We start from the raw sequence: 144179 nt of genomic DNA on the forward strand, positions 1-144179 counted from the left end.
AATACATTGACCCTTTAGCAGAAATATTTTTTCCAACTACACTACTGATAAATTCTCTACTCCTTTTCATACGTTTGTCATATTAATTCTTAAATATTGAAAAACCATTAAGTAAACCTAAATTTCCAATGCTAGATTAACTTCCAAAGCACCATTTCCAAGACAATACTATCAATGAAGTCTGAGAAATACTGTAATTACAAACGTAGCTATTCACAAGCAGATCTTGTTTGTTCTTAACTTACACAATCATTTTTGATTTAAACAAAGACGTATTTAAAATATTTTTAATTTGCTTGATCAAAACTTTATTCTGTACAAATGGAATTTATTTTGCTCTTTTAAATTAATAAAAAAAGTTTTAAGAATGTTGCATTCCACAAACACAACAGACTTAAGTGAAAAGACAAATTGAAGTGAAAAACAAAGTTCTGACCTTTTTTCCCCCAAGAACAGCCTTTCTTAATATTAGAGCTCCCTCTACTGGTCACAGAGACCACATATCCACTTGATCGCAGAGCAGAACTACAATTTAGATCTAATGCTGAGAACACTAAATGAGAAATAACTTAAACAGGGCAATGAATGTAAATCATTGTACAAAGCCCAATCACATGCAGCCTTTACTTTACGGAATTCCATGTTGGACTTTTCAATGTAGCTATATTTTTACAGCTGTTATAATCATCTTCATGGAGAAAATATTTTCACCACTGCTGTGTTAGCCAATATTTACTTTACGCTCATATCCATGTGATGGGGTCAAATATTTTTCCAAAAAAATGTAATACTAAAAGAGGACTTTCATGAATACAGAATAATAAATTACACTTAAAATGCTACAAAATGTACACGTTCAAACATACATGTATAAATATGTACACACTTTTCAAATAACTTGTTAACGCGTGAAATGTTAGGTGCATTGATGGAAAGCAGAAGACTGGAATAAGGTTGGAGATAAGAAGGCCTTTCCTGCATCAGTTGCTACCTCTGTTTGCCAAAGCTTCTCGAATCTGCCTGTCCAGCTCGCTGATAATGCGATCCTCGTGAGTGTACACCCCCGTCCTTAGCAGCGTGTCCCGCTCTTCTATCAGTCTGCTCAGATAATCGTCCATGCTTTCACTCAAGCCCTGGACAGGATGTCCATCTGTTGTCCTGGTTGCTGTATCCCTTGACAGACGTTTGTCTTCATGCTGTTTTAACCTGCAAAGAGGGGGGAGGGATTACCACCCAGGAACACTACTACCATAAATACTTTTAAAAGGCACAGGGAAGCTCAAGCTGAACCAAAACCTGGGTTAGAAGTGTACCCATGGTGTAATGACATGAAACCCTGAAGTAATTCAGTTGTTTTTGTCTGAATACGCCTGGAACAACAATCTTCCTTTGTTTTTTTGAGAAGGAGAAGAAAGACACTCATACCTTTTCAGGCAAGTCCCTATCATCATTAATTGCTGGTCATTTATTATCAATATGTTTTTATCACATAGTGCTAATTTCCATAACCACTGAATAAAGCAGGCTTTAAGAGCTCCTTTGCCTGAAACAACTTGTTTAAGTGTAAATATGTTATGCAAATTTATTATAAATATTTGTTATAAATATGTTATACAAATATACATTGTAAATTGTAAATAAGAATAAAAGTCCTATAATTAATAAATTCTTACTTCTGACCAACTTAACAAATGGCCTAATACTACTGAATACCATGCATGTGATGGATGGGGTGGTTTGTTCGAGCACTGGTGTATAAAAGAGCATGAATTTGGGAAAAAATAGAAGGCCGTTAGAGCTGCAGGCTATTTCCTAAACACAAACAATAACGTAGTTTGATTTTGTTGCAGTGATAAGTTATAGCTAAAAGCTACGAGCGAGTACTCTGTTATACATCACTACTCCACTTTTGTCTACTAGTCACTGACGTGCCTCTCTCAGTGTAGATGCCAATACATTTTGACAAGATAATATCATGCTGGCTGATGAAACTATGAAACAACTAGACTTTTCTTCAGCTTTTTGGTTAAGGAAGAAGAAGCTTGCAAAACAGAATAGCCTCCAATACTGCCCCTTTGTAAATTAATTACAAGTGCACCTCGACATAAAGCTAAGCCTTCCACATTTGTGGATTCATCTAGATACAGAGCAAAGTACAGGCTGCTAATGACTTCGTTCATTAATTGAGTTGTCAATCATTAGCTATGCTATAGATTTGATACAACACTCTTGTCTAAGCGGTAAATCAAAATAATTCTTTTTTTAGCTCTATCTCTAAGCATAGTGTTTTGAATCCAGTGACAGGTTAATATTCATTTCTCTGTAATTCAAGTATTATGCTTCAGTAGCCCTGATATTGTCATTTGCAACTGCAGTGCAAAAAAATATATTGCTTGCCATTTACTGCACCAGTGTCCACTTACAAAATTCCAACAGTTCGTCTTTGTTCTATTACGTTTTGTTTCAAAGTAACTGCATAGAAGATATGGTTTATGTCCTTTTTTCCAGAGGACTTTACCACATGCCACACACTGCTGAGGGTATTCACTAGCACCAATCCAAGTAAATCCAAATAAATCCAATTTTGATGCACTTTTGTCCAAATACTTATGTAATTTTAATACCAATTCTGATTTGTCTCTGGTCTCAAAGTTAAGCTTTGCCTGTTGAGTCAGTAGTCATCTTTTAATTGACAATTTCAGTAAGTGCACTGGTACTGGCTAGGCTAATTTCTCTTCTTTTTCACTGATACTATAGGTTCCTCTTAATTTTATCTAAACACTAGTCATTTGTCCATATTTCACTATTAAGTCCCACATGTAGGTCAGTTAAGTCATTTAGACTGGGCGGTTTCTGGGCAACAGAAACTGCACTGTCTTTATAAAGATATAAAGCAAATTAATTATATTTAAAGCTTTATCTGAGCACCATACTGCAAAACTACAATAAATAAAACCTGTCATTGCACAATTTCTCCAGAGCCTCAGTCCCTCCCCCCAGAGATCTCTCACAGAGAGCCTCCTGGCTTCTTTTTATGCTGTGACCTAGGGCCACAGGAACAGCCTTGCTTTTGTATCAGACATTCCTTCTTAAAACACTCCATGACTTTTAAGATTCCCTGGAAGCAAGAGATTTCGCTGTGGAATGGTAAACTATCTCCAGCACTTGTGATCACAATTGGCTGTTGACATATGATGAATCTTCAAGAGATCTAGACTGCAGTATTAATCCCAAACTCCAGTTGAAGGATTTAGCTGCTGAAAGTTCTCATTAAGCAGGAAGTATTTTCAGGGCTGATGGAAGACACTTTCACATATAAAAGCTCTATGCCTCTATCTGAAACTGCTTCTGATCGCTGGTTGGTTTTTACCTGTTAAGCTCGTTTCTGATCTCTTCCAGCTCCTGTTTCTCCGTTTTGACAACTTCCTTTTCCTCTGCTGCCAGGTACCGCAGTCGCATGTGCTCAAGCTCCTGCTGCTGCTTCTTCAGTCGGGCCATAGCGTTCTCCTGTTCTCTCTGGGACACAAGAGGAAAGTAGACTCAGTCCACAAGCACAAAGCAAATGGCGAGGAGAACAGGGCCTAGTGCCACAGGGCTGGCATGATTCCAACAATGTTGTCTCTCAAGGGCTTGATTCTAATAACTAAGAATAAGGGATACTTAGAAATGCAATGTACTGCATCGCTGGGGGTTTGAATTAGCAATAAATTACACTTAACGTGGATTGCATTTGCTTAACTATAATAGTCAAGAAAACAAACCACATGAAGCATTTAACTGTTAGTGTAAACATTTGCTGGAGTAAAACATTCACAGAATTACATTTTTGGGGCTTTTTTGAATTAGCTTTGTATTTCTTTTTAAACATCTCTGAAAAACTGTTTTCATGGTTTGGCAACAGTTAATGTGAAGCACCTTCAGAGACAAGCCTCTTCAAACAGCTTTAGTCAACAAATGATTGAATATAGCATGTGTTGTTTGAAGAATGTTTTTTTCCTTTTGCAGAGGAATGCGCTTAATGGCTTTAAATGGATTAAAGTAAATATTAAAGCCACAGGTGAAGAAATGAAAAGGGCTCTCTGCTTAGCAAACAAGTATCTTCTGTTGGTGGCTACAGTCTATAAATCTAGGGAAAAGTTGTAAACATGAACACACTGGATTAAACAGAGGCCAAATATTGGCCACCACACAGTCTCCCACTCCTACTGAGGGGTGACTAGACTGTGGGAAGCAGCAGAGACTGAACTCAATGGCAGTTTTCTGAAAATAACTAAGGTCTGACAAGTCAAGATGGGGGCCTGGATGATTTCAAATAACACTTTATACCCAAAGCTGAAATACCAAGCTTTTAAAAAAGACGAAAAAATGTGGCTGACCAAACCGACAACAAAATGATCATTTTAATGTATCTATTGGGTTACAAACTACAAGACAAGATAAGAACCTTGTTGGTTAGGAATGTCTGTACTGTCAGAAGGACCTGGCTTTATTGGGCTTCTTCAAAGATTTAGTATGAATTATGCAGAACAATTTCCTTATAAGACTTGAACAAGATTAATTACGCCCCCCAAAAATTAAACTAAAGGTCTCATTGCATTTCTTTTAAAGTGAGGTATTTTGTATTGGATGTTCTACATTTCTTAAAAACAACCAAAGGGCAATTTTAAGAAGAAACTCATGTTGTAGGAACTTGCCACAGAGGCCCACTGAGTAATTCATATCATCTGTATTTCCCTGCTAATTCATGTCTTACTTGCACTATTTTTTGTTTTGCTGTTTCAGTGTAGATTGCTATTTGACATGCTAGCCTTTGAAAAGACCTTTAAGGACTGAAACGGAGAAAACGACTAGCAGGAAGTACCTCACATGTTGAACTGGCTACACTATAAAAGCTCTGCAAAATGACATTGGGATGTGACCAGTGTTTTAAAAAAAACGTGAATTCTTCAGTAAAGTAATTTTAAACAGGAGTATCACCAGATCTTCAGAGAGTATAATGTATAAGAGAAAAATGGGACAATGCAGAAAGAAGCTACTGCATTATTGGGGATAAAAAAAAGGATCTAAAAAACTCTGGGGTTCTTAAGTATGTAACAAACGTATAATTCAAAATGTAACATCCATGAATTAAGATAATTCATTTTAATTCAATTTGAAATAACAACATAAGAGTAGTAAGATGCTAAATCACTTCAATTACAGATGGAAAAATGAACCTGTAGGTCAGGTGCCAGAATTGTATTTTTTTTTTTACTCCTGTAATTGGTAAAAATACTAAGATAAAAAAACATAATAGAAATCAATGTATACAGAACGTGACATTTTAGGCTCCTGTGCACAAGACTCTACTATATATGGAATGAAAGCACCCGATAACTCGCTGCTTTATCTCCAGCACTTCTCTCCTAAGGCTGAAGAGGGGGAACTCCTTGAGTTCAAAAGGCAGAGCCTAAAATGGTTAATCTTGTGGCTAATGCTTTATATAATGCATTTGATTTATAGCACTGTTTCACCTATAGTTATGAACACTTCAGTGTAACCAATAAATTAAGTTGCATTTTTTAACATTTCCCTAGCACTTAAGTAAAAAAAAAAATCAAGATTTTCCAGCTGGGGTTTGTCTTTAACAGTTATTAACAATCCCTGATAGAGCTTTTAGCGTCTACAGAAATGTTTTTGTCAGCCCTCCAGTAGGATTTAGAGTGACAAATTGCTTACCGTAGTCACAAACTCGAGGCTATTAAGCACAAACAGTTTAGAAACACAGCTAATAAATTAAGGGCAAAGGAGATTCTGGAAGAAGTTCTGAGAAAGGCCTCTGTGATAAAAACTAAAAACAAAACAAAAAACCCATCTAAACTAAAGAAATGCCAACCCATGCTATTTGGTCCGGAGTCACGGTTAACAAAATCTTTATAAGTAGGTGTGCTTTTCTTTTGAAAATAATTTTTAGTTTTGATGTCATGTTCGAATCTGCTAAAAAGAAAAGAAAAGACAATGTTTTGTTTACATTTGCAAGACATACCTGCTTGAGTCTGGCAAGTTCTTTTAAGGCTCGTCCCCACTGTTGCTTGTAGTGAAGCTTAGATTTTGTGGCAGATTCCAGCTTTCTTTCAAGTTCCACCTTAGACAGCAAGCACATTAAATCAAACAATGTAGTAACATTATCCTACTTCTAACAATCACTGAAAGATGATATATACAAATGTCTGGCTCAGGCAAAGTTTATCTCTTATGAAGCACTGTATGGTTTCAATCCATTATGTCATGTCATGTAAATATTATGGCAGATGAACATTTTCTTTCTTAAAATATGAGCTATTTTATGACTTACACAGTTGCTCACAGATGAACTAGACATCTTAAACCTAGGATGTCTGAAAAAAGAAACTTTTAACCTCTAAGCTAATAAAAATTGTAGTTTTGTCAAACTCTTATCAGTTTTACCTGTCAAGAAAATTGGTTAATGTTTTCTTTCATCTTGGCAAAAAGTATTTTATTTGAAATTTTAAGCGCTCAACACTAACTCAGCTCATTGAAGCAATGAGAACATTTGAAATCATAAGGTTATTAAAGGCGATTCATCTGGTAAAGCTTATTCAAATTTAAAGATCCTCAGAGAACAATTTCACACTGAACAATATAATCTGCTCGACTGTAACTACAAGTCTATAAGTATATTGAAGGTGCACAGTCCTGTGTTTTGTGCACAGAAGGTGCACAAAACCCAGCTATAGCTAGAGAATTTATTGTTCTCTACAACATTTATTGTTCTGATTGTTACCATGTATTACGTACCATTTTGTAATGGACTGTCTGCATTGTGTGGTGTTGTCTGCTGTACTATACATGTTCTGAGAGATCGGGGTGGATAAGAATTCCAGTGTACATGTACATATAGCAATAAACTCCTCTACATTGTACAACTCTTAATATCCCAATTACTTTAATTCACATGGTCTAAAAAAACACAAGGGTTTTAAATGTGCCTAAAAACACATTAGTCTGAACAACTTACTATGGCTAATTAAATAATGTATAATAATTTAATCCTTGCGCTTCTGGAGATCAAAAAGGTCCATGAACACTTGCTCTGTGTACACATCTATGAACAAGTTGCTTTGCAGTTTGCACAATTATGGCACAGAGTTCAGGTCCATTTCACAATCCACAATGACACAAACCAAGGCTGACCATACTAGGCACGGAGGTTATATTAGTTTCATTTTGAAACCAAGCTAAACGTCCCCTGAAATCCAGAACTGCACAAATGCCCTCTTCAGGGGTAGTCCTGAATTCAGTTTTAAATTAAGAGTTTCAGCATATGATTAGGTTTGGTAAAGAAGAAACAAGACACTCAATATCAGGGGTGAAGAAGTAGAATTTAAATGACTTTCACTTAATGTTGTATGATAGTTTAACCTGTTACATTACCGGAAAAAATACTGTACCTCCGCTGCAGTATACACCAAACAGTGAGTAAAGCATTTGTTGTGGTTACACTTGAAATAAAAGGCATTCTTACCTATGTTCACGATTGGCTTTCTTAAACTGAAAAATTGAAACTAATTACAAATGAACTGAATTCACTGTAGTAGACAAAAAATATAGCATATGTTTTTCTGTATTTCACAAGGCTGTGAAATTAGTAAGGCCTTTCCTATACTTACAAAAGTAATATTAATTCTGTGAGTAAATCTGCACTTTTAACTGAAGCTGAAAGAGTAAGAGTAGCACTTTATAAAAACATTACTGGGATTACTTGGATATTGTCTAATATCATTAATGTAGTCTGGGAAAATGCTTAAGAATAATTATTATATATGATTAATTAAAACTTTGCTAGTTTAAATGGCATATACCATCATACAGTATATTCAGAGCAAAAAGCCAAATACTGATGATGAAAACCTCTAGTAGTGAATTTAATTATACTTATGAATTAATGTACTAGCATTTTTCAGAATGGCTGAAGTCTTTCTTAAAATGCTTTTCATTCACAGTAGCATATAGTGTTTTTTACAAGAACATATTTCGGCATACCAGAATAGTGTTTAGAATTCAGGAGCACTGGTTTATTTTACACAGTACTGCAGAAACTCAGTCCCAGTCATCTACTAAAATAATAAGCTGAGGTTTGCATGAAAGTTTTTAAAAATGGTTAGTTTTGATTTTTACTACTTTAGCTGAACATAAAGTGCTGTTGACATAACCAAAATAGTTTTTAAATAAAAAGGAAATGACAAATTATAACTACAGACAAATCAAATATTTTCTTAAGACATTTTCAGTTTCTATTACTGCATCCTTAAGAAAGAAGCAACCTTTATATTAGTCCTTCTAAAAAGCAAAGGAGACGTTCTTCCATTGGTGATAAGTATCTGTGCCATGGCGAAGAGCTTCTTACTTTTTCAAGACTCAGCAGATTGAGCTCTGACTGAAGTCGGATTTCTGGTTTGGTGTTTTGCTGCTCCCTGAACAGAAGAAATTCTTTTTCCAGTAGTCTGTATTTGTGCTCTGCATCTTGAAGCTGCAACAGACAGGAAAAAAAAAGGCAGCCTAAATTGTACAGTAAAATTACAAAATCATTGCATACAAAGAAGATTTGTCTTGTTGCAGATGCATCCCTTGTCTTCTGGGTGGCCAGTAAAACTAACATCTTGCCAAAATGATTTAAGTTATAATGCAAAAATTATGGAAAGATAAAAAACATTGTACAGCTAAAATAGGTCATGGATGGTTCATATGGCTACATTTGACAAGAAGGTACAGAGTGTAGCAGTGGAAGTCTAACTATACACACACATATATTTGAAAAGTTTTGGTTTTGTTTTCAACAGATGTCAAAACTCTAATTCTGTTGTTTATCAATGTGAAGTACTTCATGAATCAGATGTTTATTATGATAGCCAAAGTACAAAACAAAATTGATTGCTTGGCTAAAAAAATAATGACTTATCATCCAGACTCATAGCTTCCCATTAACTGTACCATTCATGTAGCAGTGCAAACACCAGAATGTGCAGATCTATGCATTCTGCATATATTCAGCACTTCAGGCACAAGATCACCATTTTTACTGCTATGGTTACCTAAATATCCCCAACCTGGACCATTTAATCAGGTCATATCATTAATAACACCACAGATATACAGTTGGTGACAGAGTACTTGGGCATTTCCAAACAAACTGAAAAATCACGAAGAAAGCAATTTCTCTAAATTCTAAACATACTATTGAAATACTGTATAAAGAAATGTATGTTTAAAATAAACAAATATTACAATTATGCCAAACCTAATTTTGTATTTGGGCACCTTTATTCTTTATGTCCACCCTGATTCTGGACAAGTACGCAGTCCTTTTGCTGCATTTTGTAAGCTTTTCCAGGGATATTTTTACCACTTCAACATACTGCATAAAGATTTGACTTCTGCAATTTCCTTTGACTTGTAGAAGACTGCTTTTATAAAAACAAAACCAATCTACAACATCTCTATAAAGGTCATTCTGAGGATTGAAATTATTAATCCATGCTGGTAACTTTTTCAGAGTTTGCAAAATGCTTAGGGTCATTAACCTACTGGAACACAAACTTTTGCTCAATAGGCCTTCTAACACTGGGTAGTACATTGGTGTGCAAACCGCTTGATATTTTTCAGTATTTATTGATCCCTCCACAATAAAAGGTTGCTAATGCCCGGGCAAGAAAAAAAATCCATACCATCACACGAATTCCACTATCTTCAGTACCGAGAATTAAACTACTCTCTTCCACCAAACATAATCATGCTTTCTTAGTAAAACAATGAACAGGTTTAAGGGAGGATGACGTTTATTTGTCAATTTCCTGACCATCTTCTCTCAGTTAAAAGTTCTTAATTATGTTTGCAGTAATCTGAGGTTTTTGCAGGACTGCTGTCTTCCATACAGTACATGCAAAAACCGTGCTACATTTCTCATACTTGGGCTATCTGTATGCTGAATTACCTAAATATCAAAATATGAAATAATTTGCACAAGAACACCTTTCATTATATATAATGCATTTTTCATTTTTATTACCTATAATCTTTTAACAAAACAATTTACATACAAAATTTCTTTACAAAAATTACTTGATGTTTTTGCTTTAAAAAAAAATTGACACCACTACTTCGGTCTGCAACTGTCCAATTACAAGCAAAGTGTTTTCCTTTTTAGAAGGGGTTGAAACCTAATACTAAATGTTTGGATTTCAGTTCTTGTAATGAGAATGTTAGGTTACTGAAGGAGCTAAAGAAAACATTTTGCCCTGCCACAACTTACAGTGAGAAACATCAGTTTAAGATAATATTCCCCTTAGCAATTCAGTCCAGTATACTAGTGGATATATTTTCTCAACACATCATGTCAAATAAATGGTATGTTCAAACCTTTGTAAGTGACATTACATATCTTTGGTATATACTTTGGCAATGGTTACAAATAAACAGTGCCGTAAATGTCTTTGATAGCCTGACGAAGATAAATGGATTGGTTAAGATACATACATTATACAGTTTCTATAGGAAACAACTTAATCTAGTCTTTGCTGCAAAGTGGTGTGTCCATTAAAAGAGATTTTTAGTCTATCATCTGACATGAAGCAGATGGGACAAAAACTCTTGCACACAATGAATGGGGTAGGCCAGTGGGGAGTATAGAAACTTTAGTACTGATATATTGGACTCTGGTTTGCAAATGGAAGAAAAATCTCTCTGTTTACATGATCTTGACACAAGAAGCAAAGATAAAAAGCAGTGTGGCATCTTGTCTGTACTTTTTTTCAATGCAGTCCATTAGTTAGCTTTTACTATATGTCTGAACATGACATTCTTTTACCTACAGTAGACAAATGCCTTTTTATCCTTCATACAAAATATGATAACCATGAAGAATATTTTAGTATATGGACTCTTCTGTATTGTCTTGTAAATTCAGAGGAATTATGTTATTAGAAAGAAAGCATATTATTGATTTACACAGTTTTTTTCCCACAAAAAAACACCATGCTATTAACTTTTCAGGTTAAACACAATTCTAGATAAATCAAAATCACTTATACTACAAAAGCACATTAACTTATGCTTTCAAAGATTAGTTTATTTCTAATATACTTTTTCTCAACTATGTATGTGCCAAATAGATTTGAAATAAGCAAGGAGAAAATTAACTCTTTTTAGCAAGAGAAAAACATCTGCTGACATAAAATTAAACTTTTGTGCTAAATGAAATGTAAACTAACAAATACAGAAAAATATAATGTATCAATGAGCTTGGGTCAGTAACATTACAATAGCACAGATCCACTTTTACTTTTTTTCTGTGAGTGTTTTATATCAAATAGAACATACTATATCAAGAATTTATTTTCAAATACAAAAATAAAACTGTCATGGATGTGGGTCATATGATCTTAATTTTTTAACAAAAGGATGCACAAAAAATCAGATGCGAAAATGCATTTGAACAAAAACTGGAATTTTTACGTGAAAACCAATATCCAAACATTTCAATTTTTAAGTTAAGCAGAATATTATATAGTACATTAATGAACTATTATGCAAGCATGATTTTTTTTTCATTTTAGTCAGCTACAACAAAAAGTTGTTTTAACCTTTTCTCTACAAACTGCAGCAACAAAGGCAGTTAAAAACAGTGGTCCTTGACATACAAGTGGACGACTATTAACATTTTATTTTTAAACAACATTTTCTAATAAAAATTCGTATCGTAAAGGGGCACTTTAAGCTGATCAATAACTACCTACATTTTAAAACTATTTTGCCAAATGTGGAAAAAAGTATATTTTGTATAATGTATAGCATTGTATGAGAGCATCTAACAGCAATAGAAAATAGGAGATAAGTTTATAGCAGGGGGAATAGTGGTGTTGCACACATAGAAAATAGTAAGAGGAGTACTCACAGCTTAGACCTTTTTGAGTAGTATGGTTTCCCCAAAACCAGTTAAAAAATATACTATATTTTGCTCCTGGACCTTTTTTCTAGTCACCTTTAAATTTGTCCACAGATGATTGCTGGCTTTTCAAGTCCTAAGATACAACTGAACCCAATAACAGCAGAAAGCAACTAAGCTAAGGATAGAAGTGGTACAGATCCTCCTGCCGGATTCAAAAGAGTTTAAATGAATAAAAAGAAATAGCATTACAAGACTATTGCAATTCGGATGAATGACTGGGTATCTGGATGGAGACATCCACTGAGACTTAATCTGGGAATGCTGTCAGCTGGTTGAGTAACTTGAGTCCAAGAGGCTTGGATCCAAGTTTTCTTACTTCTGCTGTAACACAGATTTAGCAAAGAACAACTTGACTCTAGGGCGATTGTGTGTACACCATGAGCAATGGGGCACAGGACTTCAGACCGGAAAAGTGAGAGGTAACTGGTCCACTGTAGGCAGCAGGTACAGGAAAAAGAATGGAAACCCTAGAGTTTGCCATGTCCAGCTGCATCCAGACCTTTGATCTTGGTACTAATAGCTGGGAGGAAAATGGTGGACTGACAGGCTCCAGGGCCACCCAGGAGTCCTCTTCCCCCAGTAAAGGGGAGATAAGTATAGTGGGATACTCAGTTATTAGAGGGATTATTACATGAATGAGCGATATATGGATTTTATTTGGCGTTGCCTGCCTCGTGTAACATTTGCAGAGTTTCTTGAAGGAGAGGAGTTTTTACTGACTCTCGACTAGTAGTCATACTCATAAGTGAGTCTCTTATGGTATGTTGCCTGCCTGGTGCTCAGATTGCAGACCTCCACCTGATTGTGAGTGTTAAACCAAAGCTTTGCAAAAGTCAGAGCATGTAACCTGAGAACTACCTGAACTGTATGTTCCTGCTTCCTGTGTGGGTCACTTTACATTTAAAATTAATTTGCCAAGTATCTTTCCAATCCATTTGTCACCCCTTTGCTGCTGTTTTAATGTTTGCCATTCATCTGATTTTTGTATCATTAGCAAATTTAACAAGTTTATGAATTATACAACAGAAAAAGTTGAATTTCTATGGCTTTTAAAATGAGAATTTAGTCTTTTACAAGGGACTTAAGCTTTCTCAAAATCTACTTACAGTATATTTTGGTGTATGCTTCAGTGTTATCAATTGGCCTTGTTACTTGTTTGAAGATGTTTGGTACTTCAATTGAACACGTCCTTCCCTTCCTAAATTCATGTTATTTTTTTAATGCAGCTATTTTGTAAGCAGTAAGTACTGTAGTTTAGAATTTAGTATTGTTTCGACAACTTTACCAATAACAGCAGTAAGAATGATACATCTGCTTTTTCCTGGTTCAGGTTTATATCTCTTTTTATGAATTGTTGTAAAATTTTCAGTACAATCAAAGTATAGCATTGAAGTACTATGAATCTATGAATCCTATGAATGGGAAAATATCATTAGGCCCAAGAAACTAATGTAGTTTTAAGTTTTAAACTAATGTCGCCCCTGTAAAATGGTGCTACTTTTATAACATGGGAAATGTTTGTTTTCTACTCTTCAAATCTTATGTAAAATATTTTGTACATGTAATATTAAATCTTCTAGTGTATCCAATATAACTTAAAAAATAAGTGTATATTCTTCTTGCAATACTCTTATATTGTTGACTTAGCATTTTTTTTAGTTATGCTTATAGCCTGATATGTTTTTTTTTCTTTGAATCTTGGGCTGTTTTATAAGTGTTAACTTCAATTAGATTTTTAAAATAATTTCTGCATTTAACATTTAGATAGTTTTTGAGACATGGTGATTTATTTAACATAGTTTAAGTATATCCATATTTCTGCCATTCACCTGCTTGTAAGCTCTGTTTCATTCATTCATGGTATGTTTTTCCAAAATTAGAGAGCATAAGTGTGTGTGCAATGTAAAATTAAACTGCAGTTTATAACTTCTCTCTGGTTCTCATGTCTATTCCCATAATTATATTCTGGTTATATGAAAAGACTAGGTTTATGGAAGACTAGCATCTTTTATAGCAGGAGCCTTTGCAAACTTGGTCAAGGTGTAATCATTAGTGGTTTCAGCCACTTCTTCATTTAAACTTCTGTACACCGCATAAAACAAATTCCAATTTATGTGCTGAAAATTGATATCTCCCAATAACATAATATCACCTTTGCTGCGTATGTTCTTGATTTTATACAGTAAGCTCCTTGTGCCTGTGCCTGCATTAGGTGCTCTAGAAGAATTTACCTACCATTAAAATGTATATTTTCTCATTTACAGTAATTCTTATAGAGTCTAAAGTGCCTTAACTTTCATACTTTAATACTCTGTCTCCCATTGTATTCATTACTGCAGCTGCTGTACCAATCTGCTGGTCAGTCAATCCCCTCTACCTTTTCTCATGAACAAGACCCCAAGGTACTTCAACTTGTCTACCTGGCTGTTTCCCTCTCACTTGGAGAGAACAATCACCATAGATAAAGACGTTCCACAGAGTCTTCGGTACTTTCAACATAAAGTCATAGTTATTTGAAACCTTTGTTGAGGATTCTGGTATACAGTAGCACAACATACTATGCTGCTCATAATTGAATGGCTTCCCAAACTATTTCCATTGCAGGATTGTTCAAGAGGATTGCATCTATGCAAGATGGTTTAAGAATTAACTACATGTGATCAAACCACAGGTCAATGCATGCTTTTTGCAAGTGACACACAAGCCAACAGTCTTACTAATTTTCAGTTTTTTTTCTGAAGGAGTAGCACTGATGTTGATTGCCAGTATTTCCAGGATGCTTCAGTTCATTTTTCCTCACTCATTTTACTCAGCTTCATGTTATTTTTATGTTTTCCCCACAGAACACACAAATAGGTTGTGTTTGTCAAGTGTAGGCTATGAAATTTCAGTTCAGATCACGCAGTTGAAGTCTTTTTTTCCCATCAACAGCTGTCTGGTTGCAAGACATCCATATGCTGTGCACTGTACTCTTGACTGTAGTTGACTTTAACACATAGAGCTTCTACTTTGGAGCTTATAAATAAAAAGGCATTAAAGACACATAAAACAGGATTTCTAAACACCTAACAGGCTATAGTTATATAATTACAGATAGCAATATGTAACTATAGTGTATATGTCTATATCTTGATAGTTTAGTGATAGATCAATAAGCTCTACAGTGCATTTCAAATCACTGATTAATATATTTTAAAGAAAAACTAAAAGCCACGACTCAATTGAACCCTAGTAACCCTAGGGTCAACAGTTCAGCTTTGGGACATTTGACCATTGGCCTGGTGCAGAGAATATTTTGTTGCCATCTACCTGTTGTTGTTGACGCTGTTTGTCCTCTTCTTGCTGTTTGACCTTTAATCTCTCCAGTTCCACTTGGTGGGCACAGTCTTCTCGGAGTCGTCGGCTGCTGTCCTGTAGCTCCCTCAGGCTACGGTCATGCTCAGCTTTCATCTCCCGCTGCAGCCTCTGAAGCTATTGTTATAAAGACAAACAGCTAAACACCAGTACTGAGGAATATTCATGTTTCAACATATTCCAACATATACTTTACACAATACACAAACACAATTTCCAAATATGTTTCCATGATTATTTTGATGTATAGCATATGTTACCCTAAAAGTAACTTTATCGTCTCTTTCTGTGCACTATTCGGAAACAGATATGTTTATATTGCTTGTGTTTCTTCAAATGCTACATAAGAATCTCAGTCTGATCAAATTAAATCTGTTAGTGAAATTATTCTTTTATAAAATTATTCTTTATAATCATATTCTTTTCAGAGACCAGTCCCTGAAAGTATATAATTACTTTGGGAAAAAATAAAATTTTACCATGAAACAGACCAACATAGGTTGTTATTTATAAATCACTAGAATTTATCTTTGGACGTGGAATCAATCATAATAATCTAAATAATTCAGAAGATTCAGTCCGTTTAACACAAGGAGAGGTACTTTAAAGAGGGTCGCATGAATAAAACAATTCCGAGCAAACTTTCAAAGAGACAGTGGGTATCAACGCATTATGTATTGCAGAATTAAAAGGCAGATGTGCAAGTCTCTCAGGATTCTCACCTCTGTCTCAGAAAAGGCAAGCTGTTTTTCTCTCTTTTCTAAATCAGCCAGGGTTTTCTGAAGCTGTTCTTCCAACATAGTGTACTCTGCTACCTGTATTTCAGCAGATATTATAATTTACCAACACAGAAATAAATTACATTTTTTAAATGAGGCTATAGCTCAGTTTTGCATTGCTTCAATATATCAGTTTCCTGTGATACAGTTACTCACACAGCCACAGCAGACAGGAGTATCACAAATACTCATCTTATTTACAAAGTGCACATTTCAAACAAAGCACATAAAACTGCCCTAAGGAATAAGGAAATGAAAAAATTATAATGAACAGTTCAAATAATATATTGATAAGCAATTGCCAATTTGATGAAGCTCCTTAGGACTGTATATACAGTACAAATAATCAAGATAAAATATGCATAACGACATCAGTGTTTTAAAACTCAAAATCAAGATAAAAACTATTTACATTTGGACTTAAAACTACCAAGCAAAGTAGCACTTGAGATATGTTTGCACTACATTAGAACAGCAGATGATAACAAAAAGCTCTCTAAGCTTGTTGTAAAACAAGTGGGTGTAGCAATATCTTACCCTTCATCTTCCAATTAATGCCCAGCACTAGCCTATTCTCCAAATATAAATGTACAAACTCCTTCAAGTAATTCAGCAATGAAAACTGTAACCCTTGTTTTTTTTAGAGATTATCAATAGTATATTTCAAAACCTTCAGTGATACTTAAGAAACTTCAGGATTTAGGTGATGCTGCTGACATTAATTATATTCAGATTCTACTGGAGTATGGCGGAGCAGAAACAAATCCCCTGGAATGGATTGCAGCTTTCCTTTTAGGGGTAATCTCACGATAAATCCAATTTGGTGTTTGATGCAAAGCAGAAGCACGGTCCCAAAGAATGAATAAAAAAACAACAATTTTGCCTTGGACGTAGAACTTCTAAAACCACAAAGCAGCTTTCTATTATAGTCATTTACTACCAATGAATTCCATGTCCATTGGCTTTAATCTTTACATTACATGCTCCCATTTAGTTAAAACTTCTGGACTACATCTTTGCATACAACTTGTAGATGACCTATGACATACACATGCTGAACCTCCATCTTTTGGTTATTTAAATCCATGCTTTGTAGTTGACAAGGTAACTCTTTATACTGTATTGCAGAGATTATCTTTTGTACAAAGTAAAACCTTATCTGTTTTATTTTTTTAATTCTGCATTATTCAGAAAGAGATAAAGATATGACAGCCTGTACAGTATCCCCTACTTTTTTCTTTACAAGTGCCTCCCTCTCTCGGTCTCTTTTCTTCCATTCCTCTGCCAGGGCCTGCATATGGGCCAGCTCCTTCTGTTTCAGCTATAAAAAGGCACAGAAATAATAATCACAACAAATATACATACAGAAATCCAGCTGCCTGCTTAGGAAATGTTTTTCAGGGGAACCTACAGGTGTTAGCTTCTACTGCATGTTTTCACAATTAAACAGCATTTCTGAAATTCAACTAACAAATATATTTTCTAACTATCAAAGAGTTTTGAGATATAACCCATATACGAAAAAAACAGATATAAAACTAAATGAATGAGATGGAGCAAATGGCCTTTTTAAAAAAAATGTTATAAAAAATGGCTAAACTTTTATTAAAAAAATAGAACACGGATAACAGGTCAAACCTGGTTCTCAAACATGTCTTCTTGCAGTTCCTTCCACATTTCCAATTCCAGGGCAGCCTTGTACTCCAAAGTCTGTCTTGGTTCAGGCTCAGTGTCCAGCTGATGACTGTGTGGAGGCTGACAAGGAGGTCCTGGCCTGGGCTGGCCGGTACTGGTGCTCTGTCATGAAAAACCAAATACTGAGTATCGTTTCTGCAGCCTCACCTAAACGGCCTCAGATTTGCACAAAACAAGAGAGCGGGTGTATAAACAGTTCACTCTTAAAAGAAACACTCCAGTGACCTTCTGTCATAAGTTATCCTTACATCAAAGGACTACATTATTACATTTAAATACATCACTTAAGAGTACATTAATTCTCAACTTTATATATCTGAATGGAAAACATTCTGTTTATATATCTTACAAGGAACACCTTTCAGGGTCTTGAGGGTCAGGTGTCTTAAGAGCAGTTACTATGAATTATGGGAATGTGAATATTAATTAGCTGTGGCCATTTCATAATGTTACAAATCAAAACCACCCAAAAAAAGACTTCTAGTACCATGTCACTTATATATATTCAAGGTTAGTAGCCATGGATACATGGCTTCCACCCTTTTAAGACTCCTCAGTGTGGCACAGCTAGCTTTGAGCAGTAAAATTGGGCATATATTAGATGCATATACGTTTGACGGAATACCTCTCACAAATAAGGTATTTCTTATATAAACTTAATATGTTCTAACAGCCAATAGTTTGTAACAATCATTTTGAGATGCATTACCTGTGAAGATTCAGATATCAAAATCTCTTGAGATCTCACCAGACCAAAGTCCTCTAAAGTCATGAAGTAACACAACTCGGCAACTTTCTCATCAGGGCTGTAGTGGAAGAGGGAAACAGTTGCATAAAACCGAACATCAGCCATTTTAAGATTATTATAACATATTTCCAAAAATATGACTTCTAAAAGATGCAGATAAGTATATTCTGCTGCCATCTAGTGGAGGATCCCATCATGTACATACAATATTTTATCATTTTTGCAATATCGAAAGTGAATTTAAAAATGAAATAATAGACTTGCCATATATTATCATCTCAAATGTATGAAGAGTTCAGTACAACTGAAATCTGAACATAGGCAAATACAGTTTTAAATGAAAAATGTACTTTTCGGTTATATGAATGTAAAATGAAGCATTGACTAGTAATTGTATGGTCATGCATCGTTTCTTGGTCTCCTGTTGAATGAAACAAAGAATAAAAGAAATATAATTGAACAAAAAAAAAACCAGAGAGGTAAGAATTCTTCCTACAATTAACTCAAGTTAAAAACACAACTAAACTGGTCCACAGAAATTGTGTTGCAAGGTGCCTACAGTAATTTGAAGATGAAAGGTTTGAATCGCAGTCCATCTCTAATACTTTAAATTCACTTACTCTTTGGCTGCAGTAACAGTCACTCTCTCAGTGTAGGTCTGTCTCCAGCACTGGTCACCCGACTGGCCTAAGAATCTTGTTTTCTCAGTTGTTAATACATGTGCAAGCTGAATTCTAGCTATGCCTAGAAGCAGGTCTTTGGAGGATTTATCTCTGTGCCAAACCTCCACTAATAGAGGCAGCCTGAAAGAAGAGAAACCAAATGGGAATAACATTGAAATATAAACATCAATTTGAGTGAGAGAGAGACTTTAGGTGGTTGTGTTAGAAAGCAACCCAGAGAAATTTGGTGAGGGCAATGAAAAATTTGCTTACACTACAAAGTATAATTCTTTATAAAATATTAATACAATTACATTATAAATCAAAATAAAAATCATGCAGGTGCAATCTTTGCCAATCTTGTTGAAAGCAAATGATCAAAGCTGCTAAACTGTGCGAATTCTGTATTCTTTTTTCACAATTATGCTGAAATATCTTTTTAACTGCAAGTCTCCATGTTACATCTGAGAATCACATGAATGTCAAAAACAGTAAATGGGTAAAATTCAGTTTTTATTTTCAATTATGTCCCGAACAGCAACAGAAGCAGTGAATAAAGCATACTTCACTGTCTGTTAGTTTACAGTATATTACCCATTATATTGACACAAAGTCAATTTACAGGTTTACTTGGATGTACTGTAAATGCTGTTACGGCTGTTTAACATTTTAACATTTAAAAGCCAAACAGGAATGTCACTCTTTCAACTTTTTTTTGGCTACATGTTTTATAATGGTTTTTGTTTTGTAATAAATACTACATGGAGATTTTATTGGATTATCATCCCTAACCTACACTATTCTTTCGCATGTGAAGGGGATGCACTGGTTGTAACAGGTTTCAAATATGCTAGTAATTTAATCTGAAAAGAAACACAATTTAACTGCTTACTATGTACCAAGTGTTGCACATGCTGGATTAATAAATTATTCATAACAGCCACTACTACATTCCTATTGTTTGAGATGTTGGAGAATTTATTTAAATTGTTTTGAAATCAGTAAACATCTTGTCAGCTTTACGTTCGCCAGTGTCTCTAAAGAAATTAAATCTATGAAACTGAACGTCTCATAAACCTTTCCCAATATTTCTAGCTAGGATTGGTACAGTATCCATAAAGGCAAGCCTTTACAAAAATGAATTTACAGCAGTTCAATCTAATTTAGCATGGAAAATAAAATATAATTATTATATAAAATAATATAAATTGAGGGGTTTTAATTACACAATCTTATGATAATGGGGGCTATTAACAGCTAGCTTACCTAAGTGATTAATAAGTAAACTTATTACTTCTATGGTTTATTGATTTACAGTTCAGAGCTTCCCAAAATAGTCAATTTGATTTGTCAATATATACATTTCTGTGCAAAAGTCTTAGACAATTTACATTTGCTACTCTGCTGTATGAGGACCTAAAAACCATGGAAACTAAAATCAACTAAAAACAGTGCCCAATACAAAAATATCTTTATGAAAAAATCTTAATCAAATAAGCAACTTTTCAAATAATATATGATAGCTATAAGTATGTCCATCCTTCCCCTTCAAAACTATGAAGATTTTAGGGACATTAACAAATCATTTATAATTACTCTTGTGGAATAGCATTTTTATGCTTCCTCCAAGTCCTTCCAAAAATCTAAAATGCTGGAGTCAATTACAGAGATTTGGGCTTTGATATGGTCATTCCATGCACTGGAAAATCTCAGCAACATCTTTAATTTTGAAAATTAACATTCTAATTATTCCAGATGAATGTTTTGGATCATAATCTTGCTGAAAGATGAAGTTTGAACAAATACATCTCAGACTATTGGGGATAGCATGATGAAGTTTATACCTCATTGCAGTCAATATATTATCAATTTTCAGCAATTTTCAAACCCCACATGAGGATAGTGCACGGCCAAACTTGAACTGAACCTTCTTCAGATTCAATTCCTGGCTTAAGGAATGATTCTTCATAGGTTTCAGTTGTTTGGTGTCTCATACTGTCTTCTATTAGATCCAAATAAAGGAAACTGACTTCTGTCCAAAGCATCACTGATCATTCTTCTAACGTCCAATTTCTGTGTTCTTGTGCCCAATTTACATTTTATTCTTGTTCCCCTTTCTTAACAGACGTTTTCTTACTGGAACACATCCTTTAAGTCATGATTTCAACACTAAAGTTTTGTGCTATATTACGGATGGATGACAACATCTGAGTCTTATGCCAGTTCATCTGGCAATTTAACAATTGTCTTCCTTCTATGCCAGAAGGATATTATCTTCAACTATTGCTCATCTTCGTTAGACAGCTTTTTGGGTTGTTCAGTAGTGGATTTGTAAATTACAGATGTTTCTCTCTTGATTAACTTATTGATTATGCTTCAGATACCACCTCTTGAAAATTGAGGAATGTTAGTTTTCACTCAGTGTGTCCCATTCTTCCCACAGAAGCAATTTTAGAGTGATTTGTTTTTGTGTACAATTTTACTCACCACTTTTTTTAACCAAATATTGCTGATCTGGAATCAGTCCAGACCAGAGCAACCAAACACATTCCAGAGTTTAAGGGAATGTCATATACTGACAGGTTGAAGAAACAATCTTTTTAGTCTTTAACAGATTTTTTTAGTCTTTAACTTGATCCAAGTATTAAATATCATCAAAGGCATTGACAAATGCAACACAGTGGACTTCTTCTGACTAAATAGCAAAAAGTAAACCAGAGGATACATGTGGAAACTATGAAGAAGTGCATTCAAAACTGAGAATGGAGGAATGTAATAAGGTACCCAGTCATGTTGTTGAAGCTGATACCTTGTATCAATGAATTAGTGTTTCTTGAAAGAAGCCAAGGATCTAATCAAACTACCAAACATGCTAGATGGGCCAAAACCCCTTCATTCATTTATAATCTGTATATGTCTTATTGCATATTACGCATTAATGGAGAAGGAATTACAGTGCAAGTGGTCTGTTTTGAAATATCACTAGTCCACTATGAATAAGTGTGCTTGCTAAGCAAATAAACTGAAAAACTAACTTTAACACATTTTCTAGAGACACCTTACACTTAAAAAAAACATGGTAGTTTATAGTTCTGTGTTTTTGTATCTTTATTGTATTGTATACTATTTCCTTTCGTGGTGTTTTTTTTTGTTCTAGTAATCTTACTGCTCTTTAATGATTATCTGAGCGTGGTTGGAAATGAACAAATCAAATAAAAACACGTAGTACCTGAAAAATGTGTCCTGCAGCTGGTGAGGCATGGCTGCAAAATCAAATGCACAGTATGACTGAGGCAGGAAAACTTCCATGTTCTTTCGAATTTCTGTTGGAGGGTTGGTCATAATGGGGGCCGCACTCCCAAAAAAAGGGTAGGAGTATCTTTAAAAAAGATAAACAATACATGTGATTTGTGCAATATTCTCTTTAAAACTTTTTACAACTTAGAAGTTAAGTATCCGGATTGAATAAATGTACTTTCTTAAAATGTAACATTTATCTGCTTTGTATAAAACCTTGAAATCAACTTGAAAAGCACAGAAAATGTTACACCTGTGAGATGTAATGCAAAAATATAAGCATTTTTAACTTAGATTTTAATAATACAGACCCCATATTTTTTCATAAATAATTAATGAATACATTGGCTACAGTATATATGATTATACTGTTATAGTGATGCTACATTTATCATTTTGTCAAGAGAGACAGTGCTGTGCAATACATAATTCTGGTGAACACCAGCCAAACCTAATATGCAGATATTACATTAAAACAATTAAACACTCTTTAACATCAAATTAAGTGTCAACATCAAAATATAATTTCCCACAACTATACAAAATTAAAATTCAAAAAGATTTTCTACAAAAGGAATATTTTTGATTACACTATTGAAACTTTTATAGCTATTGTTCTTGGTAAAATGACTGAGAACTGTTCTAAAACAATATCTTCTATGTTTTAAAATCTCATTAAAACAACATCCTATCGATTGACAACATGAATAAAGGGTCTCAATTCATTGCCCAAGAGTTGTGGTACAATGTAGCTGGAAAACCCATTTCAGGTGTTCATCCATCTGAGATGTAAACACAGACTCAACAAACATGATTGTATGAGATTTCACATGAGATATTACGCGTAATAAATCATTTACGTTTGTGGTCTTCAATCGTTTCAATTTCACAATTTGGAATAACCACACCAGGCTTTTAATGATAAAACTTTGTGCAAAATAATAATAATACATTTTTATAACAAAGAACTTTAACATGCTTATTACCTTAGTATACAATTTACTGAGAAGCCGACATCCATGTCTTTGATGCTTCTTAAATCTAATGAAAAACAGAAATGATGAGCAGATGCTGGGATCGCAATTTTTGGAGCCGATGTACTGACTGAGGCGCTGGAGTTTGGAGCTTCTTCACCCTTGAGCAGAGCCTCTGCAGCACTGGATGAACCAGGGACTAAAAAAAAAAGAAATTATTCACAAAAAACAGATGAACTTCTTTGGGTTTAATTGTATCGAGTATCACAGCTTCTAGCAGCAGCTAGCAAACCCTTCACGGACGGTGAGTTTATCAAGCAGTGAATGCAAGAGGTCGCGGAGGAGATGTGCCCGTAGAAACGCAATCTATTCCAGTCGGTGAGTTTATTGGATTTCACTCAGATGGCCCAGCAAGGTTAGTCAAAATTTTTTAGTGGCCCTTGCTCTAAAAAGTTTTTCGACCCCTGCTGTATAGCAAACAAAGAGACAATACTGAGACGAAGAAACTGCAGCAGATTCGAAAGCTGCTGTCAGGAAAATGAAAATGATTTTGCAGATTGATACACACATTTTATTGACATAACATGGCTGATCAACATCTGTTATTAACTGGGGGTGTACTGTGAAAGTCAAAGGCGAGTAGTGTATATACGCACTGTTGCAAGCAATACATCAGCATATCTATGACACATATTTAAAGCTGTTAAAGTAACAGCTTCTGTAGCTCCTAGGGACTCAGTACTCACTCAGTACTCTACTGAACCTAAAGACCATATATTGTTTCATTCTGGGTTATGCCATCAGTGGCTGGGAATCCTCAATGCTGTGCACAATTGCCCAGGCAATACCAAGGTTTAGTGTTTTTTTAAATTGGCCATGGATACCTTGGCTAACTGCATCACAATGACCCCTGTGTCTTGCTAAGCATTTATCCTTAAGGGTAATAATTCTGTTCTCTTTTCTATGAGGGACTGCAGTCTCAAAAGCAATGGAGCAACACGTGCAGTTCTCAGAGGATATGTGCATGTAATCTCACTCGTGTTTGTGCAAGGATTCTACAATTAGTGAGGAACTGATTAACAGCAGGATATTCTAAATTTGGGGAATTATATAAAAAAAGCTCTAATTATGTTTTTAAATATTTTTAAATTTGTATTTCAAATGCATAATTTAGAATCATTAATTACTGTGAGCTGAGATAGAGAGGAAACAACTCCTGCATCTGCATTCAGCAAATTAAGATGGGTAAAATCCTAATCTGACCCATCTACTCATCAGTCATTCATTTCATAACATGCTGCAAAATCTACAGAGCCTTACAGGAGAGTCAATACCAACTCAAGATCTAGTACATTTCTTAACCGACATTACGGAATTCCTTCAGGTGCCAAGGAATTGTAAGAGTCGCTGTTTTGCAGAAAGCCAAAAAGATCTTTGCAAACTGATTTCAAACCAACCCTGGTGGCACCCAGCCAATTACGGGACACTACGTTGGGAATCCCAGTTCATGTCATAAGATGACATGACACTGAGGGCTGGGGCACAGAGCGTCTTTGCTGGTTGAGCCATTTTAAAGCCTCAGTTCTTTCTTATGTGAAACAATAATGGTAGTCGTCAATTTAAAAAACAAAACGTTACACTGAAGTGAAGGCTGGGGGGGGATGGATGACTTTTCTCGCCTTGGGAGATTTGAAATGGGGAGCTCCTCGCGATATCCTCCATCAGAGTCTGCCAAACGAGAAAGGTAAATCTCATAACCCAGCACCTTTCAACACAAAGATTAACAGTCATTACGCTTTACAGTCATCTAAACTGATTTTGGCTAGGTATTTTGAAAAAAATAATCTAACTTGCAAATCACTCAATTTGATTTCACATTTAAATAACATTCACGAAGTATCATAGTACTTCCTACACAGTAATTTCCCCATCAACTGTTAAGAGTGTTTTTGAAAGGTAAATATTTTAAAGTAACATTAAGAAATTATGTTTTCTTATACAATGCAAACTAGAATCCTAAAAGGCTTTTGCTATTGTATCTTTAATTGGTAACATTTTTCTATCATAAAGATGAAGATTTTCCAGTTGTACATGTAATGTAGTATAAAACTGCACTCTGCTATAATTAAAAGAATCTGCATCCCAAAACCCTGTATATTTCGGTCTGCTACATCCCCACTTATTTGCTTAGCAAATACCCCACAACAGATTTTGATTAAAAGGCAAATAAAAAACATAATATCAAACAGATCAAAACATAATGCAATCATTTACATTACATGTAACTGTAGTTAATGCATGACTTTTCACTGTGAGTATTTTTACTGACAGATTAAAGTATGACTGGTTTCATGCAAGCTGACAGATAACTTAGATGACAGCACTGCTTGTAAATGTGTGCACAATGCATTGTAATGGAAGGATATTTTAAACATGTTTAAGAATGGTTTTTGATCATACAGAATTAAAGATGAGAAATACAACAATTTACTGTAAAACGAGTGAAATATCTGGGGTGGCAGGCACACTCACAGCTTCCATAGAGAGCTTTCACAAGCAGATGTACACTAACTTGACTTTGTTTGTCATTTTACCCGACGATCAATCCTGATAAATAAAATTAACAAAGAAACAATACCAAGCTCAACAGTGAACAATCAGGATAATTTATTTTCTCTGGTCCACATTCATTTCTAAAAACTTGTGTAATAGCGTATATATGCATAGAAAAGGGAAACGTCTCTCAGCACTAGGCCAACTTAGGCAGCCTTAGCCAATAACAAGCAGTTCCAGTTACCCATGACATGAAACAAGGCCAAACTGTGATTGAAAACAGAGATGAAAGTCTTATTCTAAATCTTTATTTCCTATTAGAATTAAAACAGTTAATCATTTTCCATAGCAATTTAGCTCCAAAAAGCTAAAAGTAGCAGTAGAACATACACTTATAAGAGTACTCTTCTGAGTTCTTTTCATAAGGGCTCAGGTCTCCTCTTGCTTCAGGTGTACATGGATGAATTTGTGTATTATTGCTCAAGGGAGAGAGAAGGTGTTCTTGTTCCTGATGATCTACTTACCGTATTGGTCCCTCTTTGCATGTCCCAGGTCTTCCTGCAAGCTCTCCACCTCACTTTCGGTTGCAGGGTCAGCTGTGGGGGGGTTTTGGCTTGGGGCAGGGGGACTCCTGGGAGGAGAAACAGGGCGGGGCCTGTGCTCCAGAGCCGGGGACTTAGGGAGGGTAGGAGACACAACTCTCTTCTTCACGGGAGTCCGAGCTACATCTTCACCCACAGCAGAACCTGCAGGCTACACACAATACACTATCCTTTATAAAGAATCACAAACATCTTAATTTGCCCTTGATGAATAGCATACAACCTCATTGTTTATGTTATTTACTGATACTTGTTTAGATATTGTATTTGGACTTTTCCGTTCTTGACTAACATAGGGGAAGAAAAGCAACTGAACTGATGAGAAACGTCTTACAGAAAGATGACACACAAAGGAAAATGCAAACAGTGATAACGACATTCAGATCAAATTTATGTAAATTTAAAAAGAACCTCTGTGTGGGATAACTACGTAACTACTCACATACATAACAAGAAAGTTGACTATGCAGTCATAAGATCAAGTATAAGCTTAGGTTCTAAGCCACCTAAATCCAATATGTCTAACGTTTTACATAAAAATTACATGTTGACAATTTTACAGGAACTACAGTTAGACAATAAATCACTAATTTGCAACACTGCTACACAAAACCCAGGTTGTAACAATTTAGGGGAAACAGACAAATCCAGGACATCTTGAACACTTAAATTGTATTGCACATCCTAGCAATTAGCAATGAAAAAACAGAAAACAGTTTTTCAACAAAAACATAACTAAAAATGGGTAATTATGATTTTCATAGATTATGACAACATGAAAAGCATTTTTACCAGAATTTTAGTTTAATAATTTTCTTAGTCAGAAAACACCAAACCTTGTCCAAAGAATTGCCTTTCAGATTACTTCTCGGAATAGGTCGATTTGAAACCCACACACTTTCAAAACCTTATGTAATTAAACTACATTATGACAGGACTTTTCCTTGAAGAAAATCTAAATGAAAACAAGATTTATGTTAAAATCTGAGATGTCATGTTGAAATGACACACAGATGCCCTTATTTTAAAGTACAGACATTCTTTAAAACAAAACAAGAGAATTTTGTCTTGTTCTTATAAAAAGCAATATACTGTTTCTTTAGAAATGTCACAACTTGTCCACAAAACAATGTTGCATTTGGGAGCTAATTCTGCTAAAAGGAATAGTACAAAGGTTAAAAGGGTAACGGTACCTGTGAATTGTCTGCGTCTTTTCTCAGCGTGACTGACACTCCAACAGTTGGCTGTAATTCAAGAGGAACAGATGGCAGCTTTTGTTTGGCTCTGTTTGGAGGGATCAGAACGAAAGCTCCTTCCACTGCTGCAGGCTGTTTCTCAATGTCAACGCTGCTTTTCTTCAAAATTCCTGCCAGCGAGATCTCTGTACTACCTAGGGACTGGTCTCCACAGCAAAGGTGTATCTGCATAAATTAAAAAAAAAGGAGAGACAATAAAACCATAGATTATTTTTTATACACAGGGTAAAATCAGCTTTCTGCGGTGACCTGTTTTTGTTTGGCATTCAAAAATATCAATGAAATGACGGTCAGATACTATTACCAGCAATTACTGGCACAAACATAGAAACAACTTTGCAAAGGGATGTACCACAGATGAGAGACATGAAGAAAACTGATCTCATTTTTTAAACACAAAACATCCCGAGATGCATTTAAACTGAATTCTCAGAAAAATGTGATTTATATGTTTTGTGCTATGTCTAAATAGAAGGATCTGGTAACAAGACTGGATGCACAAAAGCTAGAACCTGGAGGTTTGGCTGTGCTGCGAAGAACACTCTGAGAACTTCAGCGCTGCTGCGAATCTTCACTGAGGCTCGCTCTGGCTCAAAGTTAGGGTTGATAAGGTCAGTGAAGGGTTCATTGGTCACGTCATTTCCCAGCAAGTTGTAATAGAAGAAGAACTCGGGCCTGTCTTCAGGAAGCTTCATGGTGCTGGGAATCAGCTTACAAGAAATCAATCGAATCATTAACTGAAGGCACACACATTTATGATTTTCTATAAAACACAAACTCTGGTATCAAAAACTGTATGAATGTGTGATAAATTCAGGTTTTTGGTCTCTAATCCCGGAAAGAACTAAAAATCTCATTTTTCCATCATCACAGGTTTAAGTACAATTCCTTAAAGATAAACATGATATATTTATCAAAGCTGAAATGCCAATTTATTTTTAGAAATCTCATTAAAATGTCTTATAAAAAATGTAAGTGGGAAACCTTAATCCATAATAGAAACTGATCTCAAGGATCATGTCAGGATTAACACAATATCTAGCTCTATAACATAATAAACAATAAGAAAACACATATGATAAGCGCAATACATAAAGTAAATAGAAATGGTTTAGTCAGTTAACCCAAATTACAACTGTAAAACTGAATTATATATTAAAAGTTACAGTGAATATATAATACACAGTGAAGATAGGTCATGTTTATTAAGTCAAAGTCTCTCTAATGGAATTGAGCAATAAGAACATCAGAGAGTGTTCTGTAAAAGAAATACTTAAACATTCCTTGGCACCATTATTATCCCTTGTGTGGAAACTGGTCATCATCAGAGCTGCCTGAATCAGTAGATCTCAGATGAACACTAAACGTATGTAATTACCCCTTAAGGGTACATATTAGTACCTGGTTATTAATATTTCAGCAAGGGCTTTAAGAGAGTAATGTTATGCAGGTGGAAAAAGATAGCCTTACAATGCTCCTAACAGAAGATTCAAATGACAACTTGGGGTGAAAAGTAACATGAAGGTTGTTCACTTTCATCAAGGGTTTAATTTCAGCACTATCATAAACACAGAAATCACCAACTTTGCAAAGCTAATTTTGGAAGCCCATGAGCACATACTCAGTATTGTCACAGCTTAAAATAGCCTAAAGTTTGTGAGGTTGTTAAAGATAATATAACAGTTCAGGTGGGTAGCTGCGTCAGCATGCGTAGGCTGCAAAGGAACAAGTAATAGGTTTATTCCATGCTGAAAAGAGAAGAAAGAAAACAACGTTTCGGCTGTGGAGCCTTCTTCAGGTGTGTCATACACAGTTCTTCACACACCTTAAGAAGGCTCAACGGCCGAAACGTTGCGTTTTCTTTCTTCTCTTTTCAGCATGGAATAAACCTATTACTTGTTCCTTCAAAGATAATATAATACTATATATAAATATAAGATACATGGAAAATGCAGAAACCATAGCAGTAGAAGAAGAAAGTGTCTTCCACTTAAACATGCACAGTTTCTAAATATGAAATCAATACAGATGGAGAGCAAGATCAAAAAAGTTTGAATACCAGCTCAAAATGGAAATGATTTTACTGAAAAATTAGCTCAATTAAAAAATCACCACCTTTTTGACAAAAAATGCTGTAAAGCAAAAGATACAAAAAAAATATTTTCTCGACTGGAGCAGCAATGTTTCCTATCATGTGCCACCCGGCTTCATTTGATTTGACACTTTTCAAACTAAAATACAAGAAAGCAGTTATAAACAGACTTTTGTCAAATCAACAGCTCATGCGTGAGAAGATGAAAGTCAAGATGACAAAGGCTTAAAAACTGACAAATGCTTCTAAACAACAAAGTCCATATGGTCACAGGTGTCTGAAGACAGTGCTGTGTATTATATTTGCTCGGTCAATTCCAACCGTACGCTACATTTAGATTACAAGAGGATATCATATTTCTTATTTCAAAGAGTTAATTATATATTTAATGTCCAAGGGAATACAGTATTTTACCTGCTCCAGCTGAGTAGCAAAAGCCACAGTGACAGACAAAACAAAAAAGTCAGAGCAGTAATCTCGAGGTCCAATTTGGTGATAACCTTCCTCTTCATTCAGGATCGCAATCAGTTTACTGGGATCCAGATTTGACAATGGTGGAGTAGCTACAAAGAAATATATATGATTACACAATAAACCAAGAGGGTCTGGTATAGGATATAAGTCCATATTGTTTTATGATTGGTCATTGATGAAAGCAGATAACTTGATTATATAGCAATACAGCTGTGCTTTGTCTATACTCAGATGAACTTCGTTGAACCATGTACCATGTACCATACCTCATGTAAGCTAGACTTTTTATGTTTTGACAATGAACTGAACATTCTTTCTATCTGTGTTGTGAATTGTGTTAGGTGTTAAATAATGTAATGTCTGCTACAATTTAAGGTAAACAAAAAAAATCAGATGACGCACATGTTATTAGGAATATTAGACATTTATATTTTTCATTTACTCATTCTTTTTGGAATTGTGTGGGTTTCTCAGCATTATACAGCTGAGGAAATAATTACAATTTGCATTAATTGGCTTATTCGAGTTGTGGTGGTTTATACTAATATAAACTAAAAAAACTAAACCTAACTGAATGTACAGGGGCTTGATGCTTTATGAAGGGGTAAGGTGTAAAGAAATAATATTGTAGGAAGATAAAGTGCAGTAATTCTGAATAATACTAAAGCAAAAATTAAAAAGCCTTTTTATTTTCTGATGATCCCATTGACAGTTGCCCTTAAGCATGTGGTTCTAAAGTGTACTTTTTCCCACACAAAGCATTTCTCTGCCAGCCATACATGTTTCAACATGTATCTAGATACAACCTTAAGCAACACTAGGCAAGGAAGAGATTCATCAAACTCACCTGAGTCTGAAAGCCACTGAGGTTGTTTTACTATAGGCTTGGTTAAATATTTGTGTTTAGCTTTTTGATATAAAGAAAGACACAAGAAGGAAGGATGAAAAAGGGAAAAAAGAGGATAAAATAAGAAAAGTGCAATCCTGTAGCCGGCTACCATGTAGCATGTAAGCCACCCAATAAAGCATGTAAGAATTTAAGTATCCGTGTTAGAAAAAATGTCATCTATAATTACCTTAGGTTTACCACAGAATCATGTATCCAGCAGTGTGTTGTACATTAATGTTTCAGCTTTACATCATTCAAAAGCAATACAGAAATGTTCCAAGCATTTCACCAACTAAAATTTTACCTTGCCTTGGTGGTGCTTCTTTTGCTTTAAATCCATCTGAGTGTTTGGAATCCGTTTCAAGGACCAAGCTGACAAGAATTGCTGGCTTCTGTTTGGTATATTTGCTGCTCAGCAATGGATACCATTTAGGTGTCTGATAAAAAAAAAAGATATTAGTTTAAAGCTGAAGTCAAATTCAGATCCACTGCTCCCTGTTCTAAATGATATCCTGACACACATGAATCCAATTTGTATCCATTTCCTTCACATCATTTCTGCCAAAAAATTCTTCATCCCTGACAACTCAAAAAAACTAAAAGCTAACCCGTTTTAATTGGAAAATACCGCTCTAAGAAAAACTCTCGGTTTTAAAACTAGTAAGACTGTAGGTAATAAACTTTTACATTAGTAAAAATACAAAATAATCTCTGTTTCTTCTACTGTTATTAAAAACGTCACTTTAAAAACTAGGTTCAAAATCATAAATGTAAGATTAGGATGAGTCTCAAAAACATAAAAAATGAATCACTCTGAATGTCTAAACAATTACAACATTTACAAAAAAATGAGGTGTTTAAAAATCACAGGGATAAAATTGATAGTAAAGACTTGCCTGCTTCATTTCTTGGACAGATCTCAGGTCTAGGATGATGTACCCAACAGACTCCTTTGCAGATGTTAATGAATCAACAGCAAAACATTGCAGTTTAATAGGTGTACGCTGCAATCTGAACGGGAATAAAAAGAACTACATTCATTTTATTTATTCTTCTATACCAATCATGCAGCAGTATCCCTTATACTTGCCAGGAACCTGCAGTCCTGCGTTATTACTGAAAGCAGGATTGGTCTTCTGTTTGACATTGTAGCCCTGCGGGCATGGAATGTGAAAAGAAACAGATGATGCTGAAAGTGCAAGATGTACACATACTGTATTGTTTCCATTCCTTGCAACCTAGTAAAACAGCTGTAGTATCAAACTAAGGAAATTAAAAAGGGTGCATTCCAAAAATGTGAATCATAAAAGGAAAAAAAGGGTGTGAATTCCAACAAAAAGGATGCAGCATTTGTTTTTCATAATACCTAAATAGGAACTACAAAAGGCCACTTTTATTATGAAACTGTAAGATACAAAGAGTTCGGTTCAACATACTTTGTTCTGATCGATATCAATCAAATAATCCAATTTTTTTAGCTGACAGGTACACTGCAAGCAAAACAAACTTCTCAAAAGTTTGGTATTTTATTTGACTTGTGAAATGCAATAGTTCAAATGCAATCTCCAGTATGTTTAACAGCTGAAAACAGTCTGTATTAATCCTATTATTAAGTCAATAAAGGATCTTATTGTATAAATGAGAACTCAACTGGGAACTTCAGCATTTTTTTTTATTACATTTGCTTACTCTTTTTTGGCAGAAACAAAGGTGCACCATTTTATTAACACTTCATTCCACAGATATAATAGGGACATAAGAACTAATATGTTCTGGCGGTTTCTGATCACACCTGTGCTGGTGGAGTGCCTTTCTATCAAGCTCCCAGGCAAGCTCTGTGGAGAACTGTGGCTGGTCCTTATGGTCCACGGGGTCAGTAGCTAACTGTTCTCCATCAAACTTGGCCTCCACAACAAGAAGGTGGCGTGAACGCTTGGGAAAGTGTCGACCTGCAAAGGAGATACTATTAAAGAAACCAAGAACTCCAGGCAGGAAACTCTTTAGCTCATCTTGCATTAAAAGTTTACCAGATTTTACATTCCACAAAAGATTACAAAGTCAGAAAAATACATTAAAATTCAGAATTACTCCTGAAAGATTTTATATGTAATGGGTCTGAGAGAGGGGTGGCACAGTAGTTAGCATTCCTGCTTTGAATAACCGTGACCCTAAATTGGAAGGAGTTTAAAAAAAACAGGTGGATCATCTAGATATTAGAAATCATCTAATTATTGGAAACGTAAAGAAACAAAAATGAAAAAGAAAAAAAACAGGAATGGACAAAGATAAAATCGAATAAATTCTTAAATGGATCTCAAGAGATCAGAAAAATAGCAACTTGGAGGTGTCCAGATGGCAAGATGAAATTAAGATGTTTGTGGGAACAATCTGGACACAAATAACTGATTTGACAAGGACACAAAGAAGACAGAGGTAAGGAGGGACGTTTATCCAGCCCCAGACTAAAAAGGACTGATGATGATGATCACAGTGAAGGTGGTAAAGATTTTAAATTGCTTCTATTGCCAATTACGTTACTACAACTTTACACAGTGGGTGAAATAGTTAAGCTGCAATTATAATAGGGAAAAAAAAAATAAGGAAATGGACAATTGGTCAAGGGAACTTGAAGTGAAAATTACACAAATTCCTATTTCATCCAACAAGAGCCCCAATTCTCACCTCAAGCATACAGTACGTGTACCAAGTTACAAACAGACTCCTGCTTTTCAAATGTCTGTGGCTATATAGTACCTTGCAAAATCATTCATCCCCTGCAGTGTCCATATCGTATTGCTGTCTGAGATTGCAATCATGACACTTTTTTAAATAGACCTTTACTTAGAATACACAATCTGCTCCAAAGTGATCAAGTTAAAAATCTGACATATAAATGGGATTTGCGAAGAAAATTAGAAAATTTGCAGTTGCGTATCTATTCAAGTCATTTGATACAGAAACCCTAAGTTCAGGTAAAAAAATAATAGTTTGAAAGATCACAAACATTGTGTAGCAGTCTCTGTGTGTAACCAATACGGTTTAATATGAAATGCATCTGTCTGTGTAAGTTCCCTTGGACAGATAATGAATTTCCAGCCACAACTCACACAGTGATGTGAGAACTTACCCATGAAGCCCAAAGAACTTTTGAAGTAAAAGAGGAATAAGATGGTAGAGAGGCACAGATCAGGAGAAGGCCACTAAACCCTTTCACCTTTTTCTAACCTGTTCACTTGGGATGATAACTACATTGTTGTAACTAGGGAAAGGCTTCATTCTAACAGGTGGTTTCTCTATAAAAGTGGGTTTGGTGGTTTGAGAAAAGGATAACCTTTTGAGAATCTAATTTTATTAAAGGGTTTGTCCAGGCTTATTTTGTACTAATTTTTTAAATTATATTCATGAAGATAATATTTTTTTTTATTTGCACATAGCCCAGTAAGCCTCTGTCCATTGCAAGACATACAGTAGAGTGATGTCATATGACTTACATCGTTAAGAGGTGGAATATGAATTATAACACTCAGACACTGCTTTGATCAGGGCACCCTTCGAAACCGAGTAACCAGATAAATAAGAGTTTGGTTAGAATGGCCATTGTAAAAGCCAATAGTGACTTTGCAAGATTTGCCAGGTTCTATGTCTAAGATGGGAAATATTATTTATACATCAACAATATCCTAGTCCCTGCACAAAGATATCTTGTGTGGGTGAGCGACAAGAAAGAAACTTTAAAAGTTCAGATGAGATTTGAGAATCTGAAACTGGGTCAAAAATTCAAATTGCAGCAGGACAAAGACCTGAAGCATAAGGTAAATTCCCCACTGAAGAGGTCAGACAAAAACTGAGAATGTCCAGGAGGAACCTAGTTAAAATCCTGTCTTTGACAATCAAACAGGGAATTTATGGCAAGGCCTGACTTACAACACATCAGCTATCCCAAATGAATTTGACAGCACTGGAGCAGTTACACCAGGAACACCATCCCACTGTGCAAACCTGATAGAGACCAGTCTAAAAATACTGACAGCTAAAATTACTGCCACAGGTACTACTTCTCCAAGAACCAACTTGGAGTCTGAATACTTATGCCATCAGTAAATTTAACTGTGTATGCGTTGTTTGCAGGATTTATTATATTCACATATAATAGTGTTCAATTTGGTGACTGCATTTTGAACAAAAGTTATTTCAAAAACGCATTTTGTAATATTTACCACGTCTCGGGGATAACAAGGACATCCTTTATATTTCATCATCGTCCTTATTATTTTTATTATTTAGTGAACGCAGAGGAAAGCATACCCTGCATTTCTTTGACACCGTTATTATGAAAATTTCGAAAAACCTCAGTTTAGAGATCTGTAGCCGTCACCTGCGTGACAAAGAGAGGCTTGCTTCCGTATTATATTTTAAATTTCAGTGCTGACATCCATCACACTTCTCAACAGTTAAAAATACTGGCAAAAATAGTCGGTTGGGAAAGTTACAATAGCTACATGCAAGTGATTTCCTCCTGTAAATCTTTTTCGCATACAGAAATAAATGACTAACAATTCAGAAAAAAAAAGCTTAGTCGAATAAAACTCAAATCTACCACATATGTTTACTTTTTTCACATTACCTTCTAGAATGGAGACAACGATCAGGAGCTGATCCGACTTAGTTCCCATGTTTCTTAACTTGCAGTCAGTAGATCCGCACCCGTCTCTTTAACTTCTCGACACGCCTCCGTTTTAAATTGCCCCACTATCAGAAAAATTCAGTTACCAAGCACTCCATTAACCGTTTTCTACCCGCTCTGCCATAAATATTTACCGCCTCCCGTTTAAAAATGTTCACTTCCGTCTAGCTCTTGGCTACAGCCAGCTGGATTGGAAAAAAAAAAGAGAAAAACAGCAGCACTTTACAGTGAAAGGTTAAACGCCAATATCTCAGATGAAAAACTCAGTGAATATAAATAGCTTTCGCCCTCTACTGGAAAGGAGGGTATCCAACATAAGAGATATGTAAAACTATCTCATTAACAATTAAAAACATAAAAAGAAAAAAATAGTTATATAAAAGATAATGATAGGTTTTTGAATTGTTCTATATAGATGCTGTATACCACGTTTTGATACATGCATTATAATTACATTTATCTTACAAAAATCTGTACTGGCAAGTTCATTACTGCGTAAATGAAAAGCTACAAACATATACAGTATGGATTTTTTATTTGTTTGCATTCATAGTTACTTTATTGCTCCTTGGGTTTTAAATGATATCTCAAATATCATTATCCCAGTGTGGAGTCTGTAAAACAATGTTATCAACAACATTATTATTATGATTATTATACATATGCTGACGTTAATATATTAATAATTAAACCTCATCTAACAGATCTCAGTGTGTCAGAAAAACTGAAGCAACCCGAACCACGCGAAATTGCCCAAGCTCAACAAATCTGAGAGCTTGTCAAACTTTCACTGTGCCACTCATGGTCCATGGTTAATGGAACCCAACAAATAAGTTTAGACTGTTGTTGATAAAATCAACAATGAATCCTTTCCCACTGGTCACATGCAAAGTTTTCAGATGAGGTAAGATTCATCCTAGATGTCTCATAGAGGTCTGAGGTGGACATAATGGGATGTGTCATCATGTATGAGGATGTAATCAGCAGCCTGGAATTGTTTCACATGATCAGTGTGGAGAAATATTACTGTTACCAGCAGAACATTTTTCAGGATCATGTGATAGCCTCTGCTCAGAATAGGTAGTGGATAAGTAGTGTAAGTAGTGAAATTCTAATCTGATGCCCTGCACCTTTTCAAACCCATTATATTCTGTGGCTTTATGTCATTGTTATAGGACCCATTTCATGGTAATACTGCTCTTGTGATCTATAATAATAATAATAATAATAATTCCTTACAGTTATATAGCACTTTTCTGCGATGGCAGTCATAGTGCGCCAGTCTGCTCACCACACACCAGCTATCTGTGGGGAGGAGAACAGAGTGATGAAACCAGTTCATAGATGGGGGATTATTAGGGGTTCATGATAGGTAATGGACTATGGGAAATTTGGCCAGGACGCTGGGGTAAAAGTCCTACTCTTTTTGAGAAAAGCCCTGGAACCCTGGGTACATTATGGCTGCTATTGCAGCCATTATTATTATTATTATTACAATTATTAGGTAGGTGCTGTACATTGGTGGTGGTGGAGGGGAGTCCCCATTACCTGTAAAGTGCTTTGAGTGGAGTGTCCAGAAAAGTGCTATATAAGTGTGAGTAGTTATTATTCATTATAAGTGTCTGTGTTACTATCAGACACAGACTAGCCAGTTGTATATTTTTGTAATCTGTATTCTGTAAAATTATAATTTGACCCTGTAACCCTCACATGTAACCTAAAATGAAAGGATGTCTACTGTATTTGACTACAAATTAAAAAAAACGTTTATGGACTAGATGTAATGTAATTCAAGGGGATATTTCTTCTAGCTTTGGAAGTTCCATTTTTTTAATCCATTCTTCATTCTGCATGCACCTGATGATCTCTGGAATGCATCCAGCCTACTGTACATTAATCACAAAAATATCATGTTATCTTAGATGGTGTCAGCAGTTTCACCTGTTAAGAGTTAAGATTTAAAAGGCTATACATTATGAGACTTATCTGTTGTTACTTCTGAATGTGTCCATATTTAATTTTTCCTAATACATAATCTTAATGTTTGACATTACATTTTATGATGTTTCCTTTAATTACAATTCTTATATCCCTTAACATAGAAGCAGCTAAGTACAACAACACTTGAAAGCACGTATTTTTGTTGTTTTTTTTTGCTCATAGACAATAAATAAATATGTGAATAGACAAATGTTCTAGTCCATTGGTTGATGTGGCTCCTGAATTAGATTGCTTTCCCTGGCTACAGATGACAAGTGACAAATGGAACACTCTTGAAAGATGTAGAAACCCCCAGTGTTACAAAATGAAAGATCACAATGTACCCAACAAGAGAAAGAGAAAAGGAATCACAGAGGATCAATCAGGCGAATCTGGGGGAAAGCTTTTCTACTTTGATTAGGAGCTGCCTTCACTGAAGTTGAAGCAACATAAATCTCTTACCCCTCAGGGACAAAGGTAACACATTTGATGAAAATTGAACAACAGTTGGTTGGACATAGCTACGACTCTGCTACATGTACCACAGCATTGTGAGAGAGTGTTGAATGTTGACTGTGCTTTTGAATGTCACATCAATCTGAAAACAGTCAAAGTGCATTGGTTGAAGACACTGGCATCATAACTTTGACTCTTTGATTGTCCCTTTATTCCTTCATTACTTTAAAATAACCAAAGTAATGAAGACTGGTTATTTAGTAGACTGTTGTTTTGTTGTGCATTTAAACACTGTTCAGTGATTTTCTTATAATATTTCAAGATCATTTCAAATAATTCTCCAACTTTTATATTTCTAAATGGAGGAACATTTTCATTTTTCAAATTTCATATTTAATTTAATTTCATATTTAATTTGCCCTCTAATTTTGGTGCACCTAGCTATAAGAGTAAACAGTAAAGATGCTGGCTGAAAAGAGATTTTGGGCTTGATGGATGTTGGATTTCAGAATTCTTTGTAAGTCAGTAAAACGATACTATAAAATATACAACCCACAGAAGTGTGTCCTTTTAAGAATTGGTCTGCTGGGATCTGTGTTATTAGTTACACTCAGAATATGTTCTTACATACTGCATGCACACAGTAAACAAATCTTAAACTACTTTAGATTTTGAGAATCATAAATGCAAAGCCATACTGTAAAAGCACACTTACTTATGTACATTTACTGAGAGATGACATTTTAAGTTCTGTTGTATCTCTGTGTGTAATATTCAGATTAAAATAAAACTGAAGGTTTAGGTTTGATAGGTGGGATTTTGTAAATGAAAAAACAGATTATTTTTGTAAATCCAGATTACTAGGATACAGTTGTGTGAACATTTCTCTATTTGTGCTCAGTATATTAAGACAGACTTTCACGCACTTCTGTTATAAGCATGTTTCCTGGTGGCTAACTGAGGTTTTCTTTGGTAGTGACTTGAAATCATGCATTTACATTATCAGAACACAAATACCTTTGCAGAGTTTCGTAATAAATTTGATTTGCTTAATAAACCTAATCCTGTCTGGTCTCCAAGTTTTTAAAAAGATATTGCTGCTCTGGAATCAATCCAGAATAAGGCAACAGGAGAGATTCTGTGGTTTAAGATAATGTACTACACCGACCGGCTGAAGTAACAGAACTTTTTTGTCTTGGCCAGAGAAGACTACAAAGGAAATTGATCCAAGTGTTGAAAATCCTCAAAGTCACTGATAAAGTCAGCTCAATGGACTTCTTCAGAATAAACAGTGAAACATGATCCAGAGGACACAAGTGGAAACTACTTTTCAAACTTATAACATTAGGCACTTCTTGGCTCAAAGATTTGTGGGGGTATGGAATGAGCTTCCTAACCATATGTTGATGCTGATACCTTGGCTTCTTTTAAGAAACAGCTGCATGAGATCCTTGGTTCAATAATCTGCTAACTACCAAAGTAACTAGATAGGCCAAATAGTCTCCTCTCGTTTGCGATTTTTATGTTCTTACATTCAGACTCTGAGAGATGTTTTTGCCTGTTAAATCACTGACCTCACTAAAAACATAAGTCAAGAGATATGTAGGATGTTAAAGAGATATGTAATTGTTAAATTATTACCCACAGGGCATTAAACTTTGAACTTACTAGCAGGATAATTTTTGTATGTCTTCCCATGGTTAGATAGACTGATTTGTATATGTACACCATGATTAATATCTTTTCTTTTTTCTTACAATGTATGATGATCGGGGTTTCTAATTCCTTTTCAAATCTCCATTTGCATTACACAAGATACAGCATAAATAATCAATAACTTCAGATACTTTTAAACCTAAACATGAGACCAAAATATATTAGGCAGGTTACATGATTTGAAAAAAAGTTTTTCCGTGATTTACGACATGAAAGAATTGGTCGACTTATACTCAAGAGCGTTTTGGAGAAAATTATTTGCTGTGATTGCATTCTCACAGGACAGTCCCCTTGGTAGCAGATTCTCACAATGTATTCGTCCATGACTTCCTGGACGGGGAAGGCTGGACGAGGTGGCGAGATGTTCTGTAGCTGCTGACATCATATCACTTCCTGGAGACTAGAGGCACAAGAGGAGGTCTTTAAAGAAAAGCATTGTGAACCTCTTTCCCCCCACCAATAAGACGGATATCATAATAAAAGAGTTCACGGATTCAGCTCTGATAAAGTGGATTGCAAATTTATCCGAAAAAAGACGACGAATTCCAGGCAACAGAACTAGAGGACGGTACGAAAATACTCTGCCTAATTATACTTTTTACAGCGTGTTGTTTTTTTTTGTTCATTCGAACGAGTGTGGGAAAGTGGGACCATCGAGCAGATGGTAACACGAACGAGGGAGCACTTAAACAAAATGTTATATCCGGTTATGATCAATACAGTAAAAAGGAATGGTTTGTTATTTGATTCACGGAGCTATACATAATGTCCTAGCATATGAAATTAAATTGCTATTCAGTGACCGTGTTACTTAATTTAACATAATTTTTAATAGGTGCGGTATTCAGTGTGTATTGTTTTTGATCATTTTACATACAGTATAAGTTCGAGCCTTTTCTTTTACGAAGAAGATGCCCAGAGGAAAAAAAACAACAAATGATGACATGACCTGTAGCCATGCTGTTGTTGTGTGGAGGGGTAGACAGATCGTAGATTACTGTGTAGTTACAAAACGCAGATCGTGTGATTTACACGTACGCTGAGTGTAGTGTAATTGCTGTTTAAATCATGAGTCTCTGAGATTGTTACATTGTTGCTACTGCAACTGTGACGTGTTTGATGGCATCCCACCCCACAGTGTTTCGCACAGCATACTGTACTGAATGAAATCATTATGCTGCAGCTTCAGCTACTAGGTGACTGTAAACTGAACTTCGGCAGTGACATTCTTAGTAGTATAGTTTGGAAAATATAATAACTGAAATCACATAATCCATCAGTGATATTTATTTAATCTGTATTGTCTGTCGTTTATGAGCTAACTGACTGGGGAATTTTAGAGCTTTTACCCAGGAAATGAGAGATGCTTTGCCAAGGTTGTAAAATAGTCCACATACTGTAACACAAAGCTGACTTTTCAGTACCTGTTAACACACATTATGTTTTTAAAGTGATTGCACATGAATGTGAACATATATTTTCTTTTTGTTTTCACTGTCTTCTTTTCCAGTGTCCTAACAGTAATAAAATGCAGATTAGATAGTAGTGCTTGCCTTGGAAAAGATGCCAGGCTGGGTTGTAAATACCCAGATTCATCGAGTTTGTCAGGGATTAGAGTTACACAGCTGGGAAATCACCAGTGTTGAACAAACAGTTAGTTGCTGCAAAGATATGGTCCTGATGTTTACTGTCAGTTTTTTGTTCTCAGCATCTGTTGTACGTCTGTGTTTTTAGGGTGAATTTTGCTTTCAGAAAATTCATTATTTGAAAGATATGTCCTTGCTTTGGTGAAATATTGGCATTTTAATTTGAGGGGCACCTGTTTATGCATTTTTAAATGCATATGTTTATTTTTAATTTATAAATGGAGACTAGACATCAGTCTTTCACAAAAATAAAATGTGCTCGCTCTTTCAAAAGAAAAAAGTCTCATTTAATGTCAGATAGTCTTAAGTGCAGAATGCAGTTTTAGAAGCAGAATCTGACTGGAGTTAAAGAGGAACAGTATGTAGATCATCTACATTATTTACACCAGGGGGTGTCAAACATATGGTCCTCAGTCCAGCCAGCCAAACCCATTTGTTTAGCCTACAAGGCAGTTGCAAATGGCATGGATTCAGTTCACGCGTTGTCTGAGCATCAATAGCCCACCTATGAAGAAGGCACACTAGGTGACGGTACTGTATCAGTCTCACGTACACAGTGCTTCCTGTGGTTCACTACCTGTGTCCAATCGCAGTGCCCCTTGTGTGATGACGTCATAGATCTAGTTTGACTTAGGAGTGTCTTTTCATGACACATGCAAGACGTGTACACACGTTCTCCAAACTCCTCCTCCAAATTTTGGAGCAACCTTATTGATGAAACCACCATTGGTTTCACTTAAACTGAACCTTGTGTTTTTTATGAGTTCAAAAGAACACTTTCAAACATAGTAATAAGGACCTTGTAATTGTGTTAGCTAAGTATGTAATTATGAATTAAATTTCTTGACAAGCTGACATGCTTGATTTATATTACAGGTAGCTGTTGCCAAAGAGCTATAACAATAGCTGTAGAATTGTTTTTTTGTTGTTTTTTATCACTGATATGTAAAAAATAGTGTTCCATGTTTTAATGTTTATTATTTTGCCATGCATTGTCCATTTTAACTTTTCCTTTTTCCCAGTTTGTTTCCCAGTTTAAATTGTTACAACTTTGCTAATTATGAAACACGACAAGCTTCTCTCACTTATTATCACAGGCGCTATGTTTGTCAGTACTTCAAGCAACGTTCACAAGTGATGCTGATCACTAATACCAGAGTCTGCAATATTCTCATTTCAGTCCTGCAGTTTAGTAATTGATATACATACACACCCATTCCAAAACGCTTAACAGGTAGTGGGGACGCTTCACCCCACCACTGATGTAACTGCAGCCAAAGCTTTGCCAGGAGGCTCATCACACATCAGCTATCGGAATAGAGTGATGAAGCCAATTCATAGATGGGGATTGTTAGTAGGTGATGATTGGTAAAGTCCAGAGGGAAATCTGAGAAGGATACCTGGTTTAACACCTCTACTCTATTTGAGAAGGCCCCTGGATATACTGTACTTTTTTATATATTTTGATAGATTGCATCTCTGGGGATATCTTTTTTCTTTAAAAGGCTTTAACTTGTTATTTTGTCTATCACTCTGATGATGCTGTCACCAAGGCACCAATGAACGGTATGTATGAAAGTTAAATAGACACTCATTTTTTTGTTTTACCTTTATACAGAAAGCAAAAGAAGGTTAGACATTAGATGGTGTAGAATGTCTGCACTCACTAGTATACAGCAGACTAAATTATATCAAAGCAAGTTCTAATATATGAACATTCCTTGCAACTTAATATCAACATGTCTCAGGGCTATTCCTTCATTCATTTACATAGGAACAGGAAGAAGTTCCTAGTATTTCAAAGCAGAGACTACTTGTATTATTTTCAGATGACTTCAGGGAAGAGTTGCAGTGAGAATACACCCAACATACTATAAAAATAAGGCACAGGAAAGACAGAAGACACAATTGCACTATAGGGTTGAAATTCGTAAATTAAAACTTTAAAACAAAGACTGTAAAACATTTCTCAATTGTTGTGTGTTCAAAGTTATGTTGGCTGAACCTTTAGAAGTTTCTGTTCAATTTTGCCTCCCATTAGACTGTAATAATGCTATAAAACTATGCTGGGTTGTTTCAGACTGAATAAAATTGGTCTTCCCAATAAAACTTAAAAAACATGTATTGCTTCACAGTTTTTAAAGAAGGTTTTAATTAGATTGAATCTAGCCACTTTGCTTTTGAAAGCTAATGTATTGAACACTGTGGGACCCTTCTTGGTAATACAGCCTTGGGGTTTTATTATTGAATCTGGAAAACAGTCATTGCACTTGTACCTTTTAGAGATTTACACATGCAAAACAACTTGTTATATGCTTTAATAGCTGTTGATTCTGTGGATTTACTAGAGCAGAGTCATCAAACTCTTTTGTTATGGTAGGCCAGATTTGATTTAAAGGTATTTTAAGTGGGCCATACAGATAATATATTATTGAAATTCTAGGAGAAACATTACATAATAGTATTTGTAGTGTTTTGTGTTGTGGTGTTTATATGACTACTAAATACCTCCCTTTAAATTGCAGTTAGCAATCATTTAGTAGATGCCAATTTATCAACACTTACCCATTACCTTCTGATTATGGTATGTTCTTTAGCATTACTAAATAAAATGATGTAAAATATCATAGTTGTGATTATTGTACACTATGAAAACCTCTGTTCTGTTGAATAGAATATTGGAGGGCAATGTGCAACTGTATACAAGCACTTCTTTTCTGTTTGTAATACGTGAAGTGATAACATTGAAGAAGATCAGCTGTAGAAGGACATTTACATTGCTTTGACTTATCTGCACTGTGCATGTGTTAAACAATGTACAATTTTAACATACTTTGTCTCGTTAACTACTGTGCTAGTATAAATGGTCTATCGACTTTAACATCTAACACTAATGTATGTATAATGTAATCATAAACATGGAATGGTGTTCTAATTTTGATAATTCAGTACTCTTAAGGTAACAAAAAGTAAATATTGAGATTTTCTAAATCTTGGAGATGAGTAGTAGGTTTTAATTGTAACATAACTGGAATTTTTCCTTGAGTTTTCCTCTGTTTTTGAGGAAACAAATTATCTATGTGGTCCAAAAGACAGGTATATGTATAGCAACTGATAAACTGCAAGATTGAAATGTGAGTTTTCCAGGTTCTGGGATTAGTGATCAACATCAGCTGTAAATTCTGTTTGTGAGACTGATAACAGGTATAGTGTTATTACACTATATATAATATTGTGATTATTAGTGGGAAGAAGCTTGCCTTGTTTTGTATTTAGCAGAGATTTAGTGTTTTTAACAGGACAGCCAACTCAGCAGAAGACAGTAAAGTGACAAAAAATAAACATTCAAAAACATTTAAAAACACTATTTTCTAGATATCAAATATATAAAATATATTTTAAAAAATAATAATATATTGAAAGCATCACAAAAATCCCTTCTACAACTATTGCTCTTTGAAAAGTAGCTACCTGCTGCATACAAATCAAGCATGCCACCTTTCCATTCACTTTTACAATGGAATGTGGAGAAACTGATTTCACTTGAAATACACAAGAATTTTTTTTTTATTTAATAAAATCATAACACATCCCTTTCTGCTATGTTCAGAAATCTCCTTTTGAGATTCTAAAGACATTTTAGTTTTTTATCATTCATTGAACTTGTTCTAGAGTGTGTAGGCCTTGCGCTTTTTGTGCAAAGACACACCTTTGTCAATGATCTGTGACATCATTAAAGAGGAGTGCTGTGATTGGACTGAGATATGGCACCACAGGGGGAGTATGCGTTTGTGAGACTGATACAGTAATGTCACTAATGGGATGTGCTATATGTGTGCATTATTCAGGCTCAGACAAGGCATGAATTGAATCCTGGCTGATGGCGCTGTCTGTAACAGCTCACGGGTAGGACAAATGGGTTTGGTGGGACATATGTTTGACAACACTGTACTGTATATGTTTGACAACACTATACTTTGCTTACTTAATTGTTTGGATCTACTGTGTATCTTAAAGCAAACTTTAACTGCTGCTGGAGTTCGAATACACAAGGTGAAACCACCTTGAATAGCGAGCCAAAAGCATGTAAGAATTTATCACGTGCACCCCATTATTTTATTTATGACATGTTTCATGAAAAGGCTAATATTATAAATTAGGTTGGTTTTACTAGCTTACTTCAGTGTTATTGAGTAAGTGCTTTTTTACAGTTTACGATTCAATAAAGTTGGAGTGTATCAAAAGGTGAGATCTTTCTGTTTTGTTTTTGTGCTTAAATACAGGAGTTCTACAGAAAAAATAAAACAACTTACACAGCGAAGGCTTACTGTATATCATACCATCATTAAACACCCTCCAACAGGCATTTTAAATTCCCCTTATTGAACCATGTTCAGACTTTAATTATATAAACAGATTACGTTTTTTTTTCTAAGCAAAAGGACAAGCATGACAGGGCTTATGTTTGCAAAGTGATTGTCATTGTTGATTTATTTTTTCCTACTTCTTATTAGAAGTAAAATACCAGTTAGGATGTTGCTACAGAAGAACTAATTTCTGAAAGAAAAGCAAGTTCAGGGAACATGTTTCATTCCAAATGTTTGTTTGCTATTTTCTGCATAATACACTTTAAGTATTAATGTAAGAAAAAGAATGCAAAATAGTTATGTGATAAGTAAAGTCAAGATGTTTCATCAGTCTTTTGTTTTGATGTACATATCAATTACAGCTTTAGAAATAATATAGCAGTATATAACTGCAATTTACATTACATAATTTTATTAACATTGCATTTTACATTCTTCACATGTCCTTGTAGAGAACTGATGTATTCTATGAGGTGTGAAAACTAAACTCCTTCTACAATAGGTTAAGATTAGAGAAGAGACATTTGGAATTCATTAACTGTGCTTCCTCACAGCCCAGTGCCCCTGAGTTCAGTTTCTGGGATGCTATCTTCATGGAGTTTGTACATTCCCATGTTCACATGAGGATGCTCTGGTTTCATTCCACAATCCAAACACTTAGATAGGTTAATTGGCTTATGGGGAAACTTGGCCGGGTTGTTAGTGTGTGTTTGTGTCTGTGTGTGCCCTGTGATGGACTGGCATCTCATCCATGATGTGCGTTGTGACCGTTGCTTGCCGGGGTAGACTCTAGCTCCCCTGCAACCCTTTATTAGATGAAGTGGTTGAAGAATGGATGGATGGATAACTTACTGCAAAGGAAATGTATTTAAATAAGGTACTTAAATAGATGAAGATCAGATAAATAAGTGGAATGGAACAGCAAACTATATGAGACAGTATTTAAAAATGTTGAAATGGATAATGTATACTTGGTTGAATTATGGTAAGGATGAGGCCTATAGTTAAGTTCTTAAAGTCCCCAAAACATTTCTATTAGTTGAAGGAAATGGAATTTTAAAGCTGTCATGTTTAAAAGACTTTCAAAAATCTAAAAGAACACAGATTTAAAGTTCTATAATAAATGAAAATGTAAGAATCCCCAAAACATTTTTTTTAATAAAAAATAATAAAAGAATAGATGTGACCATGGAGTTTTGCAGAGAGATTAGTGTGGAGAGTTACAGTAACTGCAACAGATCATTTTAAATTTACTTCAGACAGAGCAAAGAACTCATTTTAAAACCTCAGAGTCAACTTCCTGTCTCTGTAAAGTTCATAAATTTGGCTCAGAAAGGAACACCACAAGTCTGATAAAACTTCAACATATTTATTGAGTTCTATGAGAGCAAAGAAAATAATTCCCTTTGAATCATTTCCTTACTTTTTTGGACAACTGCATCATTTGTACAGATTTGTAAAATTGGGTCTAACTTATTTTGAACTACATTGTATATGAAGTTTCCATTCTTGTAGGGAAACTGTCTGTTTCAGAGATACGTTTTGTGCTGTTACAGAGGACACAGAATACACCATCAATGTTCTACAGGTTTGCAATGTCTGCATTGAAGGATGATTTTATAAAGAGTTATTTATTCCTGTTTTGTTTTTTACAGTTACTTTGTGAAACAGGTCCTTAGCAAGACTCAGAGCTCTAAAGTTGGATAAACTCAGAGCTCTAAAGCTGTGATAGTCTATCAGTGATGCTTACTTTGTACCAGTATTCCCTGGGCCTGAATATGTAGAAAATAATCTGATTTTTCCAATAAACATTTTTAAACTTCTTTTGCCATTGTTCGCATAAAGATCATTTGTCAAAGGCAAAAATAATTATATGGAGCAGCAACTACAATGATAGTGATAGTTTTCTTGACACATACTTTAGTTATGCATTAGAGCTGGAAGTAACATAGCAGTAGAAGGTCCACAATTGTAAGAAATATGGGGATGGATCATAGGACCTACAGGTACTGTCTGAGAGGGTGGGTCTTGAGGAGACTCCAGAAGGTGGAGAGAGATGATGTAGTCCTGCTATGCTGAAGTACTTTATTCCGTTACAGGCATACTTGAAGGAATGAGAGAACATAAGAGGAAAGAAGGCAAAGAAAAGGCACAATAAAGTAACTCAGGGCGGTGGCAGAATTTTCTTTTCTGATACGAGTGTCATTTTTGAAAAGTAAAAGTCTTTCTACTGGTCGATGACTACTGCTAAGATTTTAATTACAGGTAAATACAACAGGTTCAGCACTCCTGCAATCATTGTTTTGGAATCCATGCAGCCGGAAAATTAGTCTGTAAACTAGTGAAATTCCAAAATAATTATTTTCATTTGCATTTTTATTGCTATCATAACTTTCTTAGCAGTTGCATTATACAGAAGCTTGTACTTTGCACAGTCAAAAAAGTCTTACATCACCAAATACATGAAATATTATATAAATCATTGTAATACTGGAATGTTGCAACACTAATAAATAGGCTACGTTTTATATAAAAAAGTTGGTCGGAATGCATGGGAACATTCTACTAATAGAAATTCTAAACCCACAACAAACATACCTGTTTATTATGTTTGAAGTGATATATTATTCAATGTACTGATATACTACGCATTCTTTGGTCTTTATTTTTTGTTTAAACCAACATTTTTCATGGTGGAGGTCAAGATCCTAAATTTGGTTTGCCATAAAAGAACAGAACTTATAAATATATGTACACTCAGCACACGATCACTAAGCATTCTTACTTCAACTTCTCATTTCTGCACTTGAGGTCCTCTTCCTTTTGCTCAGACCATGCCAGCAGACACAGCTCCTTTTCCTTCTTCACTCACTTGGGTACTTTTGACAGCTCTGCCTCCTTTTCAGGTGCAGGCCAGAGCAGGGCACCCAGTTCAGCACAGTACAGGGCCATCTTTCCTCCCCCTCCATTAACTAGTGGCCATCCAATAGTATTGTAATCGCACCCTGCATTCCAACCCACAGAGGGCAATCTTCCATAGTATAGTACTGTTCTCGACAATTGTTTATAGTTAAAACTATAGTTTTTGGTACATCTTTGCAGTTTCCTGCTAACTCATATCACTTTTGCTATACTCTAAACTGGTAAAAGGTAAATGTAATGCTTAATGCTGTGTGTTTTTACATACATTTCATGATTTAAAAACGTTAAAGTTTCAGTCGTGATTATTTTTCAAGACATTTTTCTTGTTCTTGCTTGGGCCTCCAGTGAAAATATTTTGAGAAACACCGTTTTAGACTAGTTACTACGTCTAGTGAGTAGACAGGTCTCCTCCACAATATTTTAAGTAAAATAAACATTTTGAGGTTTAGGTAGAAAAATGATTAAATACATTTAAAATTTTACTGAATTCATTTGATCTCATATTTAACCAAAGTGCCTTAACACTATCACTCGAGTTCTGCAGTTAATTAGCTGACCCCAGATAAATCGAATGCAAATTAGGTATTTCTGTTGACAGGTGATTTGTTGCTGAAACAACAGAAATAGAGGAACAGCTATTATTTACCGCTACTATTACATGTGTCTGAACTAAGAGTTATGTCAGTTAAAATGTATTCCTCTGAATTTCAATAACAAAACAAAGAACTTAATTTATGGAGCACATTTTAATGTCAGATTTATGGAGTTGTCTAGGGACAGAAAATTCTGTTTTGGATTTTCTTTAAAAAACTTTCAAACACAAGAAACACATTTAAACTGTTTTTAGTGAGTGAAGTTGATACCCTCAAATTTTATATGATGACCCACAATGTCATTGATCTTCTTTTCTAATAGATGCTTGGATATAGACAAATATATTTTATGTACTTGGGACACATGCTGTAGCCAGATGAAGGTGTTTGAGATGTCAATCATGTAAGTGCACTGCCAACACATTTTGTGTTGTTAGCATACAGTACATGCAGTGTCGTAGGGGTGTCCTTGAAATTGTTGGCATGATGATATTCACAGTTGCTGTAGAAACACCTTTCTGTCACTAATTGTGATGGAAGGATCTTTTGTTGCTCCTTCAAGCAGGTCTTTATAATGTCAGCTCTGAGTAACCGGAGGACATGCCCATGAAGTGCAAGCCGACTTCCTGAAAGAGGACACTGACCTTATAATACAAGAGTATAGCAGTTTATAAACCTCGTAAGGATGTAGGGAATGAAAAGGAAAATTACAGACCTTATAACTGCTGCAACACATGACATGCACCTTCCTGTAATATAACATAAAATGAATCACAAATGTGACATAATTTATACAAGAAATATGAGCATGCTACTCAAGGTGTAGGTCATTAAGCCTACAGTAAATGCTACAGTACCTTCCTACTTAATTGTACTGAAATGAGTCATAGCACAAATGTGGTATCATTGAGAGAAGTGTCCGGAATAAAACACCAAATGTGTTCCTTTTTAGGATCCGTAGCAAACGTACAGTCCACTAGTGCTTTATTTCTAGTGAAATATTCATTTTAGTACCCCAGTGGTTTGTTTTCTTATATTCTGTAATAAAAAAGGAATCTTTTTTTTTCCATTGCCATTTCACGAAGACAATGAGACACAAAATGTCACATAAAATGTTACAAATACATAATTAGCTACCATCTAAATCGCTGTCCAGCATTTACATTTTTTAAATAAAATTCTTCAGTCTTCAGTGAAGTTTAGCTAAGGAATTATTGACTGTTTATGTTTACTGTAATTAATAGAAAGATGTAAATTTGCATTTGCTGTTTTATATACAGTGGTGTGAAAAAGTGTTTACCCCCTTCCTGATTTCTTATTTTTTTGCATGTTTGTCACACTGAAATGTTTCAGATCATCAAACAAATTGAAATATTAGACAAAGATAACACAAGTAAACACAAAATGCAGTTTTTAAATGAAGGTTTTTATTATTAAGGGAAAAAAAAAATCCAAACCTACATGGCCCTGTGTGAAAAAGTGATTGCCCCCTAAACCTAATAACTGGTTGGGCCACCCTTAGCAGCAACAACTGCAATCAAGCGTTTGCGATAACTGGCAATGAGTCTTTTACAGCACTGTGGAGGAATTTTGGCCCACTCATCTTTGCAGAATTGTTGTAATTCAGCCACATTGGAGGGTTTTCGAGCCTTAACCGCTTTTTTAAGGTCATGCCACAACATCTCAATCGGATTCAGGTCAGGACTTTGACTAGGCCACTCCAAAGTCTTCATTTTGTTTTTCTTAAGCCATTCAGAGGTGGACTTGCTGGTGTGTTTTGGATCATTGTCCTGCTGCAGAACCCAAGTGCGCTTCAGCTTGAGGTCACGAACAGATGGCCGGACATTCTCCTTCAGGATTTTTTGGTAGACAGCAGAATTCATGGTTCCATTTACCACAGCAAGTCTTCCAGGTTCTGAAGCAGCAAAACAGCCCCAGACCATCACACTACCACCACCATATTTTACTGTTGGTATGATGTTCCTTTTCTGAAATGCTGTGTTACTTTTACGCCAGATGTAATGGGACACACACCTTCCAAAAAGTTCAACTTTTGTCTCGTCAATCCACAGAGTATTTTCCCAAAAATCTTGGGGATCATCAAGATGTTTTCTGGCAAAACTGAGACGAGCCTTTATGTTCTTTTTGCTCAGCAGTGGTTTTCGTCTTGGAACTCTGCCACGCAGGCCATTTTTGCCCAGTCTCTTTCTTATGGTGGAGTCATGTACACTGACCTTAACTGAGGCAAGTGAAGCCTGCAGTTCTTTGGATGTTGTTGTGGGGTTTTTTCTGACCTCTTGGATGAGTCGTCGCTGCGCTCTTGGGGTAATTTTAGTCGGCCGGCCACTCCTGGGAAGGTTCACCACTGTTCCATGTTTTCGCCATTTGTGGATAATGGCTCTCACTGTGGTTCGCTGGAGTCCCAAAGCTTTAGAAATGGCTTTATAACCTTTTCCAGACTGATAAATCTGAACTACTCTGTTTCTCATTTGTTCCTGAATTTCTTTGGATCGCAGCATGATGTCTAGCTTTTGAGGATCTTTTGGTCTACTTCACTTTGTCAGGCAGGTCCTATTTAAGTGATTTCTTGATTGAGAACAGGTGTGGCAGTAATCAGGCCTGGGTGTGGCTAGAGAAATTGAACTCAGCTTTCCAAAGATGTGATAAACCACAGTTGATTTATGTTTTAACAGGGGGGGCAATCACTTTTTCACACAGGGCCATGTAGGTTTGGATTTTTTTTCCCTTAATAATAAAAACCTTCATTTAAAAACTGCATTTTGTGTTTACTTGTGTTATCTTTGTCTAATATTTCAATTTGTTTGATGATCTGAAACATTTCAGTGTGACAAACATGCAAAAAAATAAGAAATCAGGAAGGGGGCAAACACTTTTTCACACCACTGTATATATATTATTTATAATGTTGCTGTAGTTCTTTTTACATTCAAGACTGACCTTAGCATAAGCAGTTTAATATTAAGAGATCACTGCTTACTGTCTTAGAAGGCATATAGTAAATACAGTATCTAGAAAGCATTTGCATTAATTGGTTGCATTTCCTGGCACTGTAGGGTAGCTGTGTTCTTTCTGCTGTTTGTAATCCCCAGAATTGACAAAAACATGGCTGGAGTCACTTTGCAAGTGTGAAGTACTGGAGTGTACAGGTTTTTAAAGTTTTTTAATGTTTTTTTTTTAAGAACAAGAGACTGTTAAAAGTCACATTGATAAATAGAAAATTATATAAAATGATATTTTTAGTAGATCCCAGTAATCCTCCAAAGAAATTATAATTAAAACTATACTAAATATCTCAAACGCCAATATCTTAAATCCCAGTTAACCTGTATTTTTACCTAAATGTCTTGATGAATGTTCAGTTCCCAGCTGTTCCTGGGGAGAGTTAATATTTTTGAGGAGCATATAATTCAGTAGAAAACTTCTGGATGAATAATTAATGTGTATAGTCAGAAACAGAGTTTCAAGTGCACTTAAGAAAAAGAATGGTACAGAATTCCACAAGACCACATATGAGACCCGGTGCACACTATGGATCATAGATGTATTGCTTCATATGGTGGCTACCCATGTTACTAGCCTGTGACTTTCATATTGGACCCCTCTTGATCAAATTTACATCAGCATAAAATTTAATTGTGCCCTCTACAAAATGGTTGTCATTTTCTTGTCAATAATTTGGTGAATTTAATGCAGCTATAAGTGGCACATTTGTTATCAGACAGTCATAATGTCCCTTTTCTTAGGTGTAGTTAAATAATACCAGTTGTAGATGACAGCCATCTCTAGAGACTTCCAGCAGCTTTTAATTTTAACTTCATCTTCACCCAGCTTCTTCCTGCAATATTTTTAATGTTACCTTGCAATCTTCTATGTGGTTTTCTTTGTTTCTTGGGATCCATTCAAACATTTCTTTGGACCAGCAAAGATCCTTTCCTCTTACAGTCTGCCTTGCTCACTGCCTTTATATTTAATATTTTCTGACACTTTCTGTATATTTTCTTCACTATTGTATTGATGTTTCTGTCTTTTATTTTTCTAAGCATACTTCTTTCCAAGCTTTATTGTTTACTCAACAGATGCCATAATGGTATCATATGTACAAAGTAGTTCAGGTGGGTAGATGCGTCAGCATGGATAGACTGCAAAGGAACAAGTAAAGGTTTATTCCATGCTGAACAGAGAAGAAAGGAAACATGGAGTAAACCTTTACTTGTTCATATATACAGTACAAATATGTTTTCCTTCTAACCTGCAACATAGTTGAATGTGAACCACATGCGTTAATGTTTATTACAACAGAAAAGCAAAAACACCCTGTCAGGACTGAGAACTAGCAGAATCAACAAATGTATATGATTGAAAAATAAACATTGCATGAAGTGTTTTGCAACAACATTTAATGGTATGTTCAAGAAAGATCATTCTGATGAGATCACACAGCAGCATTTAGAACATTACGAAAGCCAAGTTAGTAAACATTAAAAATTGATGAGTTTCCAAATCCGTTTCCATCTGCACAAAAACTCAATTTCCTGCTGTTCCCTAGACTACACATTTCCAGAACTAAGAACCTGAATGGCTGAAAGTTAAAGTATATGAATGATCTTTCATCAGCTTTTTGAGAACATCAAAGTTCAGATAACTTGATGTTATCATTTGTACCCTCAGTAAAAAAAAGATAAAACACGGTCTGATCCAGGTACGCTGGTGGAACCACATTCATTTACACTGTATGCTCCTAGAACTGCCTATAACAGCATCCAGAAAATGGGACAGGAAAACTCTGGAGACAACTTGCATCTCTGTGGATGTCTCTTTTCCTATAAATATTGTGGTCCTCCTTTAAAAAGAGAAAACCTTCCAATAAAATATTAATGTTAAAATGAATCGTATTGTCAGTTGTATATTTTTTACTCTGACTGTAGTGCTGTAGAAGATAGTGAAGAATCCATGTACAGCACTGGAATCACATTTCAACATCAAACATTCCTAGAGTGGAATTTATACTACCTTTATTAACAGATTAACCAAGAATGAAAATAGTTTTTCCTTGTGTGTTACCTAAATTTGAGTATTTTGGTAGCTAATGTTTGTTATGTATTTGGCATAAAACAACATTCTTTAAGATTATGGCAACCTGGAGGTTTTAGAAAAGAAACAGAAGAAACTATTGATTATGATGAAAATGTATATCGAAAAGAAAAATCATTTGTGTTTTTAGTTCCTTGTTTTTGTATTTAAAAGCCTTCCAAGTAATATATGTACATTCTAAAGGCATATTGTCACATTGTTTGAGGTGTGTGTTGCCATTAGCTTTTTTTTCTTTTTTTAATGGCTTTTTAAATTCCTGTAAGGCTATCTAGAATCAGTGTCTAAGGGATCTTAGCCGTAGATGCCTTGGACCTTTTCCAAATTCTTATGCAGAGCAGGAGGTCCTTTGTCAGATGGTAGTTACAAGCGAGATAAATCATCACAGTATCCTGGTTCAGGCACTGCATAGTTTGTATTGAGCCTTTTTTGTATGAACATGGCATAGAGAGTCCAGTCTCAGCAATCATTACTCAGCCTCAACCTGTACTTCATGAGAAGATTGTGTTTTTTCTTATGTGCGTTGTGTGTTGCAGACAATTGGACTTTTGAACATAAGGTATGCAGAATATAGTAAAGCTGTTATTTTTTTCTTCTTAGAAATGTCTGGCTGCATCCTATTTAGGCTCTGTAGCAGCAAAACAAGTTAATCCATTTGTGTGTTTTTTAAATTGATTATTGTAAAACCCTACTTCCAGCAGTCTCTATACTATAGCTCCACCTCGGCCTAAGTGACCTTCACTTAGCTCATACTGGTTTATTTTGTGTTTGTACTGTTTACACTCTGTGGGTAACAGTGCCTTTGGCTGCTAAGCCCCCAAGTTCTGAAATATCAAACCAAAATTAAATCCGGGTCTCAATGAGTCATTGGACACGTTGGGTGCTTTCAAAGCTCTAAATTACATTATGTAAAATTATTTTATTATTATGAACTGTGATATAAATCTTATAATACATTAAGCAACTGTGTTCTGCAGAATTAGATTTTTGCATTAAAAGAATGGGATACAGTTCCTCAAGAACAATGCTCTGCATTTGATTTGTAGATAGTTGTATCATCCTTGAAATTCAGAATATTTTTTTAACTTTATTACTGCTATAATTAATAGGCTGCTCGGTAGCACAGGGGTTAGTTTTGCTGCCTCACAGGGCTGGGGCTCAGGGTTTAGTTCCTGGGTCGCTATGTGCTTGGAGTTTGAATGTTCTCGCTGTGTTTCCATGGGTCTCCTGTGTGTGCTCCAGATTCCTCCCACAGTCCAAAAATATACTGTTAGGGTAATTAACTTCTGGGAAAATCAGCTCTGGTGTGATTGTGTGTTTGTTTGTGTCTGTGTGTACCATTCAATGGACTGGTGTCCCATCTAGATTGTATGCTGCCATGCGCCTATTGCATTCCAAGATGGGACCCTACATTGGATGAAGCAGTTAAAAATGGATGGATAGATAGATATAAGTAATATTAATGTTGTCAAAGAAAAACATCTTTTTAATTAAATGCTTTTTTTGGTAAATTGATAGGTCTAAACCGTAATTTTGTTCAGTTGCTTTCAAAACACTAAGTGAAGAAAGGAAAAACTTTAAAATTGATCAGTATCCTGAAATGTTTATTAAAAGGTCTGGCAGACTGCAGACACAATCAGTTGTGGTCTGCAAAACAGACAAAGAGTATCCCCAAGGCATGAACTGTTATGAACATGAGGCATGAACTACTTACTGAATTAGCTATTATTATGTTAAAATCAAACATCATATATGTAAAGTAATGGGTTGTTATTATTATTTCAATGTGGGAATTGCTTCAGCAATGGGATTTTTATCAACTGGAACCCCATTTAAAACATCTTACCATACTGCTGATTATATTAAAAGTTATCAGAATGGTTTTATTAATAATAGAGCTATTTTAGCCTAATAGGTTCCCGTTTCTGTCCGTCAAGTCGATGCCTTGCCTTCACTCCAGGTCCTATTGTCTGTTATGCGCTTTTTTTGTGCGAATTGTGATTCAGTCATGCCCTTGTCACTGGGCGTGTGTTTCCGCTCCCTCGTCTCTCGTTTGCCATCTTCCTTGTCAGTCTTCCTCGGTTTGACCCTCCCTCCTCACCGTCTACTGGCTTATTTCCGCTTTGGGTCCTGTCTTGACTCGGAATATTTTCCCTTCAAACATCGCAGATTGGCCGTCTTTCCCACTCACGACAAAATAGGGGTATTGTTTATCCTAGCCCCCTCCTTTTAAGGAAAATGACCATCTTCAGATTCCTTTCTTCAAATCTATAACGGTAAACAGATTGTTTTTTTTTCGTTTCTGTTTTGTTGCTGAAGATCAATTGCAGGACCGCTGCGTTGTTTTATGCTGCAAATGCATTGAGCTTGAAATCTAGAGGGGAAAAATCATATTTATGAAGGGACATATCCGTGCAGCTTTAAGAACAAGCTTTATTGATTTCTGATACGGTATAACCGCTTGTGTTAACGCGATTTGATTAAAATGTTGATTTGTACCACCTGTCGTTAGTTTGTAGACCAGTGCTGCCCTTTTCCAGCTAAACAATAATCAGTCAGTGAGGATCCTGGGTTTTCTCTGCACTAGCGCTGCAGGACCAACTGTTCATACAGGCTGCGCAGAGAGGATTTCTTTATTTCTTTTGGCAGTGTTTTAATAGGACCATTCAGTGTGTTGAATAACATTCTCTTAGCGTTTATCAGTCTGGTATCTGGTAATAGTTAAGTATCAACTGGTGGTTGTTGTGCTACTTACTGTTTCATGCTCACTACAAGAAGCAGCACAGTCAAACACAGATCAACCTGTATTTCCATTTGATACTATGTGAACTGCTTTAAAATCTGGGTATAATGATTTATTGTTCTGCAGTGCCTCTGATAATGTTACATGGAAATTGTATACAGTATCTGCTGTAAATCGTGTTGTTGTCTTAACAACGTCAACAAATAAGTATAGAATGAAGACGATGTCTGATATAAAGCACGTACTAAGATTTTGCGGTGGTAATGGCTTGTGCTTTTACTGCTGTAGCAACTGCTAGAATAGTTGAGGAAATATGTGGGAATAGTGATGTAGTTTACATCGCATCACTGTTCTGGAAGAGCCAACATCCATCCATTTTCTGACTGGTTTATCCAATACAGAGTCACGGGGAAAACGGAGCCCGTCCTGGGAACCTGAAGATGACATATCTAAATTAATTTTGTTGAAAAGCTTGATATAAATTGAGAAAATTTTGGAGACTTTTTGCTTTTAACTTTAACTAACTTTTTTGAAAGATGAGTATTTAACTTGGTTTCTAAGTGGAAACTTTCAATTTCCTCTGGCAGGCTTTATTTCTTTTATTGTGCTCTTTCTAACCTTTGATTGGTATTTTTATTTGATCGTATTCTGAATACAAATAACACAGATGGCCTGAATTAAGATTTCATCAAAAATACATTTTACCTACTTTCCCATTCCCTGGAATGTTTCATAATATTGCATAAATCCTAATGCACAGGAAATAGTGTATTTTGTTGTAAAATAATCCTGTGATGTATGGGAATGACTATAGATGTTTACTACACTTTTTCCTTTATATCTTAACTAGGAAACCATTAATTATGCTGAATATTGACTTTGATTTAGATGAGTCTATCAAATTATTTTAAATTTGATGGAATGACATTAATAAAGAGGAAAATGAATCCTAGTTTTTTGTATGAAATTCAGCGGAGCCAGTATGAGGTCTAGGCTCAAAATTATAAAGCAAAGGGTTTTCTTCATCCCACTAATTTTAAGCCTTCCTGCTTATCTTTACATATGCTTAGCAATAGCAATAATTGTTAATGTTGGTGCCTTAAATAAGCACGTTTATCTTTGGCTGCTTTTTAAAAAGATTGACAAAAAAGGCATTTGCTGTCTGGCTTTCTTCAAGTCAGTAATAAGCTATGCAGATGGGCCTAGTAGCTGAACCTCTGTAGGTGTGACTTCCTATTACAGGATCTGTGGAATGTTAGGCTGCTTAAAATAGAAACTGTGTAGAACAGGGGACGTGAATGGTTGGAGCAGTTTTTTTTTTCATGGGAGCTGAGTATTGAAATTTGTCTTTTTGGAATCAGGCTAACAATTGAGGTATAGGGAAGGGATGTTAGACCACACGTTCTCTTAGAGCTCTGCTTTCACAGTAGGTTCTGTTAAATTGTTAAATATGTAGGTTTAATAAATTGATAACTCCTAGTATTTACACAGTGCTTTCCATCCTGAAGGATTCTGAAGAGCATAACACACAGAGGAAGACCTACTTTATCCAATGCTTGACTGCAGCACCCAGTTGACTGTCATGCACCACCTATTATTTGCCACCAGCCCCACTGAACAGCAGTTTACAGCAGTTTGGTTATTAAAGATCCCTGGCACTGCTTACAGGAATTGGTGTGATAGCTCCCGTATCCTGGTTATACTCCACAGTGGGCTTGCACTATCTGGCCTACCCCTAAAGATCACCCTTGGTTCAATAGCTGAAGCAATTTCTCACTTCTAAACTGCTGTGTAAAGTGGGCTGCTTCCCACTGCAAATTAAAATATGAAATAGTTTTTTCCGTTACAAAGCTTGGGACACTGGCCTGAAGGATCTTGGGTCAAATCTCTTTTGTCCAGGACAATGTTGTGACTTTGATTTTGAATGAATAAATACAGGTGCATGAATGAATGTTGAACCATTTTCCAGTATGTCATTCCATTTGTAAAACCCCCTGTTAAACTTCTGATATTTTTTAACCCTTTTTAAAATGGTATTCTGAGAATAATGCATTGAAGTTGTCATGCGGATAAGGGACAACATTAATACTGTAGTAGTAATGATCAATTTGAACAATTATTCTGGGAATAACCAACCTTATTAAAGTGGAATGCTTTTGAGTTTTACAATCATTCAATATTTTTGTAGTTTATTGAGCTGTTAAATTGTTTTTTCACTTACAGTATATACTAAAATGTAATAAAGCCAGCAGCCATATCGCCCTGCAATTCACAACTGGTGAAGCTAAGCAGGTGTGAGCCAGGTCAGTACCTGGATGGGAGACCTCCTGGGAAAAACTAAGGTTGCTGCTGGACGAGGTGTTAGTTGGGCCAGCAGGGGGTGCTCACCCTGTGGTCTGTGTGGGTCCTAATGCCCCAGTATAGTGACAGGGACACTATACTGCAAAAAGGTGCCATCCTTCGGATTAGACGTAAAACCAAGGTCCTGACTCTCCGTGGTCATTCAAAATTCCTGGGCGTTTCTCTAAAAGAGTAGGGGTGTAACCCCGTCGTCCTGGCCAAATTTCCCATTGGCCCTTACCAGTCATGGCCTCCTAATAATCCTCATCTATGAATTAGCTTCATTACTCTGCTCTCCTCCCCACTAATAGCTGATGTGTGGTGAACGTTCTGGCGTACTATGGCTTCCGTCGCATCATGCAGGTGGGGCTGCACATTGGTGGTGGGAGGAGAGTCCCCATTACCTGTAAAGCGCTTTGAGTAGAATGTCCAGAAAAGTGCTATATAAGTGTAAGCAATTATATTTCTTTATTAGGGGTGTGTTAATGGATTATATGTCTCTTTTTTTCTTTTAGGGATTCTTGCAGGTCTTGTCTTTTTGTTCAAAGAAAACGGTTACAAAAACTGCGGGCTTCTACAAAACAATATTTAAGAATTTGATCGTAGTTGCACAGGAAATGGTTCCTTAAATATAGACTTTTTGGAAAGCATATTAAGTTTAAATTGGATGTGATATGTATGTTTATCTCTTGCATTGCTTTAATTCTGAATTTGTAATGTTAATGCAGGAATCATTCTTTTTAAATCTAAAGTCTAAATTTGATATATATTAGTTCCTTTACTCACTATACTATCTGTTGTGCATTAATCAAGAATTGTTTGAAACAAACATCTGAAGAGATCGAGATATGAAGCAAATTAACTGAAGTTTAATGTTCAGAAAAAACACATTAACATTAACATACAGTATCTGCAAAGGTAATAAACTGTGTCCCTGAGGTGTACGATGCACTCCATCCTTGACTTCGTAGTTGTACAGCAAGAGTTAAGGCTGAAGACAATTGAAAGGACTGTTTTCAATTGCGAGGCTAAGGCAAAACTGAATCCTTTGCTGACCTAGAAATCTTGGTTCTCTTGTAGATCCCAGCCACTGTGGATACTGTCGGTCAGCAGTCTCGACATACACTCCTTCTCAGGTGACACAGCCCCTCTGCAGCTCTCCATTGGCTCTGGAGGAGGATCAAGGAGACCATTCTGCGAATGGGATGAATATGCTGCTGTGGGTGAACGGGCTCCTGAATTACAGCCTCTGAACCCCCTGTGCAGCTGTGGACCCAGAGAACTCATCTGATGCCCCACTCCGCAGCTTGATCTTGGGGGTATTCCCTTCTTTTTCTCCGGGGGTGGGGGGTGGCCCTGACAGAGTTAAAAAATATTCTTCAAAGTGGAGTACCGTAAACTTGATATGGACAGCAAAAAAAAGGACAAAGACAAATCCGACGAAAGGATGCCACGACCGAGTGGCCGGTCGGGACACACTCCTCGGGGTACTGGCTCCAGTTCAGGGGTCCTCATGGTCGGACCCAACTTCCGAGTGGGCAAGAAGATAGGATGTGGAAACTTTGGAGAACTTAGATTAGGTAAGAACAGACTGCTGTACACAACAGGAAAACTTTTCCTCACTCTCATTTGACCTTTTTTTTTCCAGCATCTTTCAATCTGTGGATGAAGGAGCAAAGGCAGGGTGGCTATTTTTGGTTTCGATGTATCCACAGATGACCTGTCTTCTTTTGGTAGTAAAATATTAACTAATGTTCTGATAACCACAATATTTGGACACTATGAATTAAGAAAAAGAAGAAATACAGCATTTTGATTTTAAACAAAATACACCAAACTGTTATTAAATGTTGCTTAAAAGCCTTATGCTTAGAAAGGAAAATTTATTTAATGTGGTACTATGGATTACTGATTAGGTCAGTAGTTTCAAGGGAATTAAGTTAATGAAAATACTATTTGTAAATGAATATTAAGTATTTATTTAGGTATGGTTTAGATCTGTACCCAAGCTCTGCTTGTCACTTCAGTTCACTCTGTACCAGATGAATCTTGCTATTTTTCCTGTCCTTTTAACTAGAAAAAAGATTTTAGCTAATAGTCACAATATAGGAATGGTTGAAGTACCATCTTTTTGCTTTGCATTTCAACTGTAAAGGTATTTCTTGACAAAAATATATATGACAGTTAATGCCTGTAACATATACTGTATCTGAGTAGAAAGGCAGAAAAAAGTTAAATACTTCAATCTTTACTGATAATTGGAGTGTTGTGTGGCGAACAAAGACATTCGAAGCATGGTGTTTATTCTTAAATATTTTGACTGTGCAACGTTAAATTGTCAGGTCACAGGGAGAATTACCTAAGCTTTTTCAAGTTGTACAATTTTCAGCAGTAAATGTTGGACTACTTTTGTGCCAGGTAGGTATCTAAGGTACTGGAATCCTTTGGTTGTTGATGAAGGCACAAACAATGAATGGGCTCCATACCTTTGCATTACTGTGTAGTAGTGTCAGGCTACAGCATGATAAGGATGGAATTGCTGATGTTACAGCATATGGGGTGGTTTTTCCCTGCCCTGATTGTTGTCCTCAAGTTCCATATTTATGTATTTGACTGACAAATGGAATTGTATGGGAAGATAGTTCAGTATTGACGAAACTTACTTTCATGAAGAAAATAAAAGCCAGTTGAACATCTGCACCAATTGTGAATTGTGTCTTCTGCTCTGGTAGACACAGAATCACCACACCTTATTTTGCCACAGACTTAGCTGAATACTTAATAACCAACAAAGCTTGGAGTCTGAGGCAGTTTTTCATTAAAAAACAACTGCAATATGAAAATATTTTTGGGAATTTGCTAGTGGCCTAATGTATTGAATGTCAGCTCTCTGAATTTCTTTTTCCCCAGCAATATATGGAATTTCAAAAGTGTGTAAGCTATTTATCTTAATTTTCTGAATATTCTCCAAAAATATATGAAAGAAGACCTGACCATTATAACATGTTTCTTTTTTACTAGGGAATTCTGAACCTTGACAGAGTGTTGGACAACCCTCCTCTGGACACTCACAATACAGTTTTAGTGAAGGAATGTGATGCATGTGTAAATGTCTTTTTCCTAAATAAAGAAAGGCAAGTCAGAAATTGCTTCGAAAGACCGATGTTTCAATTAGAACGCAGATGAGGTACAGGATTCAAAGCCAGCACTGCCTCATGGACTGAAAAAATTGAAGTATTAGGTCAATGATTTCAAGGTGACATTGGAGCTTATGACTGGACCCTCAGCTGAGAAGTGAGTTAACAGTGTACAGCCATTATTCCTCATTACGCCAAAGATGAGGTTGAGATGTGAGAAATCATTTCACCAGTTCAGTTAATGGAGAATGTTTGGCAGTCCAGATACAAGCCTGGAGTGGAATTAAGACATATTCCTGGGATTAATACCCCTTTTCTTATGAACATGGGATTTTTAATGACCAAGTAACCAGGACCTTGGTTTACTGTTACATCCAAAGGATTGCAGCTCCTGCAGAAAAGGGGCCACAGCTACCATACTAGTACATTGGTTTGGAAATTTGGGTCTTGAGGGAAGATGTCACCTACTGGTCCACAATAGTAGTCAATGTAGCCTAATCTTTTAATCAGGCTCTGGAACACAATACAGTCCATAGGTACAGTATACAATGAGGCATCAGGGCACTTAAATTAATCGGGACATGAATGTTGTAAAGTATGTTGGTTCTTTTAAATACAACTATTTTCCTTTCAGTGCTAGGGTTTGTTTTTACAAATTGAAAATATTTGGTGACGCTTCAGATTTTATTCTTTAATTTTTTTAACATAGGTTGTCTTGCACAGAATTTGGGGAGTTTATAACATAGCTTTTATTTGTGTGGAATAACTTAATGGACCATTGCATATACAATAATAACGTGTCTGGTCTGGATAAAGTACCCATATATATATTTTATAACTTTTAAATAATTTCAACATGTTGCATAAATTAGTGTAAGGAGATAAGGAACCTAAAAGAGGTCATAGACTTGGCCTAGGCCTAAAGGAAATCACAAGGTATAGTGTCACAATAGTTCAGCTTTATAAAATAGATATGGTGCTATCTTAGCTTTGATTTTATCTTGCCCCTAGTGTCTTTAGTGAAATATGTTTGAGGATCTCATTTAAGCTTCTATTTGAGATTTGGCTAGTTTATCTTTTTTCCTTGATGGAGGTCCAGGAGTTAATGATAGGGGATGCTGGGGTGAGATTGGAGGTCACTTTACACAGCTGTGAGTGGGAGTTTTCAGTTGGCAATGCTTGCTGGGAACTAGAGATGTCATTTACCTTTTGCCACTTCAATGTTTCAAAACATGTTTAACAGAAACTAGCAAAAAGGAGCACTCTTGGGGGAAAAATCTCCAAAGATGGATGCTAATTCTATGGACACAGCAAGAACAGCCTGCAGCTCCCTCAAAGATGGGTAATATCAGCCATATGTAGGCTAGGAGTGATACAGTGACATTCATATTTAACTATGGTGTAGATAGAAGACTTCCCACAAAACTGTAGGCTTGCTAATTTATAACATTGATTTCTGAAAATATAACAGTGGAATGCATGACTGATAAATGTTAGGTTTCTTCTCAGTCATGCAGAAAATTGAGACGTAATTGGAAGGTGGATGGAAAAGTCATGGATAAAGCATGGCAAATTATGAACAGAGTAACTCCAGTAAGACAGCTGGTCTTGACATGATCAAGAAGATTCTATCAGGATGATTTTCCTTCTTTGGTAATATTGTGATTCTTGTGTGTTTCCTTCAACAGTCGCACCAACATGGGTGATCCCAGTAGAACAGTCCCCCTTCAAAGACTGCTACAGTAACTCTTCTGTCTGAATCTGGTTATTTTCATCACTTTGGCATTGATGATCTGCTTCGAACCATTCCTTGCCTCTAGAGTGTCTCAGTCATTACAGAGAGCTCAGTGTTCAATTTGATTCAGTGACAATTTTTGTAATACTCTGTGGACTGCAAACTAATCTGGGAAATAGGACAAAATGTTCATGCGTGGTATTTTGTTAGGTTTAATTTTTGGGGAGAAAATACAGATTTGCATCTATTTGTTTATGAGGAACAGGTAAAGGAGTCGAACTCATCACATTAGATGGTTGGGGGGGAGGGGGCAGATTAAACGCGCAGAGCCTGATTAATGTTGTGTTATCCACTTTTAGATTTGTGAGCATGACACACACAAAGCATTCCCTAGCATTGTGTCTCACAGCTCGCATCTTGCATCATGTTTGTCATGTATTTGTCATTTGTCAAAACATTCTCTAGTACATGCTTATTAGCACATATATAATAGTCATTTGTCATTAACAGTTAGACTTTTGGTCTGCCCTAGTAAAAGTATGAATTAGTCAACAAGGAATTATACTACAAAAATAGTAATTAAGGACAGCAATTGTTGTTTTGTGTCTTGGAAAACAAAGAAAAGTGATGTCCACAGCCCTTTAAGTTAAGAATTATTTTTTTTATCCATTAAGTGAACCCTGTCATACACTTCCCAAATCTATATTTTCTATTATGTATCTTTAACGCTGTTGCATCTTTCACTGACTTACCATAAGTTGGCAATTGCATTGGTGCCCACTGATGTGCAGTTTAGCATTGATCCAAAAGAAAATCTTTGGAGATAGGAATATTTTAATCTTGCCTTGGAGAGATATAAGGCTTTCTATAGCTACTGTACAGTGCTGCACAAGCACAACAGCTTCCAGAATGGCTTCATGACATGATAACATAATTTGTAGGTCTAATGGAGGAAAGAAGTCAGAAGGGGCTGGTCAGGGAAAGGCTCTTGGACACTGAAACTAGTGGAAAACTAAACTGAGTTCAAAATGTAGGCCTAGTTAGAAAAGTGACTTTATAAAGCATAAAACTTCAACAGCTTGGATGATAGTTCAACACCAAAATTAAACCCCTAAGAAAACCGTATGAATGCAGATTGGATATAATTTACACATGTGCCAGCAACCCATAATTGGTGTTGTGAACCATAATCTTACTGCTAAATATAATTGTAACAATGTTGAACTATCAAATGAGAGCATATTTTTAGTTGTACTGAGGTCAATGAATAAAAGTTTTAACAATAGAATTCCTTAGAACAGTGAAAACTGAAGAGGGTGCATGCAGATAATTTTTAAGGCTTGTATGTGCATTTAATGTTTTAGACTTTGATTTTCATATAAACTGTACTGTGAAATTCATATCTTTCTTTCCTCTACACAACATGTTATTGGTAGGCAGATTAAAGGACATAAGCCTCAGTAGAGAAGTGCAGAGGATAAAAGCTAAATATAGAAACGTTCTGTGGAACATATGAAATTTACTTGTTTGCCTTAACCCTTTGGTTGTGTTTTTCTGTATTTTTTGTATGTTAGAAGTGTTTGACACTGAATATCACTGTGAATGTAATGAGATGATTCTAGTATTATGTGGATAGGCATTACCTGTATCACATTGCAGTCATATATCATATTAAGGTGGCTACCTTGTAGTAACACTGTAATATTATTTTTACAGTAGCTATTGTACATCCAAGTCAGCAGCAAAACCGTGCCGCCAATAGCAGTGGTGTCAGTGAAGTTGTCTTTTTAATTATTTGTTTAGACCAGGGGTCTTTAACCTTTTTTGTCTGGGGCCTAGAACAAGTCTGGGAGTCATCTTTGCAACCTGTGGTTCTGTTTTGAAATATGTTTTAATTACTGTTGTCTTCAAATTAAATACATTATTGTTAGTTAAATATAAACAGTGTTTAGAGAATTAGGAATTATAAAAAATAATATTAAAATACAATTAATAATTAGTAAAATCATTAGTCAAAATGATCAAACAGTAATTAGTATATTAATGTGAACTCTGACTTTGCAGAAACTCTGAAAGTTGTTCAAGTAATTTATGCTCTGGTTGTAGTCAGCTTTAACACTAGTTTTTGCGATGAGTGCTGAAAAACCTGCTTCAGACAAGTAGGTTTTAGAAAAGGGTAGTAAAACTTTCAGAGCCTCATTTCCCTGAATATTTTTTTTTTCCAGAACACACTTAGTGATTGTTTCTTTTTGAAAATTGTAGTGCAGTCTCATCGATGTGGATCTTGAGAAGCTGATCTTGTAGGCCAGAAACGCTTGAAATATCATCAGCCAAATCTTCAAGTCAATGTCAAATGGGATCTGCAGCTGTATTTAGTCACATGGTCCAGGATGTAGTGGTCAAAGGCAAGAGTTAGTCCCCCCACAATAAATTTTTACATCTGAATATTTAACATTTTTATCTTTCAGAAGCAAGTTTAATGTCGAGAAAGACAATCTTGTTTTCTTTCATTTTCCTCTTTCACAATTTCAGCTCTCCTTTGAAAGCTTACAAGTCCTCTGTTAGCCTAACCATTGCTTGATCACAGCCTTGCATTGAAATATTTAGCTTTTGATTTCAGCAAATAATATCTGAAAAATAGGCTAGTTCTAATATCCACTTGGAGTTCAAGAACCCTGGAGCTAGGAGATTACCTTTTTCCTGACGCAAATCTTTTTTTTGCTCGGATAAAGTAAGTAGGAGTGAATTTCTTAGCCCAGACCCGTCTTAACATCCTGCTGTTGAGAAACCTCGCTTTTATAAAAATTCACAACATGAATGACGTCTTTCACCACACTATCCAACTCCTTCCACAGCATCTTAGAAGCAGGATTCGCCCTCTAGAGGAGACAATGAAAAGGTTACACCTGCGGATTAAGTTCCTTCATTTCATCATTGCACAAACTAAAAACTGATTCTGGGTCATACCTTCTTCACCAAAAAATTAGTCTGCTTCTATTAAAAATATCTTCCTATAGTCTGTGGCCAGTAAAACAGAAATTCCTCTTCTATATCTGTTGTCCCTGGATAACGTACATACTGGATGTTATGAACTGTGCATTGTCTCTCACGTTAGTTGTTTCATACAGCTGAGAATTAAACTGCCCACTTATTTTTAAAGCTGCAATCATTTTCTTTTGATCTCACTTGACACATCATGAATATATGTATGAAAGGTGTCAATAGACAGCTGTATCTGTTCAATTGGCAGTGTTATCTCCACTGGTCAAGCACCCCATGTGTGTAGATGTCGGTTTCTCAAGTTCATCATCAGTTGGTGTGTCGCTCCTCTTGCTTTGTGATCCACCCAGCAACGTGTTAAGAAACTAGAATGGCTTCTCGCACAAGATATACAACTCTATTGGCTGGAGTATCAGGTCTCTGTCATTTGGTTTGTTGTTCTTTCCTTTCAAAGAAGCTCCAGTCTTTCCCAACAATAGAGCTGTGTTTAGCATCAAGAAGCCTCTTTAACTTATTCTGTTTCAATGATTCATTACTCAGTACTTCACCACAGGTTACGCACTGTCTTAACTATTCTACGCTCAGTGATAAGTATCAAACTTGTATCTAAAAACTCATCTTCATACTGATATTTTGCTCTATTATGGGGTTATTCAAGTCCAAAAATTTCTTACAATACGTGCGCAATGAAAAAATAGTCAAGCCACATGCATTACAACAACACTGAAAAGAGGGCCTGGTTTTTTCATCTCAGAATGTTGACTCGAGGTCAAACTCGGCTCAAGGTCATCTTAATGCTGTCGAATCGGCACTCTTCAATTCATAACACCATGTACTAAAACGAATGGAAGTCAATTAGCACCACAGAGGAAAAAAATACTTTCGTTATTACGAGATACCATTTTATTTTGCAATAATTATTGCTTTTTAACTAGATAATTTAAAGATGAATGCCTTTTGTAAAGGTACCATGAAACATGTTGTATCTGTCACTATTTGTCTATCTTAACTGTTTCACTTGTTTTTTCCCCAATGGATAAATAGTCTATTTTAAGTTACTTATAACACTAAGGGTGGATTTGTATTAGTATTTTGTGACTTTATAAAACGATAAAGTTTATTTAGAAACCACCAGTTTCTTTCCCCTTCAGATTACACCATTTTGGAAATGTCTTACTGTTACACATTTAAACCAGGGATGCTCCACTACTGGGAATTATACTTGATGTCTAAAAATAGATGTATTGAATGTTTTCTTTTATTCTCATTACTTTCCATAAAAGGAAGATGTTCCGATTCTTAACTATTTCTCAACAAAGTTGAACATTTTTTTCGTCTTTATTTTTTCATGTATTTCAATAATAATTATTGCAAAATAATACAGTGATAGTTTTTTTTCCCTCAGTACTGCTACAAGACATCAAGTATAAAACACATGTAGGAGGAAATTTCAATTTATTAAAAAAAGAATTGTGGCGAAGGTTAATAACCCCTGAGTTTGAAAGGCACTGCTTGTGTAAACAGAATTGTATAGAGATATAAAATAGTTTGAATGGCATGAGAAATAGCAGGACTTCATGGTGACTAAAAATCATTTTTGTGTAGTACAAGCGCAGTAAGAATGTGATGAATCTGTTATGGCAATCTGTTGCCTACAGTTATTTAGGTATTATAGGATGTCTTAAGTGGTCATTGAGAAGAGATCTGGAAAGCCTGTTAAATCCTTCTAATTGAGCAACTGATTAATTCAGTTAAGTCATTCAAAGTTTAACTAGAATAAAACAAGAAGACACTGTGGCTCCCCACAACTGGATTAAGAGACTCCTAAAATGTTGACGTAAGATGTGTAGTACAACATAATGTGTAGAGTACTAATATGACAAACAACAAGATCATTTGATTATATGAGAAAAAAAACATGCTTAAGGATTTACAATAAAAACGTAAAAGAATGTCTAGTAGTTAAGCAGTTCAGTGCTGGTAATAGACTGTAGGTATCAGGGTAGTTGATTCATACTGTTTATTAACCAATGAACAAACATTTCTGGTTATTAATTCAATAGGGCATACTTGAACTAAAAAATGCCAGAGTATATCTACAGATACAGAATACCTTCAGTGCATTTGTTAGAAGTCGATGGAGTTTGGGGTTACCAGTTACACGTTACCTGAAAATCATCAGTTGGCAATACCAGCTGATAGATATGTGATTTGTATTTTCCATGCAGACACAAAACGCGTAGTTTTGTTGGATCAGGTGGTTCAGATGTAGTCCGATTGATTGATGTGCCTGCAGGTTGTCTTGGTCTTTTTAAATTAGAAGCCCCTGAAGTGCTGGGAGAAGTTGGTTAACTGTTCCAGTTAAGCAAATTGCACAATGATTTAGGTTATTAAGAGGTGTTGGGAACAAAAACCTTAAGACATACTGGTCCTTCAAGACCAGAGTTGGGGTTCCCTGGGTTAAGAAATTACTAGTGCCAGTATTTCGTAACCATTTTAGTATTTGATCTATTTTAGCATCAGAAGATTTAATAATAGTCTATAGATAGAAAGCATATTAGCAAAAACCACCTTTGGCATGGTCCCAACTGTCTTGCCATGATGTTTCACGGCTGATTAAGTTGGAGAATGTAAAAGAAGCCTGCTGCTGCTTTGGACTTGAGAGATTCTGTTAAAACTCTATATTGTAAGCACATGCTCATTACAGCAGTCTGCCCCAATTAAGCTTAATTTGATGACTTTCCTTGGGATTGACCCTCCTACTCCAATGTTTCCTAACAAATTAAGCTTTATCATAGCTTTGTATGATGGCAAAGTGAAATCCCGAAATCTAACAAAAAATGTGCTTCTGTGTTCCTTAAAAACTCTTATAAAAACTATTATTTCTTGCACATTTGTAAGTAAAAGTGTATATCTATGATGATTAGGCTAACTTTTCTCCCTTCTGATTTGCAGGGAAAGAATATGATGTAAATACAGTTTGTAATTGTTCCGTTTATACATAGTGTAATACATTTATCTAGGAATCCATTTGTAACTAAAGCTCTAAAAGCTGTTTTTTGTATCAGTTTGTTTTTATCTTATCCAAGTATTCATTACTAGTTGCGTGAGAGATTTTGCAGTGTATTATCTGCTTTGTGTAATTGCATTGACCTGATATAGCCAAAGTGTGACACTGATACTATTGCTTACTATACTATATACTATGTGTATGACTGGAAATGTCTAGTCTTGTCAGTCAAGAATATGGCATTAAAGGCCGTCAGTGACAAAACCACGCACAGTACAAGCAGTTATTCTACCGCTACCAAATAATTTAGACATGGTATTAACATAGAAGAAATTAATTTAGGAGAAGGTTTGTCTGTCCTGAAGGCAATCCCCATCATTTCAGGAACACATTTGTCACTGATGTAGGTATTTCATAATGTCAAATATATTTTAAAAAGAGATCTATTAACACTTCGTTGAATTATCTTCTACTGGAGCCTCAGAACTACAGAATTAATACTGCAAAGGAGTGGGCTGTGCTACAAAGTAGATGATTGCACAATTAATAAAGCTTTGTCTTCTGCTTTCATAGAATGTGCCAAATACTGATGTATCCTAGTTAATAGGAGATTAGTAAGAGATAATTTGCGAGGTCGTACAAGAGGATTATTTTATACTCAGGCAGTCCTTTTATTGTTTTAAAGATGATATAAGAAGCGTGATAAGAGAGTTTCTACATAAATCATTATACTTCATTATTGTCAGGAAGGTTAATTTCCCATTAATAGTGTTTAAGTCATTTCATTATTGCAGTTATTAAAATGTGTCTGATACGAGTAATTTAATAAGTAGAACATAGTTTTCAAATCTGTTGTTTTATGCCCATTTTGTTCACGATTTTTCACTGTTTCACTTTTAATAAATCACTGTAGTCTAGGCTTTAGCTCTCCATATTCTGTATCCTACATATGAGTGTAAATGATAATGTATTAAACTTATATCGATCCCATTTCTTTGGGATCTTTCCATGAATGGTCATTTGATCTTACTTAGTTAATACATCTAGCAGCTTGAGTCAAACAATTAAATTAACATTCATTTTCACATTAAGCCTAACTTGTTGTGTTTAAGATTGTTAGAATAACTGATTACTCATTAATGGTGCGGATATTCTTTTACCATGAGTACGAATAAAGGTATGCATTTTGAAACCAGCAGCAGCATCTAATTTTTCCCCTGTTCTTTATTCCTTTACAGGTAAAAATCTGTACACAAATGAATATGTGGCAATTAAGCTGGTGAGTAAAGTATGTTTTGTTCTACGTCTTTTATATGTTTGTTACATATATGGGCAGTCCTTATTTTTCTGTTTTCTTTGTAAATAGGAACCAATGAAGTCCAGGGCACCACAGTTACACTTGGAATATAGATTCTACAAGCAGTTAGGATCAGGAGGTAAGCATCAGAGGGTTTTTCTTATTGCTGTTGCACTGTACATTCATTTGCCATATTTTTTAATGGTGCTGTTTGTATGTTTTGCATTTTACTGTAGACGTCTTTCATGTTGAAAAGCCAAAATTAGTTTTGGAATGAGTGGAGCTATATTTTAAATTCTTCTGTCTTATAAACGTATGGGTAAGCTAAACGATACAAGAAAGCACACCAACAGATGTTCTTTGTTTTTTCTAAATCCTTGAAGGTTTCTTTTTTCACTTTAAGGTTCCCAGCTCATTTAAAAAATGAAAGCTTCAGTACCACTGATGTGATGTGAAATTGTACTGCCCACTGTGCGATTTCTTTCTCTTCCTGACTCTTGTGGTAACCTTTTGCACTGAAGGCTGCTATCTTGATAGTTTTTTTGTGCACATTTTCTTTTGAACGACAACTGTTCCTTTGTATTTGCTTTGATGATTTTTGGCAGAGTGTGCAAGGTTTTTCATATCTCTGATTGTGGTTTTAGTTGCTAATTTTCTTTATTTTAGTAGCCCTAGTAAAATATTAACCAATAACATTTTAAGATTATAGGGCAACAGTGAGAGTTGCAAATGAGTCTCAAAGTCTCTGTTCCACTTTTTCAATTACTGATCAATAAAATTTCTGCCTGCAAGGAACTTTGGACAGAAGCTTTGGGACTTCCGTCTTTTTGTGGTCCCGTTAATTAAGCAGAAATCTTGAGACTAGATCGGTCCTTTGAGGACTTGAACTAAATTAAAACTCTTGTGTGGGTTGATACTGCTGCCTACCACTGTACTGAGCAAAGCCTGTACTGCACAATGGGAACACTGTTGACCTTCTACAGATAGCCTCCTTTGTTCAACAATAGTACTTATTTATAAGATCAATACCTTTCTTTGAGCTCTCCCTTATATCTATCAATATCTATCAACTATCAAATATATCTATCAACTATCAAATATATTGAGTACAGAAGCATCCACTTATTTTCTCTAAATGATCATTTGTTTAGTTTGATGACAGATAAAAAATCAGATGCTTTCTTTGTTTTTTTTTTTCAAATGAGGGAAAAATCTACCTTGAAACATGCTTTTTTTTAACATTTTCAACAGTAAAAAATTTAGATCACGTGGTATTGTATAAAATTTACTCCTCTCCAACAGTGGTACATCAACTCCCACTTCTCTAACCAAAGGCCTCCTTAACATCAGTTGGACAGTTTTAGATAGAAGCACTGGTGCAATAAGCAGTACTGTAAGAAATGATGCACATGCCATTTTGCTATAGAGAGATAAGTTTGTAGAAAATTGAGAAAGTTGTCTATATATTCAAGCCAACGTCTAGTCATTTGTTTTATTTTGCAGTTTAAATTAACTTAAAGTGTTTTCTGCGATGGCATGCACATAAAGAATAGTAAATCTCAGTATTAGTTGATTTGAGGTGTTGGATTGTCAATATATTCAGAGGTAGGTGGTATTTCTCCATTGCAAAATGTTCTAATAGTATTACACACTTAAACTAATTAATTGTGAACTCTGTGTATTTCAGGGGATATACCTCGCAGGTGAGGTAGAGATAAGGAGAAATAGTTGTAAATATGAAAATATTGTATAACATTTAGTTATGATTTATGGAAATTTAAAAGTCTTATGAGTGGTTGTGCAGAAGGTTATTGTTATTACTGTATGTGATTATGTGATAACTTAAAAGTTGACTGACTGACATATTTGACTATCTTGTGCCTCATATTCCTCCATGCATGCCGGTTAGGAAAGCCTACTTTATATGGCACTAGTTTCAACTAACAAATTGGGGAAAAAAATGGAATCCTGTAAATCTAAAAAATGTATATAAACATATATATGGCTTTATGTTTTTGAATTCAATCTGAGCATTGGAACCTAGTTCGTTTTCATTGATTACCTTTGAGCACTAAAAGCCTTCCCATATGCTGAAATGCTACACTAAGAGCTAAGGACAATTGGTGGTTTTGGCTTAGCCAGGTTTGTGGTGTTGGAACGGCATAACTTCAGAGATCTCCAGATCTGATTCATCAGTTACTACAAACAACCAGCCTGTTTAATTAGTTCTTTAATCTCTTGCTTGTGAAACTGAGTTAATTTGGGTAGATATTCACAGCTCCCTTAGGTTGGTGACTAAATAGTACCACCAGTTTTTACATTCTATTTGAAACAAATCATGTGATCTCTGGTTGTCCAGCGTTGTGCAGGATGTTTGTATAACTAAGAGCCCCCCCCTGTGAGATTAGGGAGTCTTGACTTTGTTTTCAGAAGACCTTTGAAACAAAGGCAATACTGTAGTTTAGGACATGAGAAAGGTTACAATCAAGAAGATGTCATACAGACTGTCTAGACAGTTTGTTAGATATTAGCTAGTTGATCTGATGATATTATCCAGCCGTTTCTTGAAAGAATCTGGGGTTTCAGCTTAAACAACATGGCACCTGGTTTCACAATCCCACAGCCGTTTCTACATAGTTTCCACACATAACCTCTAGTTCTTGAAAAGTTAGAGTTACAGTTGCAGATGCTGGGTTCAGTTTCAGCCTTTCTCTTGCGACTCAGATCTGGGTTCTGATTTATAGTGCCCTTTTGGCAGTAACCCATGGTGATGTTACAAGAAGTACAGAAGTATTTCTGTCACTTTGTAAAGTTTTATGGTGGATACTGTTCTGTGCAACCAGCGGCCAATACATTTTTAGTATTTCTTGACATTTTTTGACGTACAGTACTTCCTGCCTAGAACCCTGTGTTCACAAGAGGACAGAAACCGCAGCAAAAGAGCAATAGCTATAAACCACTGCCCATTGCAGAGCTTGTTTGTGTGAAAAAGGTGGCCAGATTCATGGTGTTTGACTAATTTTATGATTTTATAATAGATCTCTATTTCAGTAATTTTTCCCATAATTTTATCAACTAAAATAAATGGAAATGATAGTGCAGATAGTTTGAGAGGCCTAAAAGGGCCAAAATGTTGACTTTATATTGAAAGTTTAGTTTTTAGATAAGCTTGCACTTGACTTTGTGTTGTCTTGATAGATACAGTGTACAGCATACACAAGTGTGCAGAACTAGAGAGAAACATATACGCAACAGTATATTAAATGTAAGTCTAATGAAATGTTTAATATTACATATTATGTTTGTTTCATTGTTCCATTTTTTTATATTGATCATGTGGCTGCTTTTGGTGCATAAGAGTACACTATTTGTAGTTTTCCCCATTTGTGGACATCTCTATGACATATGCCTTGCAAATGATGTCCTCCTGTATTCTTAGCAAAAGTAAAAATTACTTGAGGTAATGACTTCAAAGACAAGGCAAGTAACGGAGGGAACAGTGAGATTTCTTGACGAGCACCCCTAGAAATTGTAAACTAGAAGGAACACCTGTTGCCTGTTAATATCATTGCTAAAAATTGATGTATAAAAGCCCATATTATCTAGTCCTGACTGCAAATATTCCCTCTCGAGCTGCTCAATACCTCCCTAAGTGTGTAATGTAGAGGAAATGCTGCAAGATGCCCTTTAATAAAGGCTGTATGATTGTGGTGTACTATTGATCATGTACTCTTCATGCTGGCATGAAAGCACCTTAAGACACAAGTTGCCCAAGCAATTAATAATAATTGCTTGGATCTGCATAATCCTTTTTTTCTAAAAGATCTCATTGCACTTAACATATAGGAAGTGCAATGCTGGATGTCGTCTAACAACCAGCAACTACAGCAACCAAACCAAAAAGTCAGATAGGAATTTTTCTGGAGGAATGCTGTGGGTAGCAATATTTTCTTCTAAGGCATTTTCATATCTAGTGACATGAACTACACTTACTTATCGTACTCTCATGGATTTATACAATCGTAGAATGACTAGCCATCAGAGCTTAAAGGGGAACATCAGTCCCAATTTCTCGGTTAGTAAATCTCGGTAACAAAATAAATTCGTTGACGGTATGGAAATATTTGACAAAATGTGACTTTTGAATTAAACACAAAATCCTGAACTTTGTGAAAGTACTGTAAGTCGCCATGTTTTTATAAACCTCTGGTCTCGTCAAGAGCGAGAGTTCCCACAGATTGTGACATGATGTAGCCCTTCCTGCTCACTGTAGTAACTAATGTAATGCAGTGTACGAGCAAATAAGTACAGGTTGTGCGGCAGATATTTCACTGCAGATTTTTTCCAACGTGACCTGCATGCAGAGTTAACAAGTAAGTTCCATTTATTGGCAAAACCGTCTCGAAATTGAGAACAATATTTCTGTCGGATCGAGAGAGATGAATTCACAAGTCTGCTTCTTACAATCTAATAGGGCCTTTTCACGTCACCGGAAGTTTTTGCCGCCTTGTTGTGAGTCTAATAACATGGTGCTGTGCAGGCCTGGAAATGTCTTTTGTTTTGTGATGTAAATTGGAGGTTTTACAACTGTGTACGTTTTACTTCTATTGTGGTTTGAAATGCACTCATCAATGCTGATTCTTTCTAACTCCGAAATATAAAAATAGCTGTGGAGCTCCCCCTTTCAAAGGTATATAGAACAGTACTCTGTATCCAGCTTCATATGTGAGCTTTTATTGTGTTTGGACCTATAAATCCAGTCAGTTATGTCATTTACTGACTTCTAATTCTGTTAGTAAAGAGTAACTGGAATAATTGGGCTAATGACAGCAGCTGCTACTTGAGACTGTTCCACAGAGTGAAAACATTTTTTGTTTATAGTGATGTATCTACTAACTCAGTTCTGTCGTTAGTTGGGTTTTTCCATATATGCATAACTTATATGGTTAGGCCATCAGTTGTGCTGTAAGAGATTCAAATTATTTCCATTACATTCACAATTACATGTTAATTAGACACTGTAACAACTGTAGTTTGCCTTTCCAAAGGCATTTTCAAACTCGAAAGACCAGTCCCTCACTGGATTAGTGAGAGGCAGCTTGAACAACTGTGTAACTATGAAAGAGTTGTTATGGAAGGAGTTGTTTATGTGCTGCCTGCTGCTGCAGTCCTGTTAAAATTGCAGAAGCCAGTTAATGGCCTCTACTTTGGCACAATCTTTTCATAATTATTATACATTGGCCTGAAAGAAGTTGGTAGGTGGTGTGAACAAGTTAATTTATATGACCGAATTGCAGTTTTTGATACTTATTTGTCTATTCCAGAGGGCATGTTGTAAGTGCATAAAGCTTTTAAGTGCTTCGCCAGTCTCTAGTACATCAAATGTACTATACTCCTAATTTAGTGAAAGTAGCCAGAAGACTGAATCTGTTTTGAAGATCTGCATAGTGAACAGATGGCAAACCTGGTTTGATTTAGAAAGCCATTTATTTTTTGGGCCGCAAGGTGGTGTGGCAGGTAGCACTGCTGCTTCATAGTTTGAGTCTCGACTACGATATGAGGCGTTTGCTCCTTGCCGTGTCCACCTGGATTTTCTCTGAGCTCTCTGGTTTCCTCCCACAGTCCAAAGACATGCTGTTCAGGTTAATTGGCTTCTCTGTGTTGCACCTTGGGCTGGACTGAGATGCCGTTCAGTTATTTAGTCCTGCCTTGTGACCCGTGCCACCCAGTGAGGCTCTGAATCCAAGTATAAAGCGGGTTCTGAAAATGGGAATCGATTTTTTTTTGTTATTTCAGTATCATTAGCACCTATTGCTCTTATACTCTTCATGCTGTTCAGATACAGCTTAGATCTTTGAATGTATGTTTTGAGCAGTAGCTATGAAATAGAATTTGGTTTTAGTTCAAGACTCTTAAATAGAATTTGAGTTTAGTTCAGGTTTTAATTCAAACAGCCTGTAAATCATTAGGTCTTTAATTGATAATAATCTGTTATTTTAGATACAGAGACCACAGAAATATCTTTTCTGTCAGATATTGTCGATTTCCTGGCACTGTGACTTTCCATGTGCAGTAATAATTCAAGCATAAAGTATATGCATTACTACTGGAGATGCCACATGACACCCCTGTTAGTAGTTACCAGAAGGAGATTTGTGTGGCTGGATGTGGCTTTGTAATGCAGCTTTTAATGGCTTGTTTTAGTAACAGATGTGTATCACTGTAGTGATTATATGCAGTGTTTGCTAGTGTGTTATCAACACACAAACATGTTTAATGAGGGGTTTCTCCAAAGAGAAAATCTGAATCATGCATGGGTGTAAGTAATAAAATAGTGTAGATTAGTGAATAAACCTTTTTAATATTGAAGGAATCTTACATAACCCAAGGCATAGTTTGTAGATTCATTTAATATTTTGCAAATGTTGTTGATTCTAACTCTCTTGTGGTTTTCACTAGTTTGCTTTGGAGTGCATCCAAAATATGAAATGCTGTAGGCTGTCAATGGTGTCTCTGAAGTATTTGCTGTTTTAAAGTCAAATAAATTGCTTCAATTTAGTTAAAAAAAACCACACGTCTGTGTACCTTGGACCTTTTGTAATCTGGATTTACTAGCCTGACAAAAATAACTTGTAAAGTAAGTTGATGGTGCAAGTGGATTTTTAAAATATAGTATTATACACTAGAACAATTTTTGAGTTGAGTTTTTGAATGATTAAGCTACATTTTCTCTAATTAGAATGCAGCAAAGCAATAATTATTATTTTAGCTGAAGGCTAACCAAAGGCAAGGGTTTTTTAAATGTTTTGCAGCAGTAAGTTGGTTTTTGTGGTTAAGCGTTTAATGAATGTTTAATTCTGGGCATTCCCATAAAAAGCTGCAGTAATGTGAGTTTGTGTAAGAGAGACCTCTCAGATATTTTAATTAAATGTGTTAAGACTGCTGGCAATTGCAATGTAAAATTGCATCATTTTTTATGAAGTCTGTAGAGCATATCATGTGTTACTTGCTTTAACTTCACAAAATGCCAGAATAAGCATGGACTCTTCTTTACATGACTTTGAGAACACGTGATAAGGATGCTTCTGGTGCTTTTTGTAATACTGTAACTGATTGAGATCAGCTTGCCCTGTACTCCAAAACATCACAATTTGGAGAGCGTAAGTGTGCAAGTACAACACATACTTTGCTCTGCTCACACATTATAGCTGGAGATCAAAGGTGGTTTAAACAAGGGGTGTCAAATAAATGTTATGTAAAGCTTCCTCTAAAGTCTTGACACATCCACTTGTGCATCAAATGTAATGTAAACTGAAAAATGTCCGCATAGGAACTCCGAGCATAGAATGACCCACCAAATCCTGAATGTTGTCAGACAGAATGAGCACTTAATGTTCCACATCAACGTGCTGCTAGTGTAAGAAACGTGTTCAGTGGCTTGATTGAGAGTCTTGCATCATTTGAAAGTACAACTCATTGCCTTCAAGATGTGAATACTAACAGTATGCCATGTGTGAAAATTCTGAAGGCTGAGATTGTCAGAACTTTCAGTCACCTTTTATATATGCCCTGCAAAACTGTCAGCAAGAGCCTGTCACCTTATGAAGAATGTGATGTATTCATAACAGCTGGAGGGGGAAAGGCTGTACAAATCAGAACACTCAGAAATGTGACAGTGTTCTGCCCTCACTGATATGCAGGCAAAAGAAAAATTGAGTGTTAAGAGGATAGTCTGTATCAGGAGGTTGGTAATTTATTTTGAAAAGCTGCATAGATTTTCTACAATGTGATGTATTGATGTGCAGAGGCTATCAATAACATTCTCAATGGAAATTATTCCTCGCAAACAAAAGTGACTGAAAATAAAATAGAACAATTTGGAATTGTTTCCCCAATCCATAAAAAATAGCCAGTAATTCAAAATATTTTTTACTCAGATGTGTTGTACATTATACATTACATTACAGAAGGCTAACAAGTGACAAGTACAATAATCACCTGTTAAAACACAATAACACACGTTTTAGTAGAGAAAATAATGATACTTTTAAAAAGAACTTCAGCAATATGCTCAATTATCCCTAGCAGCAGCAACAGAGGCCACAAATGCTGATCTGTAGCATTTAATTTGGTTTAAGGCAAAAATCAATACTTACTGAAGCAAATTTATTCAAAAGGTCACTATGCACAGCAGTAAAGCATTGTCAAAATCTTAAAATGAAAAATCCTGGATTGAAGGTTGTTGACGTCTATATAAGTATTAGCTGATGGAGCATGAATGTAACAATATGAACATGGATTTTAAAAGGTATAAATAGACTAAGAAAGGAAAGACAAGTCACAGAGCAAACATTATTCAATTGACAGCTGTATTGAATCAGATTGAAAAGTGAACAGTGCTACATAAGAGACAACCCCTAAACATTTATAGAATAGGAGTTTCTATTTTCATATACAGTAACTTCTGGAGGTTTTTGCAGCATGCATACAGTGTTCTACAGCTGTGATACTGCTCAAGACAAAGCCCTGTCTCTTACTGAATGGAGCATTTGATTTCTGAATTAGTTTCTGGTAGAGGAAAGCAGAAGTGATCCATTTCTATGTGCTCCAGCAGGATGCTGTGATTGATGGTGTCAAAAACTCCAGAAAGAGAAGCAGATGAAGTGATCCAAAGAAAGAAGCCATCAGTATATCATTAACTGCCTTAAAAAGAGTGTCTCTTTGTCTAAACTCAGCCTGTGCACTCATCCATATGTCAAGAGCATTGTGAAGGATAAGTCATTTGACCATATCGTGTTATTTACATATCACAATTTTTAAAATTTTGCAGTCAGCTGATCTGCAGTTGCTCACCTGTTTTGCCTTGCACTTTGAATTAATGCACAGATATCATGATCCTGGAGTATGAGCCTCCTCTCACTGTTGCAGTTTGCTGATGACGTCTTTCATTCAGGTTGACAAGCTTGCTGCCGTCACCTTAGATACTGTTGCTCATGAAGCGTCAGCAGCTTCAGCTGTCTTGGACACAGAAGCTCCTGGCAAACGTGCCTCAACACTCACCATCCCCCCCCCCCCCCCCTTTTTACATGACCTTAAACACGCTGGGAGGTTATTTGCTTAATTAAATCATGAGACATCTGTGTGGAAGCCCTTGCTAATCGAGTATGCTTGGTGTTCCTGACTTACCCAAGCGTTTGTATTTTTTTTGTCCCCTATCTGTAGGTTATCAAATGTGCTGGATCAAAGACTTAACTCTATTGGACATGTTGAACACTGGTGCCAATTAAGTAGGATAACAATAATACTGTTTTCTTCATTTTAGGGCCTTTCTGGACTTTTACCATCTATAAAAGTAAAGTGAGTTTGTGCTATAATGTTTTAAGGTGTTATGGCTGGTGATTTAAATGGAAGCGTCATACTCATGTCATGCATATCTCCTAAGTATCAAATATTATAATGGATATGGACTTATGTTACACATTTATTTTTTCCTCTGTACTTCAAAAGTTGGGAAGATCACTTCCAAGATTTTGATTGAGCTGAGTGTATGAGAGTTTTCTTCAGTGTGATATGCAGGTTTAAAATTGAGATTCAGCACCCATTGTGCTGAATTTTATTTTTAAATTATTGAAGATCATTTTAAGATGCCCTGTATATTTAAAGTATGCAAAATGCAAAAGCTTTATAGTTTTATATACAGAATATGAAGTTATCAACTGAAAATAAAAATACCTAACACTTGGTATTTAGTGGTGGCCGAAATGTGTTTTTACTGTCAAGTTAAGTGCATTTTGTTTGTAATGTCCATATTACTCGTTATGTGATAAAAGATGTAGGGGCTCAAGTTTAAAATATTAATTGATTTAAAAGCACTGCAAAGGACTCATTGATCGGATGCATCAAATATTTATACATTGCACAATATACACAATTACAGCTTACCTTTAATTCAATCAGGTTTAGAATGTTCAAAAATGCTAATTTTATAGTACAAAAGGATAGGTGCGTGTTCAAGGTTAGTTTTACAATTGTAAAGCTTTTGAAGTGATAACATACTAGTTTACAGTGTATGTCATGTTTTTATCTTACCAATCATAATATAGCATGTCTGTTCTACTTATTTAACCAGTAAACAGCTGAAAGCAATCATTGCAAGTAAACATGCAAAAGAAGTGATTTTGCTGTTGAACATTTGTAATACCGGTAATGACCCTAAATCCATTTCCCATCGGATCACAAAAGAGGATCCTAGCTCAGCGTCTGATTTCTGATCTGAAAGTACTACAAAACAACATGTAGAGTGACAAAGGACTGAGCAAGAATCATTCATTTAGAATACGGTGTTCAGTTTTGGTATGCACCTACAAATCTATGGTATAGCCTAAAAAAGGCGTAAAAGAAAAGCAACAAGAATTCCTGTTCTCTGGATTGTCATCTATAGATAGGTTAAAGAAACTAAATGTCTTCCGTATAGAGCAAAGGAGATTTAATCCAATTCTATAAAATCCTTTCTGGTATGGATAGGGTCAAGCCAGGGGAAAAGTGAAACAAGGACTCGAGATTCACAGTAGGAATGTCAAACAACGAAAAGTGTTGACATTCACGTTATTTTGAATACATTTTAAGGCATGGCATCAAGCATTGCTTTTATTATAAAGCTTTAAATAAGTTGACCAAAATCCGCAACAAAGACTGAAAGAAGATAATCTGTTTTCGAAGCCAGTATGATTCTAGAGCAGGATTAGACTTCACTCTTCCAGGGCCGGAGTTTTTACAGAACTGAGCTTCGCTGGATGTTCTTATTCTTTCTTTATTGTAACATAGTAACAGAAGTATCATGTAAATTAAAATGCATAAATGGGAAACTATGAGACTAAATAATATTGTTCAGTGATTTTTCAATGAACCAGAATTTGAATTAAAATGATCAATGGTAAGTGATTGCAATGATCTTTTGCTATCATGTGAAATACATCTCGAAGAAAACATTTTCCTACATTACAATTCACTGTTTGTTTCATGGGTACCTAGAATACTATTGCTTTTTTTTCCAAGCAGCTATTTTTTTTAGCTTTTCAGACTTGTTCACTGACAAGTTGTATAAAACTTGTTCGATGATGTGTTAAAATATTGTGGAAGGATGGACATTATTCTAGCTGACTGGACGTGTAGATTTGATTTACCTTGTGCTTGTTATCTGCATCAGAGAGAGGTCGTTTTGGAAAGCATTTCGAGGAGTTTCTAGTTTTATTCAAGGCTGGTCCATCCAACCATCTTAAAACGTCTTCATCCAGTTCATGGTCATGAAGGAGCCGGAGCCTATTTCAGCAAGCAATGGGGTACAACCTGGCTGGGATGCCAGTCCATCGCAGGGCACACACAGACCCAAGCGTACACACTCACAAGAGGGCCAGTTTTCCCAGAAGCTAATTATTCTGTCATCTTTGTACAGTGGGTGGAAACAGGAGCTCAAGACATGTCAAAGAGTGAAATGAATTGCTTGTTTGTGCTGCATTATGGGAAGGCTTTATGTTCATTGTGTGAAGAAATGTACTTTCCTGATTTATTTGTTGGTTGGGCTCATCCCTGGGACTTTATAGTCACATTACAGAACATTCAGGCTGCAGGTTGTTGTTTTTTTATTTCCCCAATGTCATTCTGTTTTTTCAACACAGGGAATTCCATGATGCAGGTCTGCTGCAATAAAACCAGCTCTTTCTGTCTTCATATGCCTCACTAAATATCAGACTTTTACCTGCACTGATTTAATATATGATAGGAAGGATGACATAACTGTAAGACAGTGGTTTACTGTTGTGTGATCCATAAATGCTTCAAGAACAGCAAAAGGGTTTCCCACAGCTGGAGGTGGAATAATGTTTTTTTTCTAATCCACCATAGAATTAAAAAATGGACTCCAGACATCTGAATAACGCATTTCTAAGAACAGTGTAAACAGAACCTTAACTGTATAAGGGGGGAAAAAACCTAAGCTAACTACATACATTTCTTTTTTCTAAGGGTAATTAAAGTACTTTAGCGATATATTTCTTTATTTTAATACGGCTGTATCTACCTAAGCAAGTGTAATGAATCTCTGTGGTAATTTTATTGTAGCCACAATAAATAAAACAAACTTATTTTTCACTGATTCAGCCTCTGCTTATCCAACATCCTGTGGTGACTGAGTAGAGTCAGATGTATCCTGGGGGTTGCTTCTCCAATTCAGAAGACCACTAATTGCAAATAATCAAATACTTTATTTGCTGCATTAAAAAGGAACTAGGTTGAAATGGTTAAATATTTACATCTTGTATACGTGTATTTCAATGCATCCATTTATTTTCTGACCACTTCATCCAATTTAGGGTTGTGGGGGAGCCGGAGCCTATCACAGCAAGCAGCGGACGCAAGGCGTGGTACACCCTGGACGGGACGCCAAAAGATAATTCATATCCTGTGAATATGAATATCCAGGATAATTCACATCCTGGAAATAACTATTTTTTTTCTCAAATTTTAAAAAGGAGATTAATAACATTTCTCTGGATTCAATTTATTGTGCTTCACTAAATTGGAGAAAACTGATAGAATACTGGTGTGTCATCATGCATTGCACTGTATAAAATGTTGCCATAAAGATGTTAAAATATTAGCTTAAAAATGGACATTTTCATAAATCTGTTCCTATTAAAATATAATAACTGAAGATGGACTGTGCTATACATATTTTTCCCCGTAATGAGATAGGAGCAAAAATCATAACAGATTTGCAAATTGGATAATGTCTTTCTTAAAATATTCTACATATATAATAGCATTGTACATGGCGAAATCAGATTTATCATATGTTTTTAATTGAAGTCCAGGAAACATGAGGGTTACATTTCTTCACATGAAAGTTAGTGTTCTGTAAATCCCACTCATGTCATGATTTACACTGACAAGACACCTCCTGTAGTGTGCCAGAACCTTGCATTACTTCTTAAGGAGGATTTTTAACCATTCCTCTAGGTCCTTCATACCTCTTTGTTTCCTTTTGTGAGCAGCCTCCTTGACTTTTGACCAAGAGTGCTCTTGACAGGAATGAGGTCTGGACCACCAGTTGAGAGCGTTTGCGTGTGGCTAATCATTTTGTTGTCTTGCTGGAATGTTCATTTTTTGGCCTGGTATATGTTAAGAGTTCATGACTCCTCTTCTCAAGGGCTCCATGACCCATAAATGCAAACATCTCTAAAGCTGAGTAGGCCCCCACCATATATCACAGTGGGCGTAAGTGTTTTCTTAACAAGCATACACCCTTTATACACCAAACGTAATCATCATGAACACATCCTATTCTAAAAGTCCAATTTTAATTTCATCTGACCATAAGACATTGTTCTAGTTGTCATTCAGATGCTTGACAAATTCAAGTCTCCTCAACCTGTTAACAAATGCCACATTCATTCAGACAATGTGAACTCAGAATTTTTTGCATTTTGTATTATAATGATGCCAGTTTTGGTGCTTTTGAATTTCCTCCTGTTCTGCCTTTTTTGTAAGTTCTTATTGGGCAATTTAATGTATTTGTCTTAGGATCGTCAAGATGCTTGCTAATTTGCTAGTTTCCATTTTAGTTTCTTGCTTGACGTATTACTGTTTTATTCTTTGTATCCCTGTTTCTTTTTTCATTTTTTAAACTGTTGTGTCCTACGTTGTGGCCTGTTTTAAACTGTTGAACAACTATGGGAAGACTTTTCACAGCTGATCACCATGAAGTTTTCAGGACAAGCCAATCCATATTATGCTTTCCTTAAAATGCTTTTGAAAAAAACTTTTGTTGCTCTCTTGTTACTCTGTACTTCACTACATTATATTCTTTCATGTATTTGTTCTAAGTATATTCTTAAGCTATTTAAAAGACCTAAGTAAACATAATAAACAGCAAATTACACAGAACATGTACATGAGAGTTTGCAATAAGCAGAACTTTTTCACCTTCTTCTTCCTTAAAATTATATTTTTGTGGTGTTACTGCAAAACAGTGTTAATCATTTCAACAGTTGTCTGTTTTTCAAATTACAGGACCAAGTAAAAAATGGCAATTTATTGTATGGGTGAGGTCGTGTATGATTAGAAAAGGGATCTGCAGAAAGTCCTCAATCAGAACATCTAAGAATATCTCGTCAGTTTCTGACATTGTAATTTCAGTCTCAGTCTGTATTAAAGTACTCATTACCTCCAGTGATGTAATGTTTAACTACCCATTTCCCTATTTTTCAGTAAATACTATAGAAGTAAGAGATGCTTTGCACTAAATACTGTCTCAGGTTTCATGCTGTAATTTTCCTGGAATTAATGTCCACTCATCTCTGCTTCGCAAATACTACTGTTTTTAAAACTGTAAGGTTCGAGCATGGTTTGTGTGTCACCCAGGATAGTTTGTAGTACTGCTGAGAAAAAGATATTGGGTTTTTACCTCCAACCTGCCAGTAGCACAATTTGAGGCAGCTTTGACGCTGATTGTATTTTGTTTTTTAAGGAAGCTATATCTAAAGCTTAATGTAATTACTTTATATTATAATAGCAGTAATGATCCTTGTCATCAATGTGCAAAATAATATTGCATCTTTCTTGCCAGGGCGTTATTGAGCATCTTGCATTTAAATGGAAGTAAAACTGCTTGTTAGATAATTCTCAAGACAAGGAGCAATGTAATTAAAACTAGCCCTAACCAACTCTCTTTTGGTGCGCTGGTCATTACGTTCGAATCACCGTAATGTAAACTTCCCTGTTGTTGTCTGTATAAAACTACTATATAAAGAACAAGAATTTCGTAGTGCTTTAAATGTCAGGAGCAGAATATTGAAATTAATATGGTAGTTGGTAGAAAAGAAAGTACAAGGACGGGTTTAATGTGCTCAGACTGTCTCGTGCCTGTCATAGTTCTTGCAGATGCATTTTGAACTGTAAATAATTAATGGCGATAGCATTGAAGTAACCCTCTTAACCCCAGGGATGATTAAAGGACAAACTCAACTAATGTTCTTCAGGTAAATAACCACTTCACCCCTGAAGAAATATGATAGTAGCATAGGGAGTGGAACTGAATCTGAATGTCTTAGTTTCTTACCATTGGACAAGCTCGCACTGTGCCACCATTTCACTCAAGGGAAAAGTCAGAAAGTAAAAGTGGTGGGACAAATGTCAGGATCTCAGTTTTATAAATACTTAATTTAAAAATAAATCAACACATCGGCATTGGCCAGAAATTCAGACTTCTTCAGCAGGGGAAGTTAGAAGTCCAACTGCTTTACAGACCTAGTTAGAAGGTCTGATTATAAGGTTATTCCTGGGATTGTCAGCATAACAGAGGAAATTTAATGTATGCTGACAGACCCACTGGGAGCATGTACAGTGTCCTATATGTTAAACAGTAAAAGTGTGCTAATGGATCCCTGTGGGACACTGAAACCTTAATTTTAGGCAATGTTTGTGTTTTCCATACTGTACACAGAAATCTGATGTGTGACTTTGATTGTTTTACTTAGAGCATTTCATAAAGTTAGGTGACTTATTTAAGCTAGAATACTGTGAAAATTGTGAACTATGGAACAATGAGCTCATCATGCCTTCCAGCATTCCACTGCATTCTTAAGGTGTGTGGTCTGGTGTATACTGTTGATCTTCTTGCCCTCTGGTGTATGCTGTTATGCATGGGTGCGTTTTACCCCTTGTACCATTTATATCTTATTGTTTCATAGCGCCCACTTTGATACTGTTGTTGAAATGGCCCGCTAACTTCATAAGCACTTTGTATATAAAGATAATCAAGCGTGTTCCTTAGTGGTAGAATTTCAGGTGGACCATAAAGTTTAACTGTCATTGTCCTTCATATATTATGCATAATATGTAAAAAGTAATGGTAAAGTAGTAGGTTGTGGGCAACAGCTTTGCGTGCGGTAATTTATTTTTTTTCTTAGGTTTTCTGCATCTTATTTATGGTTCATTACTCTTTTCTGCGGAGTGATTGTTACATTTACTTTGATATGCAGTATGGTTTTCATTTTAACTAGCTGGTAATATGGCTTAGACATTTTTACATGCAAAACACTTTCTCCGTTTGTGTTTTCCTTTAATTTATTGAGTAGGTGTGGAGTAGCTGAGGCATTGTATGTCATTCTGCCTTGAAACAAATTGTGGACTTTAATGAACTTCCTGCAGTACAACAAATGCTGCTGTGATGAAGGTTCCCTTCAAGTGCAGTTGTTGCAGCATAAATGTGTCTTTTGTGCAGATTTATCTGGGACAGGGATAGAAACTTGCAAAGGCACTACAATTCCACACAGCATTGCAATGTGTTAGTGCACCATGGTATTGTCTGTTTTTCAAGAGCTGTGCAGTACAACCGCAGGACCAGGTAATTTATGTAATCTGTCAATTTGAATGTCTAGTTGAATTTGCAGGTTCCAAGTTCATTAGGCCTAAGCTTTGTTGGCCCCTTTTATACCTCCTTCCTCAACAAATCTCATGCATTTCTTTTTAGTCTAGTTGATGGTGGAAACATCTCACAAGATCAAATAATAATAATCAGCTCCATCACATAATTTTAATGTTCTTTTTGCTGGTATACCATTGATTACAAATGTGCTGTGCTTAGATCTCTAAATGTTGGATCAGAGTACACTTAATTTAAATTGAGAAGACAACAGGCGTGCCATGATGACAAAGAGATGGGAGACCTACAGTATAAGGAAAACCAGGTTTCTGCTGGTGTGGATAGACCATTGGGTAACACACTCCCTCACCAAATTTCAAGAACAACCAATGCCCTGGTGTAGCAATTGGAGGCACTGTAGGATGACCATCCTTTGGGATGAATAGTGCTATATGAATACAATTAATATAATGAATTCTATTTTTTGGTTTTAGAAATGCTAGCAGAATAATTATCTGTAACTTCCACAAGCATGAAATGAGTAAAAGAGACTTCCATTTAATTCAGTTCAAGCATTTGTGGTTATACCCTCTAGAATAAAAAAAAAGGAAGTCGAATTATCATCACTACAGCTTGCCTTAGGTTCTTTTCTATTTCAACTAGGCCTAATATGTGACATGTCTGAAATAATACCCAGATAAAAGCATTAAGAGTATGTACAGGAGGAAAGTGTGCTTGGTCCAGCTCTGGGAAATGAATTCAGATGAGAAGAAAGTAAATATTGGTGTTTACAGTATTTGTTCCTGTGTAAACATTAGACAGCTGCTAAATACGCCCGCTCTAAATTGGTTTGGTCTTGGCAGCATTGGTTTTTGACTTCCTTTCTTTGCTCTGATTGGCTTGGTTGTTAGTAAGATCATTTCAGTTTATTATTAGTTTGAAAAGTATAGTAGTTAAGCTGTGTAAGACAATACGGAATATGTTTTTCACTGATGTGATTTCTTGTAAAATATTTTGAGTTGATTTGAAATTATTTGAGCATTGTTCTGCAAAGCAGCTCAAGTATACTGTAGCAAGCAGCTCATTTACATCCTCACACATCTAAAGGAAACCAAATTCATGTTTCTGCAGCCTTGCCACCCACACTGTTCAAGCCTGTTTGGTTTTTGAGCTGGACTTGATTTCCTCTTCTTTGTTCTCAGCCTGCAGTGACTAGAAACATCCCCGTTTTCATATTTCAGAATCTTCTGAGTGCAAGAAAGGTCTACATGACAGTAAAGAAAACAAACATCCAGGCTTCAAGCAACTCCTCAAAACTTTGTCATTTAAGAAAAGCAATGTTTCCTTGATGTTTTTGTATACAGTGGCACAGACAAGAATGCACTGTAAATGATTTCTGATAGTGAATGGCAATTACAGTACGTGTCCTTTGGTAATCCTGAAGGAAAGCATTGCATGCATTGCGACATTTGTAATTGCTCTAATACAAGAGCAATGGGAAAACAATCTATGTACATATAAAGCACAATGGTTTCTTTCAAAATTATATTTCCAAAGACGATGTATAAATAAGCTCTGATCTGAAAAATGCCATCTTCACTGACTCATAGTAATTATCATAAAATTAAATGCATGGAAAACCAGCTGTGAAATGTCTAGGGTGGATAACAATGTTTTATTTTTGTTACAGACATATACAGTATGGGGGTTAATGAAATCTAATATCTGGCAGGATCATCAGTAGTTAAAATAAGTGATAATTGTTAAGGATATGCCTAGAATATACCTGAGTAGTTGGTATATTTAGAGTTGCAGCTCTGATGGAAGTAATGAAACAAAGGCAAACTGGGATAAACAAATATGTATTAACAATAACACAAACTACAGAACACGCAACACAACATATAACATACAAGTTAACTTATTTACAAACCAGCTGTTTAGAGGCCTACATCCTGACCAACCAGAAAAAACCCAGACTTCTAACACAGTACTTGGAAATCTTGTATAATGCCTAACAGACCCACAGAAGAGTTAAACCTGTATCCTTAATAAAAATGAATACAACCAAGAGCTGAATCTCTCTTCCTAAAATCTGGATGCTCCAAAGCATCTGGGAATGAATCCCTTATTCCATAATTGCACCCACTACCTAATAGAAAATGTTTTTAACATTCTAAACAAAATTAAGAGTTTCATAAAAATAAGAGAATGGCAAGCTCACTTAAAAACGGTTCAAATACTTAGCTAAAATCTAGTCTTTAAGGCCGACTCAATCCAGCTTCTCTCGACTGGCATGTTTCTTCTCCCTGTGTCGTCTTTCTGTCCATTTTTTCTTCCCTCTTCTTCTCCTTTCTCCGGGCCCCCTCCTCCTCAGCCTTTTATCTGTGTTAATACCATAAAGAACATTACTCATAAGAAATGGAGTAATGTATATAATCTGTTGATCAGTGTTGCTCTTCATCTTCATATAAATATGACCCATTTTACATTTTGTGACAGTACTTTGACTCAAGAGCACTGTTGGATCAGCTTTTAAGTTTTGCCGCATGACTTTGGTTAAAACAGGTTTTAATTGAACTCCTTTTGTAAATATATACCTCTTAAAATACACACTGTATTCTGTTTTTTTCCATTCATTTAAGTTCTTCCATGTGCAATCAGTAAATTCCAAATGATCCCCCCGAGCTACAATAATACTTGAAGTTGAGAAGCATGAAACCACAAGGAAGGAAGGAAGTATATATAATCTTGAAAAAAGCCAGTTTAACCCTGTTTGAACATCTGTTTTGTGTACATATGCGTACCATATGCACTGCTTTATGTATCAAAGGTATTCTCTATCCCTTTGTCATCTATTTTGTCACAGGAATTTTGTTTATAAATGTATATCCCTGTACACTGTACAGTTAACAGATTCACAGGACTTTTGTGAGTTTTAGCGTTAAGTACTATTCAGGCTATTAAGAGAATATGATGGTATGGGCAACACCGAGTTCGGAGTTTTATTATATACCTCTATCTCTTGTTAATGGTTGGTATAGTCTTCATAATAAACATGATGGTGTGCTTTCGTGAAAAAAGCCAAACAATTTTACATGGACAAACCATAGATACTTATTATCTGAGTTGTGAAATAATATTTTTAGATGAGGTATGTGTGAGTATGTACACACAGACTGGTATTTCAGAAAATGTCCAAAGAAATGTTTAAAATGAGTCAAACACTGTGGAATGCAGCATGGTGGAATTCAATTTCTACATGCAAAGGGAATTATCGGCTGCAATTTCATCACTGGCGGGGCAAACATTTAAAATGAGCAGCACCACCTCTGTTGATGAGACTATCTACCGCACTGGAGGAATGGTCAGGGAAGAAAGGTGTAGTTAAGTTACTGTTGCAACATAATTATGGGTTTGTGCATCCTCCATGGGCATTTAGAATATCCCCAAATGTGCACCCACTGGGAACTGAACTCATAGATGTGCACAATTCCAAACTGATCACCACTCCCCTACTGTCCTTTTGCATTGCTGAGGAGAAATGTCTGAAATTGTAAATAACTGTTTGTTACACACTCCCATCAATGGGCTTGAATAAAAAAAACAGTATGATCTATGCTATAAAATTAACTTTTTTGCCAGTTTCACTGTTCTAGTGATTTACAGTGCAGCAATTTGGTAGCTGCAGATTGTAGATCTAGGACAGTTGAGCAAATGCTGGAGGGTTTCAGAAACATACACAATCACTTACTCATAAAGAAAACTGTAGGCTATTTTCATTGTAAAACCACAGGATGTACAAGTGGGTGAGAATAACCTATTGTTTGTTAAAGGAACTCCCAGAAGGTCATTGATGATGTCTTGAAACATTTTTCCTTTTTCTTCTTCCTTAAGCTTATTTAATATCCAACACAATAGTTGACGTTTGTCTTAAATCTTCTGTAGTACATCATTTATGTAAAATGTGTTTAAAAAAGAACAGATGATACAACTTCAGGTGCAGTACTTGATCTAGTCATAGCTGTATGTTCCCAAAATAAAACTAGTGACTGGATGCAGCTACTACAGTATATTGAAGTGGTACTCACTCAAATAAACAAAAATTGACCTTGAACAGAGAGGCACTAAAGGAGTACACTGTATTTAAACAAAATGGAAACCACCTGGCATTGTCCTCTGAGCAAATGTATGCTATTGATTTATGATTGCAGAGGCAGTGCAAATGTTGAGGGCAAACTAGCAGACCGTTAAAATAAGTTTCCTGTAGAAATTAGTTTTAAAATAATCGCCAACTGATCAAATTAAAATCGAGAATATTTGGTGCCTTTCAGGTTTCAGTTTAGTAAGCCATACAGTAAGCATACAGCATGCTTACCCTTGCTGTAACAGGAAATTGTGTCATTGTCTAGACAAACAGCCCTGCTCATTGTTAGCAGCTTTAGTTTCCACAGAAGTGGGATTACACAGAAGTTTAGATTAAAAACAATTAGCTTTAAACTGCGTTCATACAAAGGCAGATTTAATGTTGCGTTATGAGCTCTAACTTTCAAAATGCTGCATTTCTTCAGGGGACTATGGAAAAAATTGACCTAAGCTAAGTAGGAAAGTGATCTAAAAATAATACATTGATTTTTCCAATATCTGCAAGGAAATATTTTACTGAACCACAGATTAATCTTAGTTATAAGGTCAAGGTTCCTGCCCTCGTGTCCATTGAAATGCATTTTGGACTTTGATATTACCACAGTTCAACTCTGACCAATGATAGGCTCACCTTAGTCACTCAGCAAAAAGCATGCTGTTCGCTACTCTCTACGCTAATACAGTGTATAGAAATGTCTTATTTAATGCCAAGTAAAGCAATTCTATCGGCAATGCAATGGAAAGTGACAGTGATATACAGTACAGTACATTTGTGTTGAAAAGGGTATAGACTCAATGTTGTGACTACAAATACAGCAGTATAGCAGAACTTACTGTAAGTGTGGCTACACACCTTTACCCTTCATCTAAAAGTATTTTATATTGCTCTGTCATTTTGTTGCTAGATTTAACCATATGATAAAAATGATGTGCGATTAATATCCATTTAAAAATATCTATTGTAAAAGCTTGTGGAGTCAAGCTTTATATTGTAGTTAGTGTGGCAGCTTTATGATATATATGATATATATAGCTTATGTGATATACTGTAAGCATTCTTCCATAGTCCTCTGGATACAGATTTTTAAAATTTGCAGTGATGTTTTTTTTCGGGGGGGATACAGTTGTCTAACATTTTCTTAGAAATAGTAAGAAGTTGCTTATTGGATTTTGAGAACATAACTAAATATTCAGTAACCAGATTTGTTGACAGCTGGCAGGCATGTAAACTCTATTCACCGAGTTTTAGATTTCAACAGATGACATCCCCTGTTGGAGTCTTGGAGTGATAATCAATGCAAATGTAAAAGTTGCCACATGCAGACTGTCTAGAGGACTACTTTTTTGTGTTTGTATGTACAGCCATCTTAAAAGTTATGAAAGATTTTTTTTTTCCTTTTAATTGATTGTATCTGTTGTGTGGGCTATAGTCCTTGATGACTAATGCTCAGAGGAATAGAAGTCCTGTAGAGCCATTAGGTTCTTAGAAAATGGATATTCCACTTACTGGGTTAAATGTTGCGCTATGTGTATATAGTATACGTAACATATATAATAATATATTTATAAATATATAATGATTTCATTAAAACTTTAAATATAATATAACATGTACTTAAATTTTCAATTTGGGTGAAGGAGAAATGTATGTAGGTGTATTTCTGGAAAACCAGCATGTTCACCCTCTAAGATTTCAACATAAAATTAATAAGTGGGAAGAAGCGAATTGGATTTTGAAGATGGAAGTTTATGGTAGAATCTTAGGCCTTAATGCAGTAGTCAACTGATAAAGACTGAAGCTAATCATAAGTTGAGTATAATCTGTTTATATTAATGTATATATGTATATGTAAAATTTATGGATATACAGTGCATTGCAAAAGTATTCAGACCTTTGTACATTTTCTTCATTCTGTGGCTTTCAGGCTTGCAGTCAAGACACTTTGAAGCACCAATTAAAAGTTTTTGCGTACTCAACCTACAACACATGTTAAAGCAAGAAACAAAGTAAACAGTAACACGAAATTAAAATGGAGAAGTCATAAGGCATAATAAGTCTGAAAAACCCCTCTCTCTTTCAGGCCCTTCAGTGACATAGTGAATGTCAAGCAGAGATTCAACCGTAAAAGACTTAGGAGCTTTCATAACTCGGGAATAAATCTGTAGAAAAACTCAGTCCAAGAAAAGGGTATAAAAATCCCAAAACATTGAATATTCATGGAGAATGGTGAATTTGTTCATTAAGAAGTGGAAGGCTCCCAGATATTCCTAGATCGATATGTCTAAATTGAGTAGCCATGCAAGGAGGAAACTGGTTGCAACTGAGAGGCCAATGCTGACGTTGAAAGAGTCTTGTAAATAAGTAAATGTGCTTATCCTTTGAAGTCTTCATTTTGTGAACTCAAAATAAAATATGAACTTATGTATTTGCATTATTTTGTAATTTCACAAAATAGAATACCATAGAAAGAATTTTAATACTTTTTTATTCAGTATACAGTTTTAATCTGTTATCCGTGAGCTTTTGTCTTAGGGCGCATGACCTTCTTTTGCTGGATACAATGATGGTTATAGCTCATTTTGGTATCAGTGTCATATATTGGTCTACCTATAGTTAATAGGTTGAAAAAGTGAAGAAGTCTTACCTTTTTAGAAAAAGTCTTTCAACCACATTGTGAAAGTTCCTGTACAGGTTCTTAATGTACTGACTATTTTTGTTTATTCAATCAATGAAAGATTGTGAAAGATTGTTTGACTTGTTCACAAGACCAGGATGTCAAGAAAACTATACATTTTTACAATAGCCTCACACACAATTCACAACAGGAAAGCTGCCAGATTCTGTAATTTCTTTAGGAATTCTCAGTGGGCAGGGACAGAGATTTCTCTCTCTTGTTTGGTCATCTCCTTTCTGCCCTGACATAATTGCCTGGAAGACTGCTACTGTACATGGCAAACAGAAAAGTTTTCTCAGGTACTGAAAGGTAATTACAGGGCTGGCTCTGCAGCCTTCCAGCAGCAGTGCTTCCTAGGCACCTGCGGGATGAGTTGCCTGCCATTTCTGTTTTTAATTTGCAATATCGGGACTGCAGGATTTTAAAGATGCTACCGGAATGTAAATGAACACATTGGCTCCCATTTGATATTCAATGAGATGTGACTTCAAGAAGCTCTGAAACAGTCCAGTGCACCTCAGAAACAGTAACAAGGACACTAATGGCATATTGAAACAGGCTTCTGTAAAATAAATTGCTTTCGGTTTGTTTCTGTTCTTTTTATGTTTAAGAGTGTAAAATTTACAGTCCCAGAGGGGTGCACTTCGTAATGGTTTCTTTAATAATGCCATTTAATATTAAATATTTAGTATATTTTATTACTAAGGGGGGTAAGAATTTCATTACATCTCAGTGATCAGTTTCTTTTGTGGGATTTTATTTAAACCCCATTTTAATGCCTGCTTGTAGTGCCTTTGTGGGAATATTTTCCAGTTGGAAAGCACATATTGTAGCACTTTAGGAACATGACCCTGACTGAAGAATAAACATGCAGGCTAAAGTTTGCATGAAATCTGCATCAGATACTGGCTATTCTGAGTTGTGCGGCTGTATGAAGTTTATGGTTTATGATGATCTCAGTGATTCTGCAGCTGTGGTGTTGTTATATTGAAGTAATTTATCATTTGTTTCAAGTCGGGTATTTTTTGAGGATTAGATGACCATAGATACATTACTGTCAGTAGTGCTGCTGGACTGTGGTAATGATGGATGCACGAACCTAGAATTTTGTAGTAATTTTATGTTGCAAATTTTCTCCAACTAGGACATTCCTAGCATCTTCTTTCTCTATGGTAATGTTATAGCCTGTCAACCTGTGTACTCGCAAGCCTAAATTTCAGTTTTTGTTGCCATTTTATACTTACGAAATGAAGGGTCGTAGTAACGTTTTCTTCAGGCATGTCATTACCTTTCAAAATTCTTACAATGCTCAACATGTTGAAATATTAGCATTGCAGAATCAAAATATAAATGAAATGCATGTTTCATTACTCTTTCCCTCTTTTGACAGGACGCTATTGTAGTGAGAGCATGCATTTTATTTTTTCCGGTGCTGAGATGAAGTGATGAGCTTGGCTCCTCTGTTCTTCACCTGTATCTGTCCATCTGTCTAACTGCTTTTCCAGTTCAGGGCTGCAGGGGAGTTGTAGTCTATCCCATCACACAACTCTATCACTATGTCTTTGGACTTTGGAAGGAAACCAGAGTACCCCACGCATGCATGGGGAGAGCATACAAACTACACATAGCACCCCAGGTCCAGAATTCAACCAGGGCTTTAGCAGTGCGAGGCAGCAATGCTAATGACTGTGCCACCCCTGTTCTCCCCATTTTGGGGGAAAAAAAAGCAAAAAGAAAAGAATATCCTACTGGTGTGATTTACGCAGTTGGTTTTAGATGCCTGATACCTAGAAAGTAGAAAAATGCTTTATATCCTGACTACAAAAGCAGTTAACCTAATGAAAGTTGTCTTTTTCATTAAATGACACTGTTTGGAAGGCATCATTTATTGAACACCTTAATGTGTTTTATCCTCTTTTCTTCACAGATGGGATACCTCAGGTTTATTACTTTGGGCCATGTGGGAAATACAATGCAATGGTGCTGGAGTTGCTGGGACCCAGTCTGGAGGATCTTTTTGATCTCTGTGACAGGACATTTTCACTAAAAACTGTTCTCATGATAGCGATACAGCTTGTAAGTACTTTGCTTTTAATGTATTGTACATATTTACCTTATATTTTAAGCTGTGGCAGCAGCAATGAATAACAAGAAACCAAACTGTATGTATTTTTAGGTTTCCACTACACATTTAGATTCCTTGTGAGAGGTGAGGGATATCCACATCTACACTAGCAGAATTGCAAGGATAAAACGGCAAACAAAATGAAGAATAATTTGGGTAGAACTATAGAGTGTTAATTAGGGCTTTGGACTGTGGTCTATAGATTAATGTACTTCGCTGAAAGTTGCTCCAGTGTAGACATGGGGAACTTTCTGGGTCCTTTACTATAAATGGGAATTTGTCGGTTGACCTAGTGTGGTTGAATAAAGAACTAAAAATACAAAAAAGCTGCTGGGCCCAAGTAAAGGCATAGTACTTGTTCATATATAAATGAATATTAAAGAAATTATAAAAAAATATGATGTTTTTGCATGTTGTTTACTAATCCATCTTTTTAAATCAGAAGTATCTTATAGACCCTGATAAACACTGACCCTCTTTTCCTTCTTCCTTCAACAGATCACGAGAATGGAGTATGTCCACTCAAAGAACTTGATATACAGAGATGTTAAACCAGAGAACTTCTTAATAGGAAGGCCGGGTAGCAAAAACCAGCACATCATTCACATCATAGATTTTGGCCTTGCAAAAGAATACATAGATCCGGAGACTAAGAAGCACATCCCTTACAGAGAACACAAGAGCCTTACAGGAACAGCACGATACATGAGTATAAATACACACCTAGGAAAAGGTAGGGATACAACATAATGCATTCTGCATTTTTATTCATGTTTTTTTTTTTACTTTCCCTAAGAATTCTCTAAGAGACAGAGGCTTCACAAGAATGTGATATGTACAATTTGGGGAAAAAAATGTCAAATAAAACAAATCATTGATGAAAGTAAAAAAAGTTTCAAGAGAGGTGCTATTTATATAACATAAGAATAAATATGGGCATTATAAATAATAAATCTGCTCCTGCAGCATTTTGGCCTGGGTTTCTTAGTCTACAATGCACAGCCAGCATAAAAAAATGAAAACTATATGCATATCCTTATAAACATATATTAAATTTTATTTGTGCTTGTTACATGCTTTGAATTACTATTCCATGTATATCAATGCTAGGAATTAGAATTCATAGACTAAAATAAACATTTTATTTCTGCTTTGAATTGACATTAGGCAGCTTCCGAGAATATGCATTAAGAAGAATATAAACTCTTTTAAATATAAAGCTGCTGTTTTTATATCTAGTTACATAATTTGCTTTCAGCTAAGATCATGTTCGTGCCTTTTTGGCACAATGCAAAATACTAGTCAGAGATGCTGTGGCAGGATTAGAAGGAGATTATTCAATAATGTGTGAAGAGCTGGTGGAGCATGGCTTAGCAGCAGCTTTCTTGCAACATTAAAACACCATGGAAAACTCAATTGGAAAGGTTGTTTCTTTCAGAGTCTGTATTTAATATACAAACCATTTTAAGTAGGCAAAACAGAACAATGATTTTGTTAGTGTTGTGTCTAAAATTTCAATAATAAAAGTACATAAATCTTTGCCTCAAGTGGAGGTTTTTTAAAGAATGCTGAAAATATGTTTTTGAAAGCATTATTTACTCAAACCATTTAACAACACTTCTTATGTCGGGAGTTTTTCTTTGGATTTCCAGTTTCTAAGATCAAAGCATCTGGTTTAATCTGTGCCGCGTTGTGAATAGTTTCTGGCTAGTGGTTCACTGAAATTCAAAACAAGCCTAACACAGCCAGGAATGTAATGCATTGCAATACTGCAGTGTAACACTTGCAGTGGCACAACTCTGTATTTGGTCTGGCAATGCTCTTAGAAAAAGGGTGGAGATGCTGAGATATACTGTGGAGACTGTTTCAGCTCACGTCAAGGAGAATAAAAAGTGAAAGTACTTGATTCTGTAAGATTTATGTTGAGGTATATTTATTCTTAGATATTTTTTCCAGTGGCAAGATACTTAGCTCATTTCCAGTTATTTGTAGTTTTGCACACAAAATAATGCTTTCCATATTGCCTGAAAAAGACCTCCTCCTTGAATTTATATCCTCTCTTTCAGAACAAAGTAGAAGAGATGACCTGGAAGCCTTAGGTCACATGTTTATGTATTTTCTCAGAGGCAGCCTTCCTTGGCAAGGCTTAAAGGTAAGTAGATTTGAGTGGTAATGCAGTATCAGAAAGAAGTAATTTTCAACATTGTGATTGAGTCTTTTTCAAAACTGTTTTTCTTTAATTTTTCATGGTAGGCAGACACTTTAAAAGAAAGGTATCAGAAAATCGGTGACACAAAAAGGGCAACGCCAATAGAAGTCCTGTGTGAAAGTTTTCCAGGTAGGTTTCTATTAGTTTTAAGATTTTCTTAAGCTAGTATCGTTAAGTGGAGTATTGTCAAGTGTTCCCTAAGAAAGGCCCTTCAGTTTTATACAAATATAACGTAAATGTCTACTGACCTTAAAGTAACAGCAGTTGTATCTGCAGTTATATTTGGGTAAGTTCCTCTTTGGTTGGTCTTCTTTGCATGCTCATCAGCTTTACCAGGTGAAGGAAACATTCTGCTTGCAGTAGTGTGTATGAATATGTTAACAGCAATAAGGACTCTAGTGCAATGGTGGGGAAAAACTGCTGGGGGTTAGAGAACAGCAATAACACACTTTATTGTCCTGAACCTGCTCCTTAATCTTAAGAAAGTTAGGTGTTGTGTGGAGTATAATTTCCAATTACAAAAAGTAATAAACATTAAACTTAAATAGTCCACAGAAATGTATTGCATACCTGTTCGTAAAATATAGCCAAGGAAAGCATTATTTATAATTATAACACCAATACAGTTCATGTATGTTAAAGTAAGAATATGAAAATTTATTAAACCAATATTTATATTTCTGGTTACACCTTCTAACTGTAACTTAAATAAGGATTATATATATAGCATGAATGGATTTATGACCTTCCACTGCATATTCACTGAAATTTCTACTTTTAAAATATTTTTTTAATTTTACAAATCTTTTCCATTGGAGCCTTAAATCCATTTCTCTAAATGGACAAAAAATCATTTTTCACTTTTCCTGCAATCTGTTACACAGCACTCCTGTGTACCATATTGTCATATATCATTGCCCTAAGTGAAATCATAGAGATTTTATGGTGCGAATATCCTGACACCCATTTGGGAAAAAGTCAGTCTGTTCCACTACAATTAGAGATCCACTATACGGCATGTTTGAAGGCTGATGCGGGCGTGCTTATTGTTAATTTGTCAAACTGACAGTCTTGTCTTCATACACGTTTTTTAAAACTAACAATTGGTATGCAAAATACATGCTAAACAGCAAGGTAGGATACAGTATGATATTAATTCAGTATAGTCCCTACGTGACCTTTTAAGGTTTTCGTTGTCTCAGAGCTCAAACATTATAGTACTATCAAGAGTTTTTAAATTCCAGCACATATGATAGTGTTCATAAGGTTGGAACAAAACACACTAATGTTATGGGTAGTCTCTGGTAATATTGTTTCATATTCCTGTGTAAAACTGTTTGACAAACATCAGCTCTATTTAATGCCAATAATTCCTGTTTTGGAAATCTCAGTTAGAATTTGTCTAAGGCAGTGGTTCTCAAACTTTTTGGACCAAGTACCACCCCTAATCCAACCAAAGCATCCAAGTACCACCTACAAGTCATCATCTCGTAGGAACCCCAGAAATTATCAATGACCAACATGAGCGCATGTGCACACACACTCACACATACATATAATAAATATTATAATAATAAACTTTGTTTGATATATTAAAATGTGGCTTCTCAAAGTGTTTTACAGAAAAAAAAACAACACGCAAAAATAAAAAAGCACCATTTCAGTGAGAGGGGTGAGCCTGTTTAGTTGAGCAAAGCAGATGTGAATTAATTTTTCGAGCCTTGATACAATTCACGACAGTCTAACAGATTTTAAATCGTCAGGCATTTTCTTGACGGCAAAGGTCTCGCGGTGGATGTTGCAATGAAACCATTAATTTCTGGAGCAACCTCTCTAATTCGTGCAACTACACCGCTGTGTCGGCTTGTCATTGCTCTAGCACCGTCTGTACAAACTCCGACACATTTTATCCAGTCGATGCCATTCTCTCGATTAAATTCATTCAGAAGCTGAAATACGTGCTCTCCTGTAATTCCTGTTGGTAGCGGCTTACAGAACAGAAAGTCCTCACGGGACGTACCCTCAAACTCGTATCTAACGTAAACGAGCAAATTGGCCAAATCGACTACAGACTCATCTAATTGCAGTGAAAAACATCTGCTCATCTTAACGCACGCTGTCAGCGTACTTTTGATATAATCCTTCATTTCAATAATTCTATGAATGACTGTGTCTTTCGGGGGGGGGCAGCAGGTCGAGCTGTTCAGCAGCTTTTTCTCCACACATAATAGTGTGGGGCTTACCTGCTTTAGCAATCCGCAAGCGTGCATTTTTCCACGTTTCCGTTTTTATTTCAGTGTTTATTTTAAGTATTTATTTCATGCGCATGGGAGAGAAACACAGAGACGCTCGGTGTATTTTTCTCAAATTAACTTAGAACAGTTCTTAAATATTTTTCTGTTATTTTTCACGCTTTCCTGTGCTCACAAGATTACCAGCGTTCATAGCACGCATTTCTATGCATTCCTGTGTTTACAATGTTGGCATTGTTCCAAAATCACACACATTCTCCTTTCTCCCTATTTGCTGGAGATACAGTAGCTTTTTTAAATACAATTGGTCACTTGCGTCCGTAGCACGCATTCCTATAGAGTGGTATAGAATTACAGAGTATCTCTTGTGTCCACTGAAGTATTAGCGCGCACTGTATCGTAGTACGTAGGCTGCGTATTCGACACGTATAAAAATACAAAATATGAAAACCCGTCCCGATTTTTTCAGCGCACACAACACAATTCCAGGGTCATTTGGCGTACCACCTGGCAGCATGCCACGTACCACTGCCGGTACGCGTACCACAGTTTGAGAACCACTGGTCTAAGGTATTCAGTTTTTTAGAGCTTGCTTGGATTTTTATGTCCATTTGATTAAAGATTGTTTTGTACTAATGGGATTTGAAATTCCTGTTATCAGAGGAGATGGCGACCTACCTACGATATGTGAGGAGGCTGGACTTCTTTGAAAAACCTGATTATGACTACTTGCGGAAGCTCTTCACAGACCTGTTTGATCGGAAAGGTTTTATGTTCGATTATGAGTACGACTGGGTTGGGAAACAGCTTGTAAGTATTGTGGATTACTTCATTATTTTGAAGAATTATTTATGGTATTTCATAATGTGAATATCCTGTGTACTATGGTGCTCTAGTCACCCAGCTGTGCAGTGAAGACCCATTAAAGTACCATTACTTGCTTAAATCTGATTAGGAGTGGTATTTTTGCCTTATTAAAACATTGTGTTTTCATGGATATTTTAAAAACCTGTCTTTTATCAGTTAAGTTTATTTTACTATTCTACTGGTTTTGTGAATAATTGTTTAAGTATGAAATTCATGTGCCTTACAAAGTACATTCATGTAATTTAAAATATGCTACTCTAGATTTTTTACAGATCACATTTTTAGTCATTTCACAATCTCCAGTGAGTTTTCAACTAATTAGCAGTTTTGTTACATAAAAGGCTGCATATTGTGATAGAAAAGGAGCAAGAAGAGTTTATAATGATGTAATTCTGGTCCTGTAATGTGAACCAGTTTAAAGGCTATAAAATAGTTTTTTCTGCTTCCTTACATTATTCTGTGCTTATTTGTATTTACTAAAGTAGAGTCTTTCTCATGAGAAGATAATTTAAGGGAGGATGAGGGAATCTGAGTTATTTAGTTTTTTGTTGCTTCCTCCTGTCACCATAAATATTATCCTTTCTAACAGTTATCCAGGCTGAGTATACAAAGAAAGCCTTGCTATTATGGTGCTTACAGAAAATGCCGTCATATGTAATTAATGTACTGGGTTCCCATATTACATTTAACTTCTATTCTATTAATACCAACAATTTAGAACACTTGTGTATCAGATGTATTTGAAGCTGAATGTGTTTTCTCACTTTGTATTATATAAAAAGTTAGTAGTAGACAAAGAGATCTTTGATCCTCCAGACAATTTGTTAGGAGAATTATTCCAAGAATCTTGTTTGCAGATACCCACTCTTAGCTAAGTGTTTTCAGCGGACTAAATGAAATTCTCTGTGTTCAAACATTGTCATTGTTTGAATTGAGGGCATGGTTTCTTAGCTCAAAAACATTTATTATGGTTGACACCCACCTTTGAAATTTTAGAGCAATTTTGACCTTTGAAATGCTTGTGATCGGTTATATGCAAATATCTTAATTTTTCCTTTTTCTTTCCCATTATCTTAAAGAGATAACATGAACCACATTTTAAAAATCTTTTTGATTTTCTATTTTGTATTTATTTAAAACTATCTCTGGGAATTATTTTAGTAATGTGAACCATGTTTTGTCTGTATTTTACCAGTAGTTTCTCCTTTACTGTTAAACCAGTCCCAACGTATCTATCAAGACATAATATAAGTTTTCATTCAAGTTCAATCGATGTGTTAAATTTCAGCCAACTCCTGTCGGTCCAGTTCACACGGATGCTGCGCTGTCCTCCTCAAACAGAGATCCACATAGAGATAAAACTCAGCAAGCCAAAAATCAGGTAAGGGCCATGGGGTGAAGTGTTTACTAATACCAGGTTGGATCTTTGTGTCATTTACTCAAGTTTAAAAAAAATAAATAAAACTGCTAATTGCTCAGATGACAGCATTTCCTTCATTGTAACTTGTAACCTTACAGTGCTTTGGTATTGAAATAACTGAAATTCAAGAGATTGTGTAGGAATTTTCAAATGATTCAGGAGTTTGAGAAAGGTAAATTAGTCATTTTGAAGAAAAAGTACAATTGTAATTTTAAACTATTGTAGTGTTATTATTTTTTTGTTTCTTGGTATTTTATTAACTGGATTTTGTAATAAAATGGTATTGGATGCAAAAGAAATGTAAATATTTTCAATTCTTGTCAACCAATGCACTGACCAGCAACTGGAGTTATCACTTCCTGTTGTGAGCAAGCATGAGAAAACGGCTGGTGTTTTGAGAGAGCACTATTTTTGAGTATAAACAAGTGAAGATCTGTGCAGATTACTGAGATGTGTTAAAGTATATGATTGTTGATTTTCTAGCAAAGAATGTGTCAGAATAGTTAGTATATGTCACTAAATTAATCCTGTTTTCTGAAGTTTCATTTTCCACCCTGTATGGGGCTGTTTTGCAAAGGTCATATTTTATTAGTTATCTAGATAACTTACTGTGCACACAGTCTGACTTCTCAGTGATTTCTGTTAATTAGAAGTTCCTCGGGGCTCGACACTTTCTAAAATATGCCTTGTGGGCTGTTTTAGAAGAGTACTTATTTGCTAGCAGCACAGTGCAGCCTCCTCACTTTTCTGCTGTTCACCTTGCACCCTATATTTAAAAGTTACTTAAAATCCAAAGCATGTACAAGAGCCATTTATTGACTGCTTTCCAATCAAATTGTAAAATTCAAAGCCCTCATTAGAAATAACGACATAAACATGCTATTACATTTATTGCATTAAGCTCTCAAGTCTCCTGTGTTTGTAAAAGCCTTTAAAAGCACTGTAACTTTAATCTATTATCTGTAACAGCTCCAGCAGCTAAGGACCACTATATACGGTATGAAGGTTAAAAGTGTTAGGTTAAACCAGTCATGGTATAACGTAACAAATATTAGCAGCATAGTTGTTAGCATTTCTGCTTCACAGCAGTGGGGCTCTGCCTTCAATTCCCAGGGAGTTCCTAAGATGCAGTCTCCGTGGAGTTTGTATATTCTCTGTCTTCATGTGGGTTTTCAACCACAGTCCAAAGACGTTCTGGTAGACATTCTGGGCTTTCTGGAAAAATGCCCTGTAATGAGCATGTGTGATTACCCTGCAATTGACTGGCAATCGCAGTTTTCCTTGCACCCGTCGCTTGCTGGGATAGGCTCTGGCATCCTCCGTGACCTGATAAAGGGGTTAGAAAATAGATTGATTTAATGACACTCTTTGGAATCAGTACTCAGTGTAACATGCAGGTTGGTCTCCCTCTGTTCTGATTCATAAGCACAGTGCTGTCTTGATACAGGAGACAAAGGATATCCCTCGAGTGTGCCATTTGAAGTCTTCCAAAAGAATAATGTTTAAAACCAATATAAAAGTGCTTTGGTTGACTGTTACGATCTGTGTCACTGAACTGGTAGTATAGCAGTAATGGCCCATGATGTTACAGTGAGTTTCTGGAAAGGTTCAAATTTCACATAAGAGTGGCAAGACAAGCCCTCATTCTAAAGGAAGAAAAACTAAAATCATGAACTGTAATATAGTGTTGTAAGGAAATATAGGAAGTAAAAATACCTGTACTCTATGTCTGTTGAAAATGTAAAGAACTGTTGGTGGTGAAGGGGAGTTCCCATTACCTGTAAAGCGCTTTAAATGGAGTGTCCAGAAAAGCACTGTATAAGTGTAAGCAATCATTATTATTAACTATATTTTGAAAGCCTGTTTTTCTTTTTCATTTTATAATGTTTTGCCCTTCTTTGAACATATGAATTCCTGACTTGATCCTACTTGGGGACCACAGATACCGCTACTCATTCCAAGTGACACCCTGAGTCCCATCCTTCTGTGATTTGTTCTTCTGTTCTCATTATGTGGTCTTACTCTTGTGTGAAGGACTTGTCACCACTGATGTTTTCTAACATGCTGTATGTGAAAAGGGAAACGAGAAAAAAAGGTTTCAGAATCAATGCGATTATTTCCCTTGACAGATTTACCAAAAATAGACCCAAGGTTACACATTCTTACAGATTACTTAACCATTAAGAATGCTTAGGTGAGAATAGAATGTTCTTGTGCTGAAGGTGTTAATTCACTGTATGCTTTGTGATTTGAGTAGTCTAGTATAATTATGTCCTGAAATGGAAGAAAAAATGATTTAGCTTACAGTGCCATGTACTAGCTTTTTTTAAGATTGGCCATTACTTCAAATGTCACCTTCATCTAACTAGTTAGGTAGCTTTTAATCCCCTTCTAGGTTACTTTTTTATTGTTTTTGGAGAAAATTTCATGTACATATCATGTTTTGTTGGGGGAGATACCTTTAATCTTTGTGAAATTAAGATTATCAAGATGAGAAATCATTTTTGTGTTTGTCTGAACTAAAATTACTTTGAAATGACCTATATCAGGTCAGGAGATTTTTAGTGTTGACTTTGTGATACTTTTTAATAAACATGGTATTCTTCTGTCAGACTTTGTTTTGCAGACAACAAGGCTTCCATGAATTGTGGGATTATTTTACTGTGCTATCCATAGTGTACAGCAGTGCTTTTTTTAAATTGTGTATTTCAAATAATAGTCCTCAAACGTGCATATAGGTGTATATATATACACCTCTTTTATAAATCCATCTAAAATCATAAAAGCAAACTTTTATTCAGGTAAATACAACAACATCTATTGGAGGCCAATTGACAGACTTACAATGATTCTTTTCTCCAAGGTGGTCCCTGCTAGACATCCACTATAACCTCAGAGCTAAAATCCCTGTTTCTCGAGTCTGTAGAACTGTATGAAAAATAATTCCATCTTATACATGCACAGTTACCCTGCCATATTAAAATGATTACCTTGAACATAACAGAGAATTTCTGTGTGGTCTGCCAGTTCGTGTTGGTGTCACCTTTCTGAATCAAAATCATTTTTCAGGCCTTCTCTGATGAACTAACCCAGGTTACTACATACTGCAGTGTTTGTGTGATGTTTTGTATTTGATTCTGCGTATGTCCTTTGTAATGTAGGAGTGGCTCTATGTGTTCCCATTTTCTGGGCTGCTTGTCTGTTGACACTTATGTCATGGCAGCTCATTTTAATGTGGCAGGACTAGGTGAATACTGTTGATACACATTTACACATAAGATTATATGTTATCTTGTCTTCAGGCACTTTTGTTTCAATGATTGGAGCTGATCTTTGGCTAATCACACGGTCTTTTGTTTTATTTTAAATTGAGTAAATTACAATGTTTAAACTTAATTAAGCTTTTGCTTCATTACACATAGCCCCCCGCCCCATCTTTTTTTTCTTAAAAGATAAAACTTAGTGCAGAACCTTCACCAGTGCTGGAGGAGGTTCTTCTCAACCACAACTGCTTCCTGCCACTCAATGGAATCTGTTTTTTTTCTTTTTGTTTAGATCATTACATTTGTTCCTTTTTGTGTGAAACAGGTACTGTATTAGTGGTTTGCAAGTGTCATTCTCATGCAGTGGGCTTGTTGTCTGCATGCAATGCCAAGAACAAGACCTGTGAACGATATGGATTGGAAGTATAGTAGACCTACATTAGGAGCACTCAAGTTGCTGCGCCACAGTCAGTCAAAAGAGAGTGCTCACAAATGACCTTGTGAGCTTTAAGCATACAGAGCATACAACTAAGCATGAGCATAGTTTTTAAATCAAGATTAATTTTAATTTGGTACGTGAAAATGTTCCATCTTAAACTTCCATGGAAGATTAGATAAAAAAATTCTGTCCTTTTAATAGTGCAGTAATGGTAATATTCTCTCATGGCTCTATACTATAGCTGAAAAAATGCAGTCTCTTCATGTATGACCCCTACTGAATACAAAGGTGTACTTTAGAGTTTCATGAAAATCAATAATAGGAGAAATGAGTGCATTAGTCCTACTTAATGATTGCTTCATCATGGCCTGCATGATTTCCAGTATGTTTTACGGTAGCACTTAGGACTTCATTCGCTGTCATTTAAATTTCTGTAGCTAGTGGACGCATTACATTGGTTGATTTTTTTTTTCCTTTTGCTTTTCATGTTTTTCACAGCCCTTTCAGTTCTTCTGCTTGTGTAGTAGTTTGTCCTGAGTGTTCTTTATTTCTGTATACCTTGCTGGCCAAAGCATGCCTGTTTTAATGCTCTTGTGGGTTTTCTCTTCCTCCTCTCTCATGCATGCTCTATGCATATTAAAATGGGCAGTCGACAGACCACAGGGCAGCTTGGGAGCCCCAGCAGGCCAATCCCCACCAATTGAGAGCTCACCTTGCAGCTGACAGACATGGTGGCTCGGTACAGGTATTTCCCGCTTCTTCGCATGACCAGTTTACTCCCTTGCATCCTCTGTGTGTCCCCCAAGCACACCTCTCTTGCTTTCTAGCATGCTGCTGTTTGCAGAGCCAGGTGTTTCCCACGTTTCGCACCTGTCCTGTCTGTATTTGAATGCTTAGATTACAGGGCTTTGTTAGTCCCTTAGTTTTTTTCTTCACATCACATAATTTACTAGTTCGAAACGGTGCAAGTGAATTCTTCAAAACCATTTCTCCGTCAAAGATGGGGAGAGACCTAGGTCTCTTTTATGTGACGGGGGTCTTTTTTATAAAACGTTATACACCTGAAAAAACGTTTCCCTCCAGAAGTGATTGATCCCGTGACAGCATGCCCATGATATGATTGGCTGTGCAGATGAAGCAATCATTGTTAAAAGAACTTTCACCCATCACCCATGGTGATGCTGCATATACACGAAGCCAACATTATGTTAATTAGAATACCGAAGAGCCTGCTTACATAGGCTGTGTAAAAGAAATTGTGACATGGGCTGTTTTTGGTTTGTTGGGGTGCCACAGGCATAGAATAAAAACTAATTTTACAGATAAAATGAGTTGTATGTATATTTTTTATAATGGGGTGGATATCCTTAAAATCATATTGCTCATATTTACTCAGCTTTGATTTAAATCTATCTGGTTTCACATTTAAGTCAGAAATGCTGAATGTACAGTAGACCTACAGCTCTACTACTTATCTTAGCTGTACTAGTCATAGTCATAACAATGTAGGAGGTTCTGCTGAGTACAAATGTTATCAACTGCAGCATTGCGTGCATTCCTCTCATTATTACTTAATGTGTGTCTTTATTGGAGTGGAACAATGGTAATCCTGGTGAGACAGCTTGATTTAGTGTCACTTGCTCATAATGTTTAACAATTGTATAAACCATTTTCAAAGCTGTGAATTGACTATAGAATTAGGCTGTTCGGTCAGTCCTTTAATGACTTCAGAGATATACAGATAAGAATATAAAGTATGTGGTATATTTCGTAATGGAGATGCCATAAAGGAATTATTGCCCACAGTTCTTGCACTTTATAAAAATGTGTACGAAATGCATTTTGTTTTTATGTACAGTGTATTCTGTAAGAAACTTTGAAATTTCTTAAATGTTTTTACAGTTAAAGGTTGGTCTAGTAAAAACACTTTTTAATTCTTTGTAGAATGCACACTTGGCATTCTTATTTAATCAGTGCTAATCTGCCTTTTTTTGTTTGCAGGTTACAATTATTTTTAAAACTATAAAACCTGACTTCCCCCAATTTGCAATACAATCTGTGTGTTAAATACAAGGTTCAAATGAATGACTGTCATGTTCTTCTAAAAATGTTTGAACTTATCTCTAAATGTACCTGACTGTGTTTAGCCTTAGGCTTTTGAGACTTTTTTTCTCAAGTTAAAGCTAAGGTTCATTACATCAGTAGGACCCCTTTATCTCTATTTTTATCTTTTTTTTTTTGCTCATTAATCATTTATCCCTTTTGTGTTTTTAAAAGATAAGTCCACTGATATCTAATCTGTGCTGTGTTAAGTTCAACATTTTTGTTAGGTTTGATGTTTGTGTAGAGTTACAGGATATTTTTCTGTATGGAAACAGTTACTTAGGCTTCAATTTTACACTCTGGTTTGCTGGGAAGACATGGTGTTAAAGGCGTGGTTTAGGTGATGTTGTCAAGTCAGTCATGCCTGCCTTTTGGGTTCATAGGTGGTGAGTTCAACTAACGGGGAGCTGAACACGGACGACCCCACAGCTGGACACTCGAACGCACCCATCACTGCACCCCCAGAAGTAGAAGTAATGGATGAGACAAAGTATGTGCCTCTTCATTCTGCCACTCTGCAGCTCAGATTTAAAATCATCATTTCTGAAATCTGATGCTCGTCACTGCTTTATTGTCATATGTAACATCAGAAACTGCAATCTATTAAGCTTCAGTGCCCAGGCATCAATTTCTCTCCATGTGAATAAAGCTGGTCATACTGGGTCAGGTCGGGCAGTCTGTTAGAAGGAGAAATCTGTTTATGAGAGTGGAGCGGACTGTCCCAGTATGTGCTATTAGATGATGCACAAGGTAGCCCAGCAGTAATGTGGTATTGAATTAGTTTCCTTATGATGGTATTTCCATTTTACTATGTAAAACCCCTTCTTTTCTTGGATGTGGATTTAATTTTGTATGTTTTGTTGCGTTTCTGCTGCTGCTTTTGCCGCTTATGTAATTTGACCTGTCTAAAACGAAGCCTGTCCATAAGGCAATTCATTCAGTTAAATCTGTTTTCTCTCCTGGGCTTTTTTTCATTTCTTTTTTCTCCGTGTTTTTCTTTTGTATAGCTGCCAGAAAGTGTTGAACATGTGGTGAGTTGCTCTAGACTATCTAATGGCATGTGTATCTCCAGAAAATAAGGCATTACTGTATATAGGCAGCTTTTATCTTGTAGGAAATTATATGCTTGCATATATGTGTAAAATACAAAATAGGAGCAAAATAAGATGTACAGTGTGCAATTTAAGGCTTTGGCCATCTTATTAAGGGCTTTGGGCCATCAGGCAAGTTACTATAATTGCTCATTCTGTGTTCCAAGCCCTGGTTTCTGATTGAAACCATGATCATGCTTGAAAACCTTTTAGTACAGTGCAGTATTTTAAGAGATATGTGTTCTGTGGCAAATTAACTGCTTGCGTGTGCATATGTGTTTGCTCGTAAAAACATCAGCAACATTGCTAGCAAGGGAATCGAGAACAAAAACCCTTTTGACATAAGCATTACACCTCTTTCAAAATGAGAGTGGCAAGCTTCATAAGCGTATGCAGTGCAATATCTAGCAGCAGCGAGTCACTCTTTAGGATCAATCGTACTTGTGAATTGGTGAACATGGAAATATTTGTTGTTCACACTTACAATTTCCATTCAGTAAATTAGAGTTTGAAAGTAATAAATTTGGGTTTGGTTCAGGGCATTAATGGAGTGTCCCTGTATTGGGTTCTGCGTTACAGTCACTGTTTTTCTCAGTTGTATCAGTGATCTGGATTCTGGTATACTTAGCCAATTAGTTTTCAAAAGACGCCAAAATTGGAAGATTAACTGTAGATGCAGGAAATCAAAATTCAAATTCAATGGTAATTCAAAAAAATGTACAATTTTAGTCCAAAACCTAGAAGGCAGCACACAATCTAAATAGGAAAACAAACTATAAATAAAAGATAAATCACGAGATTGACAAAGTAGTCAAAGGTGGCAAACAAAATGTTAAGATGCATGCTTACAATTGTGGAATTTAAAACAAGAGGATGTAAAATTATACAGTGTACTAGTAAGATGTCATTTAAAATTGCGTACAGGTGTGTTCAAGTGGCTTTATCAGTAAAGCTGCTTGCAGTTTCAGCCTTGGGTCATGTCCCTTGCCAGCTGCCTCTGGGATTCCCCAAAAAGCTGTACTCGGCCACGGTGCTCTTAGCTTTTGGATACAGTACCCCTGTGGCCTCCTAGCTGGTTGCAGCCTTGTGATGCAATTGGTGAAGGACGCACCTCTCCTCTAGTTCGTGTTTAACGTCTAGTTCAGGGCTATGTTGCTTGTGACGTTAGAAGACAAGTGGCTTGAAGGTCGGCAGGTTGGAGGAGTTCTATTCTTTCAAGAAATAGCAGTATTAGACCCTCAGATCAGTTGGCTGCTACCAACTGAACAAGTTAGATGGGTCAAATGGCTTGTGATATAATTCCTATTCAGATGTTACTGTCACAGTCTGGGGAAGGAAATTGCTTAAAAATATCCTTGTGAAGAATATGCAAAATGTAACTTATGAGCCCTTTTCTTCCAAATATTCCTTTTTATACAGGGTCAACAGGTTGAAATTGACACTTTTGATTGGTTAACACTGACACAATGGAAGTCTCCAAGGATAAAGGATGCAGATTTTTTCTAAACAATCCTTTGCTAGCAATGCCAATCTAAATGTCTTAAAATTTGCACTGTTTGAAGTGGTTGATATTGTTGTCTTTTAGAGACTAAAATCACATTGATATGTACCTTTAATGAAAGAGCTTGTTTTAGCAGTGAGGTTTAGGGTTCTTCCGTACATAGGTTTCTAGAAGACTATAAATGAGTCAAATATCTAAGGCGTAATTGAATATAAAATAGACTATTTTAGACAGCTGAATAATTTTAAAAGATGACCTTCAAGCTAGTAAAAAAGTGACCATATAATGTTTATATATCTTTATTAAGATTGTGGGTCCAATTATCATAGGTTTTTAAGTTCCTAGAAAGTTTTTAAAGGATACTTGGCAATATAGAAGTCTATTCCAAATAGTACTCGGTAGTCCTATTTGTCCATAGTAATAACTAAATATAAGAATGCATATCAGTATGTTAAAAAAGGCAAAGTCAACAGCAAGATGATCTGACTGTTTTTTAAAATGGTTCCTGAAACAGGATAATTGTAGTGGGTCGGGAATAGGTGCTTAGCTGTTTCATGGGTACAGTAGTAGAAGTTTAACGTTACAGTGGTTACGGCCTGTGCTATACAGTTCAATGCAAAGAGCCACAGGAACACATCTGTCTGCTAATTGGATTTTTTTTGTGTTGTTTCCAGGTGCTGCTGCTTTTTCAAGCGAAGAAAAAGGAAAACAATTCAGCGCCACAAATGACTCTGGAGGCGAACAGACAATGGGGAATTACTGACATGTTCATCTGCGGCCTCCTGATCACAGAAATCATCTCGGCGGTGACAAAGCAACCAAGAAAGCATTCTCAAAGGGTTCCTCCTTAGACATTACATGGCGTATCCTTCGGTTTAGTTGTCTACAGATATGATTTTTTAAAAGTATTTTTATTCTGCCCAGTCCTCTGGAAGCTTTAAAGATTCTTTCGAACATAGCTATTTATTTTGAAATTTAAAACCGAAAAATTAAGGGTCACACTGTGTCCCTGGCATTTGCCAAATCTTTTTTTTTTAAGTAAAGTTGAAATGGAGAATATTTTTTTTTTTCCCCAGTCATATATGGAATGATACAGGGAAGTCCAGAGATGGAATAATGTATTTCATTGATCATCCTGCAAAGGACATGGATTTTGCATTAGCTGCAAGGTTGGATGTTTTGACTGCAGAGGACCTTCCCATGAGAAGAGATGAAAAAAGAGAAATGTGCTGTCTTATTCTGACCAATTTAGAGGTTATTTTTTCTCATTCTTTGAGGTTTTCCTTTTTTTTTTACAATTACTGCACTGATTTTTTCCCCTTTCTAGTATTAATGATGGTACTGTACTTGTGTTTGGGTGCAGCAGTACATTCTTCTTTCTGCAATACAGTTGGTACAGCCACTGTCCAGAGGTACCTATGAAGGAGTGAACAGATACTATGATGTAGTGTTTTATTTTTAGCAGATGACAGATCTGAGTGCATTTGGCGGAGTACATACAACATCCGATGGCCATGAATTCATGAGTGCTCCTGCCTCTGAAGTACCTCAGATGGGGATCCAGTGTAGTAGAAACAGCAGCATGTGCTTGTTCAATATTACAAAGTGTTTGTATTATGTAAATTGTGCTTCCTGAAGAATTTTGTGGGGATAGAAAGACACAGTATGTAATCAGAGAGGAGCGTGCTTGAGACTTGAAAATAAATTAACACAATTATGTTTTAGGGAAGTTTGGATTCAGAGTTAAAAAAGGGACATTGTGGATCATTGATGAATGTATATCTGGACAATGCTGGGGTAGTGTATAGACCAAAATATCTTTTAAAAACTGGAGTTTATACCTGTTGCTGGACAACAATGATTACCCTCCATTAGATGACAGCCTGGATGTGCCATGAAATGATGTTTAAATCTGCCTGTACAATTATCTGTGCTTTGATTTATGGTATGTTAGGAAGAATAATGGAGATAGGTCAGACAATACTGCCTTGTGCATACAATAGATATAGTACCAGTGCTATACTCTTAAACCTTTGACGCTGCCAGATAGAGATTTCATATGACTGTCAGAGGTGTCACAAAAGAGACAGCCTGGTACTCCCCCCCCCACATACAGTCCCTAGAAGTGCCTGCATTACGAACAAACCAGCTCTTGTATAATAAAAGGCCATTCATTCCACTTTCCATTCTGTGCTTTCAGTCAGATAATAATGGCGAAGGTGTGCTTGGAGGACTTTTTTCTTGAGGAAAACGAGATGAAAAATACTTCAGTAATGGAGAGCACCACAGGGGGGAAGAAAACAGATTTTACAGGGATATATGTACAACATTTTGAGAGATGTAGTGCTTTCTGCCCAGTCAACATTGCTGCATTGAGCCATTAAAGTCATAGCAGAAAAAAGTTATCGTCGTGAACGCACACCTCTTAAGTTCATTATGTTTAGGTTGCAGGTGTCTCTTTAGTTTTGTTTTTGTTTTATCTGTCAGTCACAGAAATTACTGGCTGAACAGATCACTTGGAATTTTGTGCATTAACCTGTAATTTGATACCTTGGCATTCTCTGTACCATTTCCTCTAAGAATTTCTACTTCCAGATATCTTGCGTTGCTTTGTTTTCTGTCCTACGGAGTGCTCTCTTGTAACCTTTGATCCAAAATGTTGCAACTAGCTCATTTAATATTAAAAATGTCTTAAGAGATCAATTATTATGTAAAATTCCATTCTATGGGCTTCAAAAATAAAGGTCTGGGGAGCTTGTCGCACTGCACTGAAAACACCTCAGTCTCTGTAGTAATTTGACCAAATCCTTATTTTAACCTCTATTTCTGTGTAAATGTGTGAAGTATGATTTCTGTATTCCTAAAATCGTACATAGTTCACTTTTTTCGTAGGACCTCCTCTTTGCCTGTGCAGTGTTTATACAGTCTGGACTTTTCACAGGTACCAAGCTGTGTGCGTGTGTACAATTGCTGCAGTTATGGACTGTAACCTTAAGGAAGTTAAACCTTTTCATTTTGCTGCAGTGGAGGCCAGTGCATATAGACTTGCTTGTTACCAATATTTAAGTAATGCGTTTGTATGACCTGGATTTTTAATTTTATTTTGTATGTTTTTTTTTCTGGCATTTCATACTGGTCCTAAAGGGGGTATTGCAGCCATGTTGGGTTTAGACCGACAATATTGTGCATTCATTGCTTTCCTATTCATACTAATGAAGTCAACTTTGCCTGACTGTCTAAGTAATGTAATACATCCCTGTTTAAGAATATGTAACTGAGGAAAAATTAATAAAAGTAGTTTTTTTAATATTGGTGTGTCCATTTAATTACAAAAAATGATAATATACATTAGGCACAGATCTCAGTCTGGTTATATTTAATATATTTCTCTGGGTGGAAAAACATTAATGGACACTCACATCTCACCGAAATCTTTATAAAATCTTTTTTGGAGGGGTTAAATTGCTTCTTTTAGAAAATATGAAGCTTTAATATGAAGAAAAAATCCACTCACCTAAAGACCTCAAATCTATCAATTTGCTATACAGTAGATTTGATGTTTATTGAGAGTTTAAATATGATTATTAAGGCATCCTTATTTTCTGTCCAACTTACCAAGAAAAGAAAACCTAATTGGAACTGAGTATCCAGCTTTAGACAACAAATTTGAAGGGAGACTGCAAATCTTGAATTAATTTAACATTACAGTTATTACTATATATGTAATATAGATGGGAGCCATTTGATTTTAGTCAGCCACATCTAATCTGTGTGTGTGTGCTATTTCATCTAGTAGTGTAATAAGGCTTACAGTATATGGGTGAGATGTTATAGGGTTATTTTTGGTTTTAAGCTGGTCATAGAAGGAAGTAAATTCTCTAAACATTATTCCTGAAGTAACATTAATTAGTTAAAAACTATAATTTGTCATATTGAGGCAATATAATTCATGTTCTTCTTAACTTAGTGTGTAATAATATGACACAACTACTTTTACATTGTTGGCAGGAAATATGATCTCTGGGGAAACCAGAAAGGACAGGAAACTTCCCTGCTCAACTGTGATCAGCTCAGGAAAATAACAGTTAATAATGTATGAACTGATAACAGTGCATTAACTCCACAGACCACTATGTGTTAAGAATGTACACTTCCAAAGCCTCTTGAAAAGGAATTAGTTTATTTTTCCTGGAATTCCGTAGTTTTTGTTTATCCAGTCTTAAATGTAGGTATTTTATTCTCCAGGAAATGTATGTAACTGAAGCCCATTAAAAACATTTCTCCACTTATTCACTCAGCAGGTGTCAGAAAGATGAATAAATTGTGCTGTTGAGCATTGTTTTTAAAGCTATTTTAAATGCTGTAATGATTAATGAATTTGTCTGAGGTTTTAAAGGGTATACTTGGCTTGTGTCCGACTTCTTTAATTGTTAAAGCCACTTAAATGACTGAAATGTTCATTTGCACAGGATGTTATTTATCAACTGTTAATGGATGTAGGATGACTGGGTAATTTTATATATAAACACAGACCCCTGATTTTACCAAGAGTACTTAATTAAGACATTACTGTTACAATTTCTGTTCTGAAGATTTTACAGTAGTGAATTGAGAGGAGTGATGTCCTTCGGTAATGTTTTCTGATGAGCAGTAGCAGGTAATACTGTAATACATTTTTATATATAAAGTATTTCACTATTTTATTATTATGCAGTTAAAGGGTTCAATATCCTCTGAAAAACAACTAAGGTTCTGTATCTTTTGAAAAAGACCTCATTGACAAGATTGTTAGGTACCACTATAGTTTATGTGGTGGTTCTGCATTTTATGTACTTTTATGATATTGGGTCATCACAGAAACTCAAAAGAAATTGCCTATCTTATACTCTCCTTAAAATATCACACAGAAGGATCATCAGCCTGCCTTTGAAGAATTTAGGTATCTATAAGGCTTTGTGACCACACAAATTGATTTATTTGAGATGAACACTGGCACAAATGTAAACTTACAGAACCTTGTTTTCTTTTGTCTCTTATGTATGTTTCATGATCATACTCTGAAAAAATCTTTGCATCAACCAGCAGACAGTTTTAATATTTTAAATTTATTTTAAACAAAATATGTTTTGTTTTTAAACCATTGCAATTTCACTCTGTTGTGACTTTTTGCAATACCACTTTCTCCGATATGTTAGATGATTTACAATGTGCTCTTGAGAGTGTATGGCTCATCAGGTTCAGTTGGTTGATATAGCATTGCAATTAATTTTCTTTTCTTCAGTAAGCTGTTGATCCATGTTAGTTGGATTTGTGTAGTGATAGTCTGTTTTTTCCAAATAATACCTGAATCCAAATGTATTTTTAAAAATTCAAGAGGAATAACATCACCCAAAGGAAACATGCATTTAAGGATTTAAATTAGAGTTGTGGAGTTTGTATGTTCTCCTTGTGTTTGTTTGGTTTTCCTCCAGGTGCTCAGTTTCTTCCTGCAGTACAAAGACACACCGGTGGGCTAATTGGTTTCTGGGAAAATTGTCCCTTAGTGTGTGCGTGTCTGGTTTGCGATGGACTAATGTCCCATCCAGGGTGTATCCTGCCTTGCACCCATTTCTTGCCAAAATCGGCAGGTTTTCCCGCAACACTGAATTGGAAGAAGCAGTTAGAAAATAGATGGGTATTAGAGTTGTGCATAAAAGTTAACCCACTTGGCTGAGGGCCCAGCCACCTTGCCACAGGATGAGGAAGTTAGGACTGCAAAGGCGGGAAGTGATGTCATGGAGAATTATTAGAGTAGCCAAGGTGTTGGCCCTACTAAAATCCAGGTAGTCCAAAACAGCAGCCTAATTGAAGTTATACAAACATTGGTGATGCTGTATAGATATTGTCTTTATGGATTTCTTTCCCATTTCCTTCATAATATCTGAATAAGCATGTGTTTGAAACATATGGTACAAAATTCTAAATATTTTTAATAACTCATCCTTGAATTAACAGAAATCCTTCATCCCCATTTGTCAAGAAATTGTCTTGGAAATCAAATTTACTCTGATCAATGTCAAGCTGAGCTAATAAAACCAGAAGTAATGTACAGCAAATGCATTTCTATGCCAAAGGAAGAGATACAAATAATTAACTGAAAAAACAAATGCATAGTCTAAACATTCATCGATTCCATCATCTCTTGATTTATTGTTCTCTTAGAAAATAGGATTGAGATTCAGCATTTTTCGACTGTCCTTGAGAAATAAATATTTTATATATTAACAATATACCAAGGATGGCAAATGTAATACATTTTTTCTAAGTCTTAACTTTATTAAGCATCTCAGCTAACATTATTAGAATAGCTTCTGGCTCAGACTGTATGGCACTCAATGATGTCTTTCACAAAACAAATTGTACTCATACAAAGAACTTTTGTAAGGGTAAATCGCATTTTTTAACAAAACATCCCATTCAGCCAAAACGTGACTGGAGGCAAGCACAAACAATACACAAAAGGCAGGCTGCACCTGTTTCAGCAGGCTGCATCAATATCAGCTGGCTATTGATTTCATGACTGAATTAATACATTAAACAATAATACACCTATTGAACAGCAAGATTTAAATGACATCTTGCCATCTCTTCCATAACACATAATGGGGCTGGCAGAGGTAAAAGTAAATATCTCCCATCACGGTTTATTAAGATCCCTGAATATGACAATGAATCGTATTCATGGTGAAATCGGAAAATAGTTTATTTAAAATTGCATACATTATGATTAGTTACTTAGACTTCTAGCTAAATGTATCCCTTAACAAGATGAGTTATAGCAGGAACAATTTTTACCTTCTGGTCCTGATTTTTCAACAACTGTATATTCAGTAGTAGTTTGGTTAGATCCTAATAAATGTGAAAGACAGACAAAGTATGCAGAGGCAAAGTATATTTGGTGTACCTCACCTGGCAGAGGGAATTTAGCTGCCTCACTGTAAGGATGTATAGCGCGGATTGAACCAGGGAGCTGCTGCAGGGGTGTAGGTGGGGTGGCGGGAGCGGTATGAGGGACATGCTCTGGGAAATTCCGGGAGCGAGAATTATAATCTTAGGCAAGAAGAAGTGTGTGCGATTAGGATCTATCCTACCTCCCAAATTGCTGTTACAACTTTGTTATAATTCCATTTTGCCAAGCAGGTGTCTCATTCAGGGCTAGTGTGGGTATGGAGGCACCCAACAATGAGGCTGAATGTTCTGGCTTCCAGGCCATTGTTTTGGCATCATTGTATATCATTGAATCTGAACGTAGTGGTTAGCATTTCTGCCTCACAGCTCTGGGACCCTGGGTTCAATTCTTGGGGTTTTATCTGCATGGAGTTTGTACAATATGTGCTCCCTATGTTTGCATAGGTTTGCCTGGGTACTCCTGTTTCCTCCCACAGCCCAAAGACATACTTGTAGGTTAATTGGCTTCTGTTAAAATTGACCCTAGTGTGAATGTGTATGTGTTTGTATCTGTGTGTTCCCTGTGATGGCATGGCATCCCAACCAGGATGTACAATATCCTGCCTTGCGCCTGCATTGCTTTCCTGGATAGGATCCAGCTCCCCACGATCCTGTATTTGATAAAGCAGTTAGAAGATGGATGGATAAATGCCTGATGAAGAAATCATTCCTGTGCTTGTGACTAAGCCCTTGAGATTTAATTTACCTTAAACTATTTTTGGGTTGTATGCAGTATACAGAATGAAAAAGAAATATGTCTGTGACTTTCTTTGGGATGGCACACTGCCTTGGTTGTTGGCATTGCTGCCTCCTGAGAATTCCTGAGTTCAGTTCCAGAATGGGGTATCAGTTGGTGGAATTTGCATTTTCTCCTCATGTTCACTTGAATTCCTCTGGATGTTCCAGTTTCTGCAGTCTCTGAACTGATGTTTCTGAATCATCCCTGCAGTATATACTGAAGTGTATGTCCTGTGATAGACTGGCATCCTGTCTAAGGTGTAGAGTGCCTTATTCTTCTCGGACAGCCTCTGGGTTGCTGCTATTCTTTCCACAGATAAGTGACTTCCTGATAATGGATGAAAATGAAATGCAGTTAAACCTTCTTTTCTATGGCTGTGCTGTAGCTTTTCCTCACTTAAAGGTAATTGTTTCAGCACACAATTATTTTGGGAACACAGTATTAAATTGTTACATTCACCCAGAGGGACATGACATAGCAAGCCTTTAATGGAGTGAGACAAAGGAGTCTTCCAAATTAGGTTCTAGCTAGTTACATGCTATGACTTATCTATCATCAATATTTTGTCATTATTAGAATGAAATAAATACTAGAATGCAAAATTTATTTTCTAAACTCTAAAATGGCAAAATCAACTAGGTGCATATGTTTCAACTCCAAAATAATACATTAGCATACACAAGCCTTCTGAAGGTTTAAAACCAATCCCAGTTTTTTGACACCTCAATAATTTTGTTGGTGTGCATTATTTTTGTTAATAATATTTATAACGTTCAAAATAATTATGGAATCAGAAAAAATAACAATTTTCTTAAGCAAATAAGTTCAAACATATAAAGTAGAACCCATATGCAATTCAGTCTTATAGAAAATCTAAGTAATTTATTCTGCAGTACGTTTCCACTTGCTATGAGGTATATTGGTCCCTGGTACATTGCTTTATGCACAGCTTGACATCTACAGTAGCTTTCGTGCTCCTGTACAAATGATCAGTGAAGGACTTTGGAATGGTGCTACGAGTTTCCTGTAACAGCACAATTCATCAAAGTTACTTGACTGCCATTTGCAGCATCCTTATAACTCTGCATGACTTCTGATGTTCATATCAGGACTATGTGTAAGCCAAGGTGTTTTTTAGAGTGTTCCATTGACCTTTTTACATCCCAAAGAGTGTTTCACCTTGTGCATTTGGGGTTACTGTCATTTTGAAAGATGAGTCACTGCCCTTCAAGGCACGTCCCTATGAGAATGGCTTGGTGGACCAGAACTCTTCCTCTAATCGTCAGCAGACAATGTAAATCCCTGACACACTTGGCTGTGGTGTAGCCCCACAATTGTATTGGTCAGCCCCCCATGCTTCACTGCTTGACTGTTGTACACTCATCACTACATTGCATTCCAGTCTGTCTTCAAATGAAATGCAGATGATTATTGCAAAACAGTTCAGATTTGTCGTGGTCTGTAAAGGTCATCTTCTTCAGGTTTTATTATTTCAGCTTCATTCTTTTTATTTTTGTGTTGTTTAATTTGCGTCTGTGCAATGTTGATTGAGAACAGTTTGCACAAAAATGTATTTTACTTTTAAGGAGGTGTGGTGGTGCAGTGGTTAGCAATTGTTACCTCTCAGTGCTGGGCCCTGGGTTCCGTTCCAGACCTAGTGTGCTAGCTGTGTGAGGTTTGTATGTTCTCACTGGTTTCCTACCACAATCCACAAACATGCTGGCAGGTTAATTGACATCTGGGAAAACTGGCCCTAGGTATGAGCATGTGCATGACTGTGTGTCTGTGAGCCCTGCGATGGACTTGTACCCATTGCTTGCCAGGATAGGCTCTGACTCCCCCATGACCCTGTATTGGATAAAATGGTTAGACAATGGATAGATGGATAATCATAGCTACTTACTTACATATGTTTTCCTTTGTTTGACTAATATATATTTTATATAATTATAGGATACCTTGGTAAAAGAAATCAATTAGTAACTTTTGAAATGAGGCCATTATTATTGACAGTAATGATCTGGTCTGAGCTGAGCTGTATATCTAAAAGCAGGCACGTGTTATTACTGCTTTCTGTCATTTGTCCTATATGGTCTTGCAGGAAAGACTTCAGATGTATTTCATTTAAACTGAAAACAGACAGTGTTTACTGAATGTCTTTATTAATTATTTTTAAAAAGAAATCATTATTCACTAAACAGTAAACATATAACATGACCAAGCAAGAGACAAATTAGAGATAAAAAAACACATACTGTAAGATTAAAAATTGTTTCAAGCAACAGCAGGTTGTTAGATTAATTTTGCTTGCTTGGTTACGAGAAACTTTTTGATCCAAGCATCACATCCATTCACTCCTCTGGAAAGATCACAGGGATACAGAGAAACCAGAATCAGCATTTTCTGTTTCAAACTATGTTAAACTTTCAGTTGACGTCTATCATCAAGTACACTATTATATTGTATCAAAGCGATAGTGTATGTTTAGTAGTATTAAGCTGTTTTACAAATGTATTGGTAATGTAACAACTCAGTGAATTAAAACAATGCAAATATGTTTGAGTTTGCCACTTTATCCGAATTTTGAAAACCATCAATGTCATGTTTGATCAACATTTAAACATTTTGTTTGGAAACGTCTTTAATATACCAGCAGGGGGTGCTGTGGGATCATGTTCTTTTTATTTCATTGTTTTTTTTAGAAATATGATGTCTAAAATGTCTTATAAAGACTACTTTAGCTCTACTACCCATAGTAATTATAACAATAAACAGCTAGCATTTTTGTAGTGCCAATTTAAAGTAATTGTTAAATTATTGTTGATAAAAATACCAAAGGATTTTTCATTTTTGTGAAAAAATGCTTTTGAACGAAAGGCACCACTCCCTCAGTAAAAATAGAATACAATTATTTAGAATTACTGTACACAGCACCAATAAACAATTGATCTGCATATCTGTACTAATATAAAGACTGTATGTGTGCATACAGTATGTATACCTTAGATAATTCTTCCTTTTTTCAAAGTAACTAAGAAAATAAATGAAATGCTTCCAACTGTAAAGCTGTTAAAAATATAATAAAAATATAATTCAATATAGTATAATTTTATTATAAATGTAACAATTATTTTACTGTTTAAAGTAAAATAATTGTTCTTAATGTGACATTCACTTTAAACTAAGTATACTTCTAACTACTATTACTGATAATTCTTCTACTGTTTTCTCTATAGCTAGTGCGAATATTATTATTACTACTAATAAAGAGTAGCAGCAACACTTCTTTTGAGTTATTTTCTGGGTGGGAATGTTGAGAAGATTAGCAAAGTATTGTTTTTGTTATGCAATTGACAATAACACTGTTATGAAAAACCCTAATAATACAGCTGGTCTAGGCTGCTTTAACAAATACCCTGAGGATTAGGATCACAAAAGAACACAATTCCATTCTAATTACATTAGGGCTCAGCAGAGCCAGTGGTTTTGTTGAGTCAGTTAGTTAAGATTTGACTTTAATATGTGAAGCCATATGGACTGTTGTTTTACAAAGGATTAGGGCAGGGAGCAAATAAAAAAAGCACTTCCAAAGCACTTCCACCCCCTACTATCACATCACTTAAAATGCAATGGCCTCACTGCAGAAAATGGAAAAGGCCTTCAAGGGATTTTTAAAGCATCAGTCAAGTGGCTTTTAGAGACGGACACTGGAGCCCACATTGAGTACCTATGTAATAAATTATACACACTGTTAATTGTTTGTAAATGGAGAAACCCATGTCACTGAGTACTTTAAAACTGTATTTCCTCACTGCACCTAAAAGGGAAAATAAATGTTATTGATGCACACTTTGATTTTTTGTTCTTTGCGATACATACAGTTTAAAAACTCATTCACTGCAGAGAGAAAAATGTATTCTTAATTTTCAGTAAAATTCTCTTGATGAAAATAGTAACTTTGCCGAGTTATTTCTAAGCGAAATTAAGCTTTTTGTCCTTATGTTATTTTCAAAATATCTTTGTAATTTGTTAACTATCATGAAAACCCTACTTTGAAATCCAAAATAAAAAAACTATTGTACAATAATCTTATATAACTCAAAAAAATTAAATCTAAACCAAATATAGTTGATTCAATTTATAAAATACAGTTGCAAAAATATTTACGCACTTGCTATAATTTGCAGCACAAGGTTGTGCCCTCTGGCAATGCCAGCACTTTTTATGTTTCTGTCCTGTTTTTTATACTTTTACATTTTTACATGCATTTAATTTCTAACAAATCCCAATCATCTACTTACTTTAAAATAATTATACAAATTATATTGACTGTATTTCTCCTTAAATAGCTGTGGCTATTATTATTATTATTATTATTATTATACAAGATCAATACTGGATGCTTCCATGTTTTTGCTCAACACAAGAGGGCAGCATCACTCACCATATAAATGTAATTATGTGTTTGTCTCTGGGTTTTACTGCTTTCTGGTTATTGTAAATGATTGGATTTAGATCCTTAACAAACCAGTTCTTTCTAAAACTATATTTACTTAATGTGCTTTAGTACAGTTTTAAAATGTGATGCACTATTCTAAAATTATTAACATTCATGTGCACAAATTCTATTATTGTGTAGCATAAAAATCAAAAGCATAAACTGGAGAAAAAATACTACCTCAGAGACCATTACATGTAATATTAAATATTTATTTCCAAAGTTATAGTTAGAATAAACTCATATTGCATTTGCTACTGCTGTTTAAAGAGCAGATTCTGAAAACACCTGTTGACCAGCTTCTATATGCACTATATTATTTGTATTTGTTTCACATGACATACTGTTTATAATAGATTTAGACATAGCAGAAAAAATAAACTTTGGCTATTGTAAACATTTTTATAGAAGAACAATTTATCATGAAGATACTGAGCAGCTTGATTCTGTTACATTCTTGTATTATTAAATTATACTGCTAAACAGAGGCGTGATTTGTTTTTAAACAACCAATCACATTGGTAATTATTCTTATTGCTGATGGCAGAGATATGCTCCATATTGTAGAATAATTTGAAGTGTAATTCTGTTCTGTTTCTGTCAGGAAGATTTTAATATTTTTCAACATAACCGTCACCATGACAAACATTGAAAATTCTTTCTGTGAATGAAAAATGCTGTGGGGCCGGGCCAAGATTCCACCTACTGTATGATTTCAAAAGGAGGCAACCTTTAAATATTAGTCTTCAGATGGTGTAGTCACTCGTGACCTTCTTCTTTGAGCTCAGGACTGCAGCTGACCTTTCTTCATCCTTGCGTGAAAGAGCTAACTGCAGGGCAGACAAGGAAAAATGTAACCTTCTGGCTGATGAGTATTGGAAATCTCCTCCTGCAAGCCAGAAACATGTATTCTGGTTTCAGACTGCTTATCCTAGCGGCGTTGCTTCACTGAACCATAGATATATAGATATTACTACATTTCCCTTCTCTGTTTTTGTATTGTAACCTAGATTTAATGTAGGCTTTTCTTTCGGGTTTTCAATGTCATCTGATCAACCTACAGATGGTGCTTTAAAAAAACCACAGTACCTTGGTAATCAATTTGCACGCTTAATAAACAGAGCTGTTTCGGAAACTGAAGAACTGAAGGAGGGAAAATGCCTCATAATAAAATCAACCATCAGGAACAGAGCACTGTATCTATTAATTCTGTTTTATTGCACCCAAAGTGCAGCATATCATTCAGGCAACCAGCAGGGCGTTTAAGTTTCCACACTACACTTTGCTATAACTGTGCAAAACAATGATATAAATCTATGCACAAGTAAATGGGAAAAAATACGCCATCAATGCTTACAAGTGAAATGACAGATCTAATTTAAGTTGCATGCACACATTTCTGACTTTGCACTAAAACAAATTGGCAATATAAAGAAATTAATGTGATTGCAATTAAAATAATTACATATTTTCTGTTTATTGGTTTTATATAAATATTTAAATTAAACACTTTCAAGAATATACTGTATGCTGTGAGAGTGGCTGTTGTATGTGGGATTTCAGCAACTTCACATAACAAACACCCACAATTCTGTTACTGAAGCAGACTTATGTTTGCAAATCCTTACGTAGGGAAGCTGTCTGCACACACCTGATGCCAGTCCCCTGATTTTAATTTGGTCTAGTGCACCATGCTTGTATTTTTGGTCGTATATGCTCTCCCAATGCTCTACCGATATACTAACATTGTTTGCTTTTTTATTTTTTTATTTCCTCACTTTGTCTAAAAGATGTGTCAAAATAACCATCTGAGTCTTTTTCATAGGTTGTGTCTTTAAGCTCAGAGCCTCCTATCTTATATTCATGGTTCATGTCATTGATACCAGCATTTAATATTCTGCTCTTGTCTACATTGAATATCATCTGTCAAGTGATTTCCTAATCCATAATATTTAAGATCATTTGAATTTCCTTTGCTACGTCCATAGTGTTTACTGCTCTTACTATTTTGGTATAATGTACAGATTTGACATGTAACTATACCTGAATCTAGATCATTGATATTAATTAAAATCACTGTTCCCAATTCAGATCCCTGTGGTACTCCATTAATTACAAAAACCCAGATATGACATTTGGGATTCTTTGTATTACTTGGATTTATTTTGTTGTTGCTACTACACATCACAAATGTGTGATGACCTTAAAGCAGATGCCCTAATATGCCTTCTCCTATTAAATATTGTATGTTTTGTTTGATACCTTATGGTTTGTAAACGCAACCTTCTGTCAATGCAAATAATCATCACTCAAAAGAAAGACACATTGTATGGAAAAAGGTGTTCCAACACATTTTGCCTGTACAATACTAACAAAAACATGATAGAAGGGAATATTCAATCTATTCTATGGCCTGAGCAATAAATGGACAATTCTGTGACCTTGCCTAGAATTCAACACTCAGGAAACCATCTGACATGTTGAAAAGAAAATATTTCTGTATACAGGTTAAAGTTAATGTGTTTATGCAGACATACTTTTCAACGTCTAGGTGGTGAGAAAGCAATAATAAAGACAAACAAATGTTGGAAAAAATAAAAGTTTTAAATTTACATTAAGATATGATATGTCAAAAGTGCACAGTGTACTACTAAGACCTCAGAATATTATGTACAATTGTGGTCAACATGACACAAAACTCAATTGCTCTGGAATCATTGCAGAGAATAGTAACAGTAGATGAAAGTATAAACTGTGGGGAAGTGCATTTACAATTGAGAACAGGAAACACTTGTTTATTCAGTACAAAGTGTTGTAGGAGTTTAAAAATAAGCTTCACAGCTACATTGTTGAAGCTGATACCTTGGCTTCTTTCAAGAAATGGAAGGATAAGATCTTAGGGATCCATTTGCTTCTAAAAACCAAATGGGAAAGATGAGCTACAGTAAATGGACTCTCATTTGTAAACATTCTGATAAACTTTCTGTTTTCTGAGGGGTCCCTGGCATGACTTGGGTGACCTTCTCCTACAGTATGTTTCTTATAGTTTAAGACCTCCTGATCTAAAATACAACATTATTGCTGTATAGGAAGTGTTTTTATTTGTATTTCTCATATGTGGTGTTGTGTTATTTGTATTAGATCTCGACTTTCTCCATTTTGAAGAACAGAATCATACAGATATTTATCGACAACTACTGTATGGCCATGCAATTTTTTACTTCTATTATGACACCTCACATTTTCTTTAAATAAGTTTCATTATAGATTACACTGGTTCTACTTAGGGGGCCTCTATGACCTTCTTACACACATTATATATCATTAGTCATATTAAAGAGAGTAAGCTGTTGGAAGCACCAAGTGAATAAAAGCACCCTTTAAAGTTTTTTACATTTGCATGTCTCTTTTTGCTCATACACTATTCCACATTCTGCACCCCATTTGACACAATGCTTAAAATAGGGTGAAGAATGTTGTTGTTATGTTTAAACAATGTACCTGTATATATATTTGACATCTCCCTTAGAAGATGTTTTGTAAAGTGGAAAGAACGCTTTAGGGCTATTATTCCTTCCCCTATTCGCTTGACAACCTTCAATTCTCCAAAGTCATTGGTAGCTTATGTACCTGTGAAACCAAAAACTATGTTCTGGTTCTATCTCTTTACTGACATGCAGTATAACTCTCTCTGTTAGCTCTGTGGCTCCATATAATATATCCTTATTATAATTTGTTAGCCCACACTTCAGCTACTGATCTTAATAACAACAGCTCACAGCTTCACTAATACCGAACGTGCAAGTGAGTACAGGCTCTTGCTTGATCATCAGTAGGCGCGTGGGGGATTTCTCCAGAATTAGGTCACCCTGTCCCATACTTTAGATTATCTTATTATATTCAGATTCTAGTACATTCTATTAGCAAAAAATTTCAACAAAGATGACTAAATAAGCCTATTACCTTTGTATAAATGATAAATTACTTTATGTGAATGTGTGCCCTAGTGGTTGGTATGTTATTCCCAGCAGGAGCTCCTAACCTAATACAGGAGTTGCAAGTAAAAACAGGGAAGTGGTTTAGTTTGGAGGTTAAAAGGACAATATAAAGGAATACACCATAACTCCAGAATACAAAACACAGCTATGGAAAAAAAAACAAAAATTAAAGTAGTTTGTACATTAAATTAAAGCTGTAAGCAAGAGTTCAAAAGTTCGCTTTGCCAGTCTTAAACTCACAAGCTCAAAAGTTGCCACTTTTATCCTGAAACTGAGCTGACCCTTTCCTTTATGACTAAACCAAAAAGAGTAGAAATACTCCCATGCAAACTGCATATGTTTTGTATTCATTTATCATTTGAAGGTGAAATGATCTTCAGAAAGAAACTGTTTATTTGGTAGGAAAAATGATTGGTAAAACACTCTTATTTAAAATATTGGATTTTTTTTAGAAAATCACTAGATTGAAACAGCAAGAATGTATTTTTCTGGAAATGTGTACCATTTAATTTAATCAAAATAATGCCGAACAAAAATCAGAATTCTGTTTCTATTTACAAATGTTGTTCATATCCAATTACTTACAACTTCGAGCCTTATCCAGAGCATCTCCTACTGATCCTCTCTTTGTTTAAGACAAAGGCCTTATAGTGATCTATGCTTGGTTCCTCTCTCACCTGCACAAAATTCCATTAATGATGGATTTTCTCTTGAATAATTCTCCGGACATTCCTTCAGGATAGGGGCTTCTTCCACAGCCACTCACCAAGGCCATCCAGACTACCTCAATAAACAGCTTGGGTGCTGGTCCTGAGAGGCCTATCACACACATTAAAACCAACCTCAACATCCTCAAACGAGTATTCATCCTACTAAGACGTATTTAGGCCACTGGTCTCACCTAGTTTTCTGCACTGGTGGTTGGGGTCCTGCTTGGTTCTTTTGGGGGTCCTAGCCTTCCCCTCCTTGGTCCCTGAGGAGCCTTGGTCCTCAGACAAGTGGGGTAAGCCAAAGTTTTCACTTAATTCAATAAACGATTCTACCTTTACACAAACTTTGGCTGCTGTCATTCCTTGTGAAATGGAGTTCTAAAGAACGTTCAGGAGGGATGAAGGCAGCCAAACTAATGAAGCTCACCTGGTCCAACTTGCACACATCATCCTCTCCTCTTCCTCACCTGTTTTCATATCCCCCTTCCACCCCATCTCCACCTTTTAAGATACCCCTTGTTTGCCTTTTCAACAAGCATGAGGGTCCTAGCCTTGCCATCCTATGGATGTGAGGTTGGCCATCAGCCAAGCAGGTTGAGCAAAAGTTAAATTCAATAAACATAAACAGAATCTTATTTTTGTTTACAAAAATTCTATATTTTTGTTTCGTAATCATTCCAGATATTCTATAGTAAGCATATTTACTGTATTTTTGTGATATCTCAACGAGTGTGTAAGTACATCATGTGTGACATGTACAGCTCTGCACCTTCCAGGATTCAAGCACAGCTCTTCAGGATGCTCTAGACCTCAGATCCACATGGCGCTACCCCAACAAAAAAAAACCCAGAGTAGAATAATTGAGCTCAATCAAGGTTCCTTGGGGGTTGCATTACCTTAACATGCCTGTTTTATACATGCAATATTTTCCAATTTGGAATTTGGACTGGCAGCCAGGTCTCTGTTCTTGTAACCAGAAGGCTGTGGATTCAAATCCTGGGTGGGCATCTTAATAAGGTATTTGTATTTAGGTGTTACACCTGAAAGCAAATATATTTTCAGAGGACAAAGTATGATTATATCTATATAGTTATATATAAGTATAGGTTTTATATAATTTATCTATTACATTGTATATAATATAACATTCTATACCTCGAGTATATCAAAAGGGCAAACCACGATTCCTTAAAAACAAAACCTAAGTGTGATAGCTGGATAAAAACAGAAACGCAGAACAAAAGGCATGGTTGACTGGGCTGTAGTTCCCACATCATATTATAGTGACTCCTGCTTAGCAGAAACCGTTTGAGGTCTGTGGTAAGAGTAGAGGACATTCATTTACTGTTAATTTCCTTCACTGAGCTCTGGGATAAAGCAGTAGGGAAATGCTGTCCAAACTGTAAAAAAAGGAACAGAGGAAAAAAACAAGTCTATTCTCAAATTTTAAATTAAAGAGTAATTTGATTGATTTTTTCTTTTGTACAGAACAATCCTTTTTATATTACATATGAAAGTGCTGCAACAGCGGTTTATATCATTAATGTAACGTAGATAAAGTTAAATACACATGTACTGTAGATGCAGTATCTGCATGTTACATTTTCAAAGCTGAACTTTTTTCTTGATGATGAGTCAATGTAATTGAGCTCTCTGCAATGGGTTTATTTAGCAATAAAGCATTTACAAATCCTCTACTGAAGGTTAATTTGGTTGAGTAAGTACTTTTGCTGACAAATTAGATGGCATTTAAAATTAAAGGACAACAGTAGTCCCAGATCATGAAGAATTATACAAGATTTGAAATGTAAATGTCACTTTAGTTGACAAATTGTGTGGTACACCAGAGGATAGACTCAACGAAAAATATAATTTGCTAAGGCTAACACTCCATTTGCTTTAGTGTTATATTGTTTTAGTGAACATATTGGCAACATTCATATTAGGGCAGAATGCTGTAGTTAATTACTAAGTGCCTGCATTGAGAAAACCAAATAAATGTGATTACAAACCTGTGGTAAACTGTAAAAAGATCAGAACTGCAATTCACATTCAGAAAATATATAATACAGATTAAATGAAAGTTAGCAAATTTCAACCCATTTACCTAGAGTTAAATAATTTTATATACATCTGTGATAAAATACATACTCAGCCACATATACAGTGCTGTATTTATTATATATAAAAGCTTATAGCCTATACATTTAGCCCTATAGTCATAATACATGTATATGCACACACATCCCTACAACTTCCAAGCAAAGAATGTTACAACATGAGTAAAAATTAAAACTGATGAAGAAAATGAATGAAGAAAAAATAACTAAATAAAGAATAAAACTGATGATGAAAATGAATAAAAATTAAAAGTGCCATTTATTTTCGTAGGATAAATGGTCACCCCCCTTAAAATAGCAATTCTAAATGAGCTCAGGTATTACCAATCACATACCAGAATAATGGACCTCCTCCTATGTTATCCTGTTGTGATTCACATTAGTTCAGGATGAATTCAACAGTTTCTATAGGTTTCCTCTGCCACTTAGTGCATGTCACAGCAAAGGCTCAACCATAAGCACCAAGCAGAGCTCCTAGACAAAGCTGTGGAAAGGCACAGATCAGGGGATGGGTATAAAACATTTCAAAGGCCTGAAAGCATCATTTTGAGCACAGTCAAGGTGAATATTATGAAGGTGTGTCACGCTATGAAGACCCTATCTGATCAAGAAGGAAGGAAGCCATTACTGAGAAAACACCAACAAAGCTTTCAAGTGATCCTGCAAATATTATTAAATACAATTAAAACTGATTTTGAAAACGAGATCTACATTTGCTGCTTACCAAGAATTTGAAATAAACAGTCAAATTATTTAAAAATAAGAAGGAAAATGCGCATGTGTACCACAATGCTTCAAGGGAAAATAACTGTCCAGTGATCCTGCAAATATGTGGAAAAATGTTTTGTGGTCTGGCAAAACTACAATGGAACTTTTTAGCCTAAATGCAAAACATTACATTTGGCACAAACCCAACAGAGTATATCATGCAAAGGTCACCATCCCTATTGAGTAGTATGGAGGCGGCAGTGTCATGTTTTGTGGATGTTTCTCATTGGCAGGGCTGGGGCACCTGTCACGATAGGAGGGAAAATGAAAAAAGTACAGAAAATTCCTTGAGGTATTTTGCTTAAAAGTATTCACTTTACAAACATGTGTGTACATTATTTGTAATTAATCAAAATGGGATATCATTGGAAAGAGGTGATTAATTCTGCAAGGCCCTGTATATTCAGGGATAAGCATTCTTAATAATATTATACTCTCTCATTTTCATTGGATTAATATTTAAACCACGTCGGCTGGGTACTGAGGACATATACTCGATGATTTGTCGGATAACAAAACAATAAAACAATGATTTACTGTACAGTATCTTGAAAGCTTCCTCCAAATAAGCTGCATCTGAAGTAATTTTACATTACACCAAGAGGATTTTAACAATGATTAAAACTGATTCTGAAAACTAGATCTGTATTTGCTGATTCCCAAGAATTTGAAATAAACAGTCAAATCATTTACAAATAAGAAGGAAAATGCTCATGTGTACCACAATGCTTCAAGGGAAAATAACTGTCCAGTGTACTTCAGGTCTGATGTCTTATGGTTTTCATTCTTGCTTCAATGTTAATCATGAGAGTGAATTAATTATTAATGTAGCTGAACCAGTTTAACATTTTCCCCTGCTTTAAAGTAGCTAATCATTTAAAAGACATAAAAATACCTGCTGCTTTGTGACCTTCAAGGACAGGATTTAAAGAACATATAATAATTGATTAGAATCACTTATTTTATTCTTTTCCCTTCAGATCGGTTATTGTATATTATAACTTTATGGTAAATGTATGCTACAATAATGACAAAAAATAAAACAAAAGTGATATAGACCAAGAAAAGAAATTATTACAATCACTCCTCCCATTTATGTGCTGTTAAAATTGAGGGATATTTTAATCAATTAATTTTGAATGAGCTCTGTCATTCTAATTAAAACGATAGTTGACTACTGGTTCCATATTATATAGAAAACCTTTCATTTTTGTTTAACGGTATTAAATATACTATTAAAGGAGAAGCAAAATGGAGAGTCCATGGCTCTTTAGATAATTGATGCTTGTAAAAATGGAACTGAGGTGGAACAACATGTATCATTTTTTTCTGTATCTGTACTAACATACTTCATTCCAAATGAGGAAATAATCTAAAGCAAAAATAAATGACAGTTATCTCAGACCCTTCTTCTTATAACAGCTTGAAAGTTTCCTCTACTTAAGTTACACTTAGCAGTACAAATTATGTCTACGGAAACATAATGAGAAAAGACACCCATTTGAGTTTTCACATGGAATTTCCCCAGCCACATGTGGTAAATCAAACAGTATCATGCAAATGCAACATATGAAAGAATTAATGTTTCTTTGCAACTTTGGCCAAAAAGCCAGCTGCCATTCCCCCCCACTAAAGAATATTAATATTAAGCCATTTTATTTGGCTGGCTTTCAGAACAATGAGGAACAGCACACCTGTCAGTATTTGGCAAGCAAGGACATCAAGGATGCTAAGCTTTGTTTCCCCATATTTTATTACTGACATTCAGCAGGCTGTGTATCCTGCTGAAATGATTACTACCGTAATTCTTTTTTTTATGGCAACAACCCAAATATAAAGAAAAATTATTACTTGTTTAAATGTGTAAGTTTTTAGATACTGGATAATGTTTTCTAGTAATGTCATAAAAATGGTTTGAGTTGTGTTTCAATGAAAATTTAGGAACCCATATGATAATGGCTTGCAGCACTAGTCCTGTGGGACAAATGTGTCTGGCTTTTGTTCCAAATGAGCTCTACATCACCAGTCCTAAGTGATAATATTTAACTGCTCACTTTTTAGGCTTTTTCTATTTGTGATGAACAAGCACAGATTTGAATGGCAATATATTAAACATGCCCACAAAGGGTGTTGTTTGTTTCTAGTGCGTAAGTGAAATCACTTACAATTCAGCTAACATACCTGAATGTTGGGAATGACAGCTTATCAAGACTTACCACAGTATTTTTTGAGAAAGTCTAATTTGTTATATTTATGGCAAAACACATTAATGTTGGACTTTTGTAAACGTGGGAATTGGTACTGTGGTGATACCAAATTACAAATGCCATTTAATGTAAAAGCAAATTTAAAAACATACCACTTAAAGAAAATTGAACATAATAAGCCTGTGATTAAGACCTCAGCTGATGTAAAAAATGGAAGACAGTGTTCTCCCATGATGAAGGTTAGGAACCTTGGCATTACACTACAGTGAAAACCATCATACCTTACATAGAGAAGGAGGGAATTCCTTGTCAAGCTTGATTATCTCGCTCTAACATGAAAATAAATATAATATGATTTCCTTAAAACAGGGTACAGATCTTTTGTTTTCAGTGTAACTTTGTTTTTATTAGGTGCTTGCCCTTCACTGACTTTCAATGTCCTGGAGAAATTTCAGCATGGAAATATTTTAAACAGTGGTGCATTAATTTCAATATGAATTCATCCATGGAAATCTTGTGGGTTTGTGGGATAATCTTCTGGTTGTACTCTAATACTGTTTGACATTTTCAAATACTTTCTTATTTCAGTACTGCGTTTTCCACCAATGGTAGTTTTATTATCTATATATGGTGTACTGTATATATCATACACCATATACAATATATATTGTAGATATCATTTACTACATAACCTAGCTGGAAAAATAACTGCAGTTTACACAGTATGTAGACAAGAATGCAAAAAGTAATATGAAGAACCTAATTCTGAAACCACTGTATGTTTCAATTGTAATATAATGATGAGATTCTAGAATAATGTGAAACAATTTGTAGCTTTAGAGTTGGAAAGCAAGCAACAGAATTAATGTCAAAGAATGGAAATAAGTAAAAGCATCTCCTAGTTTCAGTTAGCACAGAGGTTAATGCCTAGTTCTGGTTTGTGTTACATATTTTCTCTGCTGTTACCACTTTCAAGTTTAAATTAAAAATATTTTTACTTGAAGTCCTTGCTGATAGCCATCTTCAAATTATTTTCACATAAGTAGAATTATTTTAACAGTTGTGGGGCTGTGGGAGTGTGGAATAAATTGCTGAAGCTGAAACCCTAGCTTCTTTCAAGAAATGGCTGGATGAGATCCTTGGATCAAATATCTAACTAATAATGGGCTAGATGAGTTGAATGAACTTCTCTTGTCTGTAACCTTTCTAATGTTCTTAATAGGATTAATTGTGTTTTCTGAGCCTGATAAAGCTGTGTTATACATTGGTAAATCAGACTTCCCCAGGTGTAATATCTCTAATGTGTGTTTTCAAACAAAAATTAGTGGTATTTCCTCTGACCTAAATAATGTTAGTTGTGTTTGTAAGTTAGGCATACTACTGTATGCAGGCCTAGATCTACACAGGGGCTCTCTGGTGGCTGCTTTAATCACAATGCAAAATTAAATGGAAACATCAGTTTGGAGATATTAGGCATTTTAGTGTACCTATTGTGGCTGCCCTGATGTTGATTTAAACTGTTTTGCAGTCTCCCACAGCCTTGCAATGTGCAGTAATTCTGACTCTGGAAAAACTGTTAAAGCAGCTCTTAAATTCAGTGACCAACAAGGCATCAGTATTGCATTCATTTATTACTGTGAAACCTCTAGACTTTATATGTTTAACTGAAACTTGGCACCATCAAAATAACATTGTTGTGCTACTGTAAATCAGATTCCTCCTCCTGGGAATGTTTGTTTTGAGAAATCACTGGTGCTGTCACGATCATAATCCCTCCTCTTAAGGGCGCTCCAGCTCTTTCACATTTTAGTTAATTATGTGCACCTGCCTCCTATCCTGCCCATCCTTATTTATCTGTAATGATCACTACAATTAAACCTACCACTCATCCCTTGGATTCTATTCCCACTGACCTGCTGTGGTCATGTCTTACAGCCTTCTGTCCCTGTCACACATATTGTACAATCAATGAAATATTTTCTGTTATCATCCTTCTGTTAAAAAGGCAGTATATATAATGTTTACAGTATAGTGTCCCCATCACAATACTGGGGCTTTAGGACCCACCTGGACTGCAGGGTGAGCACCCCCTGCTGGCCCCACTAACACCTCTTCTAGCAGCAGCCTTAGTTTTCCCCAGGTGGTCTCCCACCCAGGTGGTGACCAGGCTCACACCTGCTTAGCTTCAATGGGTTACCAGTTGTGAGTTGCAGGGTGATATGGCTGCTGGCTCCTTGTTTAACTGCAAATAAGCTGAGATATTTCATTCTAGGTTAATAGAAATGCATATTACAGAACAACGACTGTGAGGGTTCCAATTACTTATGACTGTTTTATTCTGTCCATTGCTGTCCTGCTGGATCTTAGCACTGCCTTTCATACTGTTGATAATGCCATCTTACTGAGTACATGAAGGAGGGCTATTGGTATTACTGAAACTGCTTTGTTGTTGTTTAAATCTTATGTAACTGATAGAAAATAATTTATTCAAAAGAATTGTTGTTATTCTTCTACAAGATTAGTCACATCTGGAATCCCATAGTGTTCTGTTCTTGGTTCAGTTCTTTTTAGTATCTGATCTGGATCTGATTTTTCATAGCATTTGCTTTCATTTCTATGCCGTGACTCCTAAGTTTATGTTTTGTACTAAACCTGAGGCTAAACAAGCACTATCTGCCTTATGATTATAGCCTTGTTTTTCTTTATCAACTCTGCAACTCTGCAAATATGTCAGCCTTAGTTTGAGTATTGATGGTCATCGAATCAGTCCTAGCACTCAGGTCAGGGAGCACTGAAGCTCTTATTCACAATGTTGTGTCTTGTGTTTTACTTTCCCAGGTCTGATTATTGTAATGTAGTGCTTGCTGGCCTATCCAAATCTATCAGGGAGTGTATAGTCTCCCTAGTTTATCAACAGTTATCATGTTTCTGATAGTGGGTGATCTCACAAGATTTGGAAAGTGTACAGTAGTACAGTATATTGAATATTACTCTTTATACAAACTGGTCAACGTAATTAACACTTTGTATTTTTATAAAACTAGATACTGTGTAACGACTACATGGGATAGCTGACTGAAGTGTGAAAAGTGAATATATATATATTACTTACCTTCTGAAATCTCTGTCAGTAAGCCATTTTGTTATTTAAGCAGAAGCATGAATGCAGAATTCCATTGATGCATTTTCTGTCCTTTCACTTTTTGCATGCTAGTTTATTTAAAAAAGAGAATAAAGGTTCTGATCATTCTATCATTCTTAATTATATAAAAAACATAAGAAATCTCTGTAGATTTCAGAATTCATTAATAAATAATGCTGTTCATCTTTTAGGGCCTGAATAGCTTGGTTACTGCCTACATCATTCAACTGTTATCTTGTTATAACTGCACTTGTTTGCACTGTCTGGACTCTGGCCTTCCTTTCTATCCCAACACTGAGCATTTCTGTTCTGTTGCTCCAAGTATGTGAAATGATCTCTCAGCTCGTTCTCTTTTGCTTCACCATTTTAATGAATAGCACCTTGAAAAAGATGTATCCTGAAAAGGGCTATATACAATAACGTTCTTCTTTTTATTAATTAGCAATAAATTCATACAAATACAAATACTGCTGTGTTTTTCTGTCCAGTGTGGTATACCCCACTCATTTAAGGAGCATCTATTTTATTTCTCTTAATTTATTTTAATGTAATTTTTCCATTACACAGCATATAAGTCTGAGAAACTGTCTGCAATAATCAGATGTAAGCAGAATTGCTTTATATTTACGTAGCAATATAACGTACCTTCATAAATCCCTAATAAAACTGCACATACAGTATAAACTACACTATTCATCATCCTTTAGAAAATCTTTTCCAATTACCATAATGTGAACAAAGTGTAAGCATTAACAATAGTTCTCAACATTTGTTATATACAGTACTTAGTGGATCCACCACTGAAAAGACATTTAAACATTAGAATGAAACCCATTAAAAATGCATTCAAACTAATGTATAACACAGTGGAAAAAATGAGTTTTGGAAGACTTCTAAATGAAGTTTATACAGAATGTACACAATATACTCTATAAGTATTTTTATACCTCATCATTATAGCAGCAGATTGTTAAATTAATTATGATTTAATAAGAAAAATATTATGAAAACATTAATATATAATTAAATAGAATCAATACATTACATGCAAATACAATTATAAGTCTAAAGTTTAAGTTAAATAAAAGGCTAATTATTTGATTAAATTCAATGTAATAATTTCCAACCAATCTCAAATAAAACAAAAAAAGTTAAATGCCTTCCAAGAGGCATTTGCAAATTTCATCTCCAGGTTGGAAACATGGTAACAAGTTTTTGGTGATTTATTACTCAGCTGTGGTGCTGGAGCAAAACCACCCAAGCATGGCTCTGCTCTGAGCTTTCCCACTAGAGGAAAATAGGCCCTCAAAACTGGAAATTTTATCTGCCTTCAAAAGGTCATAAACAAACATCAAGTGAAATGTGAATTTACTTATGTAACTGGAATTGCACAAATATATCTTTGATGTAAGCTACTGAAAAATCATCTAAAGCTGCAGTTTTGTGTAGTGTAACTATATTTAAGATTCTAGATTGTTTTCATTCACAGATTTTTAAGTAACATAACTGCAACTAAATTGTTCATTTTAGATGGAAACACATCTGCATTTCATTTAACACATTGTTATTCTTTTGACCATAATGTTCTGCTTTGCTTTCCTTCAATGCTTGAAATAACCAGTTTGTTTAGGAATTTAGGAATAATCAGCTGGGATCAGGTTGAAAAATTAATGCACTGTCAGGAAATTATAAACCAAATATTACTACCTAGAAAACTGACTTTTATTCATTGCCAGAGAGTAAAACTTGAGTCATAGATTCTACTGCTGAACTTGGAAGAGAAACACTTCTGTGGTTTATGGCAGGAAAAGAATATAGACTATTTCTTGTCTATTACAATCAACACTTTTGTGAAATAAAACTCATATCTGAATTTGTTAGAGTACCAAGATACAATCAATGTTTTCTAATGTTCTTTGTGGCAAACATTTTACAACTGCTATGACATCAGGGCAAAAAAACATTACCAATGAAACATAATACTCATAAAAGTATTTGGTTACCGTTGCTGTTTTTGTCTTTTCCTAACTCTTTGTAAAACAAGAGTCTAAAAAAGAATCCACTTTGTACATAACTGATGTGTGCTTTTTATATACTGTAGTTTTTTCCTATGAAAAGCAATTTAAGAATTAAAATGTATATATGGTGCTTTAAATTAAAGAGACTTGAGTTGTAAATATTTAATCCTGGTATAATCCTTTGCTTCCCTTATTTGGTTTTGTGAAAATATCTGGTTTGTGCATTTGCAATTGAATGTTGATCAATAATTTCTAAATTTTGTCAATACACCAAATAAACATTAGAATCAATGGTAAATATTGCAAGGCTTGTTTATTATATCATTGGAAATAGAATTGGATATTAGAATATTGTCTATGTTCTAAAAAAGGAATATTCATGCAAAAGAACTGTTTATTTTATATTTTGAAATGCAAGACTTCAATGAGATTTGTGCTAAAAATTTTTGTGCTAGATTTGTGCTAGAAATTTACTCTCTTAATTTACTCTCTAGTGAAATACACACATTTTATTATGATCTTCTATTATACCTACTAACACTGCTGTTATACTTGTAGAAATAAGTTTGCCAGAGCCTATATCTTTTATTATTTTAAACCTAAGGCATCTGCTTTAGTTTCAAGCTTGCCATCTTTCTGACTAATTGCCTAATTGGTGGTGTAGTGGTTAGCATTGCTGTCTTGTAGTCCTGGGGCCTTGGGTTCAATTCTAGACCTGGGATGCTATCTGCTTGGAATTTGTATGTCCCCTCCTTGTATTCAAATGGGTTTTCTCTTGGTGCTACTTTCTTCACATAATCCAAAGGCATACTGGTAGGTTAATTAGCTTCTGGGAAAATCGGCCCTGGTGTGAACATGTCCATCTTGGAGTTTGTGTCTTTCTGCCCTGTGATGGACTGGCGTCCCACGAAGGCTGTACACTGCTGCATGTTCATTGCTTGCTGGGTAGGCTTCAGCTCCTTCACCACCCTGTAATGGAAGAATAGGTTAGAATATGATTGGATGGATGCTGCTGTCAAAAACCAACTCAAATCACAGCCAATGACTAATTCTCTCAGATATTGCCAGACAAAATCATGATTTATTTTGGTATGCATTATCAACTGCTAAATATTTTGTTTTTGAAAAAAAAATCAATTTTGATTGGTATTCAACCAAAAGTGAAATGGTAGCTGCCTCAACACTAGCCCTCTGTCACATTCAATCTAACCTCAAGTTACTCACCACAAACCTTGTCACATGCTTTTTTGCATTTTGTTGGCATGTCTTCTACTATCTACTATGTTAGAACCTGCAAACTAGGTGATCCTAGTTCTATTGTTGGTCTCCTTTTGGGAAAGACTAGATTCTTTCCTCCTTCAGATCTTCCCTGGTCTCTTCATTCACACACAACTCTTATGACTCATCACATTTTCTCAGTCATTTAGTCTTCTCACATACTTTTACACTGGGCAACTGAGCATTTATTTTAACACACTATGTATTAGCCAGCTCTGTTCCTCTGTTTCACCCATTTTATTCCTATACTTTCTTATGTTCTTATATATATATGGAAAGCTTTTTTTAACAAGGTTCTGACACTTAACTAGAATCTTAAGTTAGATCAGAAACACCTGTAGAAACACAAAACCCTAGCCTTTATTTGGGTTTTGGAGGGACATAGATTGAAACATTTTCATTCTTACCGCATATTTTTCAACATCCAACACATTAGGCTATTTGGATTCCACAGAATATTAGAAGCATATGAAATGTCCCCTGAGGCTCCTAATCTTAGAACTACAGGTACCCTCATTTATATAAAATAACTCAACAGCAGCACACATCTTGAGACTTTTTTACATTTTACAAGAATTGTTTTCAGAGTAAATTCAGAAAAATATAAAACCTTAGAAAATCACACAAATGTATGATTGCTTATCAATTTTTGAACATCATAGTTTTAATATTTGTGTATAATTGTGAACAGTGGTGTCTTAACTAATTTCATGTGGTCTGGACCATTAATGTTGTGGAAAATAGCACAGATCCCATTTCCTCCAGCATTTCTTTGGTGTCAGAAAATAAGATTTGTGGAACAGACTAAATTGTCTCTTCTACTTTCTACAATTATATGTGTTATTAATCATTTGGGCAATACAATACAATTCAATATTGGTTTTTAAATACTATAATTTTGCTTTTCCTTTACTAAATTAAAGGAGAATATTTTCTTATTGACATTATTATATTGCAGTCCAGCAGCTTGCTGTGCTTTGGGAGAGAGCAGATGGCAGTAAGATTGCTCTAATTCATTTGAGATGAGTGAAAAGGTGACTCAGGAGAGGAACTTGGGTTATTGTATTTATGTGTCACTTGCAGTATCTTAAAGTATTCCTCACAGCATTTCTGTAATGAAAAAATCCTTTTATGTGTTGTTGAATACTTGTGGTGAGAACGTATTGCAGTTTTCCCTATGAATTATTATAATTTATTTTTTAAAAACTTGTGTTAAATCCTAAGATAGTGTAATAAATAAGGATCGTGACACTAACTATAATAAAATGGAGACATGGTGTTGTATAACATGGTGTTGTTCAGTATGTGTCCAATTTCCTAACCATCTACCACTAACCTATAAGGCAATGTCAATGCTGACATCTTCCTTTTATTACAGACTTCCTACTGGTGGATAATTGCAGACAAAACGTGAAGCAAACACCCAACCTAACCTGGGACAAATATCACAAGTCTCAAGACACTAAGCAAATGGCTTAAAACAAATAATCAGTGTGCAAAGAATGCTAAATGGCATGACCCATATTGGTATGACTAGCACAGAACAAAGTTGTATTAAATATACTGTGTAGTGCTGTGGCAAAGATAGTTAAGATAATAGGTTTTGATATATGTTTTTCAAAGGATCATAATTAAAAACATCAACGTTTATATAAAAAATATCTTGATCGTTTTTGTTCTTACCTCAAATGTAGCTCTTTTCTATTCTTTGTTTCATGGCTTCTAATGTACCTGCACAGCATAATCCTATTCCCAAGCTATAGAATTTCAATTTTACTTTTTAAGTGTAATGTCTTTGTGAAATTTATTTTTACATTTTTATAGTAGAGTTAAGAATGGTGTGGTTTGTTCAGAACATTTAATTCCCAGCTGCCTGTGGGGAATGTGTTAGTGCCAATAACCACATTCTCAGAATTCCATTTGTCAAAGGTTACTTCAGTGTAAATCCACATGACCAAAAGTGTGTCTAAATAAATGAATGAAGAACACTAATACTTTCTTGGCAGGGAGAAGTCCACATGCTACAGAATAAGATATTTTAGGTGCAGTAAAAAAAAATCTGATTAAATGTTTTTTTCTTCCATTGAATTCCTTGAAGTGATGTATAACCTTAAAATATGGCACTATTTACTATTTATAGAAACTAGAAACTACAAATTTATAGAAACTACTGCTTCTCTATTCTTTCTTCTGTGAAGAAAATCCTAAGTGGAAAAGCTATGGATGACAGCAATAAAGTAAAATTAAGAGGTACTGTATAAGAACTTAAAACAAATGAATCATTACTGAAGACAGCAAAAGTTTAAAAAACGGGATAGGAGTTACCCTTATAATAATCTCAAAGCAATGCAAAGGTTAACATGTAAAACCACAAGTCCCTTGCTTTTTCCCAGACAACTACAATCCAACTCCAAATTAGTCACTGAAAAGCTGCTCAAAATGATTTTAGACCTCCACCATTTCGTCAATCTAAATACAGTCTTTAATCAGAACAACCAAAAGCTTGTTGATATAGTTTGCTTTTCATAGGTGTGCCTGTTGGTGTCTCAGGCTAGAACCATTCTGGAATAAAACAACTATATCAGGACCTCCAAGGATTGTTTTTGAATTTGTGTACACTGCAGTGTTCCTCTTAAAAAACAACAACTTTAATTTCCATGAAAAAACCTCCTAACTGTCTTGGGTTAACTGTCTCCCCATTCCCTAACAGAGATATTTAGAAAGCTAGCTTTGAAAATGTGTCTTTAAAGCTTTTCACAAGATCTGGAACACTTGGTCTTCTGGGTATTAGATAGTAAAAACCAGGAGACTAGCAGTGTTGTCTTCAGACAGGTGTGTTTTTGTGTTTTTGTTTTTTTATTGTTTTTAAAGTTTGCATTACACATGTGTTATTTTGGATAATAATAATAATAATAGTGAATTCCTTACACTTAGATAGGGTTTTCTGGACACTCCACTCAAAGCGCTTTATAGCTAATGAGGACTCCCTTCCACCACCACCAGTGTGCAGCCCCAATAATGCAATGACGGCTATAGTGTGCCAGTACACTCCCCACGTATCAGCTATCAGTGGGGAGGAGAACAGAGTG

General features: G+C 35.6%; 2 protein-coding genes across 7 annotated transcripts; one reads left to right on the forward strand and one right to left on the reverse strand.

Annotated features, from left to right (window-relative positions):
• Positions 1 to 291: 291 nt before the first annotated feature.
• cep120 (centrosomal protein 120) lies at positions 292 to 36277 on the reverse strand. The gene is made up of 21 exons (XM_088910896.1): positions 36004 to 36277; positions 33172 to 33328; positions 32276 to 32390; positions 31684 to 31816; positions 30431 to 30579; positions 28437 to 28634; positions 27862 to 28089; positions 26591 to 26819; positions 25152 to 25241; positions 23526 to 23712; positions 22472 to 22621; positions 19201 to 19383; positions 18542 to 18638; positions 17776 to 17934; positions 17369 to 17458; positions 16081 to 16173; positions 15314 to 15475; positions 8408 to 8530; positions 6026 to 6124; positions 3371 to 3516; positions 292 to 1206 (listed from the first exon to the last, which is right to left on the reverse strand). The coding sequence occupies exons 1-21, from the start codon at positions 36050 to 36052 to the stop codon at positions 981 to 983; spliced, it is 3063 nt and encodes a 1020-aa protein (XP_088767022.1). The 5' UTR covers positions 36053 to 36277; the 3' UTR covers positions 292 to 980.
• Positions 36278 to 40617: 4340 nt separating this feature from the next.
• On the forward strand, positions 40618 to 115932 carry LOC148837580 (casein kinase I). Of its 6 annotated transcripts, none has more exons than XM_088910879.1 (14): positions 40618 to 40783; positions 61016 to 61515; positions 72056 to 72096; positions 72184 to 72253; positions 97283 to 97431; positions 97979 to 98213; positions 99547 to 99632; positions 99734 to 99818; positions 102603 to 102751; positions 104097 to 104189; positions 108580 to 108675; positions 110417 to 110523; positions 111041 to 111064; positions 113300 to 115932. In XM_088910879.1, exons 2-14 carry the CDS (start codon positions 61341 to 61343, stop codon positions 113352 to 113354), a joined length of 1365 nt encoding a protein of 454 aa, XP_088767005.1. In that variant the 5' UTR covers positions 40618 to 40783; positions 61016 to 61340; the 3' UTR covers positions 113355 to 115932. The 6 variants fall into 6 exon arrangements, with proteins under 6 accessions (XP_088767005.1, XP_088767010.1, XP_088767004.1 ...); XM_088910878.1 differs by lacking the exon at positions 40618 to 40783 and adding an exon at positions 56978 to 57128; XM_088910884.1 differs by lacking the exon at positions 61016 to 61515 and having other exon boundaries at positions 40627 to 40783.
• The last annotated feature ends 28247 nt before the right edge of the window (positions 115933 to 144179 follow it).

The sequence above is a fragment of the Atractosteus spatula genome, chromosome 3, assembly GCF_055471065.1.
Source record: "Atractosteus spatula isolate fAtrSpa1 chromosome 3, fAtrSpa1.hap1, whole genome shotgun sequence".
Classification (NCBI taxonomy): domain Eukaryota; kingdom Metazoa; phylum Chordata; class Actinopteri; order Semionotiformes; family Lepisosteidae; genus Atractosteus; species Atractosteus spatula.

Coding starts and splice junctions, on each gene's coding strand:
- cep120 (XM_088910896.1), bottom strand. CDS start 36,052: ATGGGAACTAAGTCGGATCAGCTCCTGATCGTTGTCTCCATTCTAGAA. Junction 32,391..33,171: donor AAGGCACTCCACCAGCACAG/GTGTGATCAGAA, acceptor ATTCCCGTTCAG/ATTGCAGCGTACACCTATTA. Junction 28,090..28,436: donor CAGCACAGCCAAACCTCCAG/GTTCTAGCTTTT, acceptor TAATTTATGCAG/ATACACCTTTGCTGTGGAGA.
- LOC148837580 (XM_088910879.1), top strand. CDS start 61,341: ATGGACAGCAAAAAAAAGGACAAAGACAAATCCGACGAAAGGATGCCA. Junction 99,819..102,602: donor CCTGTGTGAAAGTTTTCCAG/GTAGGTTTCTAT, acceptor TCCTGTTATCAG/AGGAGATGGCGACCTACCTA. Junction 104,190..108,579: donor CTCAGCAAGCCAAAAATCAG/GTAAGGGCCATG, acceptor TAAAATGGGCAG/TCGACAGACCACAGGGCAGC.